Consider the following 113,710-nt stretch of genomic DNA (forward strand, 5'->3'; position numbering starts at 1 on the left):
AAATGACCATACTACCCAAGGCAATCTACAAATTCAATGAAATCTGCACCAAAATATCAAAGACATTTTCCACAGAACTAGAACAAATAATTCTAAAATTTAACAGAAACACAAAACACACCAAATAGCCAATAGAATCTTGGGAAAGAAGAACAAAGCTGGAGGTATCATGCCATCTGATTTCAAATTATACTACAAAGCTACGGTAATCAAATCAGTATGGTACTGGCACAAAAACCAACACATAGATCAATGGAATGGAACACAGAGCCCAGAAATGAGCCCACACTTATACAGGCAATTATTCTATGACAAAGGAAGCAAGAATATACAATGGAGAAAAGACAGCTTCTTCAATAGTGTCAGGAAAGTTGGAAAGCTACACGCGAATGAATTGAACTGGATTTCTCTCTTATTCCATGCACAAAAATAAATTCAAAATGGATTAAAGACTCAAATAAAATACCTGAGACCATAAAATTTCTAGAAGAAAACATAGGCAGTAAGTTCTTTGACATTGGTTAGTAATTTTTTTTAGATATGTCTCTTCAGGCATGGGAAATAAAAGCAAAAGTAAACAAATGGGACTACATCAAACTAAATAGTTTTACATGGCAAAGGAAACCATCAACAAAATGAAAAGGCCACCTACTGACTGGGAGAAGATGTTTGCAAACGATATACCCAGTAAGGTGTTAATATCCAAAATTTACAAAGAATTCATACAACTCAACATCAAAAAACCAAACAACCTGGTATAAAAAATGGGCAGAGGATCTTTTTCCAAAGAAGACATACAGGTGGCCAACAGGCACATAAAAAGATGCTCAACATCATTAATCATCAAAGAAATGCAAATTAAAACCACAATGAGATATCACCTCACACATCTCAGAATGGCTATTAACAAAACAGCAAGAAATAATAAATATTGGTGAGGACGTTGATAAAAGGGAACCCTCATACACTGCTGGTTGGAATATAAATTGGTGCATACTTTATGGAAAACAGTATGGAGATTCCTCAAAAAATTAAAAATAAAACTACCATATGATCCATCAACTCCACTCCTTGGTATTTATCCAAAGAAAATGAAAACACTATAATTCTTAAAGATATATCACCCATATTTCATTGCAGCATTATTTACAACAGCCAAGATATGGAAGCAACATAAGTGTGTATATATATATGAAATTATTCAGCCATAAAAATGAATGAAATCTTGCCATTTGTAACAACATGGATGGACTTAGAGGGTATTATGCTAAATGAAATGTCAGACAGAAAAAGATAAATACTGTATGATTTCACTTATATGTGGAATCTAAAAAAGAAAATAAATGAACAAAAATAACAACGGAAACAGAGTTATAAATACAGAGTACAAACAGGTAATTGCCAAAGGGGAGGGGGTGAAGGAGATTAAGAGGTACCAACTTCTGGCTGCAAAGTAAATGAGTCATGGTTATGGAATGTATAGTGTGGGAAACATAGTCAATAACTATGTAACATTTTTGTATGGTGACATATAGTAAGAAGACTTATTGCATTAATCATTTTGAAATGTATAAAATATCAAATCACTATATTGTGTAACAGGAATGAACATAGTGTTATAGGTCAATTATACTTCAAAACAAACAAGCTCATAGAAAAAGAGATCAAATGTGTGGTTACCAGCGGCAGGGGGTAAGTGGAGAGGGAAATGGATGAAGGCAGTCAAAAGATACAACCTTTCGGTTAGAAGATAAATAAATACTAGGGATGTAATGTACAACATGATAAATATTTAACACTGCTATATGTTACATATGAAAATTGTTAGAGAATAAATCCTGAGTGCTCATTCACAAGGAAAAATATTCTTTTTTCCATTTCTTTAATTTTATATCTATATGAGATGATGGATGTTCACTACAGTTATTGTGATAATCATTTCTTGATGTATGTAAGTCAAATCATTATGCTGTCCACCTTAAACTTGGAAGGAAGGAAGGAAGGAAAGAAGGAAAGAAAGAAAGGGAGAGAGAGGGGCTTCCCTCGTGGCGCAGTGGTTGAGAGTCTGCCTGCCAATGCAGGGGACATGGGTTCGTGTCCTGGTCCGGGATGATCCCACATGCCGCGGAGCAGCTGGGCCCGTGAGCCATGGCCGCTGAGCCTGCGCGTCGGGAGCCTGTGCTCCGCAACGGGAGAGGCCACAACAGTGAGAGGCCCGCGTACCGCAAAAAAAAGAAAAAAAAAAAAAAAGAAAGGGGGAGAGAGAGAGAGGAGAGAGGAAGGAAGGAAGGAAGGGAGGTAAGAAAGGAAAATGACAGTAATTCACAGGAAAGCGGAGCCCTCTGGAGGCTGAAATTTCAGTTTAGCATTTTATTGGGACTGTACCCTATAATCACAATTAATAAAGTAAAAACCAACAGGAAGATAATAGAAAAAAATATCTCATTTGTAATAACAATGTATAAAACACAATTAAATTTAGTATGTAACATGAAATGCATACAGTATATAAACACATAAATCATTAGGTAGTACTTATATGGTACTTACTATGTGCTAGATACTATTTTAGGTACTTTATGTATATTAACCCATTTCATCTTCACAATAAGTCTAGGAGGCACTATTATTATTGTTCCCATATTACAGGAGGGAAAAATGAGGCACACAAAGGTGAATGAATAGGTTACATGATTAGTTAATGGCACAGCTGAGTTTGGAACCCAGGCGGTCTGATTCTTGCATACATGCTCTAAAGCACTATGCTCTACTAAAGGGTTCATGCATATACACACAGCTATGCAAAAATTGTAAAATTATAAAAGTAATGGGAGAAATGAGAGAAGGCTTGAGTAAATGGAAAACCATATCAGGGTTTCTGATTTTGAAGATTCAAAATCAGACGTATTAAATATGTCAATTCTCCAAATTAATCTGTAACTTTATCCCATCTAAATCAGAATCCCAGTTTTTTTAAAAATGTGGAATCTTGACAAAAACTTTTCATATGCTGATTTTTTTTCATATGCTGATTTTTAAGAGGGTAGCCAGGAATATTTCTTTTAAAGAAGAGTAGTAAATGAGATTGCCAGCCAGAAGTTAAAACTTTAATAATTAAAACAATATAAATAAATAAATAAAAACAGCTGAGGAGTAAACCATCAATAGAAAAAATGACAGATCTAGAAAGTTGATATATTTATACACATATGAGAATTTAGCTTATGGGAGTATGTAATTTAAAGTCAGAAGGGTAAATCAATAAATAACTCACTAAACTATATAAGAAAAATATTAAATTATAAACCTATGTTATGCCATACACACATAATCCCAGAGATTCTAAACATAAAGGATGACATGATTAAAACAGAAGAAGACATACTTGAATCTTTGGAATGGAGGTGGCCTTTCTAACCATGACCCTAAAAGCAGAAACAGTAAGAAAGAGAATGATAAATTTGGCTACATAAAAATGAAAAACAAAAATTGAAAAATTACTCTCCCATTTTCTTCCTACTCACTGATTTTAAATAACATAAAAAAACTCGTTTGTTAAAGGTGTGTGGCACTGGTGTTTTTAACTGGATAATACAGACTTCAACCTAATGTTGCCTAAGATATTTTATCAGAATGGGAGGGTTTGTTTTTCCTTCTGCCTAAATGAACAATAAATATCATGTATGGGGATGAGTCACATCCTGAAGTGCTCTTATTCCTGGTGGCCAATAAATCTCTCATGATTCTCAAACTGAAAGAATATGTTCTTAACAGACATTTACTCATTCATTCAGAACATATTCAATAACTACTCAGACCAAGGTAAAGTGCTAGAATATATGGGGGGAACCAAACTCAGAAGCCATAGGTAGTGTAGTAGAAAGAGCACTTAACTGGAGACATAACTCTTGGGCTAGAGCTTAGAACAATTTTGCTCTTTCGTAGGTCTCTTGATCTCTCTGAGCCTCAGTTCCCTTATCTTTTGTAAAGTATAATCACACCTTGGAGAATTGCTATGCAGATTAGAATCAAACAAACATTTATTGAGCTCCTACTCTTTGCCAGGTTCTTAGCATGTATAAAAGAGTTTTTGTAAAATTCTACACAAAAGTATGTTATTATTACATAACAAGTTCCCTGCTCTAAAGGAGGGCAAAAAGCATACATATGATTAATAATAACAAAGTCTGAAAGTGAGGAAAGCTCCACCAGGGGGATAAAAGGAAAGAAGGAAGGAAGGAAGGGGGAAAGAAGGGGTAAAGGAAGGAAGGAAGGAAGGAAGGAAGGAGGGAGGGAGGGAGGGAAGGAAGGAAGGGAAGAAGGAAGAAGGAGGGAGGGAGGGAGGAAGGAAGAGGGGAGGAGGAAGGAGGGAGGAAGAAGGAAGAAGGAAGGAAGGAAGGAAGGGAGGATCAGAGAAGATTAGAGAATTCATCTGGGAAGTTTGAGCTGGGCTTGAAAGGTGGGTGTGTATTTGGACCTTTAGAGTTGCATGAGAAGGATAACATAGACAGAGGGTATGATACAAATGAGAGCAAATAGAAGAAAAGAAAGCAAAGAGAATATGAAGAAAACAACAGCACTTTAACAAGAGTGTGGGGTAGATGAAGGTCAGCAGTAACTGGAAAAAGTCTGGAGCCAGATCACAAAGAATCCTGAAGGCCCAACTAAGGAGCTTAGACTTGATTCCTTAGGGAATGAAGAGTTCAGTAAAATGTATGACTTTGGTATAAGACTGCCATGGATTTGAAACCTGGCTCTGCACTTCCTAGCCATATAGTTTTGACGCCACCTAACCTCTCTAAGCCTGTTTCTCTTCTATATGATGGAGATACTACTAACTTGGGTCAAGTTCCAAGCACAGCACCTTGTAAATAGAAGATGCTTGATATGGCATAGTTATTATGTATAAGCATTGGCTGACTGCTGAAGGACTCTGATGAAAATAGTGGACATAATCTAAATTCTACAGCACTATGCAGACTACATTAGAGGCTTAGGAGAACAGTTAGGAGAAAATTACAGCAGTCTAGGAGTCCTAGGGGATACAGAAAAGTTAAAAAGTAGAAGGATCAAAATAAGTTTTAGAGAATATTTTAGGATAGAATATAATTAAGCAGACTTTGGACACAGTGAAAATACAGTACAGCAGAGAGAATGACAATGTACACGAGAGGAAACAAGCTATGAACTAAAGTCTGGAGGAGGTGAGTGGGGATGAGATAAAGAATCGAAGAGAAGGGACTTCCCTGGTGGCACAGTGGTTAAGAATCTGCCTGCCAATGCAGGGGACACAGGTTCGATCCCTGGTCTGGGCAGATCTCACATTCTGTGGAGCAACTAAGCTGGTGTGCCACAACTACTGAGCCTGTGCTCTAGAGCCTGTGAACCATAACTACTGAGCCCACATGCCATAACTACTGAAGCCCACGCACCTAGAGCCCGTTCTCCGCAATAAGAGAAGCCACCACAATGAGAAGCCTGCGCACTGCAATGAAAAGTAGCCCCTGCTCACCACAAGTAGAGAAAGCCCGCGCAGAGCAACGAAGACCCAACACAGCCAAAAATAAATAAAATTAAAAGAAAAAGACTTGTGCTGAACTGTCTCATTCTAATAAAAAAATATTCATCAAAAAATTTTTTAGGGCTTCCCTGGTGGCGCAGTAGTTGAGAGTCCACCTGCGGATGCAGGGGACATGGGTTCGTGCCCTGGTCCGGGAGGATCCCACATGCCGTGGAGCGGCTGGACCCGTGAGCCATGGTCGCTGAGCCTGCGCGTCCGGAGCCTGTGCTCTGCAACGGGAGAGGCCACAACAGTGAGAGGCCCGCGTACCACAAAAAAAAAAAAAAAAAAATTTAAAAATTAATAATATAAATAAATAAGAATCCAAGGGGAATAGTACTCTTTGCCTGATTTCTTATCTGTTTTTATTCTGTGATAATGTATTTTTGTAGGTGGCATAATTTGGGGAATAAGGTAGGGCATAAGTATTGAACGAAAATAGTCTTGAAAAGAAAGAGAAATACTTATCCATAGAAAGAAGACAGTAAGAAAATGCCAAATGAGGATACATAGACATTTTGAGACAAAAAGAGAAAAGTGAAGGAACACAACTTCTCATTCAAGAAGAATGTGAAGCCATCTGCAAGGAATGCGGTAGGTTTTATATATAAGACTAGAAAAGTGTGGAAATAGTTTAGTCTTTAGTTAGTTAATATCAGGATTTCTCAACCTTGGCACTATTGATGTTTTGGGCTGGATAATTCAATCTTTTTTAGGGAAGATGTGGGGTTTTCCTCTCCTTTTTAGAATGTTTAGCAGCATCCTGGACTCTACCTATTAGATGGCAGTGGCAGCCTTTCCCCCAGCTGCAACAACCAAAAATGTCTGCAGACATACTTACATGCCCCCTGGGAGACAAAAATACCTCCATTTGAGAACCACTCGTCTAGGTGTTGTTGGAATATGATAAGGGGCCTAAAGATACAGACATTGTCTTGTTTGAAGCTGTTTCTCACATCTAGGACATTGTTGGCACATACTGACTCTCCAAATAGATAGACAGATAGATAGATAGATAGGTAGATAGATAGGAAGAAAATGAAGGAAAATAATGATTGATAATTGGCATTGAAGGACTAGATGAAGTTGCATAGCATATATTTGTAGTGGAACCAATGAGACTGATTTTACGGTTAATATTTTCTCCCAAAATTATGGAGGTTCCAGGTCCAGAAGAGGTGAGAGAAACCAGAAAGCTAGAAGTCAAAAGAGGAAAGTATTGGGGCTTCCCTGGTGGCGCAGTGGTTGAGAGTCCACCTGCCGATGCAGGGGACACGGGTTCGTGCCCCGGTCCGGGAAGATCCCATATGCCGCGGAGCAGCTGGGCCCATGAGCCACGGCCGCTGAGCCTGCGCCTCCGCAGCCTGTGCTCCACGACGGGAGAGGCCACAACAGTGAGAGGCCCGCGTACCGCAAAAAAAAAAAAAAAGAAAAAAAAAAAGAGGAAAGTATTTAAAGGAGAAGTGTTAGTTGTTTTTGCTTCCAGCTATTTTTCTTTTTGTTCTTTTTTTTCCTGTAAAAGACAATACAAGTTGTTTAACTTCCTATTAACTTTGTACATACTGAGCACATAGTAGTTGTTAAAAAATTATTTGTTAAATTAATTTATATTCTAAAGTACAAGATTGGGTCTAAATTCAAAATATGAAGTGGTCTGAAAGGGAAGTTGAGAAATAGGATAGAGATAGGTTAAAAAGTAGACCTTAATTACATCCTTTGTTACTAAAAAACAAAACAAAACCTAGTTGAAATAAATAATAGAAAAATTGAATATTTGTTAGTTCTGGATGGTGGGAATATCTATGAAATATCAAATAAATAGAAAAATAAGGAAAAATAAAATAAAATAGAATAAAATATGAAGTGGTGAGAATTGCTGTTTACAATTCAAATCTTTTGATTTATGGGAAAAGCACTCCCTCAGTTTTTCATATAATTATTTTTCCTGCATTTGGAAATGTAGCTATTAATGTAATATCCTCTTCCCAAATTTAGTTTAATCTCCTCCATTTAAAAAATATAAAGCATAAATACAATCAAGGATGCCTCAAACAATATTAAGACTTCTTTTGGAGAGAAAAACAGAAGTAATAGTTTTCCCACCTTTTATAAGTATGATATTGGCTACCTTAGATATTTGTGACATTTGTTATAACTAATTATAGTTTGAATTTGCAAATTTAGACCTTAGGAAGTTATTTATTTTATGTTGGTTCATTTTTCATTAGGTACATAGTAGTACTGTTACTGCTTTTGTGGTTCAAACAGCTAGATTTCCTATAGTTGTGGTTAATCTGGTGAAATATCTAAATGAGTTACCTAATCAATTATTCTTCTGTATCTCTACAACTTACTTGTTAAAATAATACAACATTTTCTCCTTTTTATACTCCCATAACTCTCATGACATTAATTTTCTGAGGGAATAACTAGTTATTTATGTGAACGTCTTCTTTTCCCTGACACAGTGACATAGTAGAATCATCTGCTCTCCCCCAACTAGCATGGTTCCTCCATATAATATATGCTTAAAAATAATTGATGGAGGGCTTCCCTGGTGGCGCAGTGGTTGAGAGTCTGCCTGCGGATGCAGGGGACACGGGTTCGTGCCCTGGTCCGGGAAGATCCCACATGCCGCGGAGCGGCTAGGTCCGTGAGCCACGGCCGCTGAGCCTGCACGTCCAGAGCCTGTGCTCCACAACGGGAGAGGCCACAATAGTGAGAGGCCCACGTACTGCAAAAAATAAAATAATAAAAAAAATTAAAAAATAAAAATAATTGATGGATAAATCAGTGACTGAACAATTACACCTCACTGGTTGAAGTCAGAAGACTTGTGTTCTAGACCCACCTATGTAATTTTGGGCAAATCGCTTAACCTCACTGGACCATGAAGTACTGTAACTGAGCAGGACCTTATGGGGCCTTCCCAGGACAGACTTCTCCTCCATATCCTCTGCTTTAACTCCTCTCTGAAGTACCTACATAACAGTATCTGATGCATATTTCCTGAGTTGTTTTACAGATGGTAAAACCACCACCAAATGGAAGAAATGAACTACTTGATGATCATAAGCACGTAGCCCCCAGACCTACTGGCGCCTAAGGATTGATAATGTTGGCCCCTGTCACACGCCCTGTTACCTCACTATCAACCAGTCAGAGAATTGTGCATGAGCTGATCACATACCCTGGGATGTCCCTCCCTCACCTTGCCTTTTAAAATGCCTTGCTGAAACCCATTGGGGGAGTTCTGGCTTTTTGGAGCACTAGCTGTCTTGAACTCCTTCCTTGGTGCCCTGCAGTAAATGCTGCACCTTCCTTTACCACAACCTGGTGTCAGTAGATTGGCTTTACTGCATAAGGGTGAGTGGACCCAAGTTTGGTTTGATAACAATATGAAAGGTGTTAGGGTAAATGTTACCCAGGGAAGTGTTAAAGTGTAGAGCTGGCTTTTTCATTTTTCCTAAGGAAATGGACACTCAAGCATAACTGTTTATTCCAGCCTGTGTTTTCTTTGGTGGGTACAGAGTCAAATATAAGCATGGATAAAGTTTTCATCCTGGCCAGAAACTTCACTTATGTGAATTTTCAATGCGTGTGAAAGATCTGATAAACATGTGAGGTATGAGATGGCTCATAATTAGAAAAATGTTGAGGGGTTGGACATGTGGAACAGAGAAAAGTGATAGTGTTTATAGAGACAAATGTTGCAAAAATAAGCTACAATAACATTTGGCTTCTTCATGTAAAAAAAAAGTAAACTCCATGAATATGAAATGTTAGGTTTCTCTTCTATACTTGAGAAAATTTCTTTACATGCTGATGCTACCACAGCTCTTTTCTAGCACTATTATCTAGGTTAATTAGATTAAATATGTTGTGCTAAAATGTTTGCTCTCAATCTATTTATGTGAAATAGTCCCTTACTGGTCAAAAGATAGTATGTGAGGCTACACCCATAAATTAGCAAACAAGACAATAAGCTACTTATGCAACATATTTGTGCAATATTATTTCATTTTATATATCCAGATTTTCTCCATTATCAGTTTCAGACTAATCTGCAATTCTGTTTCAAGATGATTATCTGCCATATTCATGCCATGTTCCCTTTGGCTGATGTGTGTGTGTGTGTGTGTGTGTGTGTGTAGTATTTCATACACATTAGTGCTCTTGCAAAAACATCAAAAACCTAAAAATACCAAAAAAATTTTTTTTGATAGCTATTATTTCAAAGTGACCTAGTGCCAGATTTTAAGTAAATTAAATATTCATTTCAGAGCTTATTCTAGATAAAGCATTGTGCTAGTTACAAAGTATATAATTAAGACATGGTCCATGGTCTACCATCTCAGGAAGACTGCAGTCTAGTGGGGGAAGCAGACACAAACAAAACAATTACAATGCAAAGCATGAAAATTTCCCAAAGTGGGATGTTGACAAAAACTCTAAGAGTGCTGAAAAGGTAACAACTAATTCTAAAAGTATCAGTGGGAGGAGGAAACATTTGAACTGAACCTTATAGAATAAATAGGGTTTCAACATGTGATCAGAAAACAAAATAAAACAGCAGGAACAAAGACTTGGAAGTGGGAGGACCTGGGAGATGTTCAGAGAATGGTTAGTGGTTCAGGGTTCCAAAGTAAATAGGGTTGAGTGAGTAGTTGTTCCTTGGTAAGGATTTCAGATTTTATCCTGTATGTGAGAGAAAGATGAAAGAATGTGCAGCAGAATGATATTCTCAGTTAGTTGTTTTAGAAATATCATCCTGGCAGCAGTGTATAGAATTGTCTGAAGAGATGAAAAACCACCTCAGACGAGGATTTGTGAGCTTCCTAAAGGTAAAGATTTGTTTTCCTTATTTTTGCATCGTCAGTGCTTCGTATTGTGCCTGGCACAAAGTATGTTCTCAAAAACATTGAACATTATTACTATGGCCTCGACAGCACAGCATGTGAATATAACAATGAAGCTTAACATCATCACAGGAGATTTCCCCAAATGTGTGGAATTAATCTGGATAGAAAGGGAGCTTTCCCCCTTCTTTTATGGCTCCTCAACTTAGTTATATTCAAGTGTATCTAAACATTTATTTCCACCTAGATTCAAAATAATAATGGTGAATTAAAACTTATGGGGAAAAGTAATTGTACTAAGATTCTCTTTAAATGCATAATTTTAGAAATTATGCAGAAACATTACTGAGAAAAAATATAGATGATTTAGATATGATAAAATTCACTGTAGATATATAAAGAAAACTTTTAGAAATTTCCAAAGACAAGCAAAGAGAAAATATTCGCAAAACATACAGCAGACCAAGAACAAATATTCCTTTTAAAGAGTGTATGGCCTAGCTAAAAGCATGGATTCTGAACCAGACTGTCTGGGTTTGCAATTCTGTCTCATACTTTCTAGCTTAACACTACTTAAATTAGATACTTAAGTTCTCAATGTCCCAGTTTTCTTATCTGTAAACTGGGGTTTGTAATATGGTATCTAGTTTACAAAGAGTGGCAAAGTGTTTATAATAGTGTTTGTCACATAGTAAATGCTCAATAAAAGTTAGCTGTTTTTAAATTATTATTCTTAATGTGGCAGACACTTACTATGTATGTCCCCCAGATCTGTTCTCTCCTTACTATTTTAGTAATAGAATCTCCAAGTTGTAACTATGCACATGACTGTGCAGAATAAAACCTGAATCTTCTAATCTTTATTACAGAGAGGACTGACCATGTGACTAGGGCCTGGCCAATGAGAGGTAAGCAGAAGTGTCATGTGGAAGCTTACGGGAACCTTCCTTAAGAGACAGCTAGATACAGCTTCTTAAGGAACCTTCCTTAAGATACAGCTAGATACCAGATTCTCAAAATTAAATAGAATGAAATTGATCAGGGTCAGTCAGAATGTAGAGCAATAGAGCAAACGTTGAGCAATAAAGCAAATGTAGAGCAAACGTTGCTGGTGGGAATGTAAACTGGTATAATCATTTTGGAAAACAATTTGGCATTCTTGAGTTAAATGTAAAAATATGCACATTTCTCAATAATCAAGAAATTCATTCCGAAATTTATATTCTAGAGAATGGTATATGTGTACTAAGATACATGTACAAGGATATTGACAGCAGCATTATTTGTAATTGCCCAAAACTAATAATCCAAAGATCCATCAATAACAGAATGGATAAACAAGTTGACGTATATTTATACGAAGGGAGTAATTCAACAATGAAATTGAATTAACATATATACGTACAACAACATCCACTGAATGGAAGAAGCAAGAACCAAACTAACACAAACAGTAGGATTAAAAAATATGCGAAACTATATCATTTATAAATGCATACTTGGGTGAAACTTTAAAGAAAAGCAAGGCAATGATTATCATAAAGTCAGGATTATAGTAATCTCTAGATCTAGGAAGAGACTTCCTCTAGGGAGAGTTATGATTAGAAAAGGAAACGGAGAGCTCCTGAAATTCTTGTAATGCTGTTTCTGAGTAGAGTTTGCATGGATGTTTCTTTAAAATAATTTTTAAACTATACATTGTCTTATGGACTTTTCTACATGCACATTGTATTTCACAATTTTAATTACAGATTATATAAAGGAACATTGTGCTCTTGGTCTCTCCTCTTTTTCATTCCTTCCTCCATCCTGATGCCTGAAATATAGATACTGTCACCTGAGACCATGAAAACAAGGATCACAACCTAGGAATATCAGAGTAATGAGCTGGAAGGTAAGTCCCTGAGGACTTTGTGAGGACAGCTGCCATATCAGTTTTGAAGCTTTTACCTCTATGCTTCATTTACACGAAAGAGAAATAAATTTTATATTATTTTGGAATATTCTGTTTTTTACACAGCCAAACTTGATATTAACTAATATACCTATACTCAAGATCTTCAAAAAGACAACCTACTCAATAGAAAAATTGCCTGATCTCACTCACACATACACACACACACACACACACACACACACGTATCAGATCAGCAAAAATATTTAAAGAGCAATATATTCATTTCTGTTGAGTATTCAGGAAAATGGTTCCTCTCAGGCACTGTTAACATAAAATGCATAAATTTGGGGGAGGTAAATTGGTAATAGCTATTAAATCTGAAATGGTCTCACTTATGTGAGTCAGCAAAACAACAAAATATATACCATAGAAATAACAGCAATAATATTCAAGACCATATGTCCAAGAATTCTTACTGCGGTATTATTTTCAAGGTAAAAAGCTGGAAACAATCTGTTAAAATCCATCAGTAGTAGAAAGTTTGGATAAATTATGGCACATCCTTACTATGAAATATGTGGCTGTTTAAAAATGAGTTAAATCTGTATGTCTTGATCTGGAAGGTTGTTCAGAATGTATTGTTTAGTGAGGGAAATAAGTAACCCATTTTTATATAATTGGCCAAACTATTTTGTGCATGCATACCTGTATAAATTTGTATGAACATGCAGTAAAGTGTGAAAAGATACACCCCAGATTGTTAACATCATCTACCTGGGAGTTGGGGTGGTAACAGAGATTACTTTTTCTGTATCCATCTTGGGATGGTTTTATTGGTTAGGATGAGTATAACTACTTCGTGTTACTTTTGTAATTTTTGCAAAATTATATTAAAATTGGTTTAAAAAAAGGTATACATCCAAGAACACAGAATAATTAATGTACTTCAATGCCAGATGAACACCTTTACAACTGATTCTTGCTAAACATAAAATCCGTATCGCTGTAGCAAACTGCACAAACCTCTACAACGTAGAATGAAGTAGGTAACTTACTGTGGTTTAACCACTGAGTTTCATAATTAGTATTTCGTTAATAATTAACTTGAAAGAAACCCATGTGTTAGTAAAATAAATAAGTCTATGTTACTTCTTGCAATCCTCTGGGAAGGAATCAAAGGCCAAGCTATGTCAGGAAGGCAGGATTAGGAAACGGAAAGAAAGGGACAAGTCTCCTTCCTTCTCAGGTGGATCTAGGGACTCCTAAATGAGTCTGCCGGTGAAAGGGCGGCTGTGATCAAGGTATACAATTTGCATTTCCCCAGTCTAACTCGTTCTTTTCCTGCCCCTCCTCGAAGGTTCTTCTGCTAAGGCATGACCATCACCTAGCCAGACATGTCTGGAGTCACGTTTGCCTCCTCCCTTTTGCTTTCCTTTGCCCCTGAATCTGGCTGCTAAATCCTCTCATCTGCCCTCCGGCTCGCCTCTGCCCTTGTCCTCATCTGGTCCCTCCGCGTTCGGCGCAGCCACACCAAAGAATTTCAGACTCCTGTGGCCGTCGCGACTTTTCACACTGGCTCCTCCGAGCTTCCCGCCACCATCCCCACGGTCACTGTCCCTCTTGTGCCGCGAAGGTTTGCTCACCTGTGAGAATCTCGGCGCTGACTACATCACGTGCTTGGGCCGTCTCCTGCCTGGGCGTCCCAGGACGTGGGCTACCGCAGACGGAAGTGCCCTCATCCCGAGGGGCGGGGCAAGACGGCGTGGCGGGGCGACGCCAGGCCCGGCTGGCCAATGAAAGCACTGAGCGCACGGTCAGAGGTCACGTGTCCAGTGGGCGGGAATTTTCTCCTGGGAAGAGCGGGAGGACGCGATTTCACCTCTGGTGAAAACTCTGAGAGGCTGGAGAGAGGAGGGAGGTAAGGTGTTCTCGAGCTGAGGGGAAGAAAAGGTCGGGCTGGGGCTAGAGTATGGCGGCTCCGAAATCTCTAGAAAACAGATTTGTGAGGCCCGGCTGATGTGGTTCTGTGGGGACAAGACCCCAGAACCAGCGCCCACCTAACCTAATTGGGCAAGAATAGAGGGTGTGAAGGGAACAGAAAGGCCAATAGGATTTCTAGCCACTATTAGGTTGTATAGATTAAACAACCTGAGAATATCCGTGAACCTTACCGCCTCTGCGATTTGACAATGGTGAAAGTGTGGGTTTTGTGCAAGGAAGTGAGGAAGGGAAGAAATCTCCCGATGCCTGAGGCTGGTGGAAGGAGATGGGAAGCCTGCAATCCACCCTCACCTCTGTGTGATCTTAAGTACTCTTGGGAATAATATTCCATTTTATATTTGTACGCTGTAAATAGATACAATTTTTATTGTATCTATTCTGTCTCAATAAAGCTGGGTGGAAAAAACTAACTTCTCTAGCATTGTGCATAAGAGCCTGACCTAATGATTTGTATGCATTTCTATTCTGACCCAACAGAGTCCTGTCAGGAGGTAGCACAGGAGCAATAAAATTTTTAGGAATATGTAAGGAAAACTATTTCAGGAATTGCTGCAATTCAGAAGTTGATTATTTTAAGATACCTTCTCTCTAACCATGATTTTGCTTGGTTTCCCCCTTGTCTTGGATTTTAGAAGTAAGGCCAGTTTCTCTCTCTTCATGTCCACCCACGCTATGAGATGGATTCAAATATCTATAATGCAATGAAATACAGTTGACAGATGAAAGAAATTTTATGAATGTATATGATGTCCGGTATCTTATTTAAGTACTATACATTTAGCATGAATTTAAATGATTAACTTCAATACAACAGTAATTATTGTTTAATGAAGTTGATGAGAGTGATGAATCCAAAGCTGATAGAATATTAGGCTTCACAAGAAAGGAAAATTTAAGATAAACGCTGACAATAAACTGAATGGATATACTAGGTAGAGGTGGTTGATTTTTAACTTTTTCTACTATCGGGCACATTCAAATAATTTTTCCTGAAAGTGCAATATCAAGAAGTAGAAATTCTAGAATCAATATTTGCTTCAAAGATCAGTGATACTCTGTATGGAAAAGGTATGGAAGTACAATGATTGGAAATATTTCCAGAGAAGTAATCACCAGTTAGAAGATGCTTATGTTGGCATTAAGAGTGAAAGAGGGCACCAACACTATGTGTTCCCCACACTTGTTGATATCACAGAATCTAACAACATTAAAAAGTTTTCACATAACTTATTGGGTTTGTTTTCATTGGAATGCTTATTATAATATCCAAAATGTCTTCTGATTCATTAGTGAAATAAAATAATTGTGCTCTATATTAAGAGGTTTGCACTTAGATTTTTAACCCAGTAATTGAGTAGTTAAGAATGTTCACTTGACGATAACTGAAAATAGGAATAGATTCATAGCCAATTAACGTAAATGAGATCTTCAGTTCTTCTGGAGAGCAGTTTTACTATTTGGAAATAGGTAAACCTCAAACAGATTTTAAATGATAATGAAACTAAGCAAGACCATTTGGATTAAAATGTGTATTTCATTCACTGAAAGCTTACTGACAAACTACTACTGTATGGAAACTTCTAGTTTATATCTGAATTCCCAAAAACATTTTAAATGATTGATCAAAATGCTAAGAACTTTCTGATAAACTGGACTGTGTCCTAGAGTAAATATTCTAAGCTGTAATTCCTCTGATTCTCACGTAAATGAGAACCATTTTGGACTCATTCAGCATTCAAAATTTATTGAGACAATCTGGGACTAGCAGATGCAAACTATTATATATAGGATGGATAAACAACAAGGTCCTATCGTATAGCACAGGGAGCTATATTCAGTATCCTGTGATAAACCATAATGGAAAAGAAAAAAAATTTACTTCATTAGGTGAATTTGTTGATTTACTAATAATGACCCAATGACCTAAAAATAATATACTATAGTTGCTTTATTCCAAATGAGCTAGTAGGGAATTCTAACTCAGGCTTTTTATTTTCTAAGAGAGTGGAATTTTCCAAATCCTACTCCACTGAGCACAGTTTTGCCCTTTTTCAAGATCACTTAGGAAATACAGTTATCCTGAGAAAATCACTATCAGTCTTGTGAACCCCAGCCTCTTTTGCAACAAAATGATCACATTAAATATATTGCAATCCACCAGCTAGGAGTTGTATGGATAAAATAGTATGAAAAATATATGAACAATTTTATACCAATATATATTATTTTCATATTAGATTTAAATCACAGTAATAAATGTTATTTTCATAGTTAAATTTTTATCATTCAGAGCCTTTTTTAAAATGAATGAACCAATGGTTTGTGATTAAGAATGGTTTTCTGCTCCTGGCTTTGCTGTTTTACCAACATTTACTTTTAATTTTTATATTTCCGGACGTTGTAATTTGTACTGCTTCCAAAGAAAGAAGACATGTTTCCAGCATTCAAATATTGCGCAATAGACTATTCATATGAGGTAGAGTATTACTGGATCACTACCTGTTTACTAAAAATTATGATATAAAAATGTTATCTACATTCACTATATGATTATGATTATTTTTCAGTAGTCCTTAGAGTAATCCTTAGTCTAATTACTTTGAAATTCATTTAAAATTACTTTCCACTTTTAATATACCTTAAAAATGCTACTTTGGGAAGGAAATTATTGACAATTTAACATGAATTTGAAGCTGTCAGCAGGAAAAAAATATAGAAACTCTTGACAAGTTTGGACTGCTTTTATGAATGATCTTGAGCGATCTTGAGAGGAGTGGGGAAAAAGCAATCCCAGTTATCTTTATGATAAAATGACAGTAACAATATGTATTGGCCACTTACTATGGGCCAGATACTTCGCTCTTTTGATGGATTATATCATTTGATCACTTGCTCTTTTGATGGATTATGTCATTTTGATGATCATAACTACTCCATGAGGAAGATACTATTATCTTATCAGATTTTACAGTTTTACAGGTTAGAAAAATGGTGTCTAGAGAAGTTAAATAGCTTGTACAAAGCTGAAATTCAAACCAGGCACATCGTTAAGAAACTAATTAAGGACTTCCCTGGCAGTCTAGTGGTTAAGACTCTGCGCACCCAATACAGGGGACATGGGTTCGATCCTGGTGGGGGAACTAAGATATCGCATGTCACGCAGCAAAAAAAAAAAGAAAGAAAGAAAAAAGAAACTAATTAGAATAGTTGTCACACAACAGTTCATAGTTCTTATGATCTTAATTAACAAGTTAAATTTTGGTTTTCTTTATAACCTTGACCCCCATCAATCAGGAAAAAAATTGCTCCACTATAACTAAAACTGTGTTATATTTTATAGGAAATAAAAAAGGTATATAGGTATCTTCAGGTTTTCTTATTCCCTCATAACCGAGGAAGACAAATGTATCATTATAACACATATATGGTAGGGAATCAGAGGTCATCGTTACACAAATATTTATGAATGTATTATCCACTTGCAAAATTAGTCTATACTCAAACATCCTCACACTTTCATCCTCACCAATGGTATCTTAGTTTCTTGCTGGTATCTTAGTTTCTTGCCATGATACAATACAGATATACTAATCAATGGCAAATCTTGCAAAAGATACTGGGTTTTGTAAAGTTCGTGAAAACTGTGTTGAAGAACCACTCAAATAACAGGTAAAGTTATTATCAGACGAAGATTTTACAAAATTAGACCAGATTACAGACAAGAGAAAGAGAATGGTTTGAATATCAAAGGAGTCAGAGATGCCTTGGGAAAATTTGATTAAATCTTCAAATATTTTCTAGAAATATTTATGATCAAAGGTGAAGTAATGACTAGTATCATGCATATCGTCATATAACACGGTTTTGAGGGAAATTATGACAAAAAATCAGTTATAAATATAAGCTAACTATGAACAAAATTTCATTAAATATAAATTTTAATTTTTATAACTTTATTTCATTTTTTAGACAAAGTTCTAATCAAGCTTTTCTTTCCTTTTTACTATGAATCTTTGGTCCTCATTTTATATAAATTACTTTAACTGAGCTTTTCTTTGTACCATTTATTCTTAGATAATGAAGACCTCTTATTTAATATGTTATTATACCTTCAGCAAACATAAAACTCTTGGGAAGTAATGCAAGAAACTATTATTTGTCCAAATACGTAGAATAATGAATTCTGTGGGAAGTTGAGAGTCACTGAGGGACGGCTTCATAGAGGAAATATTGCTTAAGATGAGCCTTGAAAGATGAATAGAATTTTGATAGCTAGAGAAGAGTATCAGGGCATTTTTCAGAGGCACAGTGTAGACCACAGTGTTGATGAGGAAGTGACCACTAAATGTTAACGGGGTAGTAATTGATCTATTTAAAGACTACAGTTAGTATTAAAGAGTAATGGGAAATAAAGCAGGAAACTAAAGGCAGACCCAAGTATAGAGAATTTTGATTTATAAGCTTACTTAACTGATTTAACATCCTTTTAAGGTTTAATTATTAGATTTTTTAAAAAATTAGTAACATATTTGCTGGATGTCACAAGTGAAACTGTGCAAAGATGTAGAAAACAAAAGTTAAGATAGCCATATTATACTGTTAAGTGAAAAACAGCACATTGCTAAATGGTATATAAATGATGTGATCCCATTTTTTTTGTCACACACACACACACACACACACACACACACACACACACATATTTTAGCCTAATCTAGAAAAGAAAGTATCTAGGAAAATACACCAAACTATTACTGATATGACTAGGGACCTTGACTTTCTCAGTTATGTGGTTCTGTGTTAGATATTTTATAGTAAGCATGTATTACCTTTAAATAAAAATAATATAAATTTGAGAGAATTTTAGTATTCTGAATATTGACAGATAAGTATTTTAAACCCACTATATATTAAAAGATTTTATAATCTTACTTTCTTACATAGAATGTAGTTAGAAAGAAGTTTTGCAGAGATGCTTTATTGCTTCGAATCCCTTCATGTTTATATCAAGATGAAAATTATCCTGCAAGAATTACTGATAATAAATTTAGGAAGCCATGGACAAGAGGTATGTTTTATTTTTATTTTTTAAAAATTTATTTTTAAAAGTGTTTCAGAGTTTAGCATAATAAATTATTAAGAAAATGCAGTGATTTTCTCATTATATAAAAGTGTATTCATATCAGAATTCCAAGAAGTTTACAAATTAATATTTTTATGACAGAATTTAGGTGACAAAGTAAGGAATTGGAAAGTTTATACTAGATATGAATAGAATAAATAAAAGATATGTAGGTGATGAAGTCTTAAAATATTTTAACATTGTAACATTTGTTGTACTATAATAGGATCTTGTTCAACTGTAGGAAGGCTACTTTAAGTTGTAATAATACACTGAATATAAAACTATTTTTAAATGTATATGTACAAAATACCATCTTTTGCTTTTATCATGTCATAGACTTAAGAAAGACTAGCCTCCCTGGAGGATACAAGTCAGTTAACGACATTTATTTACCCTGTATTCTGTATAGGCACCGTTACAGGTGCTAAGAACACAGTTATGAATAAGTCATAGAAATAGTCCCTGCCTTCACTGGGTTTTCAGACAGGTAAGGAGGATACAACAATAAAACCATTAAACATGTAAACTAATATTTGGTATTGATAAATGTATAGAGAAGATACATAGTGTAATGTTACATGAAATTTCAGGAGTAGGGAATGCTATTTCCTAAGATGGTTAGGGTAGGACTACAATGAAGAGGTGGACATTTGAGTTGAGATCTGAGTAATAAGACGGCAGCAGCCATAAAAAGATATAGGGGAGAAGCCTTTCAAGCAAATGCAAAGTTCCTGACTCAGGAGTAAACTTGATGTGTGTAAGGACCAGAAAATTAGGCCATCGTGACTACTTAATGAAAAAGGGGAGATCTGACAAGTAGGCAGATTCTGAAAGATATGAGGCTTTGAAGGCCATAAGATGGAGTTTGTTTGTTTGTTTTTTTATATTATGGCTGATATGGTAAGTCATTGGACAGTTTTAAGAAAAAGTGGCATAACCTGATTTTTGCATTAGAAAAACCATTCTTGTTGTTTGGAGGTTGGAAGGGGTAGGGATTGGGAGGCAAGGGTAGAGGCGAGAAAATCAATCAGGAAGCTACTGTATGGTTCAGAATCTAGACTACTAGGTGAATCTATACTCTACATAAAAGATGGTACCTTAAACTAGGCTTATAGTAATAAAGATGTGAGAAGTGGTTGAGATTGGGATAATTTTAGAGGTCCAGCCAACAGTGAGAGGGTTAAAAAAAAAAATAGAAGAATAAAGAGTTTCTTCTAGGTTTTTGACCTGAGCAACTGGTGGATGGCAGTGCTATTTCCTAAGATGGGGAAAGGCTTGTGGGGAAGCCTATTCGTGGCTGGAGTCAATAGCTCTGCTTTGGCCAGGTTAAAATGCCTATTAGGCATCTAAGTGGAGACATCAAGAGGCAATTGGTTATATTAATCTTGAGCACAGCTGGAGTTTCAAATTGGGGTCATTGATATGTAGACGCACATTAATTTGTAGAACTGTATGAAGTCACTGAGAGCATGAGTATAGATAGAGCAGAGAACCTAGGACAAAGCGGTAGAACACTCCAGCCATTAAAAGGCTGATATAGAAGGTGAAACCAGCTAAGAAGACAAGTGAGGTAGAAAAACCAGAAGAGTGTGGTGTTGTAGAAGTCTAAAGAAGAAAGTGTTTCAAGAAGGAAGAAGTGGTCAAAAGCATTGGTCCCTGTTAAAGTGTCAAGTAAGATGAGAATTGTGTGTTGACCATTAGCTTAATTAAATGTAGATCATTGATGACCTTGGTAAGAGCAGTTCCACTGGAATATTGTGTATGAAAGCCTGATCAGAGTATGTTGAGAAGAGAATGGGAAGTGGGATGTGAGATGGTAGTTATAAACAACTCTTTTGAAGAATTTTGCTATGACGGTAAATAGAAAAATAGAGGTGCATTAGCTGAAGGGAGAAATGGGGTAAAGAGTTTTTTTTTTAGATGTGCGAATTAAAAAAATATATGTGTGATAAGGAAAGAGACTATAAAATGTTTGTCTGCCAATGGAAATAATCTTGGTAAAAAGAAAGAAAATGATGATGCAGGAAATAAAAAGGATAACTTAGTAAAAGAGGATAATATCAAGAGCACAATGGGAGGAGTTGGTATTAGAAGCCAGGATGGTTCTTCCACTATGAAACGATAGGAAGGCAGGGTTTGTAGGTACTTATGGTAGTGAGATGTTAGAATTGGTGGTAGAAGATGAGGTCGTTCTTTTCTATTTATACTAACTTTTTGTGTGGAGGCAAGGACATAGAGAGTGGGTAGGGGGATGAGTATCAAAAATTTGAGGTGGGGGGAGTGTCAAATAGTTGTCCTGAAGAATGAGAAAGTCAGTTTTATTAAGAAGGATATTAAGATGAATTACCATTATCATCTGTCAGTGTTGGATGCCCATTTAAAAGTTATGGTCAAAATCTCAAGTGAGCTTATTCAGAATGGCTGGGGTTTTTTTTTCCCAAATAATTTTCAGCTGTTCTAGTGTACATATACAAAGTGAAGAGTAGGGGGTTTCCTAAGTTGGTATAAGGGAAAGAGAGGCAAGGGAATTAAGAGTCTTTGTGAGGGAGTGATTGTGAGACTGGCCATGGAACCTAAGCTGTATGAGAAAGGAAGTGAGGACATGAGGGAGGATGAATATATTGTAAAAATGGAAGGGTCAGTGGATTGAAGGTCTCAGTCAGGTTGGAAATAAAGTAAAGAGTAGCTTTCATCAAATGCTTCTCTAAAACTATAGAAGGAAAAAAATGAGTTAATTATTTTTCCTAATTCTTTTCCTTTTCTTCTTTTTAAAAATAATAATAACAATAACACCAAAATTTATTAGGCATTTACACCATGTCAGGCACCATTCTAAGCAATTTACATGTCTTATCACATTTAATCTTTACAACACTATGAAAAGGCCATTATTGTTCCTAATTTGTAGATAAGTAAACTGAGGTAGAAAGAGGTTAAGAGATTTACCCAAGATCATGCAGTTAATAAAGTAGCAGTATAAGTATCTAGGCAGGGTGATTCCAGAACCTGTATTCTTAACCACTAAACTTTTATATTTTCAGTGAGGCACAGACTCAGATGTTCAGTTATTTGTTCAAGGTAACAAGAATAGTAAGAGCTAACTCTTAGGTAGAATACAGGTCCTTTGCCTCTTCACTCAGTTGCTGCTTCTGACACTAGCATATGACGTGGTTCCTCTCCTCAAGGAATGAAGGGTCTAATTTGGGAGACAAGCTATAGATACAAATAAAATTTTAAACTATGACTGTATATGATTAAGTACTGAAGTGAGTGCCACTGACAATATTATGGCCCTTCAAGGGGAATGTATCAGAGTGAGCTGGAATGGTAAATAAAGGCTTTATGAGAAGTTACATGAGCTGTTGAACAGGATTATCTGGGATGGTAGTGCTGTATAAGCAAAAGAGAGGCTGTATAAATGAGAATGCTCTGTTCAGGTGATATTGTTCTGACTGTGGTGAGGCGGGTTTTTTTTTAATTTTTTAGTGGGTGTTGTAATAATGAGAATGATTATTTAAGTATTTGGAATCTGGTATAACTTGAAAAAATTACATTTGTGAACAAATAAAGATAACACCATAATGTAAAAGGTGAATGTTTGGCTTCCTTGTATTAAGTTTAAAAGAAAATTCCAGAAGCTAACGTTTACCATTCTCCTTTCTAGTTTCAGCTGTTTCAGTTAGTGAAATGACAGAAATCTCACTCTTGGATCAATGGAAAGCAAGTCTCTTTGTGGAGGAGTTCCCTGCGAAGTATGTATCCTTAATCCCAAATTTCCCCTTTACATCTAGAAGATGAATAGTAAATTCTCCAGACAGCTAAGAGAGAAGATCCTTTCCTTTACATCCTCACAGGTTTTCTTCTTTTATCCAAAAAACAAGCCCTAGTCTGAACCACAAAGGAGGGGTTAATCGAAATGATTTACAGCCTCTTTTCTATCTTTTCCTCATTTGTCACATATTAACAGTTTTCTATGCATTTGTATTGGAAAAGACAGAAATAAAGCCAAGACGGTATTATGCTTTTAACAATAAGTAAACTTTTGGTGGAAAGTGTCTATAAAAAATCCTTTATATTAAAATCAGTCTTTTTAATCCCTGTAGTAGAAATGCAGATTAAGGCTATTTTCTAACATACTTTGTCAAAATGTTATTTATTATTAGTTCACTCATTCATCAGATATTTATTGCATACTATTCTGTATGCTGGATACAGGATAAAAAATGAATAAGATACAGTCTCTACTCTCAAAGAACACAAGAAAATAGGGATAGAGATTTATAAATAAATAATTACGATAGAATGTGGGAAGTACAATGCCAGAGATAGGAACACAGAGCATAATATGAGGAAGAACATCTAACCCATTCTATGATGTTCAGGTAGACATAAAGTAGAGATTTTAGTGCAAATGTAAATAATTTACTCTGCTGCTTCACTTCATGCAAAGAGTACTGATCAGACCCAGGAAGGATTTAGTTATTGTTCAGATTTCCAGTTTTAGTAATTTAAGTTTTCCTCAGTTACTCTTTTTTTTTTTTTTTTTTTTTTTTTTTTTTTTTTTTTTTTTTTTTTTTTTATTTTTTTTTTTTAAACATCTTTATTGGAGCATAATTGCTTTACAATGGTATGTTAGTTTCAGCTTCACAACAAAATGAATCAGTTATATATATACATATGTTCCCATATCTCTTCCCACTTGCGTCACCCTCCCTCCCACCCTCCCTATCCCACCCCTTCAGGCGGTCACACAGCACCGAGCTGATCTCCCTGTGCTATGCGGCTGCTTCCCACTAGCTATCTACCTTACGTTTGGTAGTGTATACATGTCCATGCCTCTTTATTGCTTTGTCACCGTTTACCCTTCCCCCTCCCCATAGCCTCAAGTCCATTCTCTAGTAAGTCTGTGTCTTTATTCCTGTTTCACCCCTAGGTTTTTCATGACATTTTTTTTTTCTTAAATTCCATATATATGTGTTAGCATACGGGTCTCTTGCAGACAGCAAATATATGGGTCTTGTTTTTGTATCCATTCAGCCAATCTGTGTCTTTTGGTGGGAGCATTTAGTCCATTTACATTTAAGGTAATTATCGATATGTGTGTTCCCATTCCCATTTTCTTAATTGTTTTGGGTTTGTTATTGTAGGTCTTTTCCTTCTTTTGTGTTTCTTGCCTAGAGAAGTTCCTTTAGCAGTTGTTGTAGAGCTGGTTTGGTGGTGCTGAACTCTCTCAGCTTTTGCTTGTCTCTAAAGGTTTTAATTTCTCCATCAAATCTGAATGAGATCCTTGCTGGGTAGAGTAATCTTGGTTGCAGGTTTTTCTCCTTCAACACTTTCAATATGTCCTGCCACTCCCTTCTGGCTTGCAGAGTTTCTGCTGAAAGATCAGCTGTTAACCTTATGGGGATTCCCTTGTGTGTTATTTGTTGTTTTTCCCTTGCTGCTTTTAATATGTTTTCTTTGTATTTAATTTTTGACAGTTTGATTAATATGTGTCTTGGCGTATTTCTCCTTGGATTTATCCTGTATGGGACTCTCTGTGCTTCCTGGACTTGATTAACTATTTCCTTTCCCATATTAGGGAAGTTTTCAACTATAATCTCTTCAAATATTTTCTCAGTCCCTTTCTTTTTCTCTTCTTCTTCTGGAACCCCTATAATTCGAATGTTGGTACGTTTAATGTTGTCCCAGAGGTCTCTGAGACTGTCCTCAGTTCTTTTCATTCTTTTTTCTTTATTCTGCTCTGCAGTAGTTATTTCCACTATTTTATCTTCCAGGTCACTTATCCGTTCTTCTGCCTCAGTTATTCTGCTATTGATCCCATCTAGAGTACTTTTAATTTCATTTATTGTGTTGTTCATCGTTGCTTGTTTCATCTTTAGTTCTTCTAGGTCCTTGTTAACTGATTCTTGCATTTTGTCCATTCTATTGTCCATTCTATCTCCAAGATTTCGGATCAACCTTACTATCATTATTTTGAATTCTTTTTCAGGTAGACTGCCTATTTCCTCTTCATTTGTTAGGTCTGATGGGTTTTTATCTTGCTCCTTCATCTGCGGTGTGTTTTTCTGTCTTTTCATTTTGCTTATCCTACTGTGTTTGGGGTCTCCTTTTTTGCAGGCTGAAGGTTCGTAGTTCCTGTTGTTTTTTGTGTCTGTCCCCAGTGGCTAAGGTTGGTTCAGTGGGTTGTGTAGGCTTCCTGGTGGAGGGTACTAGTGCCTGTGTTCTGGTGGATGAGGCTAGATCTTGTCTTTCTGGTGGGCAGGTCCACGTCTGGTGGTGTGTTTTGGGGTGTCTGTAGACTTATTATGATTTTGGGCCGCCTCTCTGCTAATGGGTGGGGTTGTGTTCCTGTCTTGCTAGTTGTTTGGCATAGGATGTCCAGCACTGTAGGTTGCTGGTCGTTGAGTGAAGCTGGGTGCTGGCGTTGAGATGGAGATCTCTCGGAAATTTTTGCTGTTTGATATTATGTGCAGCTGGGAGGTCTCTTGTGGATCAGTGTCCTGAAGTTGGCTCTCCCACCTCAGAGGCACAGCACTGACTCCTGGCTGCAGCACCAAGAGCCTTTCATCCACAGGGCTCCTTAATTTGGGATGATTGGTTGTCTATTCAGGTATTCCACAGATGCAGGGTACATCAAGTTGATTGTGGAGCTTTAATCCGCTGCTTCTGATGCTGCTGGGAGAGATTTCCCTTTCTCTTCTTTGTTCTCACAGCTCCCAGGGGCTCAGCTTTGGATTTAGCCCCGCCTGTGCATGTAGGTCGCCGGAGGGCGTCTGTTCTTTGCTCAGACAGGACGGGGTTAAAGGAGCCGCTGATTCGGAGGCTCTGGGTCACTCAGGCCCGGGGGTAGTGAGGGGCACGGAGTGTGGGGCGGGCCTGCGGCGGCAGAGGCCGGCGAGAAGTTGCAGCCTGAGGCGCGCCTGTGCGTTCTCCCGGGGGAGTTGTCCCTGGATCCCGGGACCCTGGCAGTGGCGGGCTGCACAGGCTCCCCGGAAGGGCGTGTGGCTAGTGACCTGTGTTCGCACACAGGCCTCCCGGTGGCGGCAGCAGCGGCCCTAGCGTCTCATGTCTGTCTCTGGGCTCCGCACTTTTAGCCGCGGCTCGCGCCCGTCCCTGGAGCTCTCTCAAGCAGCGTTCTTAATCCCCTCTCCCCGTGCACCAGGAAACAAAGAGGGACGTAAAAGTCTCTTGCCTCTTCGGCAGTTCCAGACTTCTCCCCGGACTCTCTCCCGGCCAGACGCGGCGCACTAACGCCCTGCAGGCTGTGTTCACGCCGCCAACCTCAGTCCTCTCCTGGCGCTCCGACAAAAGCCGGAGCCTCAGCTCCCAGTCCCGCCCGCCCCGGCGGGCGAGCAGACAAGCCTCTCGGCTGGCGAGTTCCGGTCGGCCCGATCCTCTGCGCTGGAATCTGTCCGCTTTGTCCTCCGCACCCCTGTTGCTGTGCTCTCCTCCGCGGCTCCCAAGCTCCCCCACTCCGCCTCCCGAAGCCTCCACCCGCGAAGGGGCTTCCTAGTGTGTGGACACTTTTCCTCCTTCACAGCTCTCCCGCTGGTGCAGGACCCGTCCCTATCCTTTTGTCTCTGTTTAGTTTTTTCTTTTGCCCTACCCAGGTACGTGGGGGGTTTCTTGCCTTTTGGGAGGTCTGAGGTCTTCTGCCAGCGTTCAGTAGATGCTCCTCCTCAGTTACTCTTGAAAGAAACAAATAACCAACTTAAATGTGTCCAGCCTCTAAATACAGAGAAGCCCAATTTACTATTTCTGTCATCTAGGAATTTGAAAATCAGATTAGGAAGATAATATATGAGCAGAAAAAAATTAACAATGTTAAGAATTAAATGATAATATAAAATGACCATCAAAAGGTCTATCACAAGGTATAAGGTCACTACAAAGTATCTATCACATGACTAAACTCTAGAGCAGGGAGGAAGCAGAAAAGTGTAGTAAAAAGAGCTCTGCACTATGAAATAAAAGATGTGGACTTGATTTGAAAAGTCAAGTAGTGACTCAACAAGTCATTTTCTCTCTCTGATCCTCACTTTCTGTATCAGTATAATGATGATGAGTCAGTGTTTCTCAAACTTTAATGTACATATGAATCGCTGAGGATCTTATTAAAAATGGAGATTCTGATTCAGTCAGTCTGTATTGGGACCTGAGATTCTGCACTTCTAATATGCTCTTAAGTGTGCTGATGCTGCTGGTCCAGGAGCCTACTTTGAGTTACAAGATACAAGATGCTCTCTAAAATTTCTTTTCACCCTAAGAGTTAGATTGGTAGGGCTGTGCCTTTATAAGCAGGAGAGATCAGCTTCACAAAGAAGTAGGAACTGAGCTTGAGCTGGACAAAGAAGGATAAACTAAGTTGAGAGAAAGCATTTCAGGCAAAGGAAACAGCCCGTCTGAATAGAAGCAAAAATGTGCAATAATTACTCAACAAAGGCAATGATCAGGCTCAAACAAAGGATTCCTGTATGAGAGAAATGCGAGGCCCTGAAGCAATGGGCACCCCATCATAACCGACCCTCCATTTTGCAGTACCAAGATCATGTCCATGGCAAAGAAGGTGGAATCTGTGGCACCACGTAGAATAAAATTTATATTTCTCTGCCTCCCTGTAGCCACGTGACTGAGCTTTTCCCAAAGCATATAATCAAAAGACGCTTATGCAATTTCTGAAGAATGTCCTTAAAAGGAAATGGTGTGTTTTTCTCCTCACTTTTCTCCTTTCTGATGTTATGATAGATTACAGATGTAACAATTGGTTCCAGCAACCACCTTGGAGTATACAGGATAAGAACTAAATCTAGGAATGGCAGAGTGGAACAAAAGAAGCCTCAGCCCCTGATGAATTGAAACTGTCTCACTAGCCATGACCTGCTAGCCTCGAGACTTTTTGTGTGTGTTTTAGTCATCATTAATTTCAAGTTTGTCTCATGAAGTGAAATTTAATTTTTAATAGCCTTTACTTTTTAGATCACTTTTTGGTTCACAGCAAAATTGAGCAGAAGGTTTAGAGATTTCCCACATCAAAATTTAATTTTAAATTCGGGAGCTTTGTTACCTAATGGAAATTAAGAATAAACATTCTGATCATTAGCACTACCTAGATTTCCTAAACCTTGCTTTTCCTCTCTTTCTCACCTCTGTTTCTTCCTCCTGTTTTGTTGCTTCTTAATATTGATTCTAAGATCTCAGTTTTTTTACTTTTATTAATTTGTTGGTACACTGTTTTAACATATATAGGCATTTTCTGTCATGTGTCCTGAAAAACCTTATGTTCTTCAAAACTGCACACTAAAAATAACAGGGCATACAGGAAAATTAGCTTCTGTAGTCACAGCTATGCTACTTGCAACAGAGCACTAATAAAAATAATAACTATTCTAACTTGTTTTAAAAAAAGACCACCAGCATACTTGAAAAGACATGTTAAATTCCTAACAAATACATATTAGGGTAAATATAGAAATTTGAAAAAAATGAAGATATCTTAATGGGCAGGCTAAAGGAGGAGTTGAGGCTACTGAATTATGGAGACAAGGGCAAAATGCAAAAAGATCATGGAGAACCATGCAGTAAGCTTCCTAGCTTCCAGGACAGAGCTCATGGCCAACTAGAGCAAGAGGAAGAACATATAACAACATTCTCTATTCCTCTGTGGCTTGCTGCATTCAGATGAATGCAGTTGAATACAGGACATTGCACATATATTTAGTTCATGTACACCTCATAATAACTATGTGAGATGGGTATTACAGTCCCAAGATTACATGTAAGAAACTAAGACTCAGATTAAGTCAATTGCCCACAGACATGTAGCTAGTCAATAGTTGGAGTGAGGATTCAAACCCTCAAACCCTAGTCTGTATGACCCTATACTCTGGTTTGGTTTATATAACATCTTTATTGAGATAAAATTCATATCCATATAACTCCCATTTAAAATGTCCAACTCTGGGACTTCCCTAGTGGTCCAATGGTTAACACTTTGCTCTCCAATGCAGGGGGTGCAGGTTCGATCTCTGGTTGGGCAGCTAAGATCCCACATGCCTTGCAGCCAAAAAACAAAACATAAAAGAGAAGCAATATTGTAACAAATTCAATAAAGACTTAAAAAATGGTCCACATCAAAAAAATCTTTAAAATTTTTTTAAAAAATTAAAAAAATAAAGTGTCCAGCTCAGCAGTTTTTAGTATATTCACAGGGTTGTACAACCATCACTACAATCAATTTTAGAGCATTTTCATCAACACAAAAGAAATTCAGTACCTATTAGCACTTACTCCCTATTCTTTCCCCCTTACCCTGGACAAACAACCACTAGTCTTCTTTCTACCTCTCCAGATTTGCCTATTCTGTACATTTCTTTTAAATGGAATCTAACTAAAATCATACACCAATCCCAGCGGGGGCTGGGGGGGCGGTGGTGGTGATTTCCCCACACCATGAAGCAATGCTCTAACACCAGCTGGGTGTCTTACAGTTCAACTCAATTCTAACACTATCAACCTGGAGATAGCATCAGATACCACAAGTTAAGGGTTTAGTTCTATAAGACTGCCCCCGCACCCCACACTTTAGATGCCGTTTGCAAGGTTATCACCTGTGCTTCTGACTGACCATCTATAGACTGGAGGTTCCAACTCCCTCTTTGGGTTCAATCAACTTGCTAGATAGACTCAGAATTACAGAAACATTTTACTTACTGGATTACCAGTTTACTACAAAAGGGAACAGTCAGATAAAAGAGATACATAGGTCAAGGCATGGGGAAAGGGCATGGAGCTTCCATACTCTCTCCCATCACCCCACTTTCCCAGCACCTCCATGTGTTCACCAACCTGGAAGCTCTCTTAACCCTGTCCTTTTGGGTCTTTAGGAAGGCTTCATTACATAGGCATGATTGATTACATCACTGGTCATTGGCAGTTGATTCAACCTCCAGCCCCTCTCCCCTTCCTGGAGGTCAGAGGGGTAGAACTGAAAGTTCCAATCTTCTACTCACATGATTGTTTCTCGTGGCAACCAGTCCCCATCCTTAGGTGCTTTCCAAAAGTCACCTTATTCACATAACCAAAGATAACTTTATCGTTCTCATCACTTAGGAAATTCCAATGGCTTTAGGAGATCTGTGCCAGAAACAGATATGAAGACCAAATATATATCTCATGTTATAAATCACAGTATCATACATACAATATATGATCTTTTGTGACTGACTTCTTTCACTTAGCATAATGTTTTTAAGTTTCATCTATTTGGTAGTATGTATCAACACTTTTTTTTTTGGCCACGTGGCATGAGGGATCTTAGTTCCCTGACCAGGGATCAAACCCTTGCCCCCTGCAGTGGAAGCGTGGAGTCCTAACTACTGGACTGCCAGGGAATTCCCAGCACTTCATTTTTTATGACCAAATAATATTCCATTTGATGGATATACCACATTTTATTTATCCATTCATCAGTTGATGGATATTTTTTCCCCTTTCTGGCTATTATGAGTAATGCTGCTATAAACATTTGTTGACAGGTTTTTGTGCAGACATATGATTTTATTTCTCTAATGGTGGAATTGCTGGATCATATGGTAACTTTGTGTTTAACTGTTTGAGGAATTGCCAGACTGTTTTCCAAGCAGCTGTGTCATTTTACATTCCCACCAGCAGTATATGAAGTTACAATTTATTTACATCTTGTCAATACTTGTTATCATCTGTCTTTTTGATTATAGACATCCTGGTAGTTGGCTCATTGCATGTCATTGTAGTTTTGATTTGCATTTCCCTGATGGCTAATGATGTTGAGCATCTTTTCATGTAGTTATTGGCTTTTAGTATATCTTCCTTGCAGAAATGTCTATTCAAGTCCTTTGCCATTTTTAAATTGTGTTATGTGCCTTTTTATTATTGAGTTTTAAGAGCTCTTTATGTATTCTAGATACAAGTCCCTTATTAGATATGTGATTTGCAAATATTTTCTCCTGTGGATTATCTTTTCACTTCCTTGGTGGTATCCTTTGAAGCACAAAATTTTTAGATTTTGATGCAGTTCGATTTATCTACTTTTTCTTTTGTTATTTGTGCTTTTGGTGTCATGTATAAGAAGCCTTTACCTAAATCAAAATCACAAGGATTTACTCCTATATTTTCTTCTAAGAGTTTGCCTGTGATATATATTTTTAAAGACATAAATCAGATCGTGAAATGTCTCAGTTATTGGTGGTTTATCCATTTCATCAGTGGTACTCAGTTCCAGTCACCCTGACCTTTCTGCTTTTCTTAGACTATGCCAACCTTGCTCCCCTATTTTAAGCCTCCGTATGGCTTACTCCCTACCATTATTCAGGTATCTGTAGCTCCTCAGAAGGCCATTTACTAACTACACTCTCTAAAATATACCTTTTGTCAACCCTCTGGCTGTTACTTGATGTTCTAATATCTCTTTTTATTTCACTCATAACAGTTTTTCACCACCTGACATTATGTTATTTACTTATTTATATATTTGTCTATTGTCCCATTAGCAGGTAAACTTCATGAGCGCAAGAACTTTGTTTTGTTCACCATTCCACTCCCAGTGCCTAAAGAGGTGTTAGCACATTGTAGACACTCAATAAATATTTCATTTAAGTTAAGGAATTAGTGAACTGCAGTGGATGAATTTACTCAAAAAGAATGACATGGAAAGAAAGCAAAGACAATATAGACTGGAAGCCTGGGAAACATCAGCACTACAAGTTAGGCAGAGGGAGTGGCACCAATGAACAAAGAATAGATAATATTGGACAAGGAGGAGATCCAGGAAATACTGGTCTTTACAGTTCACTTATATCTAGGGAAAGAGAATTGATGGGGTTTTCTCAAAACTATAGTACCAAGGATTTTTATATAAAGTACTGACTCTGTCAGTAATATTTATTTTTTTAAAAAGCAGTTATCTAAGCACTAAATTTAGAAGTCTATAGAGATCCACATAGGAATCAGTGTTCTTATGAGTAATATGGACCTCGGTGAGTTGAAATATTTTTTCTTGTACCTTGTATTTTCTTAAAGAGTAAAGCAGAAACTTTAGAGATTTTTCTATATATGATTTGGGTATGACATGTTCATTATTTTTCTCTAATTACGTTGGGGAATTATATTGATTTTGGTTCTTTCAGTCTGTACAGAGAATTATTAAGGCTAAAATATTTTAGGATATCATAAAAATGTATATCAGAATGTGTAGCTCAATTGCCAATAATATATTTATCTGTTGCAAAAATCAGTGGAAAGATCTCTTGTAAGTCCAAATACCCCAATGATATAGACAATGGCAGATATACCTGGATCAATCAGGAAACAGGCAAGGTACAGGCAGGGTGTCGAGGGAGCCAAAAAAAAAGTTCCCAGGACTAACAACAGCTGGAAGTTGTTACCACCCTAAGCTTGAAGGAGCAGTAACCAAAACAGTAAGAACTGCAGCTATGGGAGAGAGGCTGTCTGATAAAAGATATAACTGTTGGTAGAAGAATGCAGCCACTTCTCCAAACTGTGGCCCAGGAGGGAAAGGTTTGGAAAGAATAATATTTCAACCTGTTTGTTTTCCCACCTTTGATCTCCTGCCAGTGCTTCCACTGGTTGAACGCAACCAGAAGACGGAGCAAGGGAGCCTAGTTGGTTCACAGAGATCAGTCTCCGAGGTTGTAGAACAGAATGTAAAAGGTTGGATAATGACATGGAAAAGCAGACATTCAATATCCAGCACAAGGGCATTTTGGCAATGCATGGCAAAGTCTAAAAATCTATGTATCTTTAACCTCATCATTTCCATTTTTAGGAACTACATTTTGAGAAAACGATTAGACAAGTGCACAAAGATATTCCTTGCATTGCTGCTCATAATAGCAAACAATTACAACAAGTTTACATTTCCAATACTAGGGAACTGGTTGAATAAATTATTATTTACCAATACAATGGGTTCTTGTTCATCCACTCAAAAATGAAATGAATGTACATTGATTGACATATAAATGTGTTCATGCTTCATTGTTTAGCAGGAGAAGAACAGGTTACAGAATACTATGTACTTGAATCCACTTTTATTTTAAAATATTCCAAAATAATTGAGAAAATACAAAATTTTAAAATTCATCTCTTGAATGGTGGAGCTATGGGTAATTTTTCTCTGGATCTGTTGGAATTTGATAATTTTCTACAGTGAACATATACTACTTGTTAATAAAGATGTTTTAAAATAGGACATACACAAAATCAGTAATTTTCTAATGTCACAGGAAAACAGTTACAGGAATGATGACCGAGCTTAGCTGTGAATTTGAGGAAATTGTTCCAAGTTCAAACCCAGACTCCCAAACTGAAGTAGAAGAAGCCAGCTTATATAACCATAAGGACTACAATGAATTCTTTACACTTGTCAACTGCTTAGAAGAATGTCCATTACTTCAAGCACAGAAGCAAGGTAAAACATTTGTTATTTCCATTGTTATAAAACATTTCTTACTAATATACAAATTTTCATTTCGGTGATTTTTTTCTTTTATCGGATTTTTAAATTTTTTATTTTGCTAAGGGTATTCACCCACAAAGTTGTAATTCTGAGTTTCACATTAGTGAAATATTTTCTTTCATATTAATCCCCTTTTTGTAAATGTAGTTGTTTTTGGAGTTTAAGTGTGCTGAGCTTGAGAATAGCCTCAGAGGTTTGATTATAGGTGGCTCACAACATATTGCTATAACGATATTAGCATCTATGTACAGATCTGATGACACAGCAGTCTGGTGTAACATTAAAGTAGTAGATTATTATGTGAGAGTTATATTTTATTTCCCCAAATATGCTAAACATTTTCAATCTTACCTAATTTATATGAAACCATAATTCAAAGTGGAGATAGAAAAGTTGCAGAATTAGGTCAAGAAATTCACTCTGTTTTTACAAATTTACAGTAAGTAATAATTAAAGATACATTTTATCCAAACTATATGCCAAATCTCTCATCTTACTAGAGGGTGATAAATTTTTCCAACTGTGTAAAAACTTGCTGAGAACTACCTTTCTTGTATGTATAACAACCTATTCCCTTTTTATATTGAAAAACTTATGTCTCCATTATATAATTGCTACTATCATTTAAGATATGCTTTAGCTTGAACATGAAAAATAATTTGGTTCTTTTAGTATTGTTTTTATGTAGATACATAAATGGTGTATAAAATTTTTAGTGTTGGCAAATATGTGTGTGATATAGAGAGAGTTAAATCCCTCTTATAGTTTGAGAAGATAGAGATTGCATTAAAGACTAAACTTGAGAGCATGCTATAATAAGAAGAGCCTGAATTTGGAGTCAGAAGATTTGATCATAGTCTAAATCTACTCTTAAAAAGTGGTACAATTTTGACAGTTATTAAAAAGTTTATGGTTTTCAATTTTTTCTATAATTTCTTTCTTTTAGTTCATTCTTTTAATTTCTTATAAACAATTTTGTGGGGATCAAATTATATATACATACATGTAAAGATATGATTTGTAAAAAATAACAGGCTACCCAACCACAGCTGTTATTATATTAATGTGTCAAGCTAGAAGCATCTATTGGCAAATTTCATAATATCTGTCATCAGCTAGAACCAGAAGCTTCTTTAACTATTATACACTAAATGAAAATATGCTTGAGTTTCCCAAATACATATGAATTGTCCATATCCTATATCTCCTTAAGGGTCCTGTGTCATTTGACGTCACTTAATAAATTTAAATTTACAATTCCATTTATTTTCCTTGCAGTTATATTGATTGCTACCAGATTTATAGATACTTTGGTCTCACTGTCTAAATTTAAAGAAATGTATTATACTTTGAGATTCAATTGATACTGTAAATTTGCTCTGTCTTATAAGAAATATAGTTATTACTAAATAATAAGTTAATTCCAAACATATTTCTTTAAGACATAAAAACAGTGGGTATTTTTTTTATTATTTGTTGGTTTGTTCATATGTACTAATTTTTCTATAATATTCACATATTATTTGTCAATAAATGTAACCATTTTTATGAATATCCTTTTAGACATCCCAGGAATATATAAATAAATACAAATTTTTAATTTTTAAAAATAGTACATGTACATAGTTTAGAGAGTCAAATAGTTATTCAATGTTTATAATAAAAAGCAGCAGCCCCCTAGCTTCATCAACCACCCACATGTATTTTAGCTTTATAGAGGTATAACTGACAAATAAAATTGTAATGTATTTAAAGTGTACAATGTAATGATTTGATATATGTATACATTATGAGAGGATTCCCACCATCAAGTTAATTAACACATCCATCACCTCACATATTTACCTTATTTTTTCTTCTCTTTTTTTTTGGTGGGAACACTTCAGTTCTACTCTCTTAGCAAATTTAAACGCTACAGTATTATCACCTATAATCACCATGTTATACATTAGATCCTCAGACCTTATTTACTTATAACTGCAAGTGTGTACCCTTTACCAACCTCTTTCTATTTCCCCCACACCCCAGTTCCAGACCCTGGCAACCACCATTCTACTCTCTGTTTCCATGAGTTTGGCTTTTTATTTTTTAATTAAAAAATTTTTTTAGATTCTGTATATAAGTGATACCATGTGGTAGTTTTGGTTGTTCTCTAACTTATTTCACTTAGCATAATGCCCTCCAGTTTCATTCATGTTGCAAATGGAAGGATTTCCTTTTTCAAGGCTGAACAATATTCCCTGTGTGTGTGCGTGTGTGTGTGTGTGTGTGTGTGTGTGTGTGTGTGTGTATCACATTTTCTTTACCCATTCATCTCTCAACAGACACTTAGGTTGTTGGCTATTGTGAATAATGCTGCAGTGAACGTGGGAAGACTCTCTTTGAGATAGTGATTTCATTAGACATCTGTTTCTCCCTTTACGACATTTATATCTTTTGTGGTATTACTATGCTGGCTAGGATCTCCAGTACATTGTTCAATAGAAGCAGTAATAGTTGCCATCCTTGTCTTGTTTGGATAGTAAAGGAAATACTTTGTTTCACCATTAAAAATGATATAAATATTATTTCAATGTTTACATCATTTTCAACGGCGAAACGTTAGAAAAACTTACATACTTTATTGGGTTGAGGAAGCTTCTTCTATTCCGAGTTTGCTAAGCTTTTGATCATGAATGAGGACTGAATTTTATCAGTCCTCATTCATTTAAAATTTTATTAATGAATTTTATGTTTTCCTACATCTTAAGTATATAGAATGTCCCTTTACTAAAAACTTATAATTCTATAATCTAAACAAAATTGTTTTACTATTGTGATCTTATTGTATATGCCTTATAGTATTTTTAAATGTTAACAGTATTTTGGAAACATTTCACCATATATTTAAGTTTTCTTCCAAATCATGGCTTTTAATTACTGCAGCTTTTAATCTTATTCATGTATTATAGATTTCCCAATTAATGTTGTTTTTAATTTAAAGTACGTTCCTAAATGTATTGTTGACCTGAAATAAATAGATTGCCAGATATTTCTCCTGCAAAGATGGGTTTATTTGGGATCAGCAGAGAATTACAATTCCAGGTCTGCAACCATGGTGAGCCACATGTAAGTCCTTGCCCAGCAACAGGGGAACTCTTTTATAGATGGGAAAAGGAAGTTGGGAGGGCTATAGTAAACAAAGAGTCTATGGCTTTTCATTGGCTGAGTCCTTGCCAGGAAAAAAGAGGCGTCTTCCTTCTGTTGGGCTCTGCTATCATAGCAGAGCATGAGAGCTTCCCCTGATCATCTCCCAATTCTATTTAATGAGGTTTCTGTTTCTTAATTTTTTGCATTATGTTTCCACTTCCAATTATTTCCTTAGAGTGAATTTCTGGAAATGAAATTATTGATGTAAGCATTTTTTGGCTATACGTCCACTAGCATGGTATGAGAATACCCTATTCATGCCAGCCTTATCATCATTACTATTGATGTTGTAATACATTTATCCAATGTGATGGGCAAAAAATTATATTTTTACTTGCATTTTTAAAATTACTGGTGTTTAGTGTTCATTTGCATATTTTTATGTTGTGAGATGATTCTCTTCTTTGTCTCTTTTTCTATTCTTATATTTTATCTTTATGTATCTTTATGTATCAAAGATATCAATAACCCCTAATAATTTGAACCTAACCAGTCCTGTCAGTGTTTCCTTTATGATTTCTTTCATTGTTTTTAATACTGAGAAAATTCTTCCTTGGATTAAATAAATATTTATTCATATTTTGTTTGAGGTTTTCTTCAAGATTTTAGCATATGTTTAAAAGTAAAAATAAAAAAATTTTTTCCTAAATGTTTTGGCAGTTTTCCCAATATTGTTTATGGAATACTCTTTCCTTTCCCCACTGATTAGAAATACCACTTACATCATATGCCAAATCCTCATCCACATTACTGTTTGTTTCTGGATTTTCTATTATGTTCTATTGATTTACCTATTACTGTGTCAGTATCATACAGTTTTAACTATTTAATACACTAGTGTAACATGTATTAATAGTCTCCTCATTTTTTTCCTAGTCTCACGTCTATATTCTTCCAGACTTACTTTGTAATCAGTTTTCCAAGTTCCAAGACAGACCACTTGAGATATCGAAATGTTATTGGTACCTTTTAGAATTTTTACCATAGTTAGTCTTTTTAGCCAGGAAAACGGTTTATCTTGCCTTTTCTTCAAGTTTATTGATTGATTGATTGATTGATAATGCTCCTCACTAACATTTTATGGTTTCCTCCATATACTTTCTGCACATTTTTGTTATGTTTATTCCTCAATATTTGCATATTTGTGGCCGTCATGAACGAGTTTTTCCGTTAATTTTTGACTAGGTTTATATATATATATTTGAAAACCATTGATTTTATAATTTTTTATCAGACACTTTAGTGAACTCAGTTGTTTCATTTCGTTATCTTGGGTTTTCTAAGTAGACAAAAGTATCTTGTGCAAAGAATAACCCTATCTTCTTTCCTGTCAGTAGACCTCTTTCCTTCTGCTTTTTTTCATAGTTAACTAGCCAAAATTTTGTTTCCTCATGACAATTTAACACTCCTCTACAATAGAGGAAAACAGTCTCCTCATATCTGTGTTGGTACATATACTAGTGGTAATAAGGTAAGAAATCCAGGGTATGCTGGATTTCGTAGAATATAAGGAAGTAACACCCCTAGTAAAACCTTTGATAGTTATAAAGAACATTAGTTGTGGTGTGATGCTGCCCTCAAGTGGCTCCAACAGAAAAAGGTGGTTACAATGTTCATTGCAGCTCTATTTACAATAGCCAGGACATGGAAGCAAGCTAAGTGTCCATCGACAGATGAATGGATAAAGATGTGGTGCATATATACAGTGGAGTATTACTCAGCCATAAAGAGAAATTGAGTTATTTGTAGTGAGGTGGATGGACCTAGAGTCTGTCATACAGAGTGAAATAAGTCAGAAAGAGAAAAACAAATACCATATGCTAACACATACATATGGAATCTAAAAAGAAAAAAAATGGTTCTGAAGAACCTAGGAGCAGGGCAGGAATAAAGACGCAGACGTAGAGGACGGACTTGAGGACACGGGGAGGGGGAAGGGTAAGCTGGGACAAAGTGAGAGAGTGGCATGTACATACATACACTACCAAATGTAAAATAGATAGCTAGTGGGAAGCAGCCACATAGCACAGGGAGATCAGCTCGGTGCTTTGTGTCTACCTAGAGGGGTAGGAAAGGGAGGGTGGGAGGGAGACACAAGAGGGAGGGGATATGGGGATATATGTATACGTATAGCTGATTCACTTTGTGATACAGCAGAAACTAACACACAGTTGTAAAGCAATTATACTCCAATAAAGATGTTAAAAAAAAAAAAGGTGGTTAGAAAACAAGACCTCATAACTGATATGAGGCATCCTCATGGACTCCCAGAAATACCAGGATGAGCCTGTAGGAAGGAAAGACGGCTAGAGGGGCTGTGTTTGAAAGTGGAAGGTGGAGATGGGGATATAAATGAATGCTGTTTGGGTTTTTACTGTTAACATGACTTCATTAGCACTTACGGAATGGATTTACGAACAAACCGTCTTTAAATCGTCTCAGCTAAACCCTGCTTAGACATGGACCTGATTTTGGATAGCTTTCTGCTGTGTATCATGCGTGGGAAGCTCTTGGCCACAGGATTGTCAAGAACTTAACAGGTTCCAATAAACAGATGAACAATCTCTTAGGAGGCTAGCTTACACAACAAGTTCTCTTTTGGTATTTTAAGTTAGCACTAGGCAAAGAGATGGTCCCTGCCTCTCTACTCTACACCACATATTTATTAAGCACATGTATACCAGTGATGTAACTGGTCATGGGAGACATCACTTCATGCTATCCTTCTCTCATACCATTCTAAAATTACTTAACTGAAAGGCCACTGCCCAAAACAAGAGACCATTGCTTCCCCTTCAAGGTGGCTTTCGCTTTGGGGAGCTTGGTTTTCTGAGTAGTTCCTCATCTGAGTTTATATTTTCCTCTTTCTTTTTCCACTCAGAGATTATTGAGGAATGGGAGTAGGTTTTATGTTCTCTCCTGGGCCTAGAAACTGCTAAAGCACTGACACTGTTAGCTAAGATTCTAAAGTGGCCCAAACATGATAGGGTGGGGATAGAGAGGAGAAAGCTTTTCCAACAATTAACTGTTAGCAGTCGTGTTTCCTAATATGCAAGCTGTGTCACACTTCTCTAGTAGATACTTCACTACACAGCTTCCATTGTAATTAATTTTATAACAAACATGTTTGAACAACCTTAGCGTGCTAGAATCAGAGTTGGCCTCATTTATAGGCTTTTTAGACCATCTCCATTCCCTACATGTCAGTCTCTGGGGATGAATTGGAGACCTTAAGAGATAAAATCTTACAGAGAAGAAAACACTAGGGTCAGCAGAAGTCAAATGCTTTTATTTCTTTACAATCTTGCTGAGGCTAACCCTGGCTGTTTTGAGGCATAAGACCACAAGATGTTTTCCTCCATTGATTACATTAATTTTGTTGGAAAAAAATATGAGCCTTTACAACTCTTTCAGGACATTTGGTTACTACTCAGTGTACTAAATAATGTTACATTTTATTGAGCTTCTGCCTGTATACCAGTACTATGCTACATGATTTATTTGCACGGTACAGTGAGGAACTAGAGAATTTAAAATGTGTTTGACTATTATGTATAAAATAAGCTATAACAATATATTATACAACACAGGGAATATAGCCAATATTTTATAATAACTATAGAGTATAACCTTTAAAAATTATGAACCACTATATTGTACACCTGTAACTTATATAATATTGTACATCATCTATACTTTAAATAAATAAATAAATAAATTTTTAAAATGCGTTTGAAAACCCCGACTGTATCAATGGCTGACTACAGTAACTATCTAGATCCTTTTGTATAACTTTTAGATTTCTTCTTCTTCCTTTATATTTCTTATTTATTTTCAGATTTGTATATTGATGATGAAGAAATAATTTTTGTAAATAATTTGATGACCTATAGAAGTCAGCTACCAACTTCGCATACTCTGTTGAGTAGGCTAAAACTATTTTTGGTAAAGGATCCCCTGTTGGATTTCAAAGGACAGATGTTCACAGAAGCTGATTTTCTCAGGTACTTAGTTGCCCAGTGTTGTGAATATTTTTAAGAGAAGAAAATATTCTTTGTATGCTCACAAGTCTAGATGTTATCAATCATAGTATTTTATCATTGTTTACCTCAACTCTAATTTTAATCACTATGTATTTTGATTAACTACATTTGGTATGTACCTTGCTTTTAGTAAACACTAATTTAATGTTTTATTTTTTTGTTAAGGGAGTGTTTCTCTTTTCAAGGAGATATGAAAGGTTTTGTGGAAGATTTTTACATGGATAAAGAGAACTTTTGTCAGGAGAAGCTAGAAGATACAGTAGGTTTAAATGAAGCTGTAATATTTGCTTTCAGTAATTTTTAAATAAAAGTTAGTAAATCACACTTTTACAAGATGTAGTAATATACATTGGCCATTTACTATTGTCAAGTTAAAAAGACTTGATAACGGATTGAGCGTGTATCAATTAAAGAGTCAAATTTACTTCAGAGACAGTGGTCTAAACCTTGGCTACACATTGGAAGTACTTGATAAATTTTAATAAAATTCTGAAGCCTGGATCCTACTCAGATATATTCTAATTTAATTGGTCTGGTGTACAGCCCAGATATAGGGAATTGTTTTGTAATTTTAATCAATATACCTGGTATGGGACATTAAATGGTCATATACATATTGGTCTTAAGGCATTTAAAGGTTTTTTTTCTTTTTACTAAAAACTTTAACACACATGGTAAAAAAATTAATTCACCTATTAGCCCCTTTTCTCCAGTCTCCCTCTTCCTCCCCTGTTAATTCTGAGAGTTATGCACATACAGTCTCACTTGTTGAAGAATCCAGTTCTGTAGGAATGAAAGAGAAATAAATTCTGTGGAATGCAGTAAAGATCCATTCCATTCCATCTGCTCTTTTTACTTCTCCATTCACCAGCTCTCATTTGCTGCAGTGATTGTTTTTAATTTAGAATTTTGAAAATTTGTTATTAACATGAAAGAAGATACTTCTGCATCTAGGGATATTGTATGTCACTAATGTAATCGGTGGCCATGAAGGATATTACTCAGAGAGAACATTGCTTGTAATATATTTTTTTGGCTGCTACACTTACTTTTTAAATAAAATGTATGCAGAGCATTAAAGTTTTTGAGTGTGGGTTTAGTTTAAAATTTGGTACACCAATTAAGCAAATGTATCTATTTATGAACTCAGAAATATTTATTTGGAAAACCTCACTAAAAACTAGTTTTACCTATATGTTATTTCAGGCATCAGTTTTTCCTGAGTGTGAATTCTTAATATCTGCAAGCCTCAAACAAGAAGTTGATATTCCATCACTCTCAGAACTGAAGGAGTCATTAAACTTAATGCCAGAAATGATAAATTATGTAGATGAAAATGAAAAGCTTTTCAGAAGAGGTGAGAGTTAAATTTAAAATCTATTACTTGTTAGAACTACTTAATAATGTTTGTTATAAAAATTCTTGTTCATTAAACTTTTTTCTGAACCTTCAGATTTTTTAAGTGTCCCGTAAATTTGCACAACGAAATCTCAAAATTATTATTGATAAGACACTTTTCTCATTGTCTCCTCTTTATACACTTGCAAGCTTAAAATGTCTCTGAAATTAATTTAACATTTCAAGATAATTATAAAAATAGAGCTAAAACACGTATGACTGTATTAATTTTTTTGAGTTATTTTCTTATACATAGTGACAAAGCACTAACAACTTCTATGCTGACTTTAGAAGCTCAGAGTAAGGTTATGATTCATGGAATCAGATGACTGGGAGAGTCATAACCTAGAATTTAGATGGTTTCTTCCCGGTTAAACTAGTAAATATTGTCGAAGTCTTTTAATATAATTTGAGCCCAAATGTTTAACTGTCCTCTCATACATTCCAGTTGAAATAATCGAAGATAAATAACATTAGGGAGGAGTGAAGGGGGATTTGTGATATCCATTGAGAATAGGGATGCTTGCCATCAACAGACTTGAAGGAATTCTTGCAGACAAGAGTAAATCAGGGGATTACTGATGAGCCTACAAGTCAAGCAAGGTAATGAAAAGCCAACCTAAGTAAATAGATCAAATTTATACCAGAACTTGAAAGTCTAGCAGAGCTCAAAACTGCAGGTGGCCCATGGGCTTGTTAGAAGGACACAAATCTATGCATGGTAATGGAAAAGGACAGGTGAATGTACTGAATGACTGTGGTGCTACACTCCCTGCCTTCACTTGGCCCTGATGGTGTACTAAATGACTCCTCAGAATCATTGCCACTGAAGAATGAACAAGACTACAGAAAAACTAATATCATAGTACTTTTGCTGGTAGTAGGCTTTTTCCTTTTTTTTTTTTTCCCCAGATCTTACTATCAAGCATGGAATTTACATTGAGGATATAAAATGCAGCTCCACAGAAATTTTGGCCATTCAAAGTCAATGTGAATCAGAGTACAAGGAACCAGGTAGAAATTTTGAATAAATCATGAAGCTTATCAGGGGATACCTATATATGATGTAAAAGTACAATACATTCACATATAAAGTCTACTATGAGACAGTTTTCATGTTTAAAATTTGATTATTGCAAGCCAAGTTGTTCTTTTATCTACCCCTTTACATTTGTTACTATCATTAACATCCTAGCATCAAAAGAGGAGATTTACAAAGATTGAGGAAGAGGAATGGAGGAAATAGCATTAATATTAAAAATAGAAATCTTGTAATTTTATAGCTCAGTTAAAAAGAACTTTATATTTTACCTCAGTATTAGCAGTCTTGCTGACCCTTGTTATACTTTTGTAAATTTAACTTTTTAATCCCCAAAGCAATCCCATCATTATTGTTACTATCACTATCCTACCAAATTTGGAATCTCAGAATCATCTCTTGTTCCAGTGTAATGCCAGATTGTATTGCTCCCTAACTATGTTGATGATGCTGTTATTTAGTTACATTTATATCTGATCATGTTAATCATCTATTTGGAAGTATACTGCTTTATTTATGAAAGTGACAGAAACACACTGACTACTTATGATAAATGAGGATTCGTTTTTCAAGCCCACCCTATAAAAGATATAACTCTGTGCTAGGCCACCTAGACTCCATACTTTGTAAGGTAAAAAATTACTGTCTATTAATACTATTTGTTTAACATCACCAGTATTTAGTATGGAGATAAAAATAGTACTACCTCTTAAGTACTGACAACAATAGTACTACCTCTTAAGTACTGACAACATAAGTTGTCAGAATTGTAAACATTATTACACATAAAGTCTTAGAATTTATCTTATATAGTAAACAATAAAGTTTAGTTGCCAATGTATTTTTTAAAAATCACTAGTATATAGTTGAGACACCATGTGGTATATGTGTAATCCTTTATATAGATGGAAATTTAAAACTGTTATTTTGTGTTTCAAACAACCCAAATTTCTTTTGATTGAAAATTTCTGTTGTAACACAATGATCAAACATAATAGTTGCTTACAAAAAGTTATGAATTATACATAATTTTATTCAATGTTTATGTAACATGATTTTTTTAATTTTTATATATTCTAGTAGAGTTAGAAATGCCATTAACTCGTCTACACCTAACAAACCAACATTCTTCAGTGAATTCATTATGTGCAGAACTTCAGAAATTTCCATCTTCTCCTGCTTGTAAAATGTAAGTAAAGATTAAATCTAGAACTCAAATTGCAATTCAGAAGAAGCAATCTTTAATTAAATCTCTCCATGTAAAGTCAATTTCCCAGATAGCTCTGTGAAAAAGAATGTAAGAGATTAAATGGTGTTCATAGTAAGCAACTGAAGGGAATATATGAATATATATGTACATAATTGTTTTTATATGCATAGAATATCTTTAGAAGGGCACACAAAAATCAGGTACTGTTGGTTGAGCCCAGAAGGAAACTGGGTAACCTGGCAATATAGGAGGTAGTAAGTGATCAAGCTAGGCTCTTTTATACTTTTAGTATTTCGAATGTGAATATATTACCATTAAATATAAACAACTTAAAAATTTTAATTTTAAATTTAAAATTTAAATAATCTGCTTAGAACATTGCCAGTGGATGCTTACCAATGACACTGCCTCTATTGTCACTCACTACCATGAAATACAGTGTAGCAGTATATAGGTTTGTTAGGGCTGCCATAACAAATACCATAGACTGGCTGGCTTAAACAACAGAAACTTATTTCTTCACAGTCTAGAGGCTGGAAGTCCAAGATCAAGGTATCAGCAGGATTGGATTCTTTCTGAGGCCTCTCTCCTTGGCTTGTAGATAGCTGTCTTCTCCCTTTGTCTTTTTTTTTTTTTTAAACTTGCTTTTTAATTAATTAATTTATTTATTTTTGGCTGTGTTGGGTCTTCGTTTCTGTGCGAGGGCTTTCTCTAGGTTGCAGCAAGCAGGGGCCACTCTTCATTGTGGTGCGCGGGCCTCACTATCGCGACTTCTCTTGTGGAGCACGGGCTCTAGGCTCACAGGCTTCAGTAGTTGTGGCGCACGGTCTTAGTTGCTCCGTAGCATGTGGGATCTGCCCGGACCAGGGCTTGAACCCGTGTACCCTGCATTGGCAGGCAGATTCTCAACCACTGCGCCACCAGGGAAGCCCCTCCCTTTGTCTTCATGTGGTCTTTCCTCCATGCACGTCAATGTCCTAATCCCCTCTTCTTAAAAGGATACCAGTTATTTGGATTAGAGCCCACCCTAATCACCCCGTTTTAACTTAATTACCTCTTTAAAGGCCCTAGCTCCAAATACAGTCATTCTAAGGTACAGAGAGTTAGGGCTTCAACATATGAATTTTGGAGAGGACAAATTCAGCCCATAATAAGTAGTTAAGAGCCCTGAACTAGAGCCAGATTGCCTGGCTGTATCATTAACTCTCTGTGATCTTCATTGCCCTGTGCCTCAGTTTCCTTATCTGTAATATTGGGATAATAATTGTACATACCTCATAGGGTTGTTTTGGGGTCTTCCAAAAGATTTGTCATACCTCTCTGACCAGGAAGAGCCAAGGATAACAGAGCAGTGTGTTCAGTGGTTGAACAATAGATTTGGCTTTCAACTTACTTCCCTAGGAGTACCAGAGATCACATCCCCTCTCTAACAGAGGACATCCACTGACCTTCTTTACCTGTATCAATGTGGTACTGGTGTTGGGGAAACCAGATACGTAGAACCAAATACTGAGCCACAAATCTGTTCAGTACAGCCCAGGATGGTCTGTAATCTTCTCAGAATTTATACTGCAGGGTTAGATCATTGTATTCTAGTTTGAGCCAAAGTTGCATAGCTTAATAGCCCAGCATCTTTGTCCTCTGAGTCTGAGATAGCTTTGACTGCTATCTTATACCATACAGCATACCTGTAATTTAATGTTTTTTATGTTAGATTAGTCTGCCATCCTGGAATAAAGTCACCTCATTCCCCTACTTCTTATGCTAGTTACACAACTAAGAACATAACCAGTACAACCCCCTTTATCCCCACTGTAATCCTGGAACTTAGTATGTCCTAAAATAACACATTTTAAGGAAAATTACAGGAACATCTCCAAGTCTCTAATAAATTATTCCCAGAGTGGACACTGTGTGCTGGGTTTTGAGTTCTTAGCTGTGATTGGCTGATCTGCCAGAGGAGAATGCTCTTGGATTACTGGAAGCGACTGGAGCATCTCATCACTAGCTGCTCAGGCTTCTATTAATGGTCTCAGGAAGGTGTCACAGCATAAGATGGAGGAGCCTGACTTTGAGGGCCCCAATTATCTTCATCTTCTGGCAAAGAGGTATTTCCTTTGGGGGGTAAATTTGTGCTATACAGAACTCTACCATGAACTAGAACTGCCCATATCAGATATGAACTCTAAAAAAATAGCATGGGATGAGTACAGAAACTATCTATAATTGGTTTAAATATTTTTAATCCCTTTGTTAAGGTGCAAGGCGTTTATTTGCAGGACGTGTACTTCTTTTTTTGTGTGCTCTTTTACTCTTGTTTTTACTCCATATACCCTAATCCATCTGTTAAGGCAGATTGGCAGTTAGAAACAAAAACTAGCTGAAATTAGTATAATCTTGAATTTCAATCTGATATTGAAAGTATTTACTTAAACTGCAGTAAACTCTTTAATCACACAAGTCATATACCTACTTATTGTTATAATTCAAATATCTAATGAGAATTTATGAAACTTGTCTTATCTGTGTATTATGATTTGCCAAAGTTAGAACAAAAAGACTTTTTTTTGGTGTTTTAAATAGCAGTGTTATTTTATTTTATTTTATTTTTTAACATCTTCGTTGGAGTATAATTGCTTTACAATGATGTGTTAGTTTCTGCTTTATAACAAAGTGAATCAGCTATACATATACATATATCCCCATATCTCTTCCCTCTTGCTTCTCCCTCACTCCCACCCTCCTTATCCCATCCCTCTAGGTGGTCACAAAGTACCGAGCTGATCTCCCTGTGCTATGCGGCCGCTTCCCACTAGCTATCGGTTTTACATTTGGTAGTGTATATATGTACATGTGTAGAGAAAAGGGAACCCTCTTGCACTGTTGGTGGGAATATAAATTGATACAGCCACTATGGAGAACATTATGGAGGTTCCTTAAAAAACTAAAAATAGAACTACCATACGACCCAGCAATCCCACTACTGGGCATATACCCTGAGAAAACCATAATTCAAAAAGAGTCATGTCTATTTACAATGGCCAGGACATGGAAGCAACCTAAGTGTCCATCAACAGATGAATGGATAAAGAAGATGTGGCATATATATACAATGGAATATTACTCAGCCATAAAAAAAACGAAACTGAGTTATTTGTAATGAGGTGGATAGACCTAGAGACTGTCATACGGAGTGAAGTAAGTCAGAAAGAGAAAGACAAATACCGTATGCTAACACATATATATGGAATCTAAAAAAAAAAATGGTCATGAAGAACCTAGGGGCAAGATGAGAATAAGGACGCAGACCTACTAGAGAATGGACTTGAGGGTACGGGGAGGGGGAAGGGTAAGCTGCGACAAAGTGAGAGAGTGGCATGGACATATATACACTACCAAATGTAAAATAGATAGCTAGTGGGAAGCAGCCGCATAGCACAGGGAGATCAGCTCGGTGCTTTGTGACCACCTACAGGGGTGGGATAGGGAGGGTGGGAGGGAGGGATATGGGGACATATGTATAACTGATTCACTTTGTTATAAAGCAGAAACTAACACACTATTGTAAAGCAATCATACTCCAATAAAGATGTTTAAAAAAAAAAAGAGAGTCATGTACCACAATGTTCATTGCAGCACTATTTACAATAGCCAGGACATGGAAGCAACATGTGTCCATTGACAGATGAATGGATAAAGAAGATGTGGCATATATATATACAATGGAATATTACTCAGCCATAAAAAGAAACGAACAAAAAGACTTCTAACACTCGTTCAAAGCGTTACACTCGTTCAAAGCGTTACGCTTCTTAAAACCCTACACTCGTTCTCTGTCTAGCTGTGACCGGCTGAGGCAGCATAGGGACGGCATAGGGACAGTAGCCTTGCCTGGCTACTGCAGCACTAGGGTGTCAGTTGGTCCCGCCCAGAACACTTCATTTCTGCCCTGCAAGGATATATTTAATAACTGATTGTTGTGTCCCTTTAATACAAGAAAATGGAAACTGAACAGCCAGAGGAAACCTTTCCCAACACCGGAACCAATGGCGAATTTGGTAAACGCCCTGCTGAAGATATGGAAGATGAACAAGCTTTTAAAAGATCTAGAAACACTGATGAGAGGGTTGAATTACGCATTCTGCTTCAGAGCAAGAATCCTGGGGAAGTGATTGGAAAAGGAGGCAAGAATATTAAGGCTCTCCGTACAGACTACAATGCCAGTGTTTCAGTCCCAGACAGCACTGGCCCCAAGTGCATATTGAGTATCAGTGCTGATATTGAAACAATTGGAGAAATTCTGAAGAAAATCATCCCTACCTTGGAAGAGGGCCTGCAGTTGCCATCACCCACTGCAACCAGCCAGCTCCCGCTCGAATCTGATGCTGTGTAATGCTTAAATTACCAACACTATAAAGGAAGTGACTTTGACTGCGAATTGAGACTGTTGATCCATCAGAGTCTGGCTGGAGGAATTATTGAGGTCAAAGGTGCTAAAATCAAAGAACTTCGAGAGAACACTCAGACAACAATCAAGCTTTTCCAGGAATGTTGTCCTCATTCCACTGACAGAGTCGTTCTTATTGGAGGAAAACCTGATATGGTTGTAGAGTGCATAAAGATCATCCTTGATCTTATATCAGAGTCTCCCATCAAAGGACGTGCTCAGCCTTATGATCCCAATTTTTACAATGAAACCTATGATTATGATGGTTTTACAATGATGTTTGATGACCGCTGTGGATGTCCCGTGGGTTTCCCATGTGGGGAAAAGGTGGTTTTGACAGAATACCTCCTGGTCAGTGTGGGCATCCCATGCCTCCATCCAGAAGAGATGATGATGATAGGAGCCCTCGCCGAGGACCTCCTCCACCTCCTCCTGGACGAGGGGGCCCAGGTGGTGGCAGAGCTCAGAATCTTCTTCTTCCTCCACCACCACCACCTGGAGAAGGAGATCTAATGGCCTATGACAGAAGAGGGAGACCTGGAGACCGTTATGATGGCGTGGTTGGTTTCAGTGCTGATGAAACCTGGGACTCTGCAGTAGATACATGGAGCCCGTCAGAGTGGCAGATGGCTTATGAACCACAAGGTGGCTCTGGATGTGATTATTCCTATGCTGGGGGTCGTGGCTCATATGGTGATCTTGGTGGACCTATTATAACTACACAAGTAACTGTTCCCAAAGATCTGGCTGGATCTGTTATTGGCAAAGGTAGTCAGTGGATTAAACAAACCCATCATGAGTCAGGAGCTTCGATCAAAATTGATGAGCCTTTAGAAGCGTCCGAAGATCAGATCATTACCATTACAGGAACACGGGACCAGATACAGAATGCACAGTATTTGCTGCAGAACAGTGTGAAGCAGTATTCTGGAAAGTTTTTCTAAGATTAGTGAAGAACTGAAGGAGTCCTGCATCTTTTTTTTTATCTGCTTTTGTTTAAAAAGCCAACATTCCTCTGCTTCATAGGTGTTCTGCATTTGAGGTGTAGTGAAATCTTTGCTGTTCACCAGATGTAATGTTTCAGTTCCTTACAAACGGATGGGGGGTGGGGGAGGGTGTGCAAAAACCCTGAAATTTTGAAACAGCAGCAGAGTGAGTGAATTTTAAATTTTGCTTGTTGGTGGTGGTTTAAAAAAAAATCCCCCCATGTAATTATTGCGAACACTTTGCTTTGTGGTCACTGTAACATTTGCGGGGTGGGACAGGGAGGAAATAGTCCACATGTCCCTGGCATCTAGTCAGAGCAGTGTGCAGAATGTAATGCTCTTTTGTAAGACACGTTTTATGATTTTTAAAATAAATTTAGTGAACCTAAAAAATAAATAAATAGATTAGCCAAAGGTTCCAGGGCCATTTGAAACAACTTAAAGGAATTGTCTCATCACTGGCGAAATGTAAATAGTTTCCATTGGTTCATGAATACAAAAACTTAAAAATCCCTATTTAAAAAATAGATTTACACCTCAACTGTGAAACTAAAAACAAAGAGAAAAAGTGTTTTAAAAAAAACAGAAAGGAAAAATAATATGTAATGTTATTATACTCTTAATTTGCTTTTATGGCCCTAATTACTTTTATTTCAGAACACAACATTTTGGCTGGAGGTATGCCCAGTTAACAAATATTCTGAGTTCCTGCTACATGTAAAACTCTATGCTAGATTTTATGGTGCTAAAAAGAAAAGTCTGTGTGGCATTACGTCTTTATTTCCACACTGATTACTGAATCGTGAATATATTTCTATACATGAACAAAGAAGATATCAAATTCAGACATATCTTCAAAAAGCTCCATTAAGAATGAGAATAGGGACTTCTCTGGCGGTCCAGTGGGTAAGACTCCACGCTTCCACTGCAAGGGGCACGGATTCCATCCCTGGTTGGAGAGCTAAGATAGCTTTATGCTACGCAGTGCAGCCAAAAAAAAAGGAATGAGAATATTTGTCTATATTATTGTCTTCTGCTGAACATGGCTTGCCTAAATATTTTCTCTTCCTTTCACTTTAAAATAATCGCCTACAATATGAGGTGTCTAGTTGTCAAAGAGACCTTGGTAAGGTTGAAGAATTGTCTAGATTCTCAAATATTGCCACCACATGCCAGATTTTTTGATTATGTGGGTAAATTGGATGGTTTAGACGTAAGACTTAGTTGTCTGCTACTACTCAGAACTGTCAATTTAACTAGCAGTACCTACAATTAGCATGCTCATGTATGCTCCATATGAACAGAGAAACAAAATACAATTCTCACTTAGGAGGGAGTGGGAGGTTTGGGGCATAGATTAAAGGGTTCGTGAATTAATGGTCTCTTCCCTACCAAGGCTAATAACTTCATACCTACTAATAAGCAGTATTTACTGATTTACACTGCTCGTCGTACATACTTCCTTCTCTCCTCAGCACCCAAAACACACAAACAGACAGACATCACTCACTCACACACAAGACTGAAGGACTTGAACTAAACTTTAGGACCTGTCACTTCCTGAGAAGATAGAGCAGACAGAACTTTTTCATAGTTCTGATCCTCAGCCAGTAGAAGCTCCAGAAATTCTGTTTAGAATGGACTTGGTGGGGACAGCGATTTTATAAAAATTTGTGTTGAAGCTACCATTTTGTATGGTAAGCAAGATAATTTTATGTAAATCGCATTTTTATTTTGGGTGGCTTATAGTGTTGGTGCTAGCATGTTTTATGGAAGGAAATGCTAAAACCCTCCCAAGTCAGCCCCCTCTGGCTCCAGCTTCCACTGAAGGAAATGGAAGGAAGTAGAAGTAAGTTACAGGAAAGCAGGAGCAGTTAGGGAGCTGACAAACTGACAAACCTTCCTAGGGTAGGAGGAAGTAAGCATTTGAAGTTTGGTCTATGGAACTCTCTACTTCAGTTTACACATTTATAAAATAGAGTTCATTTTTTTAAAATAAATTTATTTATTTTATTTTTGGCTGCATTGGGTCTTTGTTGCTGCACGTGGGCTTTCTCTGGTTGTGATGAGCGGGGGCTACTCCTCATCGCGGTGCGTGGGCTTCTCATTGCGGTGGTTCTCTTGTTGCGGAGCACAGCCTCTAGGCGCGCAGGCTTCAGTAGTTGTGGCGCGTGGGCTCAGTAGTTGTGGCATATGGACTTAGTTGCTCCGCGGCATGTGGGATCTTCCCGGACCAGGGCTGGAATCCGTGTCCCCTGCATTGGCAGGCGGATTCTTAACCACTGCGCCACTAGGGAAGCCCTAAAATAGAGTTCATTTTTGACATGCTTTTGAGTGTAGAAAATACTTAGAAAAATACTTTTCTTGAAATTTTATTATGCAAAAAGACAATATAATTAATAAATTAAACTTTAACTCTTCTTTTTCAGTAGTTTGCTTATTGCTGAAGAATCAGCTAACAAATACTGTATGGTGTGGCAATCAGAAAGCTGCAGAAGCTCTTTGAATCCATTTTTGTTTAGAGGTAAAGGTTAATTGATTTTGAATGCTAAATAGAAAGTATAGATAAAAGGTACAATCAGTAGAAATGTATTGTCAGTATTATTATTATTATTATTGAAAATACTGTCATTATAAAAGGCACCATTCCAAAATTAGGATTTCAAAATTTATAATCCTAATTTTGGGTTGAGGCTTGTAATGCAGTTAATAATATTAAGTAGTTGTGCTACTTCAGTTCCTCCACACAATATTCTGTGTCCCTACTTAGGCTAAAAAGTAATGAAGCAGAGGGTTCTGTGTCAAAATATTTAAAATGATAGTCATCATAAAAATCTGATAAAATATATCATCTTGTTTAGGCTCATTATAATGAATTGGAATTTCTGATTTAATAAATCTTACGTTAACTCTTCAAAATATTGTCGAATGTATTAATTTAGTAATTACTAAAATGGTCAAACAAAATAATAGTTCCATCTCCTACTAAATAGTAGAATAATTTTAACTTCATGATATTTCCGTAAGTTGAAATAAACCTTTATGTAACTTCTATTGCTATAATATTTTGGACTTTTACAAATATTAGCATCTTGAAGATGAAATACTAGACATAACTTTATTTTAGTTTTTTTCTAATTTGTAAAAATCTATTTTGTAAGAAATTTCCAGTGTGGTTCTGTTTATTGTGTTTTTTTTATCTTTTTTGCCCTGTGGACTGTTTCTCACTATTTGTTTTTTGGTTTGTTGTGGTTTTTTAAGTGCCAAGAACTGGAGAGCCCAACAGTCTATATTCAGTTGTAGATTTTAAAAAGATATTTTCTATTGAAGGAGAAAGCCTTGTGGTTAATCCTGAAAATGCAGAGTGGTGGAAACAAGCAGGACTAAATCTGATAATGACAGAAACTTTGGAACATCTAAGTACATATCTGTATCATAATCTATCTTCTGATGATAGTAAACTGGAGACATTTTTGCCTACCAATGTGCTTCAATTAAAATGTAAGTATGTAATAGTAAATATCACTTGTGTAAACATTTTCAGAATGAGATGTTAGATACTGGCTTTCCGCTAGGTTATTGGGAAAATAAAACTAAATTCCAACATTAAATATAGCTCTGGCTCCGCCAGAATTTATAACTTCGACCTTCACTAAGCCTCATTTTCTTCCTTGAAAAAATGAGGAAGTTTGACTAGCTAATCATTAAATCTCTTTCTGTCCTAAAATTCTATAGTCTCAGCTTTAAATGTCTAGCCATTTTCAATTAGTGTCTTTGTTTTCTTTTATAAATGATTAATTTCTAGCCCATTTTCTGTTTACATTAGCCTAGATACAAACCAGCACTGTTATTTTTCAGCCTGACAGCTGAGCTTTAAGTGTTCAATCATATCTAGTAATCTCTCTTCAACAATAGAAAATCTTCCTTTGTTACCAAAAAGTTTACTTATTAAGGGTTTTTTACTTGTATAATTTAAGAAGACAAAAATGTCTTTTGAGTTAATTTTTTTTCTTCTTCTAGGAACTTTATGTTCTCCCAAGTTCTTTGAGCATATTTATGATTATTACCTTGAACTCTTTATTGGGTAGGTTGCTTATCTTCACTTCACTTAGTTCTTCTTCTGGGGTTTTATCTTGTTCCTTCATTTGGAGCATAGTCCTCTGTCCCCTCATTTTGCCTGATTCACAGTTTTTATTTCTATATGCGTGATAGGTTGGGTATGTTTCCCAGTCTTGTAGAAGTGGTCTTTTGTAGGAGATGTCGTATGTGTCCCAGCAGCACACTCCCCTCTGGCCACCAGAGCTATATGCACTAGGGGTGCCTCTTATGTGGGCTGTCTAGGCACTTCTGTTGTGGCAGACTGACTAATGTGAGTGGTCTGATAGGCGTGGCTGGCCCCTTGTCCAGTTGGTTGCCAAGCCCTGCCCTTGTGTGGAGGCTGCGGGCTACTAGTGGGCGGGCCTGGGTCACAAGGTGGCTGGAGCTCTGGGGGCCCCCGGGGCTACTGCTGGCCCACTCATGGGCAAAGCCAGGTCCCAGGATGGCTGGTTATAGACCTGGGGGTCACAGATCTAGTGTCAGCCTGCTGGTAGGTGGGGTTGGTTTTTGACACTTCAGGGGCCTGGGGTGTCCTGAAGCTGATGTCTGCCAGCTGGTGGGTGGGGTCAGACCCTGAGGTGGCTGACTGAGGGGCCAAGGTGTCCCAGAGCTGACATTAGCCTACTGGGGGGTGGCAGTGGGACTCAAGGGATCCAGGGCTAGTGCCCACCCACTGATAGGTGGAGACAGGTGCTGGGGTCTCTGGCTGCAGGGTCCTGGGGTGTCATAGCTGGTATTGGCCTGCTGGTGGGCAGGGCTGAGGCCTAGGAGATTCTGGGGCTGTTGTCCAGCCACTGGTGGGCAGGAATGGGTCCTGGGCCTTCTGGTGGGCAGGACCAGGTCCCAGGGTGGCTAGGGGTTCAGGGGTGCCTGCTGGTGGATGGGGCTGTGTCCCCACGCAGCTAGCTGGTTGACCTGAGGCATCCCAGTACTAGTCGACAGGCTGATGGGCGGGGCCAGTCCCAGTGCTAATAAGCTAGAGGGAGGATTCCAAAGTGGCACTTGCCATCACCAGAATCCACATGGCAGAATGAGCTCCCTAAAAATGGCTACTGCCAATTTCTGTGTCCCTGCAGTGAGCTCCAATTGCCGCTGGCCTTTTTGGAAATCTCTCCAAGATCAGCTGGTGGGTCTGATCCAGGCTCCTTTCAAAGTACTGCTTCTGCCCTGGGTCTCAGGGTGAGTGAGATTTTGTGTGCCTCCTTTGAGAGTGGAGACTCTTTCCTATAGCTCTCCTGCTCTCCCCAAATTAAGCCCTTGTGGTCTTCAAAGTCAAATGTTCTGGGGGCTCGTCCTCCTGGTGCATGACCCCAGCCATGAAAGCCTATGTGGGGCTCGGACCCCTTACTCTTTGGAGAGAACCTCTGCAATTAACCTCTGTAATTATCCTCCCATTTGTGGGCCACCCGCCCGGCGGGGGGGTATGGGTGTCGACTATACTCTGTCTCCACCCCTCCTCTCTGTCTCGTTGTGGTTTCTTCTTTATATCTTTAGTTGTAGAAGATCTTTTTCTTCTAGTCTTCAGGTCTTTCTCATCAATAGTTGCCCTGCAAATAGTTGTACTAATTTTGGTGTGCCCATGGGTGGAGGTGAGCTCAGGGTGTTCCTGCTCCACCATCTTGGCCACTCCCCCTCCTCTTTTGAGTTATTTTGGTTGCTATGTGTGCCATTATAGTAAATGGAACATACTTAGACTCAATTATACCTCTTTGAAATATGTATTGTTTTAAATACGTATTGTTTTCAATACGTATTGTTTTAAAATCAGTTTGTGCAATAGTTAATAAATTTAGCTTTTAAAGGAGCTGGGGAAGTTTACTTTTATTTTATTACAGAGTAAATAAGTATATTTAAAAGTGAATTTTAGGGACTTTCCTGGTGGTGCAGTGGTTAAGAATCCGCCTGCCAATGCAGGGGACACGGGTTCGAGCCCTGGTCTGGGAAGATCCCACATGCCGCAGAGCAACTAAGCCCGTGCACCACAACTACTGAGCCCACATGCCACAACTACTGAAGCCCACGTGCCTAGAGCCCGTGCTTCACAACGAGAGAAGCCACCAAAATGAGAAGCTCGTGCACCACAACGAAGAGTAGCCCCCACTCACCGCAACTAGAGAAAGCCCGCGCACAGCAACAAAGACCCAACGCAGCCAAAAATAAAAAAATAAGTAAATAAAATTTTTTTAAGAAGTGAATTTTAGACATTATTGTGTACGTTGGAAGACTGCTCTAAGGAGATAGGAATTGGGGTGAGAATTGTTATCAAGGGATGTTTCAAAGACAGAAGACAGAGGGCTTTGGATGTGGTAGAAAAGAGGGTAGATAAACAGACTATGTCAAGCAAATGCACACCAGTCTATCCTAAGACCCAGATGGTTACCCATGGTAGAAGAAGAATTTTAAAAGAGATGAGGTCAGATTGTGAGACAAAGAAAAGAGAGAAGATGATTTTATGGAGTCTTCCAATATCCTTAATAATGTATTAAATCTATAAAATTATGTATAATCTTTATTATGATATATAACTATATTGAGGTTAAAATGAAACATATAACTCATCTTGTTATCTAGTAGAATTATGAATCCCTAAGTTTCATCCTGAAGTTTAAAAAGCAATAACTTTATCAGGAGCCCGTGGCCACGTTGTCAGGATAGGGGTGGTTAAAGAGAGTAGTAGAGGAAAATAATCAGAAAAGTGAAATAGTAAACAGTTCCTATTTACCTACTAAACACTCCAGAATATCTCTAGAAAATATCTTGGAGGTTGCAAATTGGTAGCACTCAGATCCTGTTCAGCCCACATACTGTTGACCCATATGGTATTTTAATTAGTTACCAGCATTTAAAATTTGGAGGGTTGTACGAAACTGATCTGTATTTTGAAATTGTCTTTAAAATTCCAAAAATCAGACTCAGATTCTCACATGGCAACAACTGGTTAGGGCTGGTAGTAGCTCACCATTTAGACAGACCATGCACCCTCCAGTTCACCGTAGTTCCCAGCACTCACAAATTGAGGCCAGGTATTGGTTGGTATTTAGCATTACTCTTGCACTTTTGTCTTATATTTATAATAGTTAAGAGAAAAGTAAAATGTTTCCGATACCAGTATCTCTAATAAAAGCAAAAGCAAAAAAATTTATAGACCACATTATGGAAGAAAAAAACAAAATCTATCTTCCCAAAGATGATGATTTAAGCACTGGCCCTGTACTTCACTCATTTACATATTTAGCTGGCCTATAAGGCACTTATGTTTTTTTCAAATAAACTTTGAAGTATAAAATGCACTTGTTCTAACTGTACAGTTTAATGAATTTTGACACATGTATTTTTATACCATGAAACTATCACCACCATTAAGATATAAAATATTTCTATCACCAGGAAGTTCCCTTGTGCTCCATTGCATTCTATAGTGATTCTCCTTCTATCCCACCCTTCTCCCCTACCAACCTTCACCCCTGGCTTCAAGTAACCACTGGTCTACTTTCTGTCACTATATATTAGTTTCCCTTGTTCTGGATTTCATTTATGGAATCATACAGTATGAACTCTTTTGCGTCTGCCTTCTACTCAGAATAACATTTTTGAGATTCACTCATGATGTTGTGTGTATCTGTAGTTCATTTCTTTTTTATTACTGAGGAATTTTTCATTATATGGATGTACCAAGGTTTGTTTATCAACTCTTCTGGATTTTTTTCTAGGTTTTTACTGTTATGAATAAAACTGCTATGAATATTCTTGTAGAAGTCTTTTTGTGGACATTTGTTATCATTTCTCTTCAGTGAATATCTAGGAGTATAATTGTTAGGTTTTATGGTAGGTGTATGTTTAACTCTTTAAGAAACTACTTTTTTCCAAAGTGGTTGCTCTGTTTTACATTTACACCAGCAATGTGTGAGGGTTTCCGTTACTCTATATCCTTGCCAACTCTTGGCATTGAAAATCTTAAATTTTAGCCCTTTTGATGGGTATGTTGTGGTATCTCATTGTGGTTTTAATTTGTATTTTCCTGATAATTAATGACGATGACCATCTTTTTACAAGCTCATTGGCTATATTTATATCTTCTTTTAAAAAATATATAATAGCTTTATGGACATGTAATTCACATACCGTATAATTCACCCATTAAAAGTATATACCTCTCGGGCTTCCCTGGTGGCGCAGTGGTTGAGAGTCCGCCTGCCGATGCAGGGGACACGGGTTGGTGCCCCAGTCCAGGAGGATCCCACATGCCGCGGAGCAACTGGGCCCGAGTGCCATGGCCGCTGAGCCTGCACGTCCGGAGCCTGTGCTCCACAACGGGAGAGGCCACAACAGTGCGAGGCCCGCGTACCGCAAAAAAAAAAAAAAAAAAAGTATATGCCTCTCTGTGAATACACTAAAAACCATTGAATTACCATTCAAAGTTAGTATATTCACAGAGAGGTATAATCATCACCACAATCAATTTTAGGAGATTTTAATCCTCCCCCAAAAGGAATCTTGTACCCATTAGCAGTCACTCCCATTCTCTGTCTTTATAGATATGTCTGTTCTGTATGCGCCATAGAAATGGAATCATACAATATGTGGTCTTTCGTGACTGCTTTCATTTAGCATGTTTTCAAGATTCATCCATATTGCAGCATGTGCATATCTTATATGAAGTATTGATCAAATATTTTGTCAAATTTTTAATTGACTTTCTTTTAAAATATTATAACAGTTCTTCAAATATTTTGGATACAGTCTTTTTTTTTTTTACGGTATGCGGGCCTCTCACAGTTGTGGCCTCTCCCATTGCGGAGCACAGGCTCCGGGCGCTCAGGCCCAGCGGCCATGGCTGATGGGCCCAGCCGCTCCAAGGCATGTGGGATCCTCCCGGACCGGGACACCAACCCTTGTCCCCTGCATCGGCAGGCGGACTCTCAACCACTGCGCCACCAGGGAAGCCCGATACAGTCTTTTTTAAAGTATATGTATTACAAGTATTTTCTTCTAGTCTGTGGCTTGCTTTGTATGTAAGTTTTTGACCCTTAGAATAACTGTAGGTATGATAGCTCCAAGGCAATGACTTGTTGTTAGACTATTGACAATAGTCTGGAATTCTTTCTTTGCTCAGTAACCTTAGCTCCAGTAATAGGAAAAAGAGGTGCTGAATTTTTATCCTTTAAAAATCTATTTTATTCAGACGAAAAATTGATTTTAAAAGCAGTAAACAAAGTACTCGTAAGGATCAAATTATATTAATAAGAACCCAGAACTAAAGGTTATCTTAATACCCTAGTAGAACATTCATTTAGGCATGAAAGTCATTGGATATTTTCATTTTCTGTTTTCAGTATGGCTAGAACATAAAAGTTGTTCCTCACCTATTAAACTTATTGAGATATCTACAAACGATCATTTATCACCTTCACAAAAGACTCCACCTCTGTCAAAAGCAGTAACAGACTCGTATTTTTCTGATGAATATGTTGCTGTTGAAAGACCACGAAAAGAAGAAAAGCCAAAGATTGACCTAGAACTAGGTTATAGAATAATCCGAACTAAAGAAAATAAAGATTACTTGGAACTTGACAGCACAGTACCATCTACTGAATCATCTTCCTCTTCCAAAATTGAAGAAGCATCTTTTAAACATGGTAAAAAACAGGAGAATAATTTGGACCTTTTGAATGACTTTATTATGCTGCGAAATAAGTATAAGACTTGCACCTCAAAGACTGAAGTCACAGACAATGATGGAAAAGACGGTGAGTAATTTAATATTTTGGTGTAGGTATGATAGCTTCAAGGACTAAATGTATAATTTATTATAGAAGGTAAAGAAATAAAGCTCTTCAGATAAAACACATTATTCTTCAAAGAAAATGTCATTGATTCATGACACATTATATACGGAGATAGATATGGGATATACAGATATAGATGTAGATATGTATTTTCCAAAAAATTTAAAAGTGCATTTGAACTTTTAAGAAAAGCCACTATTTGTAAAAACTCACTTTCTACAACTTGGTCATACAGATTCATAACATTTCTAACTTTTGCTGATCATTCTGCCATTCTTTTTTCTCTTTTAGCTCACAGTTCTACCTCCATATTTTAACTTATATTTTAATGTGTACTTAAGAACCTTTTGCCTGTTTGATCGCCTATTACTCTTTTTAACTTTATCAAAGAGTTTCTGTTTGAGTTGTAACTGTTTTACATTCATCGCTTATAAACATATCAAAGTAGTATAATGCGTCATATCATTTCACTTCTGGTAAAAAAATAAAATTCTAGTATTCTAGAATGTGTTTGACACAGCTTACCCAAATGAAATAAGTACAAAAATATTTATTTGTGAGAGTTAGAGTATACCTAGGTCTTACTGTCCTATGTATTGATACTGTTAATATACACAAGGTCTTGCCCCTGAATAAACTATAAAATAAGACAAGAAGTAAAATATATACCAGAAATTAGTTTGAGAGTCCAATGAGCTTGCTAACTAAACACCAGAATTGTGCAGAGTACCTACCCAGACCCAGACTATGCTGGACTGGGCCAGGATTCCCCACGGTTGGGGAGCTGCTTGGGAAAAAGTCATGACATAGAAAAGCAGAAAAGAATGCTTGTTCTTTGTGTGCAGCATGATATGACAGCCTTTTATAGATCTATATAAAGTTATATTACTTTGTCCATCAGTGCATTTTCACAATGAAAAATTCAACAAAAATTCAGAAAAGTATTTAAAGATCTCAGAATTTTGTGACCCTTTATGTTTATATATATTTGTCATAAAGTTTCTTTTTGTGTAATTGTTTGACCGCATTATAACTTACCTTGTTAGGTGACAATTCTATATGTAACAGATCTTTCTAACCAATTTGCACCATAATTCAGAGTATAATTTCTACATGAAAGAATGAGCAAAATATAAAGAATTATCTTATGAATGTGATGCATAAATAGGAATTTGTTAAAGATTTGTTTTTTTCAGGTTTGTGAATGTTTTCAGATTCTATTCATATTTGAGGCCAAAAAACAAACAAAAAAAGGAAACCAATCCAAAATTAGCACTGACACCCTTTTCTGGTTTTCATACTTGTGATGATGTCTTGTAACAAGGTATATTGGCAACAGAAAATGAGAGAAAGCAACAAGAAAGTAGACAAAGATAAAAAGAATATTTTCTTATTTTAAAAGTTAGCCATTAATTAAACAATTAAAGGAATACTGATGTTAGGTGGGAATGCTCTGTACTCCTGATTTTTTCTCTATAGTATTATGTTCCTGGCCTCTTTGCCCTTTAATGTGTTCTCCCCAGAGGCACTGAAATTAATTATCTGTATTGTAAATTTGAAAAAGAATAAATTGGGCATAAGCTTGTAGGAATGAGCTGCCTCACAAGTAACAGGCATTCTCCTCTGCTTCTCTATGTCATGAATCTTTCCCAAGCAGTTCCCCAATAGTGCAGAATCCTGGCCCAGTACAGTATAGTCTGGGGCAGGGTAGGTAACTCTAATTCTGTTGTTTAATTAAAAAGCTCTTTTGACTCTCAAACTAATCTCCTTTCTCCAACTTAGTTTTTATTAGTAACAGAGGTAATATTTTGATATATATTTTACTTCTTGTTGATACAGGGGTGAGAAAGAATGCTACAACTTATTAGGCCCCCTCAAAAACTCTAATAATTTGTAGTATTTAATCATAGCTATTTAGATTACTTATAGTTAATAAAAAGTACACTTGAAAATAATAAAAAGCTAGTTTAGGATATTTTACTCTTTTTGTTCACTGTGTATTTAAAGCTCATATATTCAAACGTTTCAAGATGGCAATGTTTTTCTAAAATTATCTTGTAATCATATTATTAATGGATAACATTGCAATCTAGTTAATATAACTCTAATCATAAATAAATTATATATATATATTTTTTTAATCCTCTACAATACTTACAAACGAAGAAAACTACAGTTATTGAACCTTGTGTGCCAGGCACTAAATCACATATCAGAGATAAATATGATAACGTTGCTGACCATGAGAAGCTTACAGTGGACCAGACATGCAGATAATTTCCATACAACATTGTCAGTGCCAGGAGACTATGCCAAGTGCTGAGGAAACAAAAAGGAGAGGCACTTTGCTGGCCTGGAAGTAGAGTGGGCAGTGTTTTGGGGTTTTTTTGCGGTACGCGGGCCTCTCACTGCTGTGGCCTCTCCCGTTGCGGAGTACAGGCTCCGGACACGCAGACTCAGTGGCCATGGCTCACGGGCCCAGCCACTCCATGGCATGTGGGATCTTCCCGGACCGGGGCATGAACCCGCGTCCCTTGCATCGGCAGGCAGACTCTCAACCACTGCGCCACCAGGGAAGCCCCAAGTGGGCAGTTTTATAAGGCTTCCTGTAGAAAATGCCTGGGAGCTAAAGGGTAAGTAGTAAGAAATGACCTTATTAAGAAAGGAAGGAGACAGGTAGGGTTTGGGGCATAGGAGAGAATTAGTAACAGAGGAAGGGTCTGTGGACAGTCACAGAGAAAAGATGTAGAACAGTATGTGCCCTTTAGGTGTCAGGAATCATCCTTGGTATTTATAACACCTTATAACAATATTCGAAATAGGTATATTAATCAATATTTTACATATGAGGAAACTGAGGCTAGTGTCAGAACTGGGATTGAAACACTGATCTGATGCCAAAGTTCCTTCCTTTATTACCATTCAGCTTCCTACCCAGTACAGTAAGTCCATTGACCTGAATAGTTGCTCAATTTAATACTGATGCATTTCAAAGAATTTTAACAATTATGATCATATTACAAGAGAGCATTTTAATCAACATTAAGTTTCCCTGAACAATGCAAATTAATATTTTTATTAGAACTTCAAGACAAAGAAGAACATTCTTTAACTCTTCAAGAAGAAAATCCTATTGTTTGTACTAATGAAACACTAGAGAAAGCAAATCAGGAAAGGAGAGCAGATAATGTCATTGAAATTCAAGCATCAGGTATGCATTATGCTTTTTAAATACATTCAAATTAAGTAAATTTGAAAGCACTTTCCTGGGTATCTAGGACACACCTTATTTTCCATGTAATTTTCTTCACTTGTTTCAGATATTTCTTCATTCCAGTCCTACTTTCAGGTTATTTCCAAACCTGGAGTGCCTTATTCACTGCCTCTGCCCCTCCCTCCCCATCGCCCTATTCCAGTCCACTAAGTGTTATTTCTTCCTTCATTTAAACTGCTGCTTCCCTACATGCATCAGAGAACAGCAAACTGCAGCTCCTCACTCAGACTTTTCTTCCCAGTCTGGAAAAATGAACTGTTGCTGGTTGCCCTCTCCGTTCTCTTACCCACCATCAAGGTGGTGTAAATAAGTTATTATTGATCCCTATACCAATTAAAATTATTTGTTCTGCTGTAAAGAAAAATATTCTTTACATTGACCCCTTAAGAACATCATGCTCACTATTAAAATCGATAAGGAAATATGACACTAGTTCTTGAATATCATTTCATTCTTTTGGCTAAATTTCATTTATGACCTTTAGATGACAATGCAGATCTTTAAATATTGATATTCTAGTGAAAACTAAAAACAATTTGTCATTGTTATAAATGTGTTCATCTTAAGGTTGTAAGCTAATAGTGGAGGGAGAAGAAAAAAAAATTGTGATTCTCTTCCTCATACTTGCCCTGCCAAATTAGTCACTGAATAAATCATTTCTAATAAACAAGATAACCATAAAATTATATTAATTCTACAGAGGGTTTTTTTGGTTGTGTTTTTACTAGTTTATTTAGAATAAATATCCTAAAATAAGCCTCTATAGAATCTAATGATTTTTAACTCAGAAAAGAATTTGGATAGAGTTCAGGTTTCCATGAAGTAACATGTATGATTGATTTGTCAAAAAGAACATACCATCCTTATAAAAACACTGCCTTTAATACTTTTATTTTTGCAGATAGCCAGTGCCAAGCATACTGTCTCCTAGAAGCAGCAGCTTCTCCTATCTTAAAAAAACTTGTATGCCTCTGTACTCTTCCTGCTGCTAACTGGAAATTTGACACTGTCATTTTTGACCAAACAAGGTTCCTCTTAAAACAACAAGAAAAAGTAATAAGTGATGCTATTCACCAAGGTGAGTACAAATAAAAGTCACATTATTTTAAAGGACATAAATTTATGGATTATTAGAAAATGCAGAAATTAGTCATAGATGGAGGCATAACTGTAATTCAGCATATGACACCCACAGACCAATGCTGGAAAATCAGCTAAGCAAGGATAAAAAGGTAAGAAATACAAGTGTCGCCTGCTTTTCATGTTTGCTTTATGTCACTTTGATTTTATGAAGACCTACATTAATCTGTTTTCACTAACTGAAAGAAACCAAAGAGGATTTTCGTTTTTATGAAAAAAGGTATTTGCTTCTTTACTCCATTTCAGCTTACAAAAGGTTTCATAGGAACTCTCTATTTTCAGATAGTGGAGGAAACCTGTATCATCTGGCATTGCTTCTCAGTAAAGCTCCTAGTTGACATATATATTACTTGACAGATTCCTATTGCAGAAACCAAATTAACCCTATTACTGTTAGCATCTGAACCACTTAGGTCCCTCCCAAATAGGTGGAGGGGAGGTCTACAAGTAAATTGATTAAAGTCAATCCTGGACTTTTGCTTCTGACCAAAATGGAGTAACAGGGATTGAATTTACCCTCCTTCCAGAAATAACAACAACAAACAAAAAGACAAAGACAAAATAGATGAAACCAGTTTTTAAGATCCTAGACATCAGGCAACGAAGCACAATGATTCCTGAGAGATGGGAGACAAGTGAGGTGAGCCCTACCATTGCCCTAGCTTACTGCCTTGAAAGAAATGCCAGGCCATGGCACAGGGAGAGGTACCAGAGGCAGAGCTCAGTGGACAATCTGAGTTGAAGAAGCAGAGCTAAGAGTCCAGGGAGACCAAGGCAACTAAAGTTCAAAGGATAGAAGATTAGGGGCTTCCCTGGTGGCAGAGTGGTTAAGAATCTGCCTGCCAATGCAGGGGACATGGGTTTGAGCCCTGGTCTGGGAAGATCCCACATGCCGCGGAACAACTAAGCCCGTGTGCCACAACTACTGAGCCTGAGCTCTAGAGCCTGCAAGCCACAACTGCTGTGCCCACAAGCCACAACTACTGAGCCCACGTGCTACAACTAATGAAGCCTGTGCACCTAGAGCCCGTGCTCTGCAACAAGGAAAGCCACTGCGATGAGAAGCCTGCACACCGCAGTGAAGAGTAGCCCCTGCTCGCCACAACTAGAGAAAGCCCACGCACAGCAATGAAGACCCAATGCAGCTAAAAATAAATAAATTTTTTTAAAAAGATAGAAGGAAAAAAAAAAAAAAGATAGAAGGTTAGAGAGCAGAGAGCTTCACAAGAAGAGTCCTAGAAATTTGCAGAGAGTCTCCCTGAAGTATTCAGCAGAGTACTGATCCAAGAGTATATGTGAGGACAATAGCCAAAACATAGAAACAACCTAAATGCCCACTGACAGATGAATGGATAAAGAAGATGTGGTACACATATACAATTGAATACTACTCAGCCATAAAAAAAGAATGAAATAACGCCATTTGCAGCAACATGGATGGACCTAGAGATTATCATACTAAGTAAAGTAAGTCAGACAGAGAAAGACAAACACCATATGATATCACTTATATGTAGAATCTAAAAGATAACACAAATGAACTTATCTATGAAACAGAAACAGACTCACAGACATAGAGAACAGTCTTGTGGCTGCCAAGGGGGTGGGGTGGGGGAAGGATGGATTAGGAATTTGGGATTAGCAGATGCAAACTATAATATAGAGAATGGGTAAACAACAAGGTCCTAGTGTATAGCACAGGAAACTATATTCAATATCCTGTGATAAACCATAATGGAAAAGAATATGGAAAAAAAAAAGAACAGCCATCTCAAAAAAAATAAATGTATATGTGAGGAACTAACCTACAAGAGATTGGGAAACAAACCATCTGAAAGGATTAGAGGGAATAGTACTCTGAATTCACACGGGGCAGGAAATAATGTCTGTTCCCACCAGCCAGACTAGAAAAACTCATAGTTCATGGAGTATTGATCACCATACTTAGAGAAGTCTTGTCTCAGTAGTGGGGAATAATTATCCCTAGATTTAGCACTGCTCTGGACCTGCCTAAAAAAATCATAAAAGCAAGACTCAAAGTTATCAAACTATTTCCAAGGAACTTAACTGCATCCCAGAACAAAGCTTAAGACTATTTATATGAATACAGGAATATTTAGCACTAACAAGGTAAAATTCACAATGTTTGACATCTGATCAAAGATTGTCAAGCATAACAAGAGACAGGAAAACACAGCCCATAAGGAGAATAATCAATCAAAACAAACTCAGAGCTGACAAAGATGTTAGAATTATCAGAGAGGACACTGAAACTTATTATAACTGTATTCCATACATTCAATAAGCTAGAGACATAAAAGAGATGCAAATTGTAGTTTTAGAGAATAAACTACAATGCATGAGATGAAAAATACACTGGATGGAGTTAATGGCAGATTAAATATTGCAGAAGAAAAGACTAGCTAACTTGTAAGCATAGCAATAGAAACTATCTAAAATAAAACCCAGGTGGATAAAAGAATAAAAAAGAAGGAAAGAAAAGAGCATAGTGGGCTGTGAAACAACTTCAAATAGCCTTATATACTAGCATTAGAGTTCTCAAAGGAGACGCAAAAGGGGGTAAACAGATAAAATATTTGAAGAAATAATGACTGAAATTTTGCCAAACTCAGTGAAAACTACAAACCCACAGATCCAAGAAACTCAATGAACCCTAAGCACAAGAAGCATAATAAAGCTACACCAAGGCATATTATAATCAAGTTGCTCAAAACCAGTGATAAAGAGAAAATTGTAGGAGCAGCCAGAGGAAAAAAATATATGCTGCAAAAGAGAAACAATGACAAGGTTGACGTCAAATTTCTTGTCAGAAATAGTGCAAGTGATGTTGAGCATTCCTTCATGTGTTAGAAGAAATGCAAATCGAAACTACAATGAGATATCATCTCACACCAGTCAGAATGGCCATCATCAAAAAATCTAGAAACAATAAATGCTGGAGAGGGTGTGGAGAAAAGGGAACACTCTTGCATTGCTGCTGGGAATGTGAATTGGTACAGCCACTATGGAGAACAGTATGGAGGTTCCTTAAAAAACTACAAATAGAACTACCATATGACCTAGCAATCCCACTACTGGGCATATACCCTGAGAAAACCATAATTCAAAAAGAGTCATGTACCAGAATGTTCATTGCAGCACTATTTACAATAGCCAGGAGATGGAAGCAATCTAAGTGTCCATCAACAGACGAATGGATAAAGAAGATGTGGCACATATATACAATGGAATATTACTCAGCCATAAAAAGAAACGAAACTGAGTTATTTGTAGTGAGGTGGATGGACCTAGAGTCTGTCATACAGAGTGAAGTAAGTCAGAAAGAGAAAGACAAATACCGTATGCTAACACATATATATGGAATCTAAGGGAAAAAAAGGTCATGAAGAACCTAGGGGTAAGATGGGAATAAAGACACAGACCTACTAGAGAATGGACTTGAGGATATGGGGAGGGGGAAGGGTAAGCTGTGACAAAGTGAGAGAGTGGCATGGACATATATACACTACCAAATGTAAAATAGATAGCTAGTGGGAAGCAGCCGTATAGCACAGGGAGATCAGCTCGGTGCTTTGTGACCACCTGGAGGGGTGGGATAGGGAGTGTGGGAGGGAGGGAGACACAAGAGGGAAGAGGTATGGGAACACATGTATATGTATAACTGATTCACTTTGTTATAAAGCAGAAACTAACACACAATTGTAAAGCAATTATACTCCAATAAAGATGTTAAAAAATTTTAAAAAAATAAAGAAATAGTGCAAGTGAAAAGAAGATGGAATAACATCTTTAAAATACCTGAAAGAAAAAACCACCAACCTATTCTGTACTAGGCAAAAATACATTACAAAAACAAAGGGGAAATAGAGGTATTTTCAGACATACAAAAGCTGAAAGAATTCATCGGCTGCGGATCTGCACTGTAAGAAATGTTCTCCCAAAGACAGAGGAAAATGATACCAAATTTGGTTTCTCTGTTCTCTTCTTTTCCCTTCCTGGTCATGATTGACTTGTTTACACAAGTCCTTCCAGGGGCTGGAGGTACTACCCATAACTGGTTTTTCTGTTGCTCCTTGATTCCCAGTGACCACTGATTATTTGCTTTGATCTTCATTGCTTAAATCAATAGTTTTCATACTTTTTTTTTAACATCTTTATTGGAGTATAATTGCTTTACAATGGTGTGTTAGTTTCTGCTTTATAATAAATTAGGCCTGGAATCTGGTCTTCGTGGCCCCACTTTTGCATGCAGTAAAATCCAATCTATCATCTTCAATAAGCTTGGAACTACATGGAATGTATTAATTAGATAATTGTCTTGTCTCTGTAAGTACCTCTTTTGTTTGAGTCATATCTTTGGACAAATATTCCCAGGTGTCTACCTCCATTTCAATGTATTGCTTTACGTTATGATCCTCCACCTTTATCTAAACCAGTTGGCAAGTTATGAGTTTAATTTTCTTCTTGTTTCATAACTGGGAATCATTGTCCTTCTTCCCACCAAGAGTAGAAATAATTGAACATTCTTTGGAAGCAGCAAAGTATGAACTCTGAGGTTAGCTGTAGGGGTTGGAATGCCAGCTCCATCATTTATGCACAAATAGACCTTGGGCAGTTACCTAACCTCGTTAAGACTGTTTTCTCATCCATAAAATCAAGATCATAGTAAACTTGTCTGATAGGGTTATTGTTAGAGATTCAATGAAATAAACAGATTATATACAGCTTGGCACATAGTAAGCACTCAATAATAAATGTTATCTATTATTGTTAAGCATTCTGATATATATTCTAAAATTCTAATGTATATTCTGTCTTTAAATATGTTTTTGCTTACCTAGGTAAAAATGTTGAAAGAGAAATGACATTCAAGTATGCTGCCCTCTTACACCTTTTGGTAACAATTAGAGATGTCCTTTTAACATGTAGCTTGGACACAGCATTGGGTTGGTGTGAAAATTTTTTATTTCCCCTTTTCTTCCTATTGAAATATTTTGTCTGAAGTAACGTTTACTTTTCTGAAAAAGATGCACTTTGTAAGAAATTATGTAGTTTTTTTCCTGCATTAAACATTATATATATAGACATAATTATCATGGAATATATATTTTATTCTCCTTATATTCATTAAAAGAAATTTTCTGTAACAACAATCATCACCTAGAAAAATAGGTGTAAGATTCTCTATTCTAGGCCTGAATTACAGACTCCTAATGGCCTTAAGGGATTTGACTGTGTAATCATTATTATGCACTGCATTTTTTTTCAACATCTTTATTGGAGTATAATTGCTTTACAGTGGTGTGTTAGTTTCTGCTGTATAACAAAGTGAATCAGCTATACATATACATATATCCCCATATCTCCTCCCTCTTGCATCTCCCTCACACCCTCCCTATCCCACCGTTCTAGGTGGTCACAAAGCACCGAGCTGATCTCCCTGTGCTATGTGGCTGCTTCCCACTAGCTATCTATTTTACATTTGGTAGTATATATATGTCCATGCCACTCTCTCACTTTGTCCCAGCTTACCCTTCCCTCTCCCCGTGTCCTCAAGTCCATTCTCTACACCTGCATCTTTATTCCTGTCCTGCCCCTAGGTTCATCAGAACCATTTTTTTTTTTCAGATTCCATATATATGTGTTAGCATGCTATATTTGTTTTTCTCTTTCTGACTTACTTCACTCTGTGTGACAGTCTCTAGGTCCATCTACCTTGCTACAAATAACTCAATTTTGTTTCTTTTTATTATGCACTGCTTTTTAATGTAAGATGACACTTTGACACTTTGACATATACATTTTAGGTCCTCATTGAATATCTGTGTCTTCGAATCTTTGCTAGATGCAATATAGCTATATAGCAAGATCTTCTGCAATTTCCCTTTTTAGTTGTGCATGTAAGTTAGGATATGAATTACTTGAGTATTAAAAATCAAACTATTTTGAATGTATTGAAAATTTTAAATATTTTGGAAATTTTTTCTAAACTATTAAAATCCTTAAAGTATCTGTCTTACTGCATTACTGTTTTAGGCCCCTTATTGCAGGTTGTTTAGACTTGTTTAGTAATGGTATCTTTTTAGGATTATGTTTTATAATTTAAAGTTTCTAGAACCCATTATATACAAAGTGAAAATATTTTTTCTCTGATCTGTGACGCAGACATTTTTTCTTATCTGTGACTCAGACAAATATTATTTCTCTAATCCAAGGTTTGGATAAGTACTGGGCAGCAGCGAGTTACAACTGTACTCCCTCTACATCACTGGGAGTTGTAATACTTGGCCAAGCATTATTTTAGTATTATCTGGCCAGGTATTGTAACTAAGTTACAGCTACCTTTAGAAAGCCCAACATGGTGCTTTTCCTTTCTTCTCCAATTAAAGCATTTGAGTGCTGATGCTGGATCAAGTTGTCTTGTCTCCATTCCCAGACAACTATAGCCCTAGTTTACAGTATCTGTAGCTAGTATAATGGTGTAGTGTCACATGCTTCTGTTCAGTCACCTGTCTTCATTATAATTTTCAGCTGCCATAGAAGATTGTCAGTCCTACCAACAACTAAGCTAACTATAAAAGCATAATAGTAAGGCAGAATGTCAGAATCTAGAATATTTGGACTTCCAGGGAGAGTACAGTTGTGACTCACTCGTGCTCAATACTTATCAAAATCTTGCATTAGAGAAATAATATTTATGGAGGATTGCTTAAAGTATATTCACCTTTAAGTACTCTATATTTTACCCTAGGATTAAGTGAGACCATTGAGAGCTATATACTTGAACTGAATTGTTTCTGTTCCTCAAAGAAATGCCTTTACTAAATCAAACTTTGGCATTACTATTTGGCTACCTTGAGGAATACTTATAAAAGTAAAATCCTTGTTGGAAAACATAACTTCTTAAACCCTAGGTACCAAGCCATAATGAGTAACCTTGCTGCCTTGGACACTTTTAGTAGAAGGCTTTCTCACTCCTCTAAACCTCTCAAAATCAAAGAGCAAGTTAGGTTGTCCTCCTTTCTTTCTCTGTGAATAGTGACAGAGGAAGAAAGGTCCATGTGGGTCTGACTGCCTACCCTGGACCCAGAATTCTGTATTTTCTCCCAGCTTCCAATTTGCTTCTTCTCCCAAACTAGCAAGGTAATTAGTTTCAAGGTTAAAAGTATAGAGTTTCACTTCTGGGCTTTAACCCAGAAATAAATTCAGTATTGTGTAATGGGTACTGTAGTAGAGATACAGAGTAATGGCACAAAGGATGGTGACTGTTACCCTTTCAAGCTGAATTTTTTTTTTAAATAAGTAGGAGTTCGCCAAGTAAATAAAATATGAAAGGGTATTGTAGGCAGAATTAAGAGCCCAGAAGAATGACTTAGTGGGTGTATGACAAACAGTTCCATGTGGCTAAATTGAGGAGTACAAGGTGGAAAGCAAAGAGAGCTAAGCCTGAAGAAGTAAGACAGAGCCAAATCATGAAAAGCCTTTTAAGCTACACAAAAGAGTTCAGTCACTACTCTGTAAATGATAGGGAGCTGTTGAAACAGGGAAGCTACTGGATTAGGTTTGTCTTTCAGAAGGTTACGTCTAATGGCAGTATGGAGAATCAGTGGGAAGTTTGGAGATTAGTAAGCAGAAAGAACGTAAGTCAGTCTCTAAATTGCCCATCATTCTAGCTGTATTAATATAAAATTATAATTAATATGTACATAGTATAAAAATATGAACATGAACATTAACTTTTTGATTTATTATTGTCCAGATATTCATTGAATACCTGATCTACATAAGTTACTCTACCAGGTGCTCTACTTCAGTAATTCACAAAATTCACTGTGCAGTAGAATCACTGGGAGAAGTTTTACACATAGGAATCCCTGGGACTCAATCTAGATTTCTTGAATTTGAACCTTCAAGGATAGGTCTCAGGATTCTGTGTTTAAAATTGCTTTTATGAGTCTGAATTTAGGCACTGCTGTTTTAGCAGCTACATAAATTAATTATGCTTAAATATCATGGATTATGAGAGCTTATAGACTAGTGAGGTTGTTAAGTCGTATACATAAATAACCCGAAATCAAGTGCAAAGCTGTATCGATAGCATACCAAGAAAATCTCAGTGAAATGCATTACCACAGGACTTGCATGTAAGTGTAGATTCTAGGGTTTAGGAAGAAGGCAATAGCATTTAACAAGCTAGAAGGCAGGAAAGGATGAGAAATATTCAGAGAATATGTAGAGTATATCCAGTTATATTGGTATTATGTAGCTTAAAAATAAACATTTGCTACATATTTCTCAGCGTCACTTAAACTTAAGGTTTTCATTAGTTTCTATCTTTGATCAAAATCAGAAAAGTAGTAAAGGGAAATTTAACTGTCTCTGCTATGACCCTTATTTCCTTTTAGGTTTTTACCATGCAGTTTCTAAAAGAACAAAAAGACATGCTTTTTTTCCCACTTTTGTTCTTAACAGGATATTTGTCAAATGCAAAAGATATCTACAAAAGCATTTTAGGCTCCTATTTGGATGACATTTGGCGACAACTGGAGATTGTACAGTTTATTAGGGAAAAAAAGCCTGAAACCAGCTACAAGATACAAGAATTGCAATGTCAGATACTAAATTGGATGCAAAGTGGACAGCAAATTAAGGTAAGTACTGAAATAAAGCAGATAACAGCAATCAGCTTATATAAGAATTGGATGTAAGATAAATTTTTGCATTTAATTTGAAATTATGAAATAGTATAGTATATACTATTTGGTCCCTTGACAGTTTTCTCCTTGAGTAAGTTAACAGGACAGAATCAGACCCAGAGAAAGGATCATTGGCATCATTATTTATATGTCTTGAATTTTTTTAATACTTTAATTTTTATTATACATAGTTTTCTGTGGATTAATCCTTTAAATCTCAAAAATTTTGTTTTCTACTTGTAAGTTCATGAACACATACCAACAATAGAACTACAATAATTAATTTTTAGATATTGAGCCAGAATCTCATCTTATATAATTCTAAAAAAAAAGCACTTGTTTATTTCTTGGATTATGTTGGAAATTTTTTGCCCACTCTACATCAAGCATTGAACAAAGTTTGCATAAGTAAGGATTTAAGAGAAAATACTTTAAAAAATATTTTCATGCAGAAAAGCATCTCAAAATCTTTACACTAAATCTGGAAACAAATTTGGCCTTTTTCTTCGTTTTCCTCTGTCCCTGCTGGGGATATTCTTATCCCCAACTCTATGGTTACTTGGGTAACTTGCCTGTCATTAAAACAAATTAAATCAATCAGTAAGAAATTTAAAATTGGGGAGTGATGTCAGCATCATGGCAGGAAGAGATGCTCTCTCGGCTCTCCCCTTCAATCTGCAACCAGGAAAACATCCACAACTCAACAAAGGGGCCTTTGCCTAACACCAGGACACTGGAGAGTTCCACCCATCTGTACCTGTAAAGATAGGTGGAATGGAACCCATAGAAGAGGCAGAACTGGAGGATCAGCATAGGCAGTGCCTGCAATTTTGGACCCTGGGCTGTAGCAGCTGAACCCCAGTCCAGAGAACCCAGTAGCAGCGAGGGCGGCATCCCACATGACCCCGGCCTCCCACTTGCACTGGTACCCACAGCCACAGATAGCTGGAGCAGCCGTGGCACGAGGCCTATGACCCTGTCCCTCCAGCTCAGAGCCACCCACAGCTCTGGCGCCCCACCCTCCATCAGCAGTGAGTGAGCCCAGAAACCCAAGAGCACCAGAAAAGGAACGGCACACATGACCCCAGTTCCTCCTCCCGGCCTTCCTGCTCCTCCTGCAGTGGCAGAGCCTGTGACTCAGGGATCCCAAATGAGGCCACCGTCCTAGTACTCAGGCAGTGACATCAATAACACCAGAAACAGCAAGGCACCAACAACCCCAGAGGCACAAGCAGTGACAACAAATGCTTTGGGTGACCCCTCTGATGTAGACACGGAGGGTAGAAAGTGCCAATACTCAAACACAACCAGAGGCAGCACAGGTAAGAGAAAACAATGTTCTATAGTGCCACCTACTGGAAAATAAGAGAAAGGCTTCTATTTACAATGGAGAAAAGACAGTCTCTTCAGTAAGTGGTGCTGGGAAAACTGGACAGCTATATGCTAAAGAATGAAACTAGAACATTTCCTAACACCATACACAAAAATAAATTCAAAATGGATTAAAGACCTAAATGTAAGGCCAGATACTGTAAAACTCTTAGAGGAAAACATAGGCAGAACACTCTTTGACATAAATCACAGCAAGATCTTTTTTGATCCACCTCCTAGACTAATGAAAATAAAAACAAAAATAAACAAATGGGATCTAATTAAACTTAAAAGCTTTTACACAGCAAAGGAAACCATAAACAAAACAAAAAGACAACCCTTAAAATGGGAGAAAATATTTGCAAATGAAGCAGCCGACAAGAGATTAATCTCCAAAATATACAAATAGCTCATGCAACTCAATATCAAAAAAACAAACAACCCAATCAAAAAATGAGAAGATACAAATAGACATTTCTCCAAAGAAGACATACAGATGGCCAAAAAGCACATGAAAAGATGTTCAACATCACTAATAGGGACTTCCCTGGTAGTCCAGTGGTAAAGAATCCACCTTACAATGCAAGGGACACAGGTTCAAAGCCTGGTCAGGGAACTAAGATCCCACATGCCGCGGGGCAGCTAAGCCCGCGTGCCACAACTACTGAGCTCACACGACTCAACTAGAGAGCCTGCAGGCCCCAAATTACAGACCCCACGCACTCTGGAACCCGTGTGCCACAACTAGAGAAGAGAAAACTAGTGAGAAGCCCATGCGCTGCAACAAAGAGCCCGAAGTGCCGCAACTAAGACCCAATGCAGCCAAAAATAAATTAAATAAATAAATAATAAATAAGTCTTTAAAAAATTCACTAATTATTAGAGAAATGCAGATCAAAACTACAATGAGGTATCACCTCACACGGGTCAGAATGGCCATGATCAAAAGATCTACAGGGCTTCCCTGGTGGCGTAGTGGTTGAGAGTCCACCTGCCGATGCAGGGGACACGGGTTCGTGCCCCGGTCTGGGAAGATCCCACATGCCGTGGAGTGGCTAGGCCTGTGAGCCATGGCCACTGAGCCTGTGCGTCCGGAGCCTGTGCTCTGCAAAGGGAGAGGCCACAACAGTGAGAGGCCCGCGTACCGCAAAAAAAAAAAAAAAAAAAAAAAAAGATCTACAAACAGTAAATGCTGGAGAGGGTGTGGAGAAAAGGGAACCCTCCTACACTGTTGGTGGGAATGTAAAGGGGTACAGCCAGTATGGAGAACAGTATGGAGGTTCCTTAAAAAACTAAAAATAGAACTACCATACGACCCAGCAATCCCACTCCTGGGCATATACGCAGAGAAAACCATAATTCGAAAAGATACATGCACCCCAGTGTTCATTGCAATGCTATTTACAGTAGCCAGGACATGGAAGCAATCTAAATGTCCATCAACAGAGGAATAGATAAAGAAGATGTGGCACATATATACAATGGAATATTACTCAGCCATAAAAAAGAACAAAATAATGCCATTTGCAGCAACATGGATGGACCTAGAGATTGTCGTTCTGAGTGAAGTAAGTCAAACACAGAAAGACAAATATATGATACCACTTATATGTGGAATCTAAAAAAATGGTATAAATGAACTTAGTTACAAAACAGAAATAGAGTCACAGATGTAGAAAACAAACATGGTTAACAGGGGATAAGGGAGGAGGGATAAATTGGAAGATTGGGATTGACATATACTCACTACTATATATAAAATAGGCAACTAATAATAACCTACTGTATAGCACAGGGAACTCTACTCAATATGCTGTGATGGCCTATAGGGGAAAAGAATCTAAAAAAAGAATGGATATATGTATAACTGATTCACTTTGCTGTATAACTGAAGCTAATACAACATTGTAAATCAAGTATACCTCAATGAAAATTTAAAAAAGAAAGAAAGGAATAGAAAAGATGGTATGGAATTTGGAGCATGGCCAGGCCAGGAGTGCAATTTCTCTGGAATCCTCTGCCCCAGTCCCAGAGGATGCATTAGGTTTAATGAAGAAAAATGACTGACAAATTACTAGGTCACTGAGTGTGAAATTTATATTTTTTGCTTCTTGCTTTCACCCATCCAATAATTGTATTGACCTAAACAGTAAAGATATTGCTATTGTCTTCTTTATTGCAGCACCTCTGAAAAGGGAACTGCTGTGTCTCAGTAGATTTTTTTTGCTGGATAAATCTTTTCCTTGTGATAAATAAATCTCCTAACAGCGTCTTATGTTTTTTTAGAAAAAGAGAACGGCTTCTAGTTTATAACTTGTTGGTTCATTAAAATCAAGTAGAAAAAATTATTTTTACCTAAAGAAGAAAGGTGTTCGCTACTTCAGATGTGTCAGCTGAGGAACAACTTATCCAGCACCATGAAGAACCACAGCAACACTGTATCACAAAAACAAAATGACAATTCATCAGAAATCAAACTTAAAGTCATGGAATATTGCAATCTAACTGATAGAGAATTCAAAATAGCTGTCATGAAGAAACAACAAGCTACAAGAAAACTCAGAAAGGCAGTTCAATGAGCTCAGGAGTAAAATTAATGAACAGAAGGAATACTTTACCAAAGAGACTGAAACTAAAAAAGAACCAAACAGAAATTCTGAAGCTGAAGAGCTCAATAAATGAGATTGAGAATTCATTAGAAAGCACTGGAAATAGAGAAGACCATATGGAAGAAAGAATTATTGAGCTCAAATTTAGAAATCTAGAGATGGTACAGGTAGAAGAGGAAAAAGAATTAAGATATAAAAAAGGGGGAAATTTTATGAGCGTTATCTGACTCTTTTAGGAAGGGCAACATTAGGGTAATGGTTATCCCAGAAGAAGAAGAAACAGAGAAGTTAGCAGAGAGTTTATTTAAAGAAATAACAGCTGAGAGCTTCGCAAACCTGGGGGAGGAACTGGATATACAAGTCTATGAAGCTACAAGAACACCTAATCACCTCAATGCAAAAAGATCTTCTCCAAGACACTGTCAAAAGTCAATGAAAGGGCTTCCCTGGTGGCGCAGTGGTTGAGAGTCCGCCTGCTGATGCAGGGGACGCAGGTTTGTGCCCCGGTCCAGGAAGATCCCACATGCCGCGGAGCAGCTAGGCCCGTGAGCCATGGCCGCTGAGCCTGCGCGTCTGGAGCCTGTGCTCCGCAATGGAAGAGGCCACAGCAGTGAGAGACCTGCGTACCGGGGAAAAAAAAAAGTCAATGAAAAAGAATTTTAAATGCAGTCAGTGAAAAAAGGATGCAACCTACAAAGGAATCCCTATTAGCAGATCAGCAGATTTCTCAGCAGAAACTCAACAGGCCAGGAGGGAGTGGAATGACATTCTCAAAATATTGAAAGATAAAAACTGTCATCCAAGAATACTCTATCCAACAAAGTTATCATTCAGATACGAAGAAGAAATAAGGGCTTTCCCAGACAAACAAAAGCTGAGGGATTTTTATCAACACTAGACCTGCCTTATAAGAAATGTTGAAAGGAGCTCTGCTGCCAGAAAAAAAAGGCAAAAGTACACAAAACTTTAAGGTGATAAATAGATGAACAGAATCAGAAAATTGCAACTCTGTATCAGAATAGGTTTTTAAATACTTTATTACAACATAAAGGTTAAAGGGAGAAATATCAGGAAAAAAACAATAGCCACTTCAATTTGGTAACAAATGTAATATAAAAAGGAATAATTTGAGACAAGAAAAACATAAAAGGGGAAGAGGAAAAGAAGGGAACCCATATAGGCAAATGAAGATAAGATACTATCAGCAGAAAAAGGACTACTTTATCTATGATACATTTCACACAAACCTCTTGGTAACCACCAAGCATAAATCTAAAACAGAGACACAAAACATAAAAAAAAGAGGAAACTGAGAAAAACATCATAGAAAACTACCAAACCAAAATGGCAGACAGAAACACAGGAAAAGGAAACAATGGAGATATAGAACAACCAGAAAACAAAATATAGAATGGCAGTACTCATCTATCAATAATCACCCTAAGTGTAAATGGATTGGATTCACCAATCAAAAGACACAAAGTGACTGGATGGATTAAAAAACAAGAGCCAACTGTATGCTGCCTCTGGGAGACTCGCTTCAGCTCTAAAGACAAACATAGGCTCAAGGTGAAGTGATAGAAGATGATACTCCAAACAAACGACAGACAAAAGAAAGCAGATGTAGCCATACTCATATCAGACAAAATACACGTTAAGCTTAAAAAAGGTAACAAGAGACAAGGAAGGATATTATATTCTGATAAAGGGGATAATTCATCAAAAAGATGTAATAGTAAAGCAAACAACAAAAAAAGACATAATAGTTAGTAATATCTATGCACCTAACATAGGAGCACCAAAACATATAAAGCAATTATTAACAGACCTAAAGGGAGAAATTGGTGCAGCACAATAATAGGAGGTGACTTTAACACCCCACTTACATTAATAGATAGATCATCCAGACAGAAAGTCAACAAGGAAACAGTGGTCTTAAATGAAACATTAAACCGGATGGATTTGATAGATTGGTATAGGACATTCCATCCAAATGCAACAAAATACACATTCTTCTCAAGCACACATGGAACTTTCTCCGGGGTAAACCGTATGTTGGGACACAAAACAAGTCTCAATAAATTTAAGAAGATTGAAATCATATCAAGCATCTTTTCCAACCACAACACTATGAGACTATAAGAAGATAGCTGAAAATATCACAGATATGTGGAGACTGAACAACATGCTACTGAGCAACTATTGGGTCAATGAAGAAATCAAAGGAGAATTTTTAAAATACCTTAAGACAAATGAAAATGAAAATACAATATACCAAAATCTATGGGATGCAGCAAAAGCAGTACTAAGAGGGAAGTTTATATCAATACAAGCCTATCTCAAGAAACAAGAAAGTCTCAAATAAATCATCTAACCTTACACCTAAAGGAACTAGAAAAAAACAAATGAAGCCCAAAGTCAGTAGAAGGAAGGAAATAATAAAGATCAGAGCAAAAATAAATAAAATAGAGACTAAAAAGACAATAGAAGAGATCAGCGAAACTAAGAGTTGGTTCTTTGAAAAGGTAAACAAAAATGACAAACCTTTAACCAGACTCACTAAGAAAAAAAAAGAGAAGGCTCTGATAAATAAAATTAGAAAATAAAGGAGAAAAATAACAATGGATACCACAAAAATACAAAGATTGTAAGAGAATATTCTGAATAGTTAGTAACCAACAAAGTGGACAACCTAGAAGAAATGAAGAAATTCTTAGAATCATGTAACCTTCCAAGACTGAATTATGAAGAAATGGAAAAATTAATAGACCAGTTTCTAGTAAAGAGATTAAAACAGTGATGAAAAAAAAACCTCCTAAAAAACAAAAGCCCAGAATCAGATGGCTTCACAAGTGAATTCTACCGAACATTCAAAGAAGAATTAATATCCATCCTTCTCAAACTCTTCCAAAATATTGAAGAGGAGGGAACACTTTCTAACTCATTTTACAAGGCCAGCATTACCCTGATACCAAGTCCAGACAAAAACAATACAAAAAATATACATTACTGACCAATATCTCTGATGAATATAGATGCAAAAATCCTGAACAAAATATTAGCAAACCAAATACAATACATTAAAACGTTCATATAGCATTATCAAGTAGGATTTATTCCTGGGATGCAAAGATGGTTCAATATTCTCAAACCAGTGTGATACACCTTAGCAAAATGAAAGATAAAAAACATATGGTCATCTCAATAGATGCAGAAAAAGCATTTGACTAGATGCAACACCTATTTATGATAAAAAAAAACTCTCAATGAAATGGGTGTAGAAGGAGTGTATCTCAGCATGATAGAGGCCATATATGACAAACCCACAGCTAACATCATACTCAATGGTGAAAAGCTGAAAACTGTCCCTCTAAAATCAGGAACAAGACAAGGATGCCCACTCTCACCATTATTATTCAATATAGTATTAGAAATTATAGCCAGAGCAATTAGGTAGAAAAAGAAATAAAATGCATCCAAATTGGAAAGGAAAAAGTAAAACTGTCACTGTTGCAGGTGACATGATTTTACGTGTAGAAAACCCTAAAGACTCCACCAAAAAACTATGAGAAATAACAAAACAAATACAGTAAAGTTGCAGGGTACAAAATCAACATATAAAAATCTATTGTGGGCTTCCCTGGTGGCACAGTGGTTGAGAGTCCGCCTGCCGATGCAGGGGACATGGCTTCGTGCCCCGGTCCGGGAAGATCCCACATGCCGCAGAGCGGCTAGGCCTGTGAGCCATGGCCACTGAGCCTGCGCGTCCGGAGCCTGTGCTTTGCAATGGGAGAGGCCACAAAAGTGAGAGGCCCGCGTAGCACACACAAAAAAAAAATCTATTGCATTTCTATATGCTAAAAATGAGCTAGCAGAAAGAGAAATTAAGAAGACAATCCCATTTACAATCACAACAAAAAGAACAAAAAATACCTAGGAATAAATTTAACCAAGGAGGTAAAAGACCTGTACACTGAAAGTATAAGATATTGTTGAAGGAAATTAAAGCTGCAAATAAATGGAAAGATATTCCATGCCCATAGATTGGAAGAATTAACATTGTTGAAATGTCCATATTACCTAAAACAATCTACATATTCAATGCAATCCCTATCAAAATCCCAAGGACATTTTTCCACAGAAATAGAACAAAAAATCCTAAAATTTATATGGAACCACAAAAGACCATAACTAGCCAAAGCAATCCTGAGAAAAAAGAACAAAGCTGGAGGCACCACAGTCCCTGATTTCAAACTACATTACAAAGCTATAGTAATCAAAAGAGCATGGTATTGGCAGAAAAACAGATACATAGGTCAGTGGAACAGAATTGAGAGCCCAGAAATAAACCCACACATATATGGACAATTAATTTACAACAAAGGAACAAAGAAGAAACAATAGAGAAAGGATAGTCTCTTCAATAAATGGTGTTGGGAAAACTGGACAGCCACATACAAAAAAAAAAAGTAGACCACTGTCTCACACCATACACAAAAATCAACTCAAAATGGATTAAGGATTGGAATGTAAGACCTGAAACGATAAAACATAGGCAGTACACTCTTTGACATCAGTCTGAGCAATATCTTTCTGGTTATATCTCCTCAGGCAAGGGAAACAAAAGCAAAAATAAACAAATGGGACTACATCAAACTAAAAAGCTTCTGCACAGCAAAGAAAATCATCATCAAAATGAAGAGACAGCTTATTGAATAGGAGAAGATATTTGCAAATTACTATATTCAATAAGGTGTTAATATCCAAAATATATAAAGAACTCATACTACTCAACAACAACTACAAAAAAATTTAAAAATGGGCAGAGGAGCTTCATAGACATTTTCCCAAAAAAGACATACAGATGGCCAGTAGGCACATGAAGAGATGTTCAACATCACTAATTGTTAGGGAAATGCAAATCAAAACCACAATGAGATATCACATCACACCTATCATAATGGCTATTATCAAAAAGGCAAGAAATAATAACTTGGTGAGGATTTGGAGAAAAGGGAACCCTCATACACTGTTGGTGGGAACATAAGTTGGTGCAGCCACTATGGAAAACAGTATAGAGATGCCTCAAAAAATTAAGAATGGGGCTTCCCTGGTGGCTCAGTGGTTGAGAGTCCGCCTGCCGATGCAGGGGACACGGGTTCGTGCCCTGGTCCGGGAAGATCCCACATGCCGCGGAGCGGCTGGGCCCGTGAGCCATGGCCACTGAGCCAGCACGTCCGGAGCCTGTGCTCCGCGACGGGAGAGGCCACAACGGTGAGAGGCCCACGTACTGCAAAAAAAAAAAAAAAATTAAGAATGGAACTCCCATATGAACCATCTACCCCACTTCCGGGTATTTGACGGAAGAATACAAAAACAGTAGTTTGAAAAGATACACCCTTATGTTCATGCAGCAGTATTTACAATAGCCAAGATACGGAAACAACCTATGGTTGATTTGTTATCTCCACCCTGCACGCCCCCAAAACTGTAATGGTAAGTAGGAAAGTATAGCAGCAAATCATTGGTTTTCTCCAGCAATTCAAACCTGCCTGGGTTAAATTTAACACTTACAGTACAGGCAGAGACAACTTATATATAGTCACCTATATTGGAATTCTTGAGGAATACTAAGAATGCCCTACTCCAAAATACTTTCCTCATTAATATTTGATCTTACCAGGATTTATTCCTTTGTGTTCAAGCACTGATATCTTTTGCAACACAAATATTTACTTTGCCACCTTATTGTCGTTAGTTTCATGTAACCAATTAAGTTTGTTATTTTTGTCACTGTAGCAAAAGAATATGAAAAAGAATCATTCAGATATACATGTATATGAAATTCTTATTTTTGAACAGGTGCTGATTATAATAAGAATGGATTCAGATGGTGAAAAACATTTACTTATTAAAATCCTTAACAAAATAGAAGGTAGGGAGTTTTAAATTATGCTTCATTTGATAACAAATGCTTGAATATATAAAAATGTACTGATCTAACCAAATTTTTAATTAAGATATGATTAACACACCATAAAATTCATACTTTAAAAATATATAATTCAGTGGGATCTAATCAGTTTTTAAATCAATGTGGACTATATTAGTCTGCAATATAAATATACTACAATGTACTTATATGTACATTATCATTACTGTTAATTATTATTACCAATTGACACCTTTTATTGTCTACTAATCGCTAATATTATGGACTACTTACAACTCTATGAATAGGTTTTATTAAGTCAGTTTTTACAAATGAAGAAACTAAAATTCATAAAAGTGATGTATCACGCCAAAATCACAGGTAGTAAGTGAGGGAATCAGGATTTGAACCTAAGTCTCTCTTGTTCCAGGGTCATTTTTCAACTCTTCTACCCACTACTGCCCCCTCTGCCAACCCTTTCCACCTTGTGCTGTGGAACGCATTGCTAAGATGTAAACTTTTCTCCTTCTTCATCTCCTTGTCTTAAGTGAAACCCAACTTTCCCTAGATGATAATGCTTCCCCTGTATCCCTTTCATATAGAAGCTGATAATTTTCTCTCTCTGTGTATAGGGATGAGAAGGCCATTTCTTGCTTTCCATTATCCTTTCCAGAACTTTATTCCTCCGTCCTTTGAGGCTATGCCATATTGCCATGTCATTCTCTACTACCCCACAATCATCCATGGACAGTTTTGCACCTGATTCATGGTACTCTCTTTAGTCCTGGTCCTGCCATTATCCTAGGTGTCTTTAATGTGAATGATTTATTCAATACCCTGACCTCTTAGTTTCGTTGACCTTCACAACAAATATGATATTCACTCCTTCACTTTGCTATCGACCTTGTGATAATACAGAGCTGTCCTGCCTCTAAACTTTAAACTCTGATACATTGTTCTCTGTCTACAGCTACCTCTAGCTCTTTCATGATCTTCAGCATTCTAGAGATTTATAAATTGTCAACTCCTTTTTTCATTTTTTCTACTTCCAGAATTGGGGATGGCCATCACTTTAATCAGTCTTGTTCTTCTATTGTATTGATACCTTCCATTTAAACTTCAGCCCTCAATCAATCAAGATTTAATCTCTCTATTCCTACACCTGAGCTGCTGAGCATTACTGGAGAAAATCAGATAGATTGGTACCACTACAAAATCAGGTTCTCTGAACTTATAAGGGCTTTTAATAATTCTTAACAATCTTTCTGTATGTTCTTAGTTCCCATTCCTATCATACTAATGGCTGTACCATAAACCCGTAACATGCCACTCGTCCCCTCATTTTGAGAAGGGAATTATGCCTTCTAACGTCCTTTAGTCCAGTAATAATCCTCCTCAGTTTCATCTTCCCCACCATCTACAAACTTATATTTATTTCTTCTATTGTTTTATCTTTCCTCCTTTCTCTACAGAGGAGGTGAATCTCCACCCTTTGAGAACCAATCTATCACTTGTGCTGTGGATCCCATCTCTTCATGCAGTCTCAAACACTTTATTCCATCAGTTATTTCCCAGCCAGCCTTCTTCTCTAATGACTCTTTCTCTTAATCTTTAAGGCTTCCAGTCTTAAAAATAAAATAAAATAAAATAAAGTACCACCCTCAAACTGTGTCAACCTTTATTTATTCTCTTCCCTCTATGAACTGCATCTTTTGTCATCTCCCAAAATATTTCTTTGCTCTAACCCTACCAAACTATTTATCTTGCTGTCTCCTATCTCCATGCCTTTACCCTTCCTGTTCCTGCTATCATAATGCTCTTCTCTCTTCTGTAGGAAGCTAACTCCTACACATCCTTTAAAAATTAGTTAAAACATTTGTTTAGGAAACCTTGATTTAAATACTTTCCCTCTCTACTCTCAGGGTATTATGTACATCCTTCTAAGACACTTCTTACCATCCTGGGCTATAATAACTGATTATCTTGTCTGTTTTCCTCACTAAAATTTCAGCTTCTGGAAGGTAATGACCATGCCCTGATTTGTATCTCCAGCACCCACAAAAATGCCTGGAACATGGAAGGCACCTCATAAAGATTTATTGAATAAATGAATAAGCTAATGAATACCTCCCTATATACCCTACTTAGACTAAGACTAGTGAGAAAGATTTAACTGAAATATATGCAAGTATTGTGACGAATATCTGCTACTCTGTGAAGTTAGTAAACTATTAAAACATATCAATAGTAATGTGAGAATGGAAAGCTCTTTTAAGCAGAGCCTTATACGGTGCTATTTCTTGACAATGTTATCATGTGCTAGAGTCCAAATTTTCAAGCTTGGATCTTATTATTTCATTCAGTTTTCCAGTCCTGGGAAGATAAATTCATATTTACCAAATCACAAGATCCTTACTAGTGCCAAAATGCTAGAGCAATACTTAACAATTGAGGAGCTGAAGCTGCCACAGTTGTCTAGACAATCAGGGTAATTGGAAACTTTTTTTTTTAATTGGGGTATAGTTGCAATGTTGTGTTAGTTTCTGCTGTATTGCAAAGTGAATCAGCTATATGTATACATATATCCTCTTTTTTTTGGATTTCCTTCCCATTTAGGTCACCAAAGAGCACTGAGTAGAGTTCCCTGTGCTATACAGCAGGTTCTCATTAGTTATCTATTTTATACATAGTAGTGTATATTGCGCTGACCAATGTTAGCATTATAAAACAAAGGGGGATATATGTATATGTATAACTGATTGCTGTACACCTGAAACTAACACAACATTGTAAATCAGCTATACTCCAATAAAAATTCTAAAAAATAAATTTTAAAATATTAATAAGACAAAGGGATTTGGATAACCAAAGGAATATTTTTGTGAAGAAGCTGAGGAAATATTCCTGCCCCACAGAAAAGAATACTTAAACCTACTTAATGAGACACATTTTCCTTTGATGTCACGTAAGATATAGTGGCAAATTATTGCTGTATATATATCGGTTCTTATGTAGGCTTCATGCCGAACATTCCTATTTCTCCTGACATTTGGGATTATATCATTACTACTCTTATTGTTTTGTTTCAACAAGGTCTGCTGACACAAAAATATTGACTCTATGTACTGAAAAATGTTTTTACTCTGTTTGTAACTGGCAACTATCCTCTGTATCTAGAAGCTAGGCCTTTTCTTTCTGTCTAGTGTTAGAAAATAAAGATGTGGTTCCATTGTTCCACGTGTTTGAAAGATCCTAGTAATGTGCTCAGCAAGTAATCTGCTTTGGGATCAAAGCTAGTACAAACCACTTAAGGAGATTAGGTTTTAAATAATATGACCTCATAAATTATAAAAGAGAAATACTACTAAGTCCGTTCTTATCATCACCAAAACTACTGTCATATCAAGTAAACATGAAATTATTAAACATTACTCTGCCATTATTACATCACACTTTTGGGAACTCTACAGTTGACAAAAGTTCACTAATAGAGTATAGAATTTATTTTTACTAGAATTAGCTACTCTTAAATCAATTATGTGTACCAAAAATAAACTGTATATGTGGGTATAATAAAATTTTTAAGTTTATTATATTTGGTTTAAAATATAACATAAATAAGTAATTTAAATTATAATTGAGAAGCAGGAGTGAATCTATGAAACAGGTAGTGTCCAGGAAGTCTTCTTTTTCTTATACAGCAAGGAGAAAGGAAAAAAAAATTCCTACTGCACTGAAATATAGTCTCTTGCTGTTTAGTTATGTACTTAAATTTTTGGCTAGAAAAAAGGTAAAATCTACCGTAATTTTTAGCAAAATAAAATGAACTGCACAGAATTGGTGAGTATTTAGTTATTTTAACATTAAGTTTTTGATCTCTTTTATTATTTTACATAATAAATTCAGAATTTCCAGGCTTATATACACACAACATACATACACACCAGAAACAGTGCCCATGGCTCAAACTTTCTGATTCCCTAGACTTAGAAAAATAATCCTTGTTCACAGATCTTTAATTCATTTCTATGGTAGTGAAATATATGACACACCTAAAAATATATATGAACAAAATATTGAAAAAAACTTTTTGTATTACTCTTTTTTCCAACAGGTTTGACACTGACTGTCTTACATTCGAACAAAAAAGATTTTCTGGAATCCAAAGGTGTTTTAAATGGGTAAAAACATATTTGTTCATCTGTGGGGAGGAGACATACCAGTTCCACGGGAAAAGTGCAGTTTCTCCTAGAACTTAACTTTTTAAAGTTTTTTTAGCCAATTTTTAAAAATTTATTTATTTACTTGTTTGGCTGCGTCAGGTCTTAGTTGCAGCAATGGGATCTTCGTTGTGACATGCGGGTCTTTTCGTTGAGGCGCGTGGACTTCTCTAGTTGCAGTTTGTGAGCACCAGAGCGCACAAGCTCAGTAGTTGCGGCGCACAGCCTTAATTGCCCTGCAGCATGTGGGATCCTAGTTCCCCAATCAGGGATTGAACCGACATCCCCTGCATTGGAAGGCAGATTCTTAACCACTGGACCACCATGGAAGTCCCAAAAAAGGTTTAATAAAACCTGAAATTAATCAGTGTCTCCACTCTCTTCCTGAAAAATGCTTTAACTAAGTTTATTGCCTTGTGTATTATGTATTACTGTCGTCCAGAATTTTAGTTCATTCTTTCTTTAATATCTCCAAATTATCATTGTTATTGTCAGTACAAGTAGTACCTATTTAGACTTACACTTGTTTCTTTCTAACCAGTGTTTTTGCTCAGCATTGTCTCTTATATTTTCTTCATTCCTTTTGAGTTTCCTTCTTCTTGTAGTACATCACTTAGAAATTCTTTCAGTGAGAGCCTGCTAATAATAAAGTTAGTGTTGGCTTGTCTAAAAATGTTTTCATTTTGCCTTATTTTATGTAGAAATTATTTCTAGATAGAAAGCAGCAGTAGAGAATTTTAATTATAGTAAATTCTATGTTATATGAAATTCGAAGATGGGAAAGATAAACTTACGATATTTAAGTACCCACCTTTTTGTTGTTAAATCACTTATGAAGCCCATTGAGGAAAAAAAAGCCATTTCAAAGTCATCAGGAAGGGACTTCCCTGGTGGCACAGTGGTTAAGAATCCGCCTGTCAATGCAGTGGGCAAGGGTTCAAGCCCTGGTCTGGGAAGATCCCACATGCCGCAGAGCAACTAAGCCTGTGCCCCACAACTACTGAGTCTGCGCTCTAGAGCCCGGGTGCCACACCTACTGAAGCCTGTGCACCTAGAGCCCATGCACCGCAACAAGAGGAGCCACCGCAATGAGAAGCCCACGCACTGCAACGAAGAGTAGCCTCCGCCACAACTGGAGAAAGCCCACATGCAGCGATGAAGACCCAATACAGCCAAAAATAAATAAATAAAAATAAATAAATAAAAAACAAAGTAATCAGGTAATATTCTACTATATAGATTCTCAAAGATTAAAATCTCACATTTATAAGAAAATGAGGTTGATTTCTCATGGTGGTTTGTGTATTACTGATAAGACTCAGGTAATAAAATAGGGTCCCTTGCATATGAGGATGTGAAATAGTCCACAGTTTTTTTATATCCTGGTTGTTTTTTTTTTTTTTAAGTATGACCATCAAAAAGAAAGATAAAAAGATTAGCACAATTGGAAAACAAGTCAACAGAAAATACGCCAGTGTCCTTCCAAGATAAGTAGGCATAGATTAGAGAAGAATAAAATAGCAGAAACAGTCATCTTTTAGCATTCCAAGTGTATAATGACACAAGACTAATTCTATTTTCTTGGCTTTCTTTTGTCTTCAGTACAAGTTTCTGTGCAGTTGTACACAATCAATATATTGGAGCAGATTTCCCCTGGAGTAATTTCTCTTTTGTGGTGGAATACAATTTTGTAGAAAACTCTTGTTGGGCTGAACATTGTGAAAAATTGAATATTCCTTACTTGGCCTTTAAAGTGATTCTTCCAGACACAGTTTTAAAGAGTAAGGATATAAACCAAAATTCCTTTTTTGTTCCATTAGCATGAAAATTTGCTGCTTTCTATTTCTGATCTATGGAAAGAGAATAAACTATAGCATTAGAAGACTTGAGTTCAAGCTCTAACCTCACCACCAACTGTGTGACCTTGAGCAAGACCTTTAACTATCTCTTGCCTCTTTTGTAAAATAGCCTTTACTGATTCTATTTGTCTTCATCTGTTTAGCTTCTAAATTTTACTTATAATAGCACTATTAAATTATAATTATATCTAATCCTAACTGACTTTTATGCAACAATATTTTTATTGAATTTTAGGGAAAAATATGTCATAGTATGTTGACTGACACAGAGAACTTTTAATACACAACAAAAAATTATGCACAAATGCTTGGCAAAGAGTCTAAACCACTTTGCATAGCATTTGGTTTCTTTGTATTTCTCAGTAACGCTTCACATGACTAAGGTTGTGAATTCTCAGATCCATTAAATTAAAAATCCTGTATATTTTTAGTCCCAGTGCATCTCTCATTCAAAACTTGCCATAAGTCACTTTCCATCCACCTCAAGTATGAGTAGGAAGTTTGAATTCTGAGACATTCCAACTCAATTCTAAAAATACAACCATAATTATTACTCTGGAATCTTTGATACAGAAATTTAAGCATTAACTTCATTAAATAATTAAAACATGGGTTCAAGAAAGGATAAAAGGTAAACATTCATCTTTAAACTGAATTTATTCAACCAATTCCTTATTTGGGTCATTTATAATGCTTCAATTTTCTACTATTATACCACAAGATTTATAGTAGTTTATATATCTTATATATCTTTATGTACTTGTTGTAAGAAGTAAAAATTCCAGGGTAAAATGAATTGCTGGTTCAAAGGTATACACACATTTATATATTGCCGATAGCTTTCCAGAAATTCTATCCCAATTTATATTTACGCGGAAAGTGTGAGAGAATCCTTTCCCTCATATTTTTACTACAAGTAGGTATTATTAATCTTTTAAATTTTTGAAAGGATTAGAGGCAAATAATATTTTATAGTTGTGTTATTGCATTTCTTTGATTATCCATACCATTTCATAAGTGAATTGATCTTGTATAGCCATTCTTTTATAAATGGCCAGTTTATGTCCTTTGTCCACTTATTTGTTGAGGTATATGATCTTTTTCCTATTGATCTGTAGCATTCCCTATGGATTATTGTGCATAATTTTAAATTTTGATGTAAATCAGTATATATATTTATACAGGAAATGTCCAATATGTACTAATTGAATAAAGCAGATATTAACATTCAGGTAGAGTATGATCCTGTTTTTTCTTTTCCTTATTTTTTCAAGTGAATGTACATGTGTAAGTATAGACAAGCAAATATATAGAAAAAAGTGTGGAAGTATGTGTTAAACTCTGTTTTTAGTATATAGTAGTTTTAATAAATTCTATTAACTATTATTTCTAGGAGTAGAATAACATGATTTTTATTTTATTCTTCAGACCTTTCTTTATTCTGAATTCATATTTTTACAATGAATATGTTTTATTTTTATACTACTCCTTGAGCATACACCTGTTATTCTCATGTTTAGTAAAAAGAGAAAGAACCGAGGGATGAGAAAAAAGAGAAATATTTATAAATTTTTTCATATTTAGGAAGCACCTTGCTGGATAGTTTTGGTGGTTTTCTTTTGGAAATTCAGATTCCATATGTGTTTTTTGCATCTGAAGGACTTCTTAATACTCCAGAAATACTTCAGTTGTTAGAAACCAAGTAAGTTATTGACTTCATAACTTAGGAAAGATGTATATACCCTAATTGGCTAAATATTATGCTATATATGTGGCACTATTTCTTTCTGATTCAAGCCTGGAATTATATCACATAGGAATAGTTTTCCATAGAGTTTATGTCAACTTATACTTCTCTCCCTATAGTACACCATCATAATTATTGAATATTGTCTTTTTTTGGTTATATATCAATTTTGTGGAGAAAAAATAGTTAATTATTATTTCAATTCATTGTTAATTGCATTTCTTTTGTTACCAGCAAATATGAGGATTTTACGTGGGGGGGTTTTCTGTGAATTACATGGTCATGTCTTTGGGTCATTGATATTATTGAGAATGAGTATTCTTATTTAGAGGACTTTAAATACTGACTAGGAAGCAAGATTATGAAGTTCTAAATGAATTCTCAAGTTTTTAGACCTTTAGTTCTAACATCATACCAACACGGAGCATTTTTAAATGATCTAAAACACTATCATAGCGTACAAGTTGTCACAGGAAGGTTAGACATTGGGCTATATATCAAGGAAGGATAATTATGCTGTGACCTTCATTAAAATGCAGATCTATTTTCCATACTTTTGTTTTTATATCTTAAGGCTGTGGGGCATTCACAGAAAACTTGAGCTTATAAAAGATAGTTTAAATCTAGGCAACTTTTCAGGAGAAAAAAGAAAATTCTGATAAATGCAGAATGTTTTAGTCTCATAACACAATGTTTTAATTTCATGAATTATTACTTACAGAACCAGAATAAATTGGTCAAGACATTTATAATAGGGGAATTCCCTGTCAGTCCAGTGGTTAGGACTCCACACTCTCACTGCCGGGGGCCCAGGTTCAGTCCCTGGTGGGGGAACTAAAATCCCGCAAGCCACGTGGGTGTGGGCAAAAGAAAAAACCCCAAAAAACAAACAAACAAAAGAAAGACATTTATAATAGTATCATGTACAGTAATATTTAGCAAAATATCTAAGGCAACACATATCTCAACTAATTTGTCATAAATGGAATAATTCATAATTTCATTCCTCAAATTTCTTAAGTGGAATAAATTGAGGTATGAAACTTGAACAGTAGTTCAAATAATTTAATATGCAGGAGGACAATACAGTTTTTCTTAAAGAATTTTTCTTAGCCATCTGTCACCCCAAAATATTATATTTTACAGGTATAATATCACATTGGTGGAGAGATGCTGCAGTGAGTCACTGAAACTTTTTGGAGGTACAGAGCATTATGTAGTGGTGACAATTGATGAGGACACCACCATAATTTTGCAGGTAAAACTATACAATAAAAAATATAAATCAAATATATTAAAATACATGTGTAACCATGTAATCTATTAGCTTTAGAGAGCTTAACTATAATCTACTCATGATTTCTTCCAAAACTTTGCAAATGGGCCATAAGTGCTAAAATCATCACCGTGGAAAATGGCTATTACCAAGCTTTTTCAATGCCTTGTAATTTTTAACGTACTTTAAGAAGATAGAGCAAATATAGTATCTTTAACATTATGTATTGACCTTTTTTAAAATACATTTATAGAATAATTATAGTGTTGAAAACTTTAAAAATCAAATTCTAGCCACTGTGTTTCTTAAAAGGAGGTAACATATTAATTTGTAATTGGTAATACGGGATTTCCTCTAAAGTAAGTGGGGATTGCCTATAAATTAGTCAGTTTTTAAAAAGAGAGAGAAAATCTCTTCAAAAATCCATATATTTTAGAATTTAAGATGTATGAATCTCCCTGATATGTTTGCTTGATTGGAGTACAAATTACAAAGAAATTAATTTAATAGTGTGGGAGTGGAGAGCAGAAAGCAGTTTGATGGTATGGAGTATAAATTAATGGCACATATTATGGTAAGGTAGAAGTCTGATTTAATAAGCAAATGTTAATACTATAAGAATTATATGACGGAAACAAAAAAGCTCTGTTAGAAAGATTCTTATGGAATATTGTATCTTGCATATTTAAGGTTATTAAATAACAGTTATTTGTGGGAGGGAAATCCTGTTTGGGAAAACTGTTTTAATCCATGCTTACATAACTTACTGTTAGAATAAAATACTTCTTGAATTATTCACTCTATCAAAAATTAATATTGTTAAAGGAAAAAAGAGATTCTAGATCATTAGAAAGACATTCCTATAAGTTCATTAACTGCTGATTTTTCATATTCCTTAAGTAAGCATTAAGTGCAGATTATCCCATGGGTTTTTGTCCTTAAGAGTAGCCAGATCCCTGTCTACAAAGAACTGCCCAGATAGGAGCACTCTGTAGACTGCTTGCTTCATGTCTAGGACTTTGGGAGATTCATGAACCCCCCTTGCTGAGTCTATCATTAACCGTTTTACAACTACTGTAGCTTTTCCCCTACTACTTCCAGTGTGACTTTAATTTTTCCATAAAATGGGAACCCATACCCATGCTTCTTCTCAAGTTATAATTTATATATCATAGATTCTAGAAATATGGCAACAATAATTTCGTAACAACTGGTCAACCTAGTGAATCTTTTTATTTTATTTATTTTCTGGTAGGACCTAGAAGAATTAAACTGTGAGAAGGCATCAGACAATATCATTATGAGACTGATGGCATTATCATTCCAGTACAGCTATTGTTGGATAATTTTATATGCCAAAAAACCATTAAACTCAGAGTAAGTAAACACGTCTCCATCCAAAGTCACATATATATCTTTTAAGTTATCCCATCTTCTTCTTCGAATAAAAGTAGGTATGTAAATTTTCTTTTTGCTCATCTAGTTTGCTTTAAGTAAGGGATTCTCAAGGTGAAGGCATGCCCATAGGAAAACAAATCGGAATTTTGGAGATGATATCTTTCCCCTGGACAGTCAGTGCAAATCATGCTCCCCACCTCTACCTCACTAAGAATTGCTGCTGTGAGTGTTTCATATTTTATTAATTTTTAATTCTGGACTCGTCTGTTAAAAAATGTCATTCTTAAATCACTTCTCTCTAAAATTTTATTAGATATACCAACTAACTAGCATCTTACTATACTTTCTTTCATTGATGTGCTTAACTGAAAAATTGCCCCCAAATCCACGCCAAGACACTGGCTCAAATTATCATTATATGTCTCTCCTTTCCCTCATTCTAAATTTTATGAACATACTGCTTTCACTTTCTCCTTTCATTCTTTGCAATCTGGCTTTTCTCTCTATCTCTATTCTGATCTCTGTCTCTCAGATGTCACTCATCATTTGTGACTTTCTTATGATCATATCCAAAAATATTTTTATCTTTCACTGCTCTGAAGTATTTAAGACTATTGTCAGTGCTTTCCGCCTTGAAACTCTTCAGTTCCATGGCACTTCAATGTTTTTGATCTTCTACCTCTCTACTTCTTGTCTTTTCCTCTTCTTCTTCCTTGTCCCAGTCTCCAGATAGATATGAAATCTCTTTTTTTCTTCTATTTTGTCCATTAAAAATCTTATCCTCTCCGCTAGCTTCAGTTATCGTCTTTCTGCATATAATTATTATATTTCTATCTGCAGCTGCAGTCTCTGTTTGAATTTCCTGACCTAATATCTCTAATTTTCTATATAATATTTACACTCTGATATTCCGCCGGCTCTCAAAGTTAACATAGTATGAGTTCATTTTATTCTCTATTCCCTCCAAAACTGTATCTCCTCTTTTCTGCCCTTTAGCTATTTATGACCATTGCCTTTCTTTTAGTCATCAAGACTGGAAAACAAATCCTATAGATTCAACCACTGGACTTTCATCTCTCCCCTCGCTCCATTTATATTACCAACATCTTAGTTCAGTTTCTCATTATTTTATGTGGACTGTTACAACAAATGGTTTTCACACCTCCAGATGACTCTCAACATTACTCTTCATAATCTGTCATACACTCAATTAATATTCCTAAAATCAGGCTCTTATTATTTCACTCTGATGAAACACCTTTACTGACTTCCCCGTTATTTACTGAATATATACAGACTACTCACCCTAATATTCAAAGTCTTCGGCATATAATCCTAACCTATATTTTCAGGCTTACTTTTCACTGCTTTCCATTTCAATCAAAAGTTCTGCTCATTGGCTTGCAAACATCCTCCTTGCTTTCCTACTTCTACTTTTGCTCATACAGTTCTCTTCTTCCTACGATATTCCTTCCTTCCTCCAGCTCTTCCATCTGGTGAAATTGTGCCTATTTTTCAGGACCTATCTACTTTTTCTATTCAACCTTTCTTCAGTATCTCCCACTCTTGCATATAAACAGATATTTAGTTGTAACCTTTCCAACCTTCCAACTCCTTAGCTCCCTGTTTTTTCCTCATCTTTGATATTATCGTATTTTGTTTTGTATTATCATTTTGGGGCACTTGCCCTATATCAATGACCACATTGCTTTCATATGACAGATGCTTGGTAAATACTGTTTGATTGAATGAATGAATCTTTCCAACTAAATTGCACACTAGACTTATTCACTTTTTTGATCTCTACAATACTACATTACACATACCACACACATCACAGTAGAAGTTTCAAAAATATTCTTTAGTTATTAGATAAGGTACAGGTATCTTATCTTATTTAACATTACATTATCTGTGTGATTTTTTTCCTTTATTGACTTTCTTGTTTGACTCCATTTTTGTTTATCTTACTGTACCAAGCTCTTTGTATAAATTTATTATCATGTGAGGTTAAGTGTAAGTTAGAATCTAAGTATACAAACAACTTGGTTCTTATTCCTTCGTCTATTAACAATAACCTCTAGTAGTCACTTAACATAGTTTTTCCTTTCTATCAGAACTGAAAAATTAAAATAATTATTCAGTTCTAACAGAGGGATGGGAAAGCTGGGACAAAGTGAGAGAGTAGCATTGACATATATACACTACCAAATGTAAAATTGATGGCTAATGGGAAGCTGCTGCATAGCACGGGAAGATCAGCTCGATGCTTTGTGACCACCTAGAGGGATGGGATAGGGAGGGTGGGAGGGAGGCTCAAGAGGGAGGGGATATGGGGATATATGTATACTTAAAGCTGATTCACTTTGTTGTACAACAGAAACTAACACAACATTGTAAAGCAATTATACTCCAATAAAGATACTTTTAAAAATTATTCAGGTCTAAAATCTTCATTCTGAAGATTAATAAAGGCTGTAAAGCATTTTAAGCTTTATCAAGAACTTGGAAGTATTCTGGATAAATAATTGATGTGAAATTTTTTAAAGTTGTTTTTAGATTGGTATCCACCTAGAGGTGCAATTGAAGTACAAGAGATAATAATAGGAGATTTACACTTATTTTTATCCAGATGTTCATGAAAAAAATTAATTATGTAACACTCTGAGATTGTTTTGTGTTCAGGATAGAATTATCATTTATTCACAATAATATATTATTATAAAATGTAATTCTTTTCAGACTTCTAGGTATCTTGGTTTCATATTTTTAGATCATTGGAACATTTTTAAAGTATCTTAATCAACTGACCAAATGAGGAGAATTGAAAATACAAAATAAAATTTTTTAATTACTTTAGTAGTTCATGCCATTAGTTCCTGTTTGAGGAAATGTGTCAGGAGTCCCCAAGACAACCCCAAGTTGATGATTTGTTAGGAGTATTCACAACACTGAAAATATTCTTGTACTCAAAGCAAATTCAGCAAAGGGAGAAAGGGCATGGATCAAAGTCCAGAGGAAACTAGGAGGAAGCTTCCAAGAGTCCTCTACTAGGAGAGTCACACAGAACATGCTTAACTTCCCCAGCAACGAGTTGTGATAACGTTTGTAAAATGTTGTCTACCAGGGAAACTCGCCAGACACTCAGTGCCCAGGGCTTTTATTAAGAGCTAGTCACGAATCAAAACTCTAGATTCCAAAAAGAAAGCAGGTGTTCAATAGAAACCATATCGTTTGAACAAACAGTTTAAGCACAGTGTGTCTCTCTTATCAGCCACTCTTTTGAAAAGAGCTTACCTGAGAAAGAAGCCAACAGAGGAAAGAAGAGCAAAGAGATTAAGAGAGCCATTGTCTCAATGACATTGTTTGAGTCCCTGGGTCCAAAAATGTCTTGTCCTGGACCCCTTAGTAATATAAGCCAATAAATTTCTTTTTCGTTGCTTGGAGTACTTAAAGTGGATAAAGATAGTAGGAATATCCACCCACAGCTCGAGTCACATCTGATGTGCTTAATAACTATAGACAGGGAAATAGCAGTGTTTTTTAAAATTACTGAGATATAACTGAGTTATAAGATTGTGTAAGTTCGAGGAGTACACTCTGTTGATTTGATACATTTATATATTGTAATATAATTACCACCTTAGTGTTAGTTAACACCTCTATCATGTCATATAATGATCATTTAAAAGAGTGTTTTTTCTAACAGTTCAGGGAAAAGACCCAGGGAGGATTCTAGTTATCCTGGCTCTGGTTATATGTTCATATCTGAACCTGATACCTTGGCCAGGTAGTTGGCTAGGCTTCAGTCACATAGCCATCCCTGGGGCTAGTAAGGGGATGAATTAAACTTTTCTACACACACACACACAGACACACACACACACACACTCAGCATCTCCTAGATTTAACGGTACTATTGAAGAATGGTGGTGGAACTGTTCTTACAAAAGAGTGCTGAGTGGACAAAAAAAATGAGTCTGCCACACAAGCATTGTTTTAGCCAGGTTATTCTAAAAACTTTATAAAACGTGAAAAATAAAATGAATTTTAATAAGTATAGTCAGACATCAAATGAGTAGAATATAATAATATAATTTTTTTTAGGTACTGTCTTACAGAAAAGACACTTCATCACCTAGCTTTGATTTATGCAGCTTTGGTTTCATCTGGGCTAAAATCAGAAGAACTGGATGTAAAGGTATTCTTTTTCTATATGTTTGTTTGTATTTTTCATAAGCCAAAATTTATGAAATCTGAAACTCAACTGCCCAGTGAGAAGAAACATTAAATGGTTAAACTAAAAAACACTTAAAAGCCATATAAAGAACAGTTTCAAATTAACAAATATTCTTTCCACTTAAATTTCTGCTCTAAAAGCCTTTAATGAATTTAAATTCATATTTTATCTCTTCATTACTACTTAGATTTTTTGAAACAGGTCAGGATATGAATAAAAATAAATATCCCTTGATCAAAAATGTTCACTTATGAGAGACATACTGTTTTTATCTGCTGTAAAATGGAAATCTTATGACATATGAATAGAGCAATATCTTGGTGATCTCTAATCAGTCTCCTTTCTTGGCTTTTTTTCAATGTCCCACTCTGAAGTTTATGTATTTCCCCAAAATTCAGGGCTCAGTCCTCTACTATTATCACTTTATATTCTTTCCTTAATAAACTCAGACATTCCCACAAATTTAGCTTTCATTTTTAAGAAAATCCTTAAAATTTTTCTAACTTTTCTTAAGGTCTGCACCTATATTCTAGAATTCTTCTGGAAATCCCCACATGAATATCCCACGGGTACCTCAAATTCTGCATATCCAAAACACAACTTCTCATCCTCCCCCAAACTTGATGTTGACCTAAAACAAATAGACTGCCAGTTATTTCTGCAGCAAAAATGGGTTTATATGGGATCAACAAAGAATTGCAACTCAGGGCCTGCAACCATGGCAAGCCATATGCAAGTCTGGGCACAATAAGGTGAGGTGAAATCTTTTAAAGAGGGGAAAAGGAAGTTGGGAGGGTTATATAGTAAACAAAGAGTCCATTGGAGGAGTTGAGAGTTTCATTGGCTGAGTTGTGACAGCCTCTTATTGGCTGAGCTCTTGCTAGGAAAGAAGAGGAAGTCTTTCTTCCTATTGAATTGTACTATCATGGTAGGGCATGAGAGCTCCTCCTGCTGGTCTCCCAACTCTATTTTAATTAAGGTTTCTGTTAGTTTTTTACACCTACTTTATGGCATCACTATTCTAATCTAATCAGTAACTAAATCTTCCTTTTAACTCTGCAGTGTCTCTAGAGTATGCCTCTCTTTTCTACTCCCATTGCTATTTCCCTAAATTCAGGCCTTCACCTCTCACTTGGCATTCTAAGGTAACTTTCTAATTAATCTCTTTACTTCTACTCTTTTCCCACTCCCGTGCATCATGTATATTGACACCAATTACATTTCTGAAATACAGCTGTGAATATTTCACTCCCTAGACTGTAAGCATAAAAGAAAGGGAACATGCTTTTCATTTTTGTCTTCCTAGCACCAAGCACAGAGCCTACGTAGTAGCCTCTTGATAAATATTTGTTGTTGAATTGAATTTTTGTGCTCAAAAGACCTTCTGTAGCTTCCTACTTCATCAAAATAGAGTTAACCTCAGGTGGATTCAAACTCCTCTATGATTTGACCCCTAGTAATCCTTCCTTTAACATCATTCTACTCACCTTTTCCTGAATATGCCCCCACCTCTCAGCCATCTGATTCTGTCCTGTCTTCCCCCAGAAATACTATTCCCCATCCCCTTACTGCCAGTCTTCTTAGTTCTGACTTTTTCTACCCAGCTCAAATACCACCTCCTTTAAAAAATTTGCACCAGTTATACTCTCTCAAGATGAATCTCTCCTCCCATCCTCCTAATAATGCTTTATACCTTTATTATAATATGAGGTGTTTGTTCATATATCCTCCACCCTGGATGGTGAGAACTAGGCCCTTTTCTTTGTAAAAGCTATAACATCTAGCACAGTGTTTTGTACACAGTAAAAATATTCAACAAACATCTCCTAAACAGAATTCAGTGAAAGCAGAACCTGTTAAGAAAATCAACAAATGATCTATTTGAAATAGAATCCAGATAATTTTGATCCTGTGATGCATGTTAAACATAGAAGTAAAATTCTTAGAAAAGTTATCTAAATAAATATAAATTTGTCTCATTTATTCATTCAAGTGAGGTTTTACCACTTAATCAGCCTCTTTTCTCTTCAGCTAATAGAAAGCAGTCATATACAAAATATGCTTTAGAAAATCATTTTAAAAATCTATACATGGGGTATCTGATACCAGAAAGTTACCCTATTCAGGTACAGTGACATGATCCACAGAGGACATGTTCCAAGGAAGGCATTTGGAGATGAAATAGGAGGTACTGCTCAGGCACAATCCATTCCAAATGAAATGGAATGGATTGTTTGTTCCCACCTGGATCTAACTACTCCAAAAGCTTTTCAAGTTCACATGATAATCTTAAAAGTATGTCCACTTTTCCATGGAATTTGAGAAACAAGATGATTAATTTGCTCTAATTCTTGTATCAATGTATCACCAATACTCAAGTCTCCCATTCTCCTAACTTGATGACCTTATGACATTAAAGGGGTTTCCCTAGACTCGTATTATTTTAGAATACATTTAGTAATATGGCTTTTGGCCTCTTAGGCCAAAAAAATCCATCAGGTTGGATTATTTTTTTATTTCCAAGCATCTGGAGAGCCTAGCCATAAAGGGAATATTAAGAAATTTAAGTACATTTTCTTAAACTAAAAGAAAATACAGCTAGTAGTGTCATGCCATATTTTACTTTAATATAAAAAAAATTCTATAAATTTCTTATGAATGCTCTTTGCAGAAAAATGCTTAGATACACACATATGCAAATTTTTGAAAACAATGTTAGCAGGGGTTCTTGAATCTCCCAAAGTCTAGCCATGAGCTCCAGAATCCTTACCCTTAAGTTAAGGTAATATTCATTACCATTATAAAATTATGCTCTTTAAAATGAAATTTATATTTAAATAAAAGTCTCAAATCTTCTCAAAACGTCCAAAACTTTTAATAAAATAAATTTGGAATCAAACAGTGTATTTCTGTGTACTCTATATATTTCATATAAAAAGAAAATCCTTCTTTAGCATGCATATACCCCCAGGTATATGCTAGCAGTTTTGTATTTGTTATTCTTGTGGAAGAAAAAAAATGTCATAATTATTTTGTGAGGTTTGTACAGTCTTTGTTTCTTAAATTTCCACTACAGGACAGAATATTCATATTTTTAAGATGTGATTGTTTAGGGCAGTGTTCTCTATCCACATTAAACTGCTAACCCATGAACTATCTTTCCTTCAACCAAAGCCAAAAGACGAAGAATAAGATAAAAATAGAAATGAAAGGGGAAGGAAAAGGCTGGCATTGCAGAAGAGGGAAGGGCATAGAGGAAAACACAAGAGACAGACAGGAAGTAGGACATATTAAGAAATTATTTTTAGAGTTAAGTTTAACACACACATCACACATTTTTGTCAGGGGTATCTTACCATCAAATAAGCCAAGATTGGATGAACAATTCCAAGAATACTCTAAATCAGAACATATTCTTCTTTTTGAATACAGCATCAAATTAATCTGTAAATATCCTTATTTTTCAACTTTGTTTTTGAAAAATCTTGCACTATTGTTTAATTCTTATTTTTATTTGAGAACTGTTAAGTTTAACCTAGAAAAAGCAAAATATTATTGCTAGTGACATCCAAATTGCTTTTTTTCTAATACAGATGAAATAAAACACCAAATACGTTTAAAAGACTTTATTAATAAATGCCAAATGGAAGTGAAGAATAACAATTTAGATCCAAAAATTAGAAACTACAAGGATATCATATTTAAAGAAGGAAAGTAAATTGTTTATCCTCACAAATAAAACATCCTGGATTTCACATAGATAAATTAGTAAATTATATCTAAAATAGTGTACAAAGATTAGAATCTTCTGGGGTTTTTTTTCTCCTAATTGCAAACAATTTTTGAGTGATATATTTTGTTTCCTAGTATTTCCTATAATCTAACATAAAAAATATATTTTAGCTTCTAATTGCCCCAGGAGTGGAAGAGACTGCACTGCTAATTCGACAAATTGCTGACCACAATTTAATGACCTCGAAGAGGGATCCTCACGAATGGTTGGATAAATCCTGGCTTGAAATCTCACCATCTAAGGTTTATTTCCTTAATATATAAATTAGATATTTGCAAAGCAAATATAAATACATGTACTTGAATTCTTTTTCTGGTAGCATTTTCTTGTTCTATCATGCTTGCATGAATATATGTAACAATAGCCATAATGCACAGCATTTATTTAGACAGTTTTCCAGAATTATGAGTATTTTTCAATCTCAAAGAACTGTTTTTTTATAAATTTATTTACTTTTGGCTGTGTTGGGTCTTTGTTGCTGCATGTGGGCTTTCTCTAGTTGTGGCAAGCGGGGGCCACTCTTCGTTGTGGCACACAGGCTTCTCATTGCAGTGGCTTCTCTTTGTTGCAGAGCATGGACTCTAGGCAGGCGGGCTTCAGTAGTTGTGGCTCGCAGGCTTAGTTGCTCCGTGGCATGTGGGATCTTCCCGGACCAGGGCTCGAACCCCTGTCCCCTGCATTGGCAGGCGGATTCTTCCAAGAACCTTTATTTGGTCACACTGAAATCTGATTTCAATATAATTTTCAAATGTCACAAAATAGTCTTTTCCCCCCCCAACCATTTAAAAATGTAAAAACCGTCCTTAGCTCTTGGCCTGTTAAAAGGTAAACAGGTACATTAAAATCCTGAAGTTGATTTGAGGGCAGGCAGATTCTTAACCACTGCACTACCAGGGAAGTCCCTCATAGAACTATTTTAATGGGATCTTTTATAATGAACTTTCAAATCTAACTTATTATAAGGTGATCTAATGGCTTCAATGTCTAATATTTTTAAAAATATAATAATTTTTCTAATTCCTACATTTCAGCATTCAAGAATAGTAGGTATGAGAATAGCAAAATTCTATCATTCTGTGATTTGTCAGTAACTCAATTATATAATTGAAAGTAGAGTTATGAAATACTTATAAGATTAAATAGTTAATTTTTAGAAATTCCTTTTGTTTAAGCATAAATATTTCCAGGCTTTCATACCAACCTAGTGTTTCTGTTACCTTTATTTTCAATATATTCAAATCCTGAAGCCATGAGAAAAGAATGATGAAGATCGTTATGTACTAACTTGGAATGACCTTCAAAATATATTAAGTGAAACATGAAAGTTGCAGTGCAGAGCATGCAGTACACTACCATTTGTGTGAAACAAGGGGAAATTAATATTTATATGTATTTGTTTTTAAATGTATAAAATATCTCTGGAAGGATACCAAGAAATTAATTATCTCTAGAGAGAACTGAGGTAATGGAGTAGGAATGGGACTTTTCACTGTATACCTTTTAGTGCCTTTTGAATTTTACCTACGGAAAAAATAAAATTATAAAACAAATAAATAAAATAGTCATATATATTAAATCACAGGACTTTTACATGCCTAACAGAACATAACACTATCAACAATATGGGTATAATTAATTATGACATATATGTATGTGCAATTTCCTTCCTACAAAGGCACGTCCAATCTACTCATGTCTGTCGTTTGATAAACTAAAAGAGGGTGCAAAAAGCCAGTGTAACCCAGGAAAAAAGAAAGAAAGAAATTTGGCAATAAAGATGGCTGCTACATTTCTAGACATTTATGAGATCTCTCTGAAAATGTGTATTTTTAGACTGTCAGGGTCAGTTCTGGTTGATAGTAATTCTTCCTGTACTTTTCACAATAAGCCTTTCCTGAAATTATAACATCTGTTAGATATCATAAACATGGTTCATTTAACGAAACCATGATAGTATATGGTCTACAAAGGGAGAGCTAAAGAAATCTTGAGCTATATAACTAAGTACCCTAAAACAGCAGTCCCCAACCTTTTAGGCACCAGGGGCCGGTTTCGTGGAAGACGGTTTTTCCACGGACTGGGGTGGGGCGGGATGGTTCAGGCGGTAATGCCAGCGATGGGGAGCGGCAGATGAAGCTTTGCTCCGCCCTCTGCCACCTCCTGCTGTGCGGGCGGGGGGCTGGGGAACCCTGCCCTGAAAGGTAGAAGAGCTGTCATTAGATAAAACGATTGTCGTTTGAAGGAAATGGACTGTAATGAGTCTCTTTGGATGAGTGATTAGACTGAATGAACTTTAAGATCCTTCCCAATTCTGGGTGTATGAATCTTTACTGACAAAAAAGTTTCCTTCCTCCTGGCCATACTTTTTCCCCCAAGCATCTCAAATTGAGTGGTAGGTGCAACAACAAAAATTTTAATCTGCTGGAGTGAGTAGAGTAAGAAAAAAACACTGGCTGATTATTCCTTACACTTTTTTCTAGGAAGAAATGTACTTACTTGATTTTCCAAGTGTTAATCCATTGGTGGCTCAGCTCATGTTAAATAAAGGACCTTCACTGAACTGGATACTATTAGCAACTCTTTGTCAACTTCAGGAACTCCTACCTGAAGTTCCAGAAAAAGTGTTAAAGGTTAGCTATTTAAGATACATATTCTTCTATGAATTTATTTCCTTTGCATTTGAGTATCTATTTTTACCATAAGGGTTTTCAAAATGAAGTTATCCAAGTTTGTTTTGGACTTCACAGAGCAAAGAAATGATTTACTTAAACTAAATTTCATACAGAATTCTCATTGGTCGTCAGTCACATTATATATTTTAAAGCTATCTTATATAGATAATTCTGTACAGATCATTTATCACACTTCAAATCATTTTGAAGTGTTATACTGCCCACAGATATTCAATTACACACTCTATTCATACGTGTTTACATTATCTCTTCCAAATAATCCTGAAGCCCCTCTTTATAGTAGTAGCTAAAGAGAACTTTAGCCTTATCAGTAAGTTTCTTTAATTTTTATGAAGGAAATGGTATTCATGTAAATTGTGTAACTAAAAATTTTATTTTAAGTGATTAGAAAATAGATGCAAATTACAATGTATTTCTTTTAATGGAGCCTAATTATGTTCTCACTACATGGATCAATATAATACCTTTGGATGGACTACTTATTTATATTTTTCTTATTTCCATTTAGATAAGTGTCATCACTTATATTTACTTGACTGATGTTTATGTTGTATTTTTATTATATTAATTAATTTTTAAAATTTTTTTAGCATTTTTGTGACATCACTTCCTTATTCAAGATTAGTCCTTCTGTAACAAAATCACCTCAAATTTCATCACCTCAGGAAAATAGGAATCAAACTAGTGCCTTTACTTCTCAGACTTCAGCTTCTGGCTCTTCAGATTCTGTCATTCAAGAACATAATGAATATTACCAATATTCAGACTTAGGAGAGACAGTGCACGAAGACACAAACGCCACTTCAAATTATAACTCTTCCCTTATGAAACTAAAAGAAATGCCATGCATTTTACCACCTGTGACTTCTTACAATCAGACCAGCTACTGGAAAGTGTCCAGTTGTAACCCTAACATAATGCAGAATAATTCTTTCCTGACTAATATAGAAGCAAGGAATGTGTCTGGTAGTTCCTTTCTGAACCAGAATGATTCAGAGTCAGATGTCTTTTCTTTGGGTCTAACAGCAATGAATTGTGAAACCATGATATCACCAATTGACACTCAGAAGAGAGTTACCCCTAACTTTATAAATTATCAGAAAAAGGAAACACATGAAGCAAAAGGACCTACAAACAAAGAATTGTCTGCCCCTGTCTTTTCACTAGAGAGTTCTCAATCTCCTCTTCATTGGAACTTTAAAAGAAATGTATGGCAACAACAGAATCACTCATTCAACTTACAATATGGTGCAGAGCAGAATACATGTGACAAATGGTCCTCTCAGAAAGATAATTTATTCACTAATCAGCAAAAATGTCTATCGGATGAGTTAGAAGGCCTCATATGTGAAAGTTCAAATGCTGAGACTAAAAAGACTTTCTGGAAAGAATTACCATCCGTCCCCAGTTTGGATTTATTTTGTGCTTCTGATTCTAATGTAAGTCAAAAAGAATTCAACAGTCTTTATTTCTACCAAAAAGCTGGAAAATGTTTAGGACAGAAAAGGCACTCTGTATCTTCATCTAACTCAGGAGACAAGAAATCATTAACAGGTAATACTGTCTATAGTTGATAAAACTACTCTCTAGTGTAATTTTTAAAGATAGACTCATCTCCAAGTTAAAAAAATTTTTGTTTTAATTACTACACTTAAGAATCTTCAATAACTTTGGCATCAAAAAAAATCAAAATTCTAATTATAGACTTTTAAGAAAGTAAAGGCAAAGAAAATATGTCAAATTCTCATAGCTTTAGATGAACTAAGCATTTAACTTAAGAAGTTACAAGTAAAAACATGGAACAAATCTAAGTCAAGCAGAAGACTAAAATTAACAAAGATTAAATAAAGAAATTAGTGAATTAGGAAAGTAGCCTCTTTGTCAAGCGGGGATATTTAATGAGCTAACATTTATTAAGAACTTATTATATTTCCTTTATGTGGATTTAATTTTGACAATCCTATTAAATAGATACTACTATTGGCTATCTATTTTACAATTGATGTTTCTGAACATTTAGTCATATCAATTTTTTAAAACAATTTTATTTTCTCACTTCTGGTAATTATACCTTTTATTTCTGTGTTATTTCTTATTGCCTTGGCCTAAGCATTTAGAACAAAATATTAAGTTCTGATGGTCATACAGAGGTGGCCTTACTATGATGGGGAAAAAACAAAAAGAAAGGAGAAGCTGGAAGCTTCAAAACTCCTTTTTTGGGCTTCCCTGGTGGCGCAGTGGTTGAGAGTCTGCCTGCCGATGCAGGGGACACGGGTTCGTGCCTTGGCCCGGGAAGATCCCACATGCCGCAGAGCGGCTGGGCTCGTGAGCCATGGCCACTGAGCCTGCGCGTCCGCAGGCTGTGCTCCGCAGCGGGAGAGGCCACAACAGTGAGAGGCCTGCGTAACGCAAAAAAAAAAAAAAAAAAAACTCCTCTTTTGCCCAGGCCATTTTGTGAGGCCAAAAGGGGCCCAGAAAATCTTATATTTTTTGTTTTATTAAAAGAGGAACACTCAAACTATATAAGTCCCAGACTCACAAAACTTGGATTTGGTCCCATTTAATAGTCATAATTTGTTTTGTTCCTGATTTTAAGGGAAAATATTCTATCCCTAGTTTTGTAAGAACTTTTGTGAGGAATAGATGCTGAATTTTATTCAAACTCTTTTTGGTCCCTATTGGGGAAAATCAAACATGTTCTCTCTGTTGACATTAATGTAAATGTTTACAGGTTTACTAATAATCATTTTTGTCATTTCTGTGATAAACCTAATTGGCTTTTTTAAAAAATATCTTTATTGGAGTATAATTGCTTTATAATGTGTTAAAGTTTCTGCTGTACAACAAAGTGAATCAGCTGTATGTATACATATATCACCATATCCCCCTAATTGGCTTTTAAGGAATGATTTTTTAACATATGCTATTAAATATGGTTGCTAATATTTATTTGATTTTCATATCTACATTCATAATGAAATTAATTTATTGTGCTCTATTTGTACTCCGTAACAGTCTGACATGAAGGTAATTCTGGCTTCATAAATGAACTGGATGAAAATTTCATCTTTTTTCCACCCTGGAACAAATTAAGCATGTGAATTACTGTATATTTTTTTAACATAGGGCATCCCAGTGTATGAGATAACCCAATTTTTCAATAAGAAGATCTCAGAAATTATTTTTTAATAAATTTTATTATTTAAGGTTTTAGGGATATAGATGGAATAGTCAATGTCTACCTATATTTTAATTCATTAATTTAGTTATAAATATATTTTAAAATCATATATCATATAAATAATGTTGGTTTAAAAATATTGCTTTTTTCCACTTTGCAATTATTTTTATAACTTAATTCAAACAGTTAACAAGAATCTTTTTTTTTTTTTTTTTTTTTTGCGGTACACGGGCCTCTCCCGTTGCGGAGCACAGGCTCCAGACGCGCAGGCTCAGCGGCCATGGCTCACGGGCCCAGCCACTCCGCGGCATGTGAGATCTTCCTGCACCAGGGCACGAACCCGCATCCCTTGCATCAGCAGGCGGACTCTCAACCACTGCGCCACCAGGGGAGCCCTGCATTCCCTTTCGAATTTGCTTATAAAGGCATCCAACTCTTGCCATTGAGATTATATGGCCAGGAATAATTACTACTGTTTTAAATATTTTAGCCTCCCTTTTTATTGATTTAATGAATCAATATCCATAAGTATCCAAATCTAGAATATTTCAGGCTAATGTGTCATATAAAATACAATCATAAAAGATGAGTCTATACATGATCACTACCTATCATATATCAGAGCTCAGGATAAATTTCACAACATTACAGATATGCATTAAGAAACAGGCTTAATGAAGGAAAACTTAAAAGCAAGAGTCTTAAATCCAGGGAGATTTAATTGTTTGTACAAGGCATGAGCATACAAATACAAATACATGTATCTAACACTAATCAGTATTGGGCCTTTAAGAACAAGCACATATATGCTAAAAAATGTAATTTTTAATAATTATTTTATCTCAGTTTGGAAATTTTAACACTTTGTAAATAGATGATGAAGAGACAGGATCCACTTGAACAGCTGGAAAAAAAATACTTATATGTATTATTATCAGCAATAAAATGGTTTTCCTTTTTCTCCTTTTAACAGATTTCACGTGCTCACAACTACCACCATTCAAAAAACGACGTCTAGTGTATGAAAAAGTCCCTGGTAGACGTGATGGACAAACTCGTCTGAGGTTTTTTTGAAAGAAACGATAGTGCTTCATGCCACATTTCATTCTTTTTTATGATAAACTAGTAATAAAATGATTTAGGTTTGCTCATAAATCAACGAAAATGCACTTGTTCTTCGATGTTCTTGGTGTTTCTACATTAAATTTTCATAATATATATCTTGCCTTATAGTTTATATCTTTGTAAGTATTCTAATTAACATAATATTGTTATAAGATCCAAATAGCTCCCAGATTCACCGAAACATGAAAAGCCTTTTTTTCTTTTTAAGATAAATAGAAAACCCTACCGATGTATATCAAAGGGTTGTTTGTTGTCTCCTGAAGGGCCTGCTGCCTCCACCTTTCCTCCAGCAAAAAGCCTTTGAAATGAGCCTCCATCTCAGTCTGACCCTCTTGAGTCCAGAAGTGAAGATCACCACAGTCAACCCTCCACCACCAAGAAAGTTAAAACCTAGGGCAAAATTGAAGTTAAAGAACTTCCAATTTAAATGCTGTCTTCGTAAACAAAATTTTCAAACAAACCACTGAGAGAAAATATTTGCAACCCACATGACAGAAAAAGGGCACACATTCCTAATATACAAAGAATTCCTACAAATTGATAGGAAAAAAGACAACCTAATAGAAAAATGGGCAAAATATATGAATAGATATTTCACAGAAGAAACAAAAATAGCCAATAAACATTTGAAACAATATGTATCTTCATTATTTATTAGGCAAATGCAAATTAAAACAATAAATTACTGCTTTTTCACGTATCAGATCAGCAAAATTTTTGAGAATTCCAGTGTCAGCATATGGGAGAAAGAACGCTTTCCTGTATTGTTGGTACAACATTTGGGGAGGAGAGTTGGTATATTTTTACATGGATGATTGTAGGTTTCTAATTAGTATTTGTATTCCATTGAATACATTTAAAAGAAAGATGTAATAATTTTATTTTAAAATGTCAATATTTCTAATAACATTTTATTCTTTGCAACTATTCAAAGTTCTGATGAAACTTTTACATGTCAACTCTAAAATGGAGGTACATGGATTTGGGACATCTTTTTGCAAAAATGTTTGAAGACCACAAGCATTCTCTCTCTCTCCTGGCTTCCAAAATTATCACCCTGTTACTACCAAAATTGACCTCTACCTTTTTAGACCCAAAGGACATTCAGACATCACCTCACTTGATTTCTCTTCAGTGTTTGATACTGTTAATCACGTCCTCCTTTTTGAAACTGGCTTAACTTGACTTTAAACCAACTCTCTTACTCTTTTATTACACTTTTATTTATAGGATGTTTGGTTTTGCTTGGGTGTGTGGAGGGTGGAGACTTCAAAAGGAAACTATTTCTGGAAATTTTATTGGAATTTCTGTTGTGCTTTCTTAAAGTTTTGGCAGGATTTCTCCTAAACTAAGGTAAGGCTGTCTTACCAGTTTGCGGATCTCCTTGATCCCATCTTTTTTTAAAAAAAAAAAAACTTTTTTAAAAAAAAACTTTTTTAAAAAATTTATTTACTTATTTATTTTTGGCTGCATGGGGTCTTCATTGCTGCACCTGGGCTTTCTCTAGTTGCAGCGAGCAGAGGCTATTCTTTGTTGTGGTGCGCAGGCTTCTCATTGTGGTGTCTTCTTTTGTTGTGGAGCATGGGCTCTAGGCACGCAGGCTTCAGTAGTTGTGGCACTCAGGCCCAGTAGTTGTGGCACACAGGCTTAGTTGCTCCGCAGCATGTGGGATCTTCCTGGACCAGGGGTGGAACCCGTGTCCCCTGCATTGGCAGGCAGATTCTTAACCACTGCGCGACCAGGGAAGTCCCTTGATCCCATCTTTAATCAGCTTGCAGAGGAGAGGAGTTTCTTTATAGGCCCTAGACTGGGGCAAGCTTAGGCCAAGCTATCAACACCCACACCCCTGCTTCCTCACCAAATAGAGTGAAAGCGTCTGAGTCCTCCTGCCTGTATTTCTCAACGATGCTCGGTGTTTAAGGACACATTCATTCTGCCTGGGTCTGGAGCAGCCTCTAGTGCTGTTGCCCATCAGAGGTATTACTGGGAGGCAAGTCTTGTGTTGGTAGCCTGGGAACAGAGGATAAAGTAAATGAGTTCTGCTTCAGCAGAGCACTCCCAGGGAGCGACTGTCACATGACCGATTGGGTTGGTCCATAGGAGAAGCCTGAAGGGTTTGGATAGGTCCTTGTTAGGGGGTCAGAATTGTCAGTCCAGCCTCCAAGATCCTCTCCCAAACACCATATCACATGGAATTATTTAGAATAGGCCCAGCTTCCCAGGTTGGCTCTTGCCATGGAAACTTCGATTATCTGAGAGTGTTTCCCCATGAGGTTTTTCATGTTCTAAGGGGAGTTACTTGCCCTTAGATCTACGACTGGTAGCTGTGATGCTCACCTTTGAGGGCTTTTGAGTGGCCTTACCCCCAAGTTCCTAGGCCCAGCCCAAACACTGTAGGACTCATCAGAACATCAGCTGTCCCTTCCAGTTGTGGGTGGACATAAGATACTCCTTCCCTCGTCAGTGAGACTCAGCGTACAACTGGGGATCAACACCAGGGTGTCGCACGCCTTGCCTCTCACAGTAAGAGCCCAGTTATTCTCCCCAAATAACAAGCCTGCCCTAAAGCAAAGTATCCAACAATTTTAATAAATGGAGTAGCCTAGGTTGGAGGGGATGGGGAGTGCAAACTGTAGCAATCCAAAATGAAAGCTGAAAAAAATACGTTTTCTGTCTTTTGCTTTTTTATTTGGTTTATCAGTTTTACCGTACAAGAATTTTAAATTCCATACTTAATTATGTATTTAAATTGCTTATTTATTTAAATTTAATTTGATCATCAAGTATACATATCTTCTCTTTTTTGATTTCTGGGTTTCCTGCCTTGCTTACGAAGCCCTTTTTTACCCTGAAGTTACACAACTATTCTCCTAACTTTTCTTCTAATGCTTTTTTATCACCTTTCTTTAACCTATGGAATTTTTTTTGCATAGTATAATACAGGACCAATTTTATTTCCTTCCAAATGCATAGCCAATAATGCCAGCACTATTTGTTAAATTAACTATACTTTCCACTGAATAGAAAAAAAAGTCAGGTCTATTTCCGAACTATTATGATCCATCCAATCATCTATTTGTCTAGTCCTATACTACAATAATATTGTTTATTTTGAATTTTTTGTTTTGAATATTTTGTTTTTTTAAGTCATATTGTTCTGATTCAGCAGCTTCAAAGTAAGTTAGTATCTGGTAAGGCAAGTTTCACCCTCCCACGTTTCATACACACACATGCACGATTTTGTTTTGTTTTAATTAATTTATTTATTTTTTATTTTTGACTGTATTGGGTCTTCATTGCTGCATGCGGACTTTCTCTAGCTGCAGCAAATGGGGGCTACTCTTCACTGTGGTGCATGTACTTCTCATTGCGGTGGCTTCTCTTGTTGCAGAGCACAGGCTCTAGGCCCACTGGCTTCAGTAGTTGTGGTGCATGGGCTCAGTAGTTGTGGCTCACAGGCTCCAGAGCGCAGGCTCAGTAGTTGTGGCACATGGGCCTAGTTGTTCTGTGGCATGTGGGATCTTCCTGGACCAGGGCTCAAACCTGTGTCCCCTGCATTGACAGGCAGATTCTTAACCACTGCACCACCAGGGAAGTCCACATGCACAGTTTTAAAAGCTATTCTTGGACACTTGATTTTCCATATAAACTTCTAGATATTTTAACCAGTTTCCCTTAAAAAATAAAATAGGAATTCCACTAAATTTATAGAAATTTTAGTAAGATTGCATTTTAATGAAATTGTCCTAATATCCTGAAATTTATTTGGACCCTGTTCTATAAACATCAGTAAAATCTTTTATGATTCTTGCACGTTTGTTAAATGTATTTTCAAGTATTTTTTATAGTTTTGTCATTAAAGTGGAAATGGGATAGTTTCCATTTCTATTTTTTAAAATTATAGTTGATTTACAAAGTTGTGCCCATTTCCATTTTTAACTAGCTATTGTCAGTGTAGAAAATGCTTTTTATTTTTCTATATATACTTTGTATCCAGCCAGCCTCCCAAATTGTAATATTACAAATTTAAGTATTTCTTTTACTAAACTGAGTTTTCAAAGTGTAAAATTATATAATCCATAAATACAGATATTATTTCTTCTTAAATGTTTATGCCAGCAAGTCATTTGATGAAATCCAATAGCTGTTCTGAATAAAAACTAAGTGAATTAGTGAAATAAGAGAAGGAAATTAAAGATGATAAAGACAGTTTACTAAAATCAACAGCAAATTTCATATTACATGGTGAAATGTGGAAGCATTCAGCATATTAGGAACAAACAAAATACTTTTTATCACCACTATTATTCAGCACTACTTTGGAAGTCTTAGCTAATGCAGTAAGATGAAAAAATGAAATGATGTAAACATTCTCTCCTTTAAACCCTTCATGTAATGAATGACATTGATTTGCTTATGTTGAATTAGCTTTGTAAGGCTGTATCTTCTCTTGATAAACTACAGAACTTGACTTGCTTATATTTAAGACGTATCTATACTCATAAGTGAGATATCTATAGTTTTCTTGTACTATCTTACCAAGTTTTTGCCAAATGGAAAGTGAAATCAAGAGATTTTTTTTGACACATAAAAAGCTCTACATAATTAACGTATACAACTTAATGAATTTGGAGATACGTATACACCTATGAAACCACTAACATAATCTATGCCATAAACTTACCCATCACCTCCAAGTTTCCTCCTGCCTTATTATTTTTTGTCATAAGAACAATTAACATAAAATCTACCCTCTTACCAAATTTTAAAGTATCCAGTACAGCAGTGTTAACTATAGGCACTGTGCTGAACAGTAGATTTCTAAGATATACTCATCTTTTATAGCTGAAAATTTGTTTTTTGTTTTTGTTTTTCGTTTTATTTTAGTTGCGGCACGCGGGATCCTCGTTGCGGCAACGCGGGATCTTCGTCGCGGTATGCGGGATCTTTTAGCTGCGGCATGCAGGAATCTTTTAGTT

At 36.3% G+C, this 113,710-nt stretch overlaps 1 protein-coding gene and 1 pseudogene across 1 annotated transcript; both read left to right on the plus strand.

Annotated features, from left to right (window-relative positions):
- Positions 1-16,748: 16,748 nt before the first annotated feature.
- Positions 16,749-108,680, plus strand: SHOC1 (shortage in chiasmata 1). Its single transcript, XM_030859016.2, has 27 exons — positions 16,749-16,793; positions 19,262-19,385; positions 23,107-23,194; positions 33,728-33,912; positions 40,988-41,153; positions 41,358-41,469; positions 42,399-42,549; positions 43,503-43,604; positions 44,710-44,818; positions 52,702-52,796; positions 53,534-53,773; positions 59,704-60,117; positions 63,248-63,367; positions 64,332-64,508; positions 69,433-69,537; positions 73,064-73,242; positions 83,130-83,202; positions 87,314-87,380; positions 89,022-89,200; positions 90,863-90,980; positions 92,172-92,283; positions 93,557-93,678; positions 97,807-97,900; positions 101,843-101,974; positions 104,213-104,362; positions 105,016-105,979; positions 108,580-108,680. Exons 1-27 carry the CDS (start codon positions 16,749-16,751, stop codon positions 108,678-108,680), a joined length of 4,524 nt encoding a protein of 1,507 aa, XP_030714876.2.
- On the plus strand, positions 48,714-50,367 carry LOC115854586 (heterogeneous nuclear ribonucleoprotein K pseudogene; annotated as a pseudogene).
- Positions 108,681-113,710: the final 5,030 nt, after the last annotated feature.

Source organism: Globicephala melas, chromosome 6, assembly GCF_963455315.2.
Source record: "Globicephala melas chromosome 6, mGloMel1.2, whole genome shotgun sequence".
NCBI lineage: Eukaryota > Metazoa > Chordata > Mammalia > Artiodactyla > Delphinidae > Globicephala > Globicephala melas.

Coding starts and splice junctions, on each gene's coding strand:
- SHOC1 (XM_030859016.2), top strand. CDS start 16,749: ATGTTTCCAGCATTCAAATATTGCGCAATAGACTATTCATATGAG. Junction 93,679..97,806: donor AAAAAACCATTAAACTCAGA/GTAAGTAAACAC, acceptor AATTTTTTTTAG/GTACTGTCTTACAGAAAAGA. Junction 97,901..101,842: donor CAGAAGAACTGGATGTAAAG/GTATTCTTTTTC, acceptor AATATATTTTAG/CTTCTAATTGCCCCAGGAGT.